The sequence below is a fragment of the Lactuca virosa genome, chromosome 4 (assembly GCF_052849685.1).
Source record: "Lactuca virosa cultivar CGN04683 chromosome 4, Lactuca_virosa_CGN04683_v6, whole genome shotgun sequence".
NCBI classification, from domain to species: Eukaryota; Viridiplantae; Streptophyta; class Magnoliopsida; order Asterales; family Asteraceae; genus Lactuca; species Lactuca virosa.
Window position 1 is genome coordinate 155,050,920 of NC_136429.1, and position 144,179 is coordinate 155,195,098.

A 144,179-nucleotide genomic window follows, 5' to 3' on the forward strand; every position below is an offset into this window, starting at 1 on the left:
GTCAAAAGCCCTGACATGGTGGAATAGCCATGTCATGTCACTATCTCTTATAGTGGCAAATGCTATGGGCTGGGAAGCTCTGAGAGAGCTAATGGTTGAGGAGTACTGCCCGATGGGCGAAATCCAAAAGCTAGAGGAAGAACTGTGGAGCCTAACCATGAAGGGCTCCAACATAGTCTCCTACACCGCCAGGTTCTGTGAACTGGTGGCCCTCTGTCCCAACATGGCTCATACAGAGGGGAAGAAGATTGAAAGATACATATGGGGGCTGGTGCCTCCATTTCAGGGAAATGTTTTGGCTTCAAACCCCACTACATTTGATAGTGCCAAGCGATTGGCACAGCGGCTCATAGACCATGGGGTTCGTACCCCGGCCGCAACAATGACCCTGGCCATCTCAGAACCCGCCAAAACCGCTGATTCCAAGCGGAAGTTTTGGGATGACAAGAGAAAGACGAAGGCTGCCAAAAAGCAGCAGGTCGTGGTAGTTCATGCTGCGATAGCACCTGCCGCTGCTGCTCCGGTAAAGCAGTACGCTGGAAGTTTGCCTAAGTGCAACAAATGCAACTTCCACCATGTCGGTGCCTGCTGTGAAATGTAGTGTTTGAACTGCAACAGGAAGGGGCACACTGCCCGTTTCTGCAAAGCTCCGGCTAGGCCAATCAACCAAGTCCCCGGCACAGGAGTGGGCCAAGCTTGCTACGGTTGTCGCGAGGTAGGCCATTACAAAAGGAACTGCCCGAAGGCAGGGAATTCCGGTGGAGTGGCAAGAGTTCTGGCCATAGGCCACGAGGAAGTGGTTGCCGACCCCACAGTGGTCACTGGTACGTTTCTCCTCGATAACTCTTATGTATGCATTCTGTTTGATAGTGGAGCGGAGAGGAGTTTCGTGAATCAAAAATTTGCTCATTTACTTAAGCAAAAATCACGAACACTTAAAGAACCGTTCACTGTAGAAATGGCTAATGGAAAGACAGAGAGCACGAACAGTATATTCATAGGGTGTACCCTAACACTAGATAGCCATTCTTTTTCAATCAATCTCATGTCGGTTCCTATTAAAAGTTTCGACGTCATTATCGGCATGGATTGGTTGAGTCTTCATCATGCTGACATCATGTGTTACGAAAAGGCTGTACGCCTTAATCTGTCGTCTGGCGAAACTCTAGTAGTATATGGCGACAAACCCGGCACGAACCTTCGTATCATCTCGAGCATTCAAGCTCAGAAATTCTTGCGAAAGGAATGTCGCGCATTCCTTGCTCATGTGGTCGATGTGAGTCAAGAAACGAAAGACATTCAGAACATTCTAGTAGTACGAGACTTTCCTGACATCTTTCCGGAAGAACTCCTAGGATTACCTCCGCAACGTCAAGTCGAGTTCAGAATCGACTTAGTTCCAGGGGCTACTCCCGTAGCCAAATCGCCCTATCGTCTAGCACCTGCAGAGATGCAAGAACTGTCCTGTCAACTTAACGAACTGCTCAGCAAGGGCTTTATAAGACCAAGCTTCTCACCCTGGGGAGCTCCAGTCTTGTTCGTCAAGAAGAAAGACGGATCGTTTCGTATGTGCATCGACTACAGGGAGCTCAACAAACTGACCATCAAAAATCGTTATCCTTTGCCTCGTATTGACGATTTATTCGATCAACTTCAAGGGGTGAACTTCTTTTCAAAAATCGACTTAAGGTCCGAAGACAGCCTTCCGAACTCGTTATGGGCACTACGAATTCGTAGTGATGCTGTTCGGATTAACAAACGCGCCCGCAGTATTCATGGACTTAATGAATAGGGTGTGTCGTCCTTACTTGGATCAGTTCGTCATCGTCTTCATCGATGACAAACTTATCTACTCTCGTAGTGAGGAAGAGCATAGTCAACATCTGTGACTAGTCTTAGAAACCCTTCGTGCGGAGAAGCTTTATGCGAAGTTCTCGAAATGCGAATTTTGGATCCGAAGAGTCGAATTCTTAGGGCACGTGGTTAGCAAAGAGGGAATACACGTGGACCCTTCCAAAATTAAAGCCATTGAGAGCTGGTCAGCACCGAAGACGCCTACAGAAATTCGTCAATTTCTAGGCCTAGGTGGCTACTATCACAGGTTCATACAGAACTTCTCCCGCATTGCGAAACCTCTTACAACACTGACCCAGAAGGGTGTGGCCTTTGATTGGGAAGAGAAGCAGGAGAGAGCATTCCAAACGCTCAAAAGAGCCTTGTGCACCGCACCAATACTATCCCTCCCCGAAGGGATAGAAGACTTCGTTGTCTATTGCGATGCGTCGAATCAAGGACTCGGATGTGTTCTGATGCAGCGAGGTAAGGTCATCGCCTACGCCTCAAGACAGCTGAAGACACATGAGGTCAACTACACCACGCACGATCTTGAGCTAGGAGCAGTTGTGTTTGCTCTGAAGATCTGGAGACACTACCTGTACGGTACAAAAAGCACTATCTTTACAGACCACAAAAGCCTACAACACATATTCGACCAGAAAGAGCTCAACATGAGACAACGACGGTGGGTCGAGCTACTCAATGATTACGAATGCGAAATTCGTTATCATCTGGGTAAAGCCAACGAAGTAGCTGACGCCCTAAGTCGGAAAGAATATTCTGGTCGTAGAGTCAAATCATTGACTATGACTATCCATTCACACTTGTCCACACAAATTAAGGAGGCTCAGCTCGAAGCTTTGAAACCTGAAAATGTGGCGGGTGAATCCTTGAGAGGGGTGGATAAGAACTTGGAGGTTAAGGGTGGCGGAGCTTATTATTTCATGGATCGGATCTGGACCCCGAAACTTGGTGGTTTCAGAGACTTGGTCATGAACGAGGCGCACAACACTCGTTATTCCGTCCACCCAGGTTCAGATAAGATGTATCTGGATCTTAAAAAGCTATACTGGTGGCCTAACATGAAAGCAAAGAGTGCTACCTTCGTGAGTAAATGACTTACTTGCGCCAAGGTCAAGGTCGAATACCAGAAACTCTCCGGTCTACTACAACAGCCAGAAATACCGGAATGGAAGTGGGAGCGGATCACTATGGATTTCATAACCAAGTTGCCCAAGACAACGGGTGGACTTGATACCATATGGGTCATCGTCGACAGATTGACCAAGTCCGCACACTTCCTGCCTATCAAGGAAACAGACAAGATGGAGAAGCTTACAAGAACTTACATTAGGGAGATTGTACGACTGCACGGTGTTCCCATATCCATTATCTCGGACAGAGATAGTAGATTCACTTCGAGGTTCTGGCAGTCGTTACAAAGTTCCCTAGGAACTAGGCTGGACATGAGTACAGCCTACCATCCACAGACAGACGGGCAAAGTGAGAGGACTATCCAAACCTTGGAAGATATGTTGTGAGCCTGTGTGATCGACTTTGGGAAAGCATGGGATACTCATTTACCCCTTGTCGAATTTTCCTACAACGACAGTTATCACACGAGCATAAACGCTGCTCCATTCGAGGCCCTCTATGGCCGAAAGTGCAGATCCCCTCTGTGCTGGGTTGAGGTGGGTGATACCCAGTTAGCTAAAGGACGAGTTCCTGAAAGCACTCTCACAGGTCCGGAGATCATTCGGGAAACGACAGAGAAGATCGTTCAGATTCGTGAACGATTGAAAGCCTCTAGAGACCGACAGAAAAGCTACGCTGATAAACGAAGGAAACCGTTGGAATTCCAGGTGGGCGACCGTGTTCTATTGAAGGTCTCACCCTGGAAGGGCTTGATACGCTTCGGAAAGCGTGGAAAGCTAAATCCAAGGTACATAGGGCCTTTCGAGATTCTCGCAAGAATCGGCCTTGTAGCTTACAAACTTAACTTACCGCGCGAACTCAGTAACGTACATTCTACTTTCCACGTGTCGAACTTGAAAAAGTGTCTGTCCGACGAGACTCTTGTAATCCCACTCGACGAGATCGAGATCAACGAGAGCCTCAAATTCGTGGAAGAACCAGTAGAGATCATGGACCGGGAGGTCAAGCAAATGAAACAAAGTCGTATCCCGATAGTGAAGGTTCGTTGGAACGCCAAGCGACGACCTGAATTCACTTGGGAACGAGACGATCAGATGAAACTGAAATATCCTCGTCTTTTTACTTAGTTATTTGTAACTACTTATTTGCTTAAACTCTAATTTTGGGACGAAATTCCTTCTAACGGGGGGATGATGTGACAACCCAAAATTTCTATTCTGTACAACCATTCAATTCAATAGAAGTCTGAACAGTTTCTGCTAACTTTCAAGCTTTTTGGAATAAGTTTGAGTGTTTTTAAGTTAGTACTTCAGGAGATATCAGGAGAGAGGATGCCCTAGGGTTTATTGTGCAATAATATTATTCCAAAACTCCAAGAGTTTGGAGTTTACAGCCTAAACAAAGGTGTTTACGGCCGTAAACCCTAAAAGGGGGATATAAATATGACACTTAGTCATATTTTACCATTTTTCACATTTTCAAGATCCAAATCTCAATTCTCTCTCAAGTATCATCGACTTTTCTTCTTGATCTTCAACATTGTAAGTGTTTCTAGCCCAAAAAGTTGATATCTTACTTAATCTAGTGATCTAACATGATTCCATCCGTGAAATCATTCCAAAAGTGTAGATCTTCAAGTTTCACCAAGAACACCAAGAACACACACTAGTGTTCTTGGACTTTTAGCACCTTTTCAAGCTTCTACCTAGTAAGTACTTCTATCCTAGAGTATTATAGAGCTTGTTACACTTCTAAACATCAAGAAAACACCCAAGAAACCAAGGATCAAAGGTGTTTACGGTCAAAGAACACCTTGGACCGTAAACCCTAAAAAGGGTGCCAAAGTGTGCCCTAGCCCTTGCAAAGCTTTGGAAACTAGCCTAGACCGCTTCCTTAATGTGTTTAGGACTTGAAAACATCAAAAGAACATAAACTATTTGGGTTTACGGCCGTAAACCCAAAGGGAAATGGTCCAAGGACCGTAAACTCCTAAAAGGAGTGAAATGGTGCCCTAATCTCTTCCTAAGGCTTAAACATGAAGTAGGAATGCTTCTTGTGATCTTTAAGGCTTCAAAACACAAGATGGTCAAAGAAACAAGAGTTTACGGCCGTAAACTCATGGGTTTACGACCGTAAACTCAATGAGTTATGGTTACAAAACCGTAAACTCCAATAAAGGGTCCCCTTGAACCCTAAACTCAATAGCAATGTCCTACAACACTTAGATGCAATCCTTAGGACTTATAGCACTTCTATAAGGTGTTTTACATGTCCTAGGATGTCTTAACTTTATTAATTAGTTGTTTAAAGACTAATTGGATACATATATGTGTTATTATATGTTAATTAGGATCATTGTGTGTGTACAAGTCTTCACTTGACACATAGCATCCTATACTTTCCGTTCATCCAAACCACTCACTACAGGTGAGTTCATACCCCTTAATTAACCTTTTAAATGTTTTTAAATGCTTTTATGGGGGGGGAGTACAAGTTGAACTATTATAGTTATTATATCAATCACATGTGATTAATAACTACCAAACAAGTGGATTTCTTACTTTTCAAACTGTGTTACCAAACTGTTTTACTTCAAACTGTCTTACAAACTCTTTTACATACCAAATACTTTTACTTAAACTCTTTTAACTTATATTATGTGTATCTATATAGATATAGTTATATAAGTAGGATTGAAAGGACTTAGGACTGATAGCTCACCTTACTTCCTGTTCCTTGTTTGGTTGTGGACTTAGGGTATTCAGGTTATTTGTCTGAAGGTCGTTTGAATCCTAGTTATATATCATGTATATGTGTGTAGATCTAAAAGGTTACTTCTTTCATTCAGTTCAATGCCTTTGGGTAGCAAAGGTATACAAACATGTTCATATACACAAACAACATTACTAGTAAACTATAATAGGTATAGTTTAGGAAGATACTATTACTAGAACAATGAAACATACAATGAGTCAGTTCATTCATGAGTAATACATAGTGATGACAAACAAACATAATACATAGTGATGAGAAACAAACATAATACATAGTGATGAGAAACAAACATAATACATAGTGATGAGAAACAAACATAATACAGAGTGATGAGAAACAAACATTATACATAGTGATGAGAAATACACATAATACACAGTGATGAGAAACAAAACATACAGGCTAGACAGAGAAAGAACACACAATACAGCTAGCACATACATATACATATACATATACATTACTTACAGTTATGTGAGCCACTTAACGGGGGCATGGCACTACCTGTCATGACCCGTTTTGTATCCAAAATCTCCTTAAGTGGAGAGCGTATGAGTTTGTGTATAGATCTATACTGGATTGACTATCCTACACCTTGCTGCTCGCTACAGTGGGACTTGCAAGTCTACGGGTGCCAAACGTCATTTCTTACGACATCTTACATCGTCGTTTTTCTATAGAGTCGGTAGCAGGATACAGGCCGATCACATGGTACTTTAAATAACAATTGGTTTAAAGTAATTAGTACAGCAGTAGTTACTTAATACAACACTACAGTACTATTTCATTTTCCCTTTACATTTACTTTGTGATATTCACACAATAAACAATAATGTAAAAACTATATTTTTGCTTAATGATAGTCAGATTTGGGAAAATACACACTCTTACAAGAGACACACACCAGACACTAGATGCCTTGGTAGAAGGCTACTTTTAGTAGGAAACATAAGGTTTTCTAGGAGAGTTCAAACAATTACAAACTTTTACAAAACTTATACATTACAGGACTTACAAACACTTTCATACAAACACAGACACTAATATACTTATGATCTCACCAGCTTTAAAGCTAATAAACTCTTTCAAAATAACTTGTATTCTCAGGTCGCCAGTAGACAGGTACCGGAGCCAGGTTTTTGAGAAGATGGAGCTCGTTCAAGACTCATCTTTTATTTTGATGTATATTTTTGGTGTCTATATAACTTGACAGAACACACTTGTATGAAACTATATTATTAATGCAATGGATGATGTTGTTGCTTGTTTACTACTTTGCATTGTTATGATACTGTACATGACGTCCTCCACCCCCGAACGTTTCCGCGGTTCCGGTCTTGGGGTGTGACAGGAGTCGACCTGGTGCTCAGTGTCGAGAGGGATTTTTGAAAAAAAGTTGGGGCTTATGGTTAGAGATATCAGGGAATATTTCCGAGTGGGCATGATCATTTTCCTGAGTCTGAGGTCAGAGTGTTGAGGAATTCATTTTCAGTCAAGGTTCCGATAGCAGTACAGGTGGTGGGTCCCTGGTGAGATGTGACCCTTTTCGTTCCTTTGGAGTACGATCTGGATCGATTAGTATATCTGGTATGAGGGATCGGTAGCCAATTATTGGTCGATGACTTGAATTTATCAGTCGCAACAAGAGAATCAGAGTGGCAAGGTGTTACTAGGTTCTGTTATTAGAGGAACGATTAACTTGATGATATCTTGTGAGGGCGGTCTGACAGGGAGGCAAACCACTAGAGTTTTCAAATTCTGGAGAGTCAGAATGGGTACCGTAGCGGCAGAAAGGTCTGTCCTTTTTCGGGATTGGGAGTTCCTGTTGGGTTCAGGTGTCTTGGGAGGAATATTGTTGTATGGTATGAGATCCTTTCGGTGGTGCTTCTCGGGTTATTGGGTTTTGATCTATGTGTTGCTAAGGAGCGAGTTCGAGGGCGAAATCAAATTAAGTGGGGGAGAATTGTAACATCCTGACTCTGAGGTATAACATTTTTATATGTTATTTTTGAGTTTGCCTGGGTGACTCGATGAGTTGGTGCCTCAACTCGCCGAGTAGAGTCGTGTTTGGCCACGTGGGACTAGTAGCCTACTCGACGAGTCAGAGAGTCGACTCGTCGAGTAGATGCTGAGTGATGAAACTCTAAATCCCTGGGTTTGGGGCATATTTAAGGAAACATATAGCCTCATTTGCGGCTCACCAGCTACCCAACTTCACTGAGAGAAATCCTAATCGGCCATTGAGCTAATAGAGAGTGTTGAGCTAAGATTGAGGGCTTTGGTGCATCTTTTGAAAAGAATGGAAGGATTTCAAGCCAAGGGACGAGAAGAGGCTGTTAGATCCGTTGCTATTTCATCCTGGAGCTTCTGAGGAAGGTAAAAAGTCTGCACCTTTCTCATTTCGTTGGGTAGATCTCATGGTTATGGAGTTTATGGCTTTTTCCATCTAATATTGGGTCTTTGAGTGTATTGAGTGCATATAGAGTTTGGGACTTCAGATATGGACCTTGTGAGGTCCCTAGAGTCCAAAGATCATTGATTTATTCAGCCATAATAGAGCTTTTGAGTGAAAAACCCTTAATAGAGCATGTTCTTGGCATTTCAAGCCCTAAGTGCCATGCCTGGACGTAAAGCTTGTGGCTTTACGTGATAATAGAGCCTTGGGATGTTGGATCTAGAGTTTGGAAAGGTTTTCTGCCTTGAAATCTTCAGAACGAGGAATGAGTTTGAATGGACTCGCCGAGTCGATGATCCGGCTCGACGAGTCGGTTAGGGTTTGTCCTGATTAGCTTGATCATGTAATAACTCGGCGAGCTGGGGGTCAACTCAACGAGCTGAGCTGGACCTTCACGAAACTTCTGAGGAAACGAGTGGACTCGACGAGTCACATGGGTGCACTCGACGAGTCGGGTCAAACTTAGACTGTTGACTTTAGGGTTTGGTCACTCATGAGTAATGGAGACCATGGGGGGGGGGGGGGTAAATGGTCTTTTATCCACTTCAAGAGTTAGAGAGAGAAAGAATAGCCTACGGTTTATTAGAGTCGTGAAAATAGTATTAATTAGAGATGTTCACCCTTTGTGTTAGGCGGAGGCTAGTTCGAGATTCGAGTACGAGGTTATTTGCTTACTTGCTTACGAGGTGAGCCTTCTCTCTATACTTACCATGAGTGGTATCTTTGTGTGACCGGAGGGTCTTGTATGCTTATCTTGAGTATTGTGATATCCTGCATTATGTCTTTGTGATTTATGTTGTGTATAATTATTATGAGCTTATTGAGATAGGACCAGAGGGTCCACCCGAGTTGTGGGACCGGAGGGTCTCCACTGAGACACATTGACCGGAGGGTCTTATTCGCGTTATAGCCTCGAGTGGCTAATGTGATATGTGTGGTATTTTGGGGAACTCACTAAGCTTCGTGCTTACCGTGTTATGTGTTATGTGTTTCAGGTTCTTATCAGGATCGCAGGAAGGCGCCGGTTTGATAGTACACACAAGATAAAAAGAGTTATGTTTTGAGGATCTTGGATTTGCGATAAACAACTTTTAAAATGTGTTGATAAATTGATACTTTTGATTTTTTTTTAGGAATGCGACATGTGTTTTATTGTGTTTTAAATGGAAAAATTGTTTGAAAATTTACAGTGTTACATTTAGGATACGGAGTAAACCTAAATTAATTAAGATGAATATTGGGTAGTATCTTATTATGAGTTCGGGTGAGATATACACGGAGGGTAGAACTTTAAAATATGTGATTAATCCGAGAGCATGGATTAGACATAGTCATTCGTCCCTAGTCCGAGAGTATGGATTGGGCATAGTCATTTGTCATTGATCCGAGAGCATTTGTCATTGATCCGAGAGCATGGAGTAGACGTAGTCGTTCTTTTCTGATCCGGGAGTATGGATTAGGTAAATTCGTTCATTTCTGATCCGGGAGTATGGATTAGGTAAAGCGGTTAATTTAGGATCTGAGAGTATGGATCGTGTCGTTGTGAGGATTGACGGGGTGGGGTAGGAATTGCTTATATAAGGTGAAATTGTATATTTTGTGAGTTCTAATATATATATATATATATATATATATATATATATATATATATATATATATATATATATATATATGTGATATAACATTGTGGGATTGAAATCCCAATGTACTCACCAGGTTTCCCAACCTGACCCACTTAGTTTATTTGTATCACATGTGTCGATATGAAGCTACATTACACTGAGAGATTAAAAGATATTTAGTGTAAATGAACGTAAGGTCTGTTTATGCTTATGTTTTTGTATTAACGATGACATCCCAATGATTTAAAATGAATAAAATAAATTTCTTCGGAAATGCTTTGATAATATATTTATCATGTTTTTTTGGGAACAAATTCCGCAACATATTTCTTTAAAATGGATACTCTGATTTTCAAATAAGCATAAATAAAAATTTTAAAATGACGGTGAATTTGGGATGTCATAGTTGGTATCAGAGCATTAGTTTAAGCGGACTATGAATAAGGATTTATTTCTAGACTTAAACTTAGAATGCTAAGCGATGATTGTGAGAGTGTGTCTATTATATTTTAGGTAGTACACCTGAATTGACACAAGCACTAGGTTATTTAGTGAATATGCCTAAAATGCTTTTATGTGCTAAATGATTTATGGAATGCATTATATGATCGGATCTATGGTCTGTTGCCGACCGGATCTGGAAATTTTATGTGTTCATATTTCTAAACGTTTAATTGCGGTATTAGAATTGGCGTGTAACTTTTCGGAGTGATAGGGAGATTTATGCATCTATCGTAAATAAAAGCTTTCCTATCTTAATTCTCGTCACCGAACACCGAACGTTTGATTTAGTGTATAGATCGACATGGTGAGAACTCAAAGCGGATTAGGAAATGCCAATGGAAACCAACAACCACGAGTGATTGAGCGTGCGCCAGAGGTAGCAGCTGCACCCGAGCCAATCACGATGGTAGGATTCCAAGCAATGATTCGGGCTATGATGGCCGAACAAAAGGAGGAGATGAGGAAAATGTTTCTTAATAGGGATGAACCTACTGTCCCTATTGTGCAGCCCGAACTAAATGAGGAGCTGTCAGAGGAAGGAAATTACAGCCATACTGTGAGTCAAGTTGGACCCCGAGTGGTCAGGAGGAACGACCCGGACAAAAGGATTGACAGAGATGGGCGCATGTATAAGAACTTCTTGGGCGCCAAGCCACTGAGTCTTTTTGGAAGCCCAAAGCCTGTAGAGATCGTGGACTGGATCTCCGAGATGGAGATGGTGTTTGACAGTTGCAATTGCAACAACAAGCAGAAAACCGTCTTTGCAGTCAGGCAACTAAAAACTGGAGTTTTAAGTTGGTGGAAGTTGTTGGCAGATACAATGCCATGGGGAGAAGCCCTAAGGATGTCTTGGGAAGCATTCATGGAGCATTTGAAAATGCAATACTACTCATAGATAGATCTGATAAACCTAAACAACGAGTTTCAGAACCTACAGAAAGGGAAGATGAGTGTTGATAAGTATGCCACCGAATTCATCGAGAAGATGAAGTTATTCCCCTACTTGGTGTGACATCCCCATTTTTACAGCCAGAAAAGACCGATTTGTTTATGCTTTGTTTGAAAACCAGAGTAACCTTTTAAAGAAAAGTGTTGCGGAATTTGTTCCCAGAAAAACATGATAAATACGTTATCAAAGCATTTCCGAAGAAATGTATTTTATTCATTTTAAAACGTTGGGATGTCATCGTCAATATAGAAACATAAGCATAAACAGAACTTACATTCATTAACACTAGTGATTTACATCTCCTTAATCTCTCAATGTAATGTAACTTCATATCGACACATGTGATACAAATAAACTTGAGTGGGTCAGGTTGGGAAACCTGGTGAGTACATAGGCATTTCAATCCCACAATGTTATATCATATATATAATTTAGAACTCACAAAATATACAATTTCACCATATATATATAAGCAAATCTTACCCCACCCCGTTGTTCCTCCCAACGACACTATCCATACTCTCAGACCTTAAACTTTACCTCTTTACTTAATCCATACTCTCGGATCAATAATTGTGCCTATTCCATACTCTCAGACTAGGGACAAATGTCTATGTCTAAATCCATACTCCCGGATTAATGACAAATAACTATGTCATATCCATACTCCCGGATTAAGGACAACTGACTATGTCTTAATCCATACTCCCAAATTAGTGACAACTGACTATGTCCAATCCATACTCTCGGACTAGGGACAATGACTATGTCTAATCCATGCTCCCGGATCAATGACATATTTTAAAGTTCTATTCTCAGTGTGTATCTCACTCGTACTCATAAGAAGATACTACCCAATATTCCTTATAATTAATTTAGGTTTACTCTTTATCCTAAATCATAATATATTATCAGGTATGTTTTTTAACACGTATCTCAGGCAACATCAAATAATTCGCACATAAACATATATTTAATACTTCAATCAATACTTGTATTAAAATCATGTTCATGAAAGGGACTATGCACCCACTTCTTAAGGTGGTGATTCCGAACTCAGACAGCGCTTCGCTTCTTAAAAATAATTTCCTTCGACGAAACCTAGTATTATTACCACAAGATTTTAGTCTAACATTTACCGTGATTAATTATTAGTCTTATTATTATTATTATTATTATTATTATTATATAAGCGTTTAAACAATATTTTCCAACCACTATGTATAGACAGGGGCCAGACATAAAACACCGGAGGGCGGGACCATTTTGGCATATAGCACTTCTGAAATCCAACAACTCTATGCGGCCCTTTAAACCAGATTCTCCGTACCGCGAGTAGTTAAAAAGATATTATAACGACACTTATATAAGTCATAAAAATAGCCCAAATATTTATTATAAGTTCATAATAACAATACTAATTTTAAATATAAGCTATATTAAAATAGGGTAAGCATAACTTAGTTACAAGGGGGTTTTAGCTAGGAGTCGGGCTTTGCAGGGGCAGACCTTCGTCGCTGAATCTTTCTAAGAAAGATTCGTGCAGCGCTTCAGCGCTCACCTTACTATACTAAAACTACAGAAAGAGAAGTCGAATCACGAGGGACCGAAATGCTCGAGGGATAAGAAGAGAAAGACTCTTGAATCAAGAGAATGGTGCAAGAAATATGAGAGCCCAATGCTCTTATTTATAGTAATTGAATTTTCAAAAACTACCATCATAGTTACTTAATGACCTTATAGTTATATAAACAACTAAACACCCCTTTATAATACTATTTTAAATAGATTTAACGATATTTGTACTAAACTAATGTCGAAAGTATTCAACATTAGTCTTATAATGACCGCATCGTCGATACCTTTCTAATGATATATATATATATATATATATATATATATATATATATATATATATATATATATATATATATATATATATATATATATATATATATATACACGTATATATGATTTATACTTAATTTAATACGTAAATATGCTATTATAATTTGTAACTCGTTCATACGAACTCCGTTTTTGACGCTCTTTATATCCACGCGTAGGTGGAGACGTACTCTACAACTTTCATTTAGACTCTGTCGGCTAATTTTGACTTTATTTTTAAAGTTATATTTTTAACAGGCCGGGACAGGAAAAGTCCGTTAAAAATTCATAACTTCTTCATCCGACGTCCGTTTTCATCTGTCTTTTTACCGGTGTGCTACTATTAATGAGATCTTCAATTCTCATTTAGGTTGCATTGGCCAAAAATCGATCGATCTAAAATTTGAATTTCGGGTTGTGCACTACTATGCCAAATCTTAGAAAAATCATAACTTCCTCATACGAAGTCAGATTTTGACGTTCTTTTTATGCACACTCTTGGTTTAACGTATATTACAAATTTCATTTAGATATCTAAGGCTAAAAATTAGTTTATCAAAAATTCACTTTTTACGTTACGCGGTGTCGTGCCGGTTTCGCCGTAAAAAACTTCGACGAGCCATAACTTCTTCGTTATAACTCATATTTCGGCGTTCTTTATATGTACGGAACCCTTGTAACATATACTATAACTTGGTTAAGATTAATCCTTCTAAATAATCTTCCATCAAAAACTAATTTTTGATGCTCACTGTCTCTCTATATTGACTAGCCCAGATCTGCGGGCGTTACACTTGGTGCCTACTAAACTCTCCAAGATAGATAGTTTTGCTAATGGGTTGCCAGCAGACTTTGGTGCAACAGTAAAAATGGAACTACCTTGAAGACAGCCGTTAGAGCAGCCAAGAATGTGGAGATCCAACTTAGGGAAAAGGGTCTGGAAAGAGTTGTGGTATGGTAGAAGAGGAAGTTTGAAGGATCTTCAAGGTCCAACAAGGAGAGCAAATTCACGAAGTCTGGAGGAGGAGGATGAGGTGAAGCAAGATGGTTGGAAAAATGCAGAAGGAAACACACCGGGAGATGTCCTAAAGAGGTGACATGCTTCAAATGCGGGAGGACTGGTCACTATGCCCACGAATTGACAACCCAGAGAGAAGTCTACTTTAAGTGTGGTGGAGAAGGACAATTCAAGAAAGACTGCCCAAATAGGGAAGGAGCAACAAAGCCAAATGTGTCGCCGAAGCCGAAGGCAAGAGCATTCCAAATGATCCTCGACGAAGCAGATGACAATGCGAGGAATCAAGGATAAGGACTTCATATCCGAAGATCAAGATATGAAGTAGCCATAGTGACATGTGTTGTAGCCTGTTAGAGGCATAGTATAGGTTAAACTTGAACGTCTATGTAATCGTTTCAATAAATAATATAAAGCTTCGTTATGTTATCCGATGTGTTAAATGATTATGTGAAATTCTTGTATGGTGACTTGGAAAACTGCGAGACAATACTTGGGACGACTATGAGTAGGTGTGAATGGTAGTAAAGGCCTATACTACCGGAAGCACAGGACTCGCACTTGGATCAGGGAAAGTTACAAGGTTGCCAAGGCGCTAGTAATTGATTCCGTTTTGTTCATGTCTGTCGTTACCATCGTTTCGGTAATAACCAAGAAGATGATTGATATTCCGACCCTAGTGGTCATATCAAATCAATTCCGGATAAGATAAGTATGTTACGTGGTTCAGAGAACCAAGTTCGATGTAGCATCCAACTTAAGCCAAAAGATTGAAGTGAAAGATAATAGAAGCGATCAATAGAAATATTGCAATCACCGTGAAAGTAAGAAACTTGTAGCTAGAAGTGTTACATGATAGAATGTGATCATACCACATTACGACATGAAGGAATGTATCTTCCATTCTGGAATCTGACCTAAAAAGACCCGAGTCTAAGCGTTGCATCATACGATGAGATGTCATTAGAACATGTCCCATCGGTCTATTACAATAATCGAAGTAAATACCTTATCTTAAGTTAAGTATGTTTAAGAAGAAGTAGGAGTCTCCAATAAGGACCGAGTTTGTAACTCGAAGTCTATGATTGAAATTCCAACATAGGATAAAGAGCGGCTGCAAGATTGCACACCGCCAGCAGTAAAGGAGTCCTAGAGTTAGATACTCATTTGAAAGGACATAATAGTTACGATTACCACCTAGGATGAAAAGGAAACATACACAGTCATTATACAAGCCCTGTTTTGTTGATGATTTCGGTACATAATCATCTTAAGGGGGAGATAATTGTAACACCCACAGAATCGGGCTAGTCAATTAAGATATAATAAGCGTTAAAAATGACTTTTTTTATAGAAAATTATCTAGAATAAATAATCTTAACCAAAGTAATAGTTAGGGTTAACAATTGTAACCTATTTGACGTAATAAAGAATAATTATATGAATATTATGTGTTTCATGATTATTATAATATAATAAAATAGGAAAAATCAGTCGAATCGTCCGTAAATCGTAAAAATAAGTGCGCCAAAACATATATATATATATATATATATATATATATATATATATATATATATATATATATATATATATATATATATATATTACGTTTAGAAAGTACACGTCTTCCCGATCCCGAAAATATAAATTGCGTAGAAATCTGACTCCGTATGAATTAGATATGATTTTTATAAGATATAAAAGTCAGCCGCGCACAACGAATGTATGGCGTAAAAAGCTACGAAGAGAGTGGTTGACTTTTAGCTAATGCCACCAAAACGAAAATCGTAGTAGTCCTTAAAATAGAAATTTTGAGAAAAAGAATGTCAAAAACGGAGTCTGTATGAGAGAGTTATGATTTTAGCAAAATCATTTAATTTTATAAAAATATGGACGATAAATAAAGTCAAAATTAGCCGACGGAGTCTAAACGAAAGTTGTAGATCTCGTCGATAACTATGCGTGGATATAAAGAACGTCAAAAACGGATTTCGTAAGAACGAGTTATAAATTATAATAGCATATTTACGTATTAAAATAAAATATAAATCATATATATATATATATATATATATATATATATATATATATATATATATATATATATATATATAATTAGAAAGGTGTCGACGAGACGGATGTTATAAGACTAGTGTTGAGTACTTTCAACATTAGTTTAGTACAAATATCGTTAAATCTATTTAAAATAGTACTATAAAGGGGTGTTTAATCGTTTAAATAACTATAATGTCATTAAGTAAATATAGAGGGTAGTTTTTGAAAATTCAATTACTATAAATAAGAGCCTCTAGGCTCTCATATTTCTTGCACCATTCTCTTTATTCAAGAGTGTTTATCTTCTTATCCCCCGAGCATTTCGGTCCCTCGTGATTCGACTTCTCTTTCTGTAGTTTTAGTATAGTAAGGTGAGCGCTGAAGCGCTGCAAGAATCTTTTTTAGAAAGATTCAGCAACGAAGTTCTGCCCCTACATAGCCTGATTCCTAGCTAAAACCCCATTGTAAGTAAGTTATGCTAACCCTACTTTAAGTACAACATATACTTAAATTTAGTATCGTTGTTATTATAATAAGTATTTGGGCTAGTATTATGACTTATGATGTGTGTGGAATGCACTAGTTTTAATCCTACTTTTCAATATAAATTACACACAAAAAGCAGTGTACCTGTCGCTTGGTGGTATAGTTTAGCAAGCAGGGTATCGAACACAGGGAACGGAAATTAAGCTAATTACTAATATTATCTAAAAAAAGCAATAAAAGAAAGGTTTTTCTCTAGTTTTTCAAGACTAGAAACTTAAGTACTTAAGTAATACTCAACTAAGCAACTAACAGCTAAGCAAACGAAAATCAACTAAATTCAATAATGGAAAAGACTTATGTTTAGGTTTTGAATCATTTATTCCTATGGTTGATTTTATGACAAGTGTAATGGATTAATTGGCATTGGCTACCGATTAGTGTGATTAGGTTCACGTTCGCTATTACTAATCCTTAGAAAACAGATTAATTTAAACAGTGGCCAAGTGATTAAACTAATAGATTTCCTAGTTTATTGATTCGGGTTAAGTAAGACTTGTAGTAGCTAATCAAATTGCTAATTCAATTAACCTTTTGTTGATGGTTCGTCACACAAGCTCACACATTAACTTACCTATTTTCTAGTTAACCCTAGTTTCACGTTCGCTATTCCTAGGCATATAACAATGTTTTCACACAAATCATATGAGATTAGCAATTAAGAGATGTTCATGCAACTTAATATGTTGGTTAATTAACATAAAATAGTTGTAATTAACACATAAGGTTCTTTAACAAGCTTAACAAAACAAAATTACCAAATTAAATTAATCCAATCATAAAATCAAACAATATTCATAAAGTCATCTATCCTAAACAGAAGTTATGAGTTTTTAGCTCGTAATTAAAGCAAAAAACAACTCAAAAACGAAATCAATTGATGCAAACATAGTTTAAAAAAGAGATTAAGTAAAGAGTACACTTGATTTGCCTTGATCTCCCCAAAATCAAATGCTTAGACTCGATCTTCAAGTTCCAGAGCTCCAGCAGCAACTTGAATTGCAAATTAACCTTCAAGGGTTCCAGAGAGAAGTCCCAAATTCGTGAATTAAATCCCTTTATATAGTTTCTGAAAACAGGGGCTACTCGTCGAGTCCATAGATCGACTCGACGAGTCCCTCACGTAAAATCTGTATGCGACTGGGAATCTTATTTGTTCGCCAATCTTCGAACCTACTCGGCGAGTAGGCACCCAACTCGCCGAGTTCTTCAGGGTTTTTTTCTTTCTTTCTTCTTTCTTCAATTCCCGAGCTTCCTATCGCTTTTTCTGCTTCCTTTTGCTTCCGAGCTCATCTTTTAGGCTACAAATACATTTTAAACATATTTAAGTACCTTTTGTTCATAATTTGCAATAAAATAGCCAAAAAGTATTTAGATTTAACACAAAATATATGACTAATTATGCACATATCAACTTATATAAGTGTCGTTATAATATCTTTTTAACTACTCCCAGTACAGGTAATACGGTTTGAAGGGTCGCCTGGGTTGTTGGATTTCAGAAGTGCTTTAATGCCAAAATGGTCCTGCCCTCCGGTGTTTCATGTCTGGCCCCTATCTGTACATAGTGGTTGAGAAGTATTGTTTAAACGCTTATATAATAATAATAATAATAATAATAATAATAATAATAATAATAATAATAATAATACTTAGACTAATAATTAGTCACAGTAACTGTTAGATTAAAATCTAGTGGTAATAATACTAGGTTTCGTCGAATGAAATTATATTGTTAATAAGCGGAGTATTGTCCAGTTTGGAGTCATCACTTTAACAAGTGAGTGCATAGTCCCTTTCATGAACATGATTTTAATACAAGTATTAAAGTATTAATTATATGTTTATGTGTGAAATATTTGATATTGTCTGAAATACATGTTAAGAGTATATCTGATAATATATGATGAGTTAGGATACGGAGTAAGCGTAAATTAATTAAGATAATACTGGGTAGTATCTTATTATGAGTTCGGGTGAGATATACACGGAGGATAGAACTTTAAAATATGTCATTAATCCGAGAGCATGGATTAGACATAGTCATTCGTCCCTAGTCCGAGAGTATGGATTGGGCATAGTCATTTGTCATTGATCCGAGAGCATGGATTAGACATAGTCAGTCGTCCCTAGTCTGAAAGTATGGATTGGAAATAGTCATTTGTCATTGATCCGAGAGCATGGAGTAGACATAGTCGTCATTTCTGATCCGGGAGTATGGATTAGGTAAAGTCATTCATTTCTGATCTGGGAGTATAGATTAGGTAAAGCGGTTAATTTAGGATCCGAGAGTATGGATCGTGTCGTTGTGAGGATTGACGGGGTGGGGTAGGAATTGCTTATATAAGGTGAAATTGTATATTTTGTGAGTTCTATATATATATATATATATATATATATATATATATATATATATATATATATATATATATATATATATATATATAACATTGTGGGATTGAAATCCCTATTTACTCACCAGGTTTCCCAACCTCACTCGCTTAGTTTATTTGTATCACAGGTGTCGATATGATGCTACATTACACTGAAAGATTAAAAGAGATGTAGTGTAAGGTAGTGTTTGTTTTTTGTCTGCAGATCTGCGTGTCCTCTTCTGTCTGCGCCGCGCAGACCACGCGCAGAGATTAGCCTTCGCAGACTGTTTGTTTTTTTGAAGACTGCAAACCTAAAAATGTATGTGCGCCCTCTTCTTGGCGCAGATGTGGATCAGAGTCTTCTAACATCTTCTAGCCTAAAAAAACATATATATCTTTATTTTTTTTAAGTTTTTTTTTAATTTATATTTTTTCCAAATTATTTAATGATAAACAATTTGAAAAAAAAAATTACAAACTTAAAAAAAAACGTTCGACGATACAAACATGATATTTTTGACAAATTTATAAATAAAGATTTATTACAATAATAGTCGTTGAAGTTGTTTATATAAATATGAAAAAAAAAATCATAATATATTCTTATATTTTTTTTGCCAAATTTTGTAAAACATTATTTAATATAGTATCGTCAATTTATCGAGAAAATATTTATGGTACGTTTTTAATGGATTTAATTGAAAAAATCGAAGTTTATTTCTATCCATTTTTGTATCAAATTCGTTGATCACTAATTATAATGTTTAGTTATAACTTTGCAACCAAAGTTGTTGGTTTTTATCAAATATATACGTTAATTCATACCATTTTTATTTTTATTTTTTATAAAATAATACATAAAAGTTGATCTAGATTCGTTAATTATTTATAACAAAGTCATAAAAATATTAAAAAATCACTTTGAAGTTTAAAAAATTCAGTTTATTTAGATTTCAGTTTATTTTAGTAGCCCGCCGATGCTAAAAAAACAAACAGTCTTCTTTTTTCAGACTGCAGACGTTTGATCCACCTCTTCTACTGCAGAGGTCTACAGATATGGTCCGCAGACTGCAGACATTTTGCCTCAGAAAAAACAAACAGCACCTAAATGAACGTAAGGTCTGTTTATGCTTATGTTTTTGTATTAACGATGACATCCCAATGATTTAAAATGAATAAAATACATTTCTTCGGAAATGTTTTGATAATATATTTATCATGTTTTTCTGGGAACAAATTCCGCAACATATTTCTTTAAAATTGATACTCTGATTTTCAAATAAGCATAAATAAAATTTTTAAAATGACCGTGAATTTTGGGATATCACAAATTGTTACCTTCGTGACCCATGTGATGCCCTAGAAACGTTGCCATCGTCGTCATTAGATTTTCCAGATCTAGAGGTCACCGCCCCTATGAAGATCTTCAAAGTAAGGGTTTGAGAACCCACTGTCTCTCTTTAGATGAAGAACGATGGTGGCAAGTGGTTTCTTGTGACAATCACAAGTCAAAGAAGATGAAAGACGACGTGGCGGGTGGTTTCTTGTGGTGGCGGTGGTGGATTGCAGTTGAGAGAGAGAGAGAGAGAGAGAGAGAGAGAAGTTGTGGATGGGTTAGTATTACGTAGGGAGTAGGGTGATTATTTTCTATTTTAATTTAGAAAACAGTTAAATTAAATAAAAGAAATAGAAAATACAAATACAAAGGGCAAATTCGTTATTTTTAAAAAGTTCAAACAAATTGGACCAAAGTTACCACAAATGAAACCTTTTGAACCAATGGTACTAAGTTACTAACTCCAAAACATTTTGGACAAAATTCCCAATTTTTGACAAATCATACTTTAAATTATATCAAAAAGTTTGCTAAATAATGAAAAAAAAAACGCTCCACGGGCATCTGTTAGCCCTTCTGTCATTTGTAGACCTGGCAATGGGGCGAGTTTGGAGCGAATCGACCTTGATCCAAACCCTTTTAACAAATTTCAAAATTCGATCCAAACCCGCTCTGTAACCCGCAGGGTTTTGAATAATCAAACTCATACCCTTATCCACCGAATCAGCAGATATCCAAACCCGCCCCGTAACCCATAGGTTTTTTGAATAATCAAACACATTTTACTTAAATCATAAAATCACATTTATTAAATAAAACTAGGTGTTGATTTAGAAAACACATTATGTACTCGAGGACTTTCTATTGGAATTAAAATCATTATTTTAATTACTTCGATTGGTTTTTGACCGTCGATTACTTGATAGAGAATAGCAATTACAAACTTTCTTCCGGTTGATAAATGACCTTATTGATTTATAAATGAAATTGGTGATTACATGATGAAATATAAATGAAATGAAATCATGACTCTTGGAAGAAGACTGGAAGTCTAGAAGTTGAGTCCTCGAATCCTATGTAAAAACAGTTTAGTCTTTCGTATTTTCTCTTTGGACTTCCAATTGGAATTTAATGTACACTTTAGGCAATATAAAATATAAATGTATAATTCTAAAATTTATATGGGGCGGGTTATAAACGAAGCGGATCGGTGATGATCCATACCCGACCCTTTTAATAAAAGGGTTAGCGGTATGGGTCGTTAACGGGTAAACGAATCAAAAACTATGCTCCAAACCCGTATAATTGTTAAGGGTTTGGATCGGATCAGGGTCAAAATCCGCTCCATTGCCGGGCCTAGTCATTTGGGTGCACTTGATCGATTAAACTTTTGGTTTAAAACTAGGGGAGATAAGGGTCGAGATAGTGGGAGATAAAGATTGACTATGCATCAATAGTCTATATCTCTTATCAAACTTTTTGAATTTTAAAACAACACCCTTTATAATGCCTAAGATAAGTTATGAAAAGCGAAAGCAAATTTAATTTATTTTGAAATCTGGCTGTAATGGGAAAATCAGGAGACGATGCACCGGCCATCGGCATTGACCTCGGAACAACGTACTCATGTGTCGCCGTTTGGAAGAATAATCGCATCGAAATCATTCCTAATGCTCAAGGATATAGAACGACACCGTCTTGTGTTGCTTTCGTTGATGCAGCACGTCTCATTGGTGATGGCGCCAAGAACCAAGCTGCCATCAACCCTGCTAACACCATATTTGGTAAGCTTTTTTTTTCTTTTCATAGACTTTATCTAATGTTGGTATTTTATTATGTTTAACCATAGGGAAATTCCATATTTTAAGAATCATTCCTCACTCAACAGCGGAATCTGATACATTTAAGTACACTGAAGTCTTAAATCATTGTGTTATAAACTAATCTTCTAATTTGAAGCACAAGGTAAAGTATATTGCCATATTGGTGTTCTTTCCATATCGTCTGCATGCATATTACTTTCTCTTTAAATAACAACCAAAAAATCTAGTCCTAGATAGCCAGTTTAGGGAATTAAAATCTGATATCTTTGACTTTTCTACTACTGTGGATCTTCAGATGCTAAGAGGTTGATTGGAAGGAGGTTCAGTGATTCCAAAGTGCAGGATGACAAGAAATTGTGGCCTTTTAAGGTGATAGAAGGTCCTTCCGACACACCAAAAATAGTTGTCTCCTACAAAGGTAAAGCCAAAGAATTTTTGGCGGAAGAAATTTCATCGATGGTTCTTGGAAAGATGAAAGAGATTGCTGAGTCATACGTTGGAAAACCAGTAAAAAATGCTGTGATAACAGTCCCAGCGTACTTTAACGATTCACAACGTCAAGCAACAAAGGGTGCTGGCACTATTGCTGGACTCAATGTCATTAGCATGATCAATGAGCCTACATCAGCTGCAATTGCTTATGGTCTAGAAGAGTCCCTCAAAATGAAAGAGAAAGAGAAAAAGAAGAAGAATGTGGTCGTGTTTGATCTGGGTGGTGGCACTTTTGATGTCTCTATATTGACTATGGTAGAAGGGGATGTCGGTACCTTTGAGGTGAAAGCCGTTGCTGGTGATACTCATTTGGGAGGCGAGGATTTTGATAACCGCATGGTGGATCATTGTGTTAGGGAATTCAAAAGAAAATGGAAGAAAGACTTAACACCCAACAAAAAAGCATTGGGGAGACTGAGATGTGCTTGTGAGAAAGCAAAAAGGATTCTCTCAAGCGATACTCTCACTTCAATCGAGCTAGATTGCTTGCATGAGGGGATTGATTTTTCTATGAAATTCAGTCGAGCTAAATTTGAAGACATCAACATGGATTATTTTGATCGGTGCATCAAGACTCTGGAGGCATGTTTAAGCGATGCAAAGATCAAGAAACCGGAGGTAAACGAGGTGATTCTTGTTGGTGGGTCAACTAGAATACCAAAGGTCCAATGTATGTTGCAAAAACTTTTCTATCAGAAGGAGCTATACAAAAGCCTAAACCCCGATGAGGCTGTAGCATACGGTGCAGCGGTTATGGCTGCAAAGTTAAGCGGTAACAGTGATAAAAGGTGTCAAGATTTGGTGTTATTAGATGTCACCCCTTTGTCCCTTGGTATAGAGGTAAGAGGCAAAAAATTTAACGTGGTGATCCCAAGGAACACTCCAATACCTACAAAGATATCCAAAATTTATTGTACAACCAAAGACAACCAATCTTGTTGGGAAATCATGGTGTATCAAGGTGAAAGAGCCAAATCTACGGATAACCACTTGTTGGGGATGTTCAGAATTTCTGGAATACCCCCGGCTCCAAAAGGAGTTGTAAACACAATTGCGTGTTTTGAAATAGATGCCAGCGGTATCCTCACAGTCACAGCGGGGATATTATCAACCGGTAAGATGAATAAACTCATGATTACCAATGAAAACAGAAGACTCTCAAAGCAAGAGATCGAGAAGATGGTAAAAGATGCTGAAGACTACAAACACGAGGACAAAGAATACAAAAAGAAAGTAGATGCATTCAATGCTCTAGAGGATTGCATATACGACATGAAAAATAAGATTAAGAATATGGCTTACAGTGAGAGGTTGAAGATGATGGAGCACAAGATTGCTGACGCGACCAAGTGGATCGAGCACCACGAAGATGCATCCATTGATGAGGTTCAGGCAATGAAGGAATATCTGGAGTCCATATGCATGCAAGAATTTTAGTTCTCAAATCATAGTTGTTAATTAAACTGGTATCTTCTAAGGTTGTGGTTTCTTTTCATTAGTTTATGCTAAACAGTGCAACTCATGAATTCTGGAATGCTATTTCGATCTTCTACTCATGCAACCATGCAAGGCATGTGATATTGGTACATTATGGATTTATAGAAATTTGCATACTATGTTTATAACGGTGGTTGTTGTTTGATTATTATGGATTTATAGAAATTTGCATACTATGTTTATAACGTTGGTTGTTGTTTGATAATGTTTATTCATGTATCAAGATGGAACGTCCAATATGGTTTAGGCCACACTTGGTAAAATTATGTTATCCGCTTTTTGTTTCAGTATTAGTACATATATGCTGAATTTACCCCAAGCATAAAGCACCCCAAAGGAAAATTGGAACTTGCAAAATCGGAGCTAGTGTGCTTACTTTGAAGAACCGTAAAAGATACATTATGTATTGAAGTAATTAAATTTTTGTTATGCATGCCAAGCATCTATGGACTCAACAAGACCACAAGAATCTTAATCATATGAAATGGGGCTTCACCAGCCATTTTTCACCGGCAAGAGAATAATAAGAGAAAGTAACAGTTCCTTGGAATAACAAACACTAGATGGTGGGTTGAAATTTGTAGTCTGTCATTCCTTAGGCATCTTTTTCTTTAAATCTAGTTATAGATTGTTCAAGCAATGTTGGTAGATATTTTGCGTACAAAAATACTAGTTTCTAGATTGTAATGGTTTCAAAGTTAAGCCCAAGAGTCTACTTCCACCACACAATACGGTGGGTTGAGCTGGTAGGAGCGGGACGTGGGGAACACCACAACGTGTGGTGTGTGGGATTACACCGCATGCATTCTTCTTCATTTTTTACCGTTGGACGCATTTAGGATTATAATTTTTTTTCCTCTATCCCCAGTACAGAATACTACTTTCATTATATACCACAACACAAAAAAACCTCTATATTCTTTATATCAAATTCAAAACGCCATAATCATTTTCCACGGTAAGTTTGCTTTGTGAGAATCTGCAAATAATGCTCGCTTACCTACAAGAAGACAAAGTTGAAACTTCCTCTTCAAAAACCAGAAAATGCCCTTTACAGAGAAATCGTGTGGATGGGCACAACCATCTTGTACAGTACTATTTTGTCGATGATGTTGTCTATGATGAAAAGTTTAGACGTCGGCTTCGGACGAGGAAAGAATTTTTCTACGCATATTTAGTGAGATGAAGAATCGATTTCCATATTTTCAACCGAAGTGGGAAGCTAGAGGTAAGCAAGGTTTCCCTCCAACTAAAAAATACAACTACAATTCGTCAACTAGCATTCAACATAGGATCGGACTCATAGGATGAGTATTTGAGGCTCTCAGAGAAAACGGCACAAGAATATCTTTAATTACAAGTTTGCTAAAATCCTAAACCGCGACTAATATTTGCACGAACCTACAATTAACATTCTCCACCAATTGTATATGGCACATGAAAAGAAGCATGATTTTCCTTGAATGATTGGTAGTATTGATTGTATGTATTAGGGGTGCGCAATGTGCCCTAATGTGTGGCGCAGTCAAATCATGTGAGGTGAACAGAAATATCCGACTTTTAATTTTAGAAGCAACAATGTCAAATGATCTTTAGATATGGCATGCATTTTTTGTTGTACCGTGTCTCACAACGACATCAATGTTGTAGACCAATCGTTGATATTCGACGACATCCACATTGGGAAATCGTATGATGTGTCGTTTCAAGTGAGTGAAACATCATATAAGTATGGATACTACCTTACTGATGAGATATATCCAGAGTTAGCTACATTTGTGAAATCATTTTCATATCCAAACGAAGAAAAATAATTAAACTTTAGGAGACCCAATAAACAACTAGGAAGAATGCCGAATGAGCCTTTATTGTTCTAAAGATACTTTGGCAGGTCCTCAAAGTCCCGACGCGGTCATACGAGCGTACAAGAATAGATAGCCTGATTTACACATGCATCATATTGCATAGCATGATTTTTAAAAATGAAAGAAAAGTGATTTCCCACTATAGTGAAAATAAAAATTTACCAATATCCGAAGGAGTAGATCAAGGGCGGAGCTTTATAGGGGCAAGGGGGGCTGTAGCCCCCTCTGATTTTGTTGTTAGAAATAGTCCCTCTACTTTAATTTTATACATATTAGGCCCAAAAATATAAAATTTTGGCTATGGCCCCCTGCTCACCGATTTTTATACATATTATATTTCCGGCCCCCAAATCAAATGTTGAAGCTCCGCCCCTGGAGTAGATAATAGGTATGACGAAATACACGACGAACAAAAGAGAAATACATGACAACGTTGGACATCACAACCTTCAAATTGATTTGGTGGAACACATTTTCAATACTCATTTAAATCCTGTCGGTGACAATTCAAGTGTTTTTGTATAAATGATGTACGTTGTATTCAAAAATATTTGTAAAAAATGTTCTGTTTCGAAATGTATTCTAAAAATAAGGCGGTGGCCTCACATTCCACCATCCGTTCTTAACAATATACAAATCAAACCTCTAGTATTTCATATTTATCCTTTTAAGTCTTTCAACTACAAATCAACCTATAATATTTCATTTTTGATCCTTTAAGTTTTATAAAATGTCGTATATATAGATTATATTAATTTTAAATTTTTTTTTAAATTGTTATTATCTTTAATATATAAGTCATTTATTTAGGAATCATTGAATACATACAAATTTCATTTATATTTAATATAAATATAAATATACGATCAACTTCATGATATTTCATTTATAGCCCTTTAATTTAAACTAGTGAGGTGGTATGAATCACAAAGGTAAAAATCTAAAATTGTAATTATCACAACTGCAAAACAAATCACAAAACAACCAGCTTACTTTATTGAATCCTTCAACTCAAAAAATCTTACGCTTTAATTGAATGATTTGAGAAGTGTAAGTCCAATGTCCAATATAAAGTTGTGCATCCAATTTTTCTTGAAAGCATTTATAGGGTCTTGGTTAATAGAAGCTCAATACCGTCAAATTTTGTTGATCCAGATAAAGATTGACGATTTTAAGCCTGAAATTTATCAACTGCTCCACATTGTCAACCGTCTGCAAAATGGAAAGACATCATGAAGAACTTGAATACTTATGTACATCAAGGAATTAAAAGTTTATTGGTAATTCTCCACACAACAAAAAAAAAATACGCAAATGATATTTGTAATAATTTCAGAAGCAAAAATGATGTCTCTGACCATACAAATTGGTACGATCGTAATTTGTAATATTTTCAGAAACCAGCGGCATTTATGGTATTTCATCCAAGTATTTTGGCAAAAAAGTGTTCAATTCAACAAAGACAAAACTCTTTACAAACTCGATAGTTGTTTTTCTAGATTGTATGTTTCGAGACTCAAGATACCAAACAACACTAAAAACAGCCCATGATGTCATCAACAGTAATAAATGAGCCGTAAACGATTTTCAGCAAAATGAGGGGATAAAATTATAAGACAATTTAATCCAATAAATAAATAAAAAAATGGAAGAAAAATACTTACTTTTTGCTATTCCAGAAGGCATCAACAAAGGTTTTGTTGTACTTAATTGCAATTACGCAATCAGTTTGAACTAAGTTGAAATGCACCCTATAATATACAAATCATCAATCACCAATAACTCAATATATAACACAATCCAACTTTTGGAAACTATTATAAAAGAGTAAAATACATTTGATTTTCAAATCCAAAAGACTACATTTCTATAAAATTTTATTAAAGCAAATTGCTATAAATGACAAAACACCAATTTAATGATAATTTTAATAAAAATTATCCAACGTTAATGAAATTACAATGTCGGATCATTGGCAGTTTTTCAAAAATGATTTTCATTTTTGGTCCATGTTATATTTACACACTTAAATAGCAATGTGCTTTAAAAGTAAAATGTTATAACCGAATCAAAAATCTTTCCAAAACTCAAATTTTAGACCAAGCATTACAAAATGACAAAATTCTTTCCAAACATTGAATTTTTATCCTTTGTTCATATTTTTTTTCTTTTCAAGATCTCATTATGTTCTAAATTTGCACTACTAGAAAACAGCTCTTTAATGACGCGCAAACAATGACACTCGCTGATAGAGGACGTGCATTTGTGCGCGCCCTAAAAAATAATGTCAGTTTCGCAAAATTTGAAGGATAGAGGACACGCATTTTTGCGTGCCCTAAAAATAATGTCCAAAAGAAAAAAAATACAAACACGGAAGGCGCTTATCTTTAAATATGTGTCATCTACAAGTGTCGCTTTATAATTTTTGTACTGGGGAAAATAAAATCCTCTCAAATTCTAAAATTTTGAACTACCCCGCTTCTGCTTCTATACTCTCTTCTCTGTATCTCCCTTCCTTCTCTCTATAAACCCTAAGCCATAGCCACCACCATTGAACCCTAAAAACTCAATCCACACTTCACGCCTTCTGTGATTCTCTCCTATTTGGCTCTCTAATCTACGATTTCAGTCTGAAAACATCTATCGACCTCCTGCTTCGATTAGAAACCCAAAAAATTAGAAAATGCCACATTGTCGAGCGTGTTGGTGCCGGTGCTCTGGTGCACCTTGTCACCGTTTTATAATTTTTCCGACCCTTTAATTTTAGCAAACCCACCGGAACCCTAAGTCTTGCCTTTTACGCTTTCACATCTTTCCTTCCCTAATCGGCTGTATTAAATTCACTATTTGGGCATTTTGGTAAGAGCGTAACGATTTCACTATGCCCATGGCAAGTCTCGCAAATTCCGCCATGGAAGCAGCCGCTCACTCGTTAGCTTCTAACGATTGCAGTACGAGATTCACTGTCGGTTGCCATTCCTTTCCGAGCATTGTTAGGGTTAAGCGATGGAATGGTGTGACTCGTGCTCTCGCAACTGAACCGAAGCCCAAGGCAGCCGATCCTAGAACGTCAAGAGCCGTCAAAATCACTTTTTCTTCATTTCAAAATCTAAATGATTCTAATTTTGCTGCCGACGATGTTGAACTTCGCCTTGTAGAGGTCTTATTCGCAATCCATCCCTTTTTCGTCATTTCCATCATTTCTTAATTTTTATAAATTAGCAGTTAGAACTGTCAATCGATACGTACATGTATAGATTGTGAGTTTTTTCTGCTTCCCTTATTCTTACTTCTGTGTTTTTTTTTTTTTTTTGTTATGTTGATCAGAATGAAGGTTCTCGGGCAATTGAGTTGAGGGAAATTGTAACCTCTTTGGGTCCTGCATACATCAAACGTAGGCAAGCATTGAGCATTAGGCCAGACATTGCCATGACACTTCTAGAAGAGGCTATGGTGCTAATGCCCTGACTAATGTTGCAACTCTTATCATGCTTTCTTTTCCTTCTCTTTCTTCATTATGATAACTTCACCTGATCATCATCCTTTCTGCTTTTATTTCTTATTGTTGAATGGACTTCAATTTCAATCTTTTCTCTTGCTATTGCAGACAGGTCACTCAGCTTACCCGGATTCACCTTTAGGACCAGATGCTTATCATGAATATCAAATCTTACTTGTCCAAGATTATGAGGAACTCAAGAAGAAAAACAATCAAAACTCTATACACAAAAATAGCAACAAACCTAAGGAGAATCCCATCTTTGAAGATGAAGGGTGGTTGCAGCTTACCCCCCGTGAAGCTGATACCCCTAAATCCCAACCTTTTTGCAGTTCTAAGGAGAATCCCTTTTTTTTGAAAATTTTATACCACTTCCTTAGTTTGAGTTCAGACACACCCAAAAGTGTGCCCGAATCCCTCAAACCAAGGCTCTGATACCAACTTGAAACATCCCAAAAATACGGTCCAAAATTTTCGTTTTTAAATCATTATTAAAATCATAAATATCATCATCATAGTATAAAATCATAAACCATGTATCTCAAAATATCATAATATCTGACAACATATCAGTCTCATATCAAATATCAGAGTAAATCTCCCAGGCTAGAAAACTGTGGTGTGTGCCATGCGATCACCCCGAACCCTTCTCTTTGCTAGCTGAAGTACCTGAAACCAAAACTGCAACTGTAATCACGAAGCTTAGTGAGCTCCCCCAAACTACCACATACCATACACATAACATATAACAATCACATAACTCTGGGACTACTCCCAACTGCATCGAGACGAATCCCGGCATCGGCTTACCCGACATCGGATTCCTGCCCGGCATCGGGCCCACCCCGGCATCCGACCGCATCGGACATCGGGCTCACCCCGGCATCGGGCTTGCCTCGGCATCAGGCGTGCCCCGGCACATACATAGCATAACATATATCATAAACACATAACATAATCACATGATCTGCATCGGGCTTGCCCCGACATCGGGCCGAAGCCCGAAACGTATGATATATAAACTAACATACATCGGGTTTGCCCCGGAACACATAACGCATGGCATAATAACTAACATACATCGGGCTTGCCCTGACATCGGACCGAAGCCCGAAACACATAGCACATATCATATAACATGCATGAATCACAAAGACATCACACATACTTAACTACTTCTCGGGACCGCCCCGGCATTGGACCGAAGTCCGGAAACATATAAACTGCATCGGGTTAACCCCGACATCAGGTTGAAATCCGGAACTACTATTATCTAAACAGGGTCGGCATTGTGGTCGTAGACCCGTTCCTACTAGAGGAAAACTCACCTCGTACGACTGACTGCTGGAAACACGAGTGAGAAATCCCTGTCTGCTGCTCCGGCGACTCTCCGGCTATCAATTCCAAAACAACACTTAATCAAAATCTGATAATCCTTCTTAGGGTACAATGACCATTTTACCCCCGGTCAAAGTCAACATCCTGGTCAAAGTCAACCTTCCTGGTTGACCTAACTCGCCGAGTCAGCCTATTGACTCGCCGAGTTATAAAACTCAGAAACCCTAAAACTCGCGACTCAACTCGTCGAGTCCCTCCTTAGACTCGTCGAGTTCTTCAACTTCCGAGTCCTAGTCCTGTCCAACCCACTGAGTCACCACCTCAACTCATTGGTCCTACTCAAAATCAGAAAAGGAGTTAGGGTTCACTGCCCGACTCGTCGAGTCCAAGAACAACTCGACGAGTCCTCCTTGTGACATATTCATTTAGTTGATTCTAATCCATTTCAATGTTTTAACTCATAGATCTGGACTCCCTAGGCTAGCCTTACACGTAAAGTTGCTAACTTTACATTCATGCATGATGATATGGAGTTTCAACACCAAAATTTAGCTAGTAATGAAGGTTAAATGCATAGAATGGGAACATGGCCGAATAAAGGTGGCAACTTTGAGCTTCTGGAGCTCATGAGTGCCTAGATCTGAAGTCCTTACATCCCCAAATTCTCACTACTAGAAAATGAGCTAGAAATGGCCCAAAAGTGACAACAAGCAAGCTTTCAAGAACGTCTAAGTGAAAAGAAGCCAAGGTATAAGCTACTAACTCCAAAACATTTTGGACAAATGGTACTAAGTTACTAACTCCAAAACATTTTGGACAAAATTCCCAATTTTTGACAAATCATACTTTAAATTATATCAAAAAGTTTGCTAAATAATGAAAAAAAAACGCTCCACGGGCATCTGTTAGCCCTTCTGTCATTTGTAGACCTGGCAATGGGGCGGGTTTGGAGCGAATCGACCTTGATCCAAACCCTTTTAACAAATTTCAAAATTCGATCCAAACCCGCTCTGTAACCCGCAGGGTTTTGAATAATCAAACTCATACCCTTATCCACCGAATCAGCGGATATCCAAACCCGCCCCGTAACCCATAGGTTTTTTGAATAATCAAACACATTTTACTTAAATCATAAAATCACATTTATTAAATAAAACTAGGTGTTGATTTAGAAAACACATTATGTACTCGAGGACTTTCTATTGGAATTAAAATCATTATTTTAATTACTTCGATTGGTTTTTGACCGTCGATTACTTGATAGAGAATAGCAATTACAAACTTTCTTCCGGTTGATAAATGACCTTATTGATTTATAAATGAAATTGGTGATTACATGATGAAATATAAATGAAATGAAATCATGACTCTTGGAAGAAGACTGGAAGTCTAGAAGTTGAGTCCTCGAATCCTATGTAAAAACAGTTTAGTCTTTCGTATTTTCTCTTTGGACTTCCAATTGGAATTTAATGTACACTTTAGGCAATATAAAATATAAATGTATAATTCTAAAATTTATATGGGGCGGGTTATAAACGAAGCGGATCGGTGATGATCCATACCCGACCCTTTTAATAAAAGGGTTAGCGGTATGGGTCGTTAACGGGTAAACAAATCAAAAACTATGCTCCAAACCCGTATAATTGTTAAGGGTTTGGATCGGATCAGGGTCAAAATCCGCTCCATTGCCGGGCCTAGTCATTTGGGTGCACTTGATCGATTAAACTTTTGGTTTAAAACTAGGGGAGATAAGGGTCGAGATAGTGGGAGATAAAGATTGACTATGCATCAATAGTCTATATCTCTTATCAAACTTTTTGAATTTTAAAACAACACCCTTTATAATGCCTAAGATAAGTTATGAAAAGCGAAAGCAAATTTAATTTATTTTGAAATCTGGCTGTAATGGGAAAATCAGGAGACGATGCACCGGCCATCGGCATTGACCTCGGAACAACGTACTCATGTGTCGCCGTTTGGAAGAATAATCGCATCGAAATCATTCCTAATGCTCAAGGATATAGAACGACACCGTCTTGTGTTGCTTTCGTTGATGCAGCACGTCTCATTGGTGATGGCGCCAAGAACCAAGCTGCCATCAACCCTGCTAACACCATATTTGGTAAGCTTTTTTTTCTTTTCATAGACTTTATCTAATGTTGGTATTTTATTATGTTTAACCATAGGGAAATTCCATATTTTAAGAATCATTCCTCACTCAACAGCGGAATCTGATACATTTAAGTACACTGAAGTCTTAAATCATTGTGTTATAAACTAATCTTCTAATTTGAAGCACAAGGTAAAGTATATTGCCATATTGGTGTTCTTTCCATATCGTCTGCATGCATATTACTTTCTCTTTAAATAACAACCAAAAAATCTAGTCCTAGATAGCCAGTTTAGGGAATTAAAATCTGATATCTTTGACTTTTCTACTACTGTGGATCTTCAGATGCTAAGAGGTTGATTGGAAGGAGGTTCAGTGATTCCAAAGTGCAGGATGACAAGAAATTGTGGCCTTTTAAGGTGATAGAAGGTCCTTCCGACACACCAAAAATAGTTGTCTCCTACAAAGGTAAAGCCAAAGAATTTTTGGCGGAAGAAATTTCATCGATGGTTCTTGGAAAGATGAAAGAGATTGCTGAGTCATACGTTGGAAAACCAGTAAAAAATGCTGTGATAACAGTCCCAGCGTACTTTAACGATTCACAACGTCAAGCAACAAAGGGTGCTGGCACTATTGCTGGACTCAATGTCATTAGCATGATCAATGAGCCTACATCAGCTGCAATTGCTTATGGTCTAGAAGAGTCCCTCAAAATGAAAGAGAAAGAGAAAAAGAAGAAGAATGTGGTCGTGTTTGATCTGGGTGGTGGCACTTTTGATGTCTCTATATTGACTATGGTAGAAGGGGATGTCGGTACCTTTGAGGTGAAAGCCGTTGCTGGTGATACTCATTTGGGAGGCGAGGATTTTGATAACCGCATGGTGGATCATTGTGTTAGGGAATTCAAAAGAAAATGGAAGAAAGACTTAACACCCAACAAAAAAGCATTGGGGAGACTGAGATGTGCTTGTGAGAAAGCAAAAAGGATTCTCTCAAGCGATACTCTCACTTCAATCGAGCTAGATTGCTTGCATGAGGGGATTGATTTTTCTATGAAATTCAGTCGAGCTAAATTTGAAGACATCAACATGGATTATTTTGATCGGTGCATCAAGACTCTGGAGGCATGTTTAAGCGATGCAAAGATCAAGAAACCGGAGGTAAACGAGGTGATTCTTGTTGGTGGGTCAACTAGAATACCAAAGGTCCAATGTATGTTGCAAAAACTTTTCTATCAGAAGGAGCTATACAAAAGCCTAAACCCCGATGAGGCTGTAGCATACGGTGCAGCGGTTATGGCTGCAAAGTTAAGCGGTAACAGTGATAAAAGGTGTCAAGATTTGGTGTTATTAGATGTCACCCCTTTGTCCCTTGGTATAGAGGTAAGAGGCAAAAAATTTAACGTGGTGATCCCAAGGAACACTCCAATACCTACAAAGATATCCAAAATTTATTGTACAACCAAAGACAACCAATCTTGTTGGGAAATCATGGTGTATCAAGGTGAAAGAGCCAAATCTACGGATAACCACTTGTTGGGGATGTTCAGAATTTCTGGAATACCCCCGGCTCCAAAAGGAGTTGTAAACACAATTGCGTGTTTTGAAATAGATGCCAGCGGTATCCTCACAGTCACAGCGGGGATATTATCAACCGGTAAGATGAATAAACTCATGATTACCAATGAAAACAGAAGACTCTCAAAGCAAGAGATCGAGAAGATGGTAAAAGATGCTGAAGACTACAAACACGAGGACAAAGAATACAAAAAGAAAGTAGATGCATTCAATGCTCTAGAGGATTGCATATACGACATGAAAAATAAGATTAAGAATATGGCTTACAGTGAGAGGTTGAAGATGATGGAGCACAAGATTGCTGACGCGACCAAGTGGATCGAGCACCACGAAGATGCATCCATTGATGAGGTTCAGGCAATGAAGGAATATCTGGAGTCCATATGCATGCAAGAATTTTAGTTCTCAAATCATAGTTGTTAATTAAACTGGTATCTTCTAAGGTTGTGGTTTCTTTTCATTAGTTTATGCTAAACAGTGCAACTCATGAATTCTGGAATGCTATTTCGATCTTCTACTCATGCAACCATGCAAGGCATGTGATATTGGTACATTATGGATTTATAGAAATTTGCATACTATGTTTATAACGGTGGTTGTTGTTTGATTATTATGGATTTATAGAAATTTGCATACTATGTTTATAACGTTGGTTGTTGTTTGATAATGTTTATTCATGTATCAAGATGGAACGTCCAATATGGTTTAGGCCACACTTGGTAAAATTATGTTATCCGCTTTTTGTTTCAGTATTAGTACATATATGCTGAATTTACCCCAAGCATAAAGCACCCCAAAGGAAAATTGGAACTTGCAAAATCGGAGCTAGTGTGCTTACTTTGAAGAACCGTAAAAGATACATTATGTATTGAAGTAATTAAATTTTTGTTATGCATGCCAAGCATCTATGGACTCAACAAGACCACAAGAATCTTAATCATATGAAATGGGGCTTCACCAGCCATTTTTCACCGGCAAGAGAATAATAAGAGAAAGTAACAGTTCCTTGGAATAACAAACACTAGATGGTGGGTTGAAATTTGTAGTCTGTCATTCCTTAGGCATCTTTTTCTTTAAATCTAGTTATAGATTGTTCAAGCAATGTTGGTAGATATTTTGCGTACAAAAATACTAGTTTCTAGATTGTAATGGTTTCAAAGTTAAGCCCAAGAGTCTACTTCCACCACACAATACGGTGGGTTGAGCTGGTAGGAGCGGGACGTGGGGAACACCACAACGTGTGGTGTGTGGGATTACACCGCATGCATTCTTCTTCATTTTTTACCGTTGGACGCATTTAGGATTATAATTTTTTTTCCTCTATCTCCAGTACAGAATACTACTTTCATTATATACCACAACACAAAAAAACCTCTATATTCTTTATATCAAATTCAAAACGCCATAATCATTTTCCACGGTAAGTTTGCTTTGTGAGAATCTGCAAATAATGCTCGCTTACCTACAAGAAGACAAAGTTGAAACTTCCTCTTCAAAAACCAGAAAATGCCCTTTACAGAGAAATCGTGTGGATGGGCACAACCATCTTGTACAGTACTATTTTGTCGATGATGTTGTCTATGATGAAAAGTTTAGACGTCGGCTTCGGACGAGGAAAGAATTTTTCTACGCATATTTAGTGGGATGAAGAATCGATTTCCATATTTTCAACCGAAGTGGGAAGCTAGAGGTAAGCAAGGTTTCCCTCCAACTAAAAAATACAACTACAATTCGTCAACTAGCATTCAACATAGGATCGGACTCATAGGATGAGTATTTGAGGCTCTCAGAGAAAACGGCACAAGAATATCTTTAATTACAAGTTTGCTAAAATCCTAAACCGCGACTAATATTTGCACGAACCTACAATTAACATTCTCCACCAATTGTATATGGCACATGAAAAGAAGCATGATTTTCCTTGAATGATTGGTAGTATTGATTGTATGTATTAGGGGTGCGCAATGTGCCCTAATGTGTGGCGCAGTCAAATCATGTGAGGTGAACAGAAATATCCGACTTTTAATTTTAGAAGCAACAATGTCAAATGATCTTTAGATATGGCATGCATTTTTTGTTGTACCGTGTCTCACAACGACATCAATGTTGTAGACCAATCGTTGATATTCGACGACATCCACATTGGGAAATCGTATGATGTGTCGTTTCAAGTGAGTGAAACATCATATAAGTATAGATACTACCTTACTGATGAGATATATCCAGAGTTAGCTACATTTGTGAAATCATTTTCATATCCAAACGAAGAAAAATAATTAAACTTTAGGAGACCCAATAATCAACTAGGAAGGATGCCGAATGAGCCTTTATTGTTCTATAGATACTTTGGCAGGTCCTCAAAGTCCCGACGCGGTCATACGAGCGTACAAGAATAGATAGCCTGATTTGCACATGCATCATATTGCATAGCATGATTTTTAAAAATGAAAGAAAAGTGATTTCCCACTATAGTGAAAATAAAAATTTACCAATATCCGAAGGAGTAGATCAAGGGCGGAGCTTTATAGGGGCAAGGGGGGCTGTAGCCCCCTCTGATTTTGTTGTTAGAAATAGTCCCTCTACTTTAATTTTATACATATTAGGCCCAAAAATATAAAATTGTGGCTATGGCCCCCTGCTCACCGATTTTTATACATATTATATTTCCGGCCCCCAAATCAAATGTTGAAGCTCCGCCCCTGGAGTAGATAATAGGTATGACGAAATACACGACGAACAAAAGAGAAATACATGACAACGTTGGACATCACAACCTTCAAATTGATTTGGTGGAACACATTTTCAATACTCATTTAAATCCTGTCGGTGACAATTCAAGTGTTTTTGTATAAATGATGTACGTTGTATTCAAAAATATTTGTAAAAAATGTTCTGTTTCGAAATGTATTCTAAAAATAAGGCGGTGGCCTCACATTCCACCATCCGTTCTTAACAATATACAAATCAAACCTCTAGTATTTCATATTTATCCTTTTAAGTCTTTCAACTACAAATCAACCTATAATATTTCATTTTTGATCCTTTAAGTTTTATAAAATGTCGTATATATAGATTATATTAATTTTAAATTTTTTTTTAAATTGTTATTATCTTTAATATATAAGTCATTTATTTAGGAATCATTGAATACATACAAATTTCATTTATATTTAATATAAATATAAATATACGATCAACTTCATGATATTTCATTTATAGCCCTTTAATTTAAACTAGTGAGGTGGTATGAATCACAAAGGTAAAAATCTAAAATTGTAATTATCACAACTGCAAAACAAATCACAAAACAACCAGCTTACTTTATTGAATCCTTCAACTCAAAAAATCTTACGCTTTAATTGAATGATTTGAGAAGTGTAAGTCCAATGTCCAATATAAAGTTGTGCATCCAATTTTTCTTGAAAGCATTTATAGGGTCTTGGTTAATAGAAGCTCAATACCGTCAAATTTTGTTGATCCAGATAAAGATTGACGATTTTAAGCCTGAAATTTATCAACTGCTCCACATTGTCAACCATCTGCAAAATGGAAAGACATCATGAAGAACTTGAATACTTATGTACATCAAGGAATTAAAAGTTTATTGGTAATTCTCCACACAACAAAAAAAAAATACGCAAATGATATTTGTAATAATTTCAGAAGCAAAAATGATGTCTCTGACCATACAAATTGGTACGATCGTAATTTGTAATATTTTCAGAAACCAGCGGCATTTATGGTATTTCATCCAAGTATTTTGGCAAAAAAGTGTTCAATTCAACAAAGACAAAACTCTTTACAAACTCGATAGTTGTTTTTCCAGATTGTATGTTTCGAGACTCAAGATACCAAACAACACTAAACACAGCCCATGATGTCATCAACAGTAATAAATGAGCCGTAAACGATTTTCAGCAAAATGAGGGGATAAAATTATAAGACAATTTAATCCAATAAATAAATAAAAAAATGGAAGAAAAATACTTACTTTTTGCTATTCCAGAAGGCATCAACAAAGGTTTTGTTGTACTTAATTGCAATTACGCAATCAGTTTGAACTAAGTTGAAATGCACCCTATAATATACAAATCACCAATCACCAATAACTCAATATATAACACAATCCAACTTTTGGAAACTATTATAAAAGAGTAAAATACATTTGATTTTCAAATCCAAAAGACTACATTTCTATAAAATTTTATTAAAGCAAATTGCTATAAATGACAAAACACCAATTTAATGATAATTTTAATAAAAATTATCCAACGTTAATGAAATTACAATGTTGGATCATTGGCAGTTTTTCAAAAATGATTTTCATTTTTGGTCCATGTTATATTTACACACTTAAATAGCAATGTGCTTTAAAAGTAAAATGTTATAACCGAATCAAAAATCTTTCCAAAACTCAAATTTTAGACCAAGCATTACAAAATGACAAAATTCTTTCCAAACATTGAATTTTTATCCTTTGTTCATATTTTTTTTCTTTTCAAGATCTCATTATGTTCTAAATTTGCACTACTAGAAAACAGCCCTTTAATGACGCGCAAACAATGACACTCGCTGATAGAGGACGCGCATTTGTGCGCGCCCTAAAAAATAATGTCAGTTTCGCAAAATTTGAAGGATAGAGGACACGCATTTTTGCGTGCCCTAAAATTAATCTCCAAAAGAAAAAAAATACAAACACGGAAGGCGCTTATCTTTAAATATGTGTCATCTACAAGTGTCGCTTTATAATTTTTGTACTGGGGAAAATAAAATCCTCTCAAATTCTAAAATTTTGAACTACCCCGCTTCTGCTTCTATACTCTCTTCTCTGTATCTCCCTTCCTTCTCTCTATAAACCCTAAGCCATAGCCACCACCATTGAACCCTAAAAACTCAATCCACACTTCACGCCTTCTGTGATTCTCTCCTATTTGGCTCTCTAATCTACGATTTCAGTCTGAAAACATCTATCGACCTCCTGCTTCGATTAGAAACCCAAAAAATTAGAAAATGCCACATTGTCGAGCGTGTTGGTGCCGGTGCTCTGGTGCACCTTGTCACCGTTTTATAATTTTTCCGACCCTTTAATTTTAGCAAACCCACCGGAACCCTAAGTCTTGCCTTTTACGCTTTCACATCTTTCCTTCCCTAATCGGCTGTATTAAATTCACTATTTGGGCATTTTGGTAAGAGCGTAACGATTTCACTATGCCCATGGCAAGTCTCGCAAATTCCGCCATGGAAGCAGCCGCTCACTCGTTAGCTTCTAACGATTGCAGTACGAGATTCACCGTCGGTTGCCATTCCTTTCCGAGCATTGTTAGGGTTAAGCGATGGAATGGTGTGACTCGTGCTCTCGCAACTGAACCGAAGCCCAAGGCAGCCGATCCTAGAACGTCAAGAGCCGTCAAAATCATTTTTTCTTCATTTCAAAATCTAAATGATTCTAATTTTGCTGCCGACGATGTTGAACTTCGCCTTGTAGAGGTCTTATTCGCAATCCATCCCTTTTTCGTCATTTCAATCATTTCTTAATTTTTATAAATTAGCAGTTAGAACTGTCAATCGATACGTACATGTATAGATTGTGAGTTTTTTCTGCTTCCCTTATTCTTACTTCTGTGTTTTTTTTTTTTTGTTATGTTGATCAGAATGAAGGTTCTCGGGCAATTGAGTTGAGGGAAATTGTAACCTCTTTGGGTCCTGCATACATCAAACGTAGGCAAGCATTGAGCATTAGGCCAGACATTGCCATGACACTTCTAGAAGAGGCTATGGTGCTAATGCCCTGACTAATGTTGGAACACTTATCATGCTTTCTTTTCCTTCTCTTTCTTCATTATGATAACTTCACCTGATCATCATCCTTTCTGCTTTTATTTCTTATTGTTGAATGGACTTCAATTTCAATCTTTTCTCTTGCTATTGCAGACAGGTCACTCAGCTTACCCGGATTCACCTTTAGGACCAGATGCTTATCATGAATATCAAATCTTACTTGTCCAAGATTATGAGGAACTCAAGAAGAAAAACAATCAAAACTCTATACACAAAAATAGCAACAAACCTAAGGAGAATCCCATCTTTGAAGATGAAGGGTGGTTGCAGCTTACCCCCCGTGAAGCTGATACCCCTAAATCCCAACCTTTTTGCAGTTCTAAGGAGAATCCCTTTTTTTTGAAAATTTTATACCACTTCCTTAGTTTGAGTTCAGACACACCCAAAAGTGTGCCCGAATCCCTCAAACCAAGGCTCTGATACCAACTTGAAACATCCCAAAAATACGGTCCAAAATTTTCGTTTTTAAATCATTATTAAAATCATAAATATCATCATCATAGTATAAAATCATAAACCATGTATCTCAAAATATCATAATATCTGACAACATATCAGTCTCATATCAAATATCAGAGTAAATCTCCCAGGCTAGAAAACTGTGGTGTGTGCCATGCGATCACCCCGAACCCTTCTCTTTGCTAGCTGAAGTACCTGAAACCAAAACTGCAACTGTAATCACGAAGCTTAGTGAGCTCCCCCAAACTACCACATACCATACACATAACATATAACAATCACATAACTCTGGGACTACTCCCAACTGCATCGAGACGAATCCCGGCATCGGCTTACCCGACATCGGATTCCTGCCCGGCATCGGGCCCACCCCGGCATCCGACCGCATCGGGCATCGGGCTCACCCCGGCATCGGGCTTGCCTCGGCATCAGGCGTGCCCCGGCACATACATAGCATAACATATATCATAAACACATAACATAATCACATGATCTGCATCGGGCTTGCCCCGACATCGGGCCGAAGCCCGAAACGTATGATATATAAACTAACATACATCGGGTTTGCCCCGGAACACATAACGCATGGCATAATAACTAACATACATCGGGCTTGCCCTGACATCGGACCGAAGCCCGAAACACATAGCACATATCATATAACATGCATGAATCACAAAGACATCACACATACTTAACTACTTCTCGGGACCGCCCCGGCATTGGACCGAAGTCCGGAAACATATAAACTGCATCGGGTTAACCCCGACATCAGGTTGAAATCCGGAACTACTATTATCTAAACAGGGTCGGCATTGTGGTCGTAGACCCGTTCCTACTAGAGGAAAACTCACCTCGTACGACTGACTGCTGGAAACACGAGTGAGAAATCCCTGTCTGCTGCTCCGGCGACTCTCCGGCTATCAATTCCAAAACAACACTTAATCAAAATCTGATAATCCTTCTTAGGGTACAATGACCATTTTACCCCCGGTCAAAGTCAACATCCTGGTCAAAGTCAACCTTCCTGGTTGACCTAACTCGCCGAGTCAGCCTATTGACTCGCCGAGTTATAAAACTCAGAAACCCTAAAACTCGCGACTCAACTCATCGAGTCCCTCCTTAGACTCGTCGAGTTCTTCAACTTCCGAGTCCTAGTCCTGTCCAACCCACTGAGTCACCACCTCAACTCATTGGTCCTACTCAAAATCAGAAAAGGAGTTAGGGTTCACTGCCCGACTCGTCGAGTCCAAGAACAACTCGCCGAGTCCTCCTTGTGACATATTCATTTAGTTGATTCTAATCCATTTCAATGTTTTAACTCATAGATCTGGACTCCCTAGGCTAGCCTTACACGTAAAGTTGCTAACTTTACATTCATGCATGATGATATGGAGTTTCAACACCAAAATTTAGCTAGTAATGAAGGTTAAATGCATAGAATGGGAACATGGCCGAATAAAGGTGGCAACTTTGAGCTTCTGGAGCTCATGAGTGCCTAGATCTGAAGTCCTTACATCCCCAAATTCTCACTACTAGAAAATGAGCTAGAAATGGCTCAAAAGTGACAACAAGCAAGCTTTCAAGAACGTCTAAGTGAAAAGAAGCCAAGGTATAAGCTTTATACCTTCAAAGGTTCTGAAATGCAACAAAAGCTCTAGATCTACTGCCCCTTCTTGAATCACCAAGGGTTTCCTTCCTTCTCCTAGCTTCAAATCACACAAAAATGGCAAGAAAAGCTAAAGAACACTCAATGGCTGCTAGGGTTTCGAGAATGGGCTGTGGAGGTGATGGGGGCTGGGGTGGAGACCTATAATGTTGCTTAAATAGGGCGTAAACCCTGAGGATTAGGGTTTCCTCCTGATGGACCTACTCGCCGAGTCCATACTTCGACTCGTCGAGTAGACCACTTAAACCCCCGCGATCTAGCTGGCATCTACTCGAAGAGTTAGGGCTACCAACTCGTCGAGTAGCTCTTATAAAATGAACATTTTAATGAATGAAATACGTACCAGGAACGGGGCGTTACATTACAGCAATTACGGGTGCCCTATCTGTGACCATTGTCAGACCTTCCACATCACCAATGCATTCATGTAGTTTTTCAAGAAACCATGTCCAAGAATCCGTAGTCTCTTTTGGGAAAATTTCATACCCAATAGGCAAGATCTGATTGTTGCCATCCATGGCTACTGCATGCAAGATGGTGCCTTTGTACTTTCCCTTCAAATGAGCACCATCCATAATAATAACTTTTCTACAACACTCTCTGAAAGCACGTATCTGCAACAACAATATAAAAACCATTAATATATCAACAATATAACTTGTTTATAAACATTTGAGAAAATAACAAATACATTTAAAAATATATTACCGCACATCCAATAGCGAAAAAGAAATACTCAAAACGATCCTCTGAATCAGTTTTTATGTACGCCACAGTACCAGGATTATGTTTCTTCAGATTGTGAAAATAAACTGGAAGTTGGGAGAAACTTTCTTCAGGGGGTCCCCATCATCAATCCCAAAGAAAATTCTCTAGCATGTCACACTTGTGAATAACTCATATTTATTTGTAGCAAAGCATTCATATCTCTAATTATAACATTAGGCTTCCAAACTCTCAAACTTCCTTGACCCATAATGTCATGTATTATGGTTCCCACAACTTCGCTATTTGCTTGCCTATGATTTGGGTGTATAAGCAATGAAGAACATGTATGCTCGTCATTAAACGTCTTAATTTCAAACATTTATGTTCCTTTAATGACAGATGTGTATAAACGCCAATGATAGTTTTCTTGCCTACAAACAACCTGGTACCGAGATTTTGAAGATTTTTCAACCTTTATCTGAAACTTTGCTCTAACGGATTTGAATTTAACAGCAAATGCTAGGTCTTTTTTGGTGTTATAGGTTTGATTGACAATTAATTTATCATTCGGACCTAAACTGTGAAATGGTCCAGGTTCAAGAATAGGTTATGGACAATCAGGAATAAAAGGAATACAATACCATGGATTAAAAGCAGTTTTTCGTTGCTTGTACTCATCATCCGACCACCTTTCATTTGATTTTTCCTCACATCTTCGATCATCAATTTCAGGAACTTCTCCAAACTCGAACAAATTTTGACGTTGTAATTCAGTCATGCCCACTTTTGCTTCTTTATCATTATCTAATACAAAAGTATCATTATCAGATACAAATTTATTAGTAACCGAAAAAAAAATCATAACCCACTGGCACTTCATTTCCTCTTCCCCTTGAATGGTTTCCATCACATTGGCTTTCTCTACGACCTCTATTAGTTTTTGCTGGATTAAACTGGTTGTTAACCACTGCTTGTTCTTCAGCTTCTTCACCTACCACCGTTAAATACAAATGCACCATCTTCTTTGATTCAGACATTACATGTCTCAATTGAAATACATCAGTTTCATCTCCAAGCTCCATGACATACCCTAACTCTAGGTGTTTAAAAGACAAACATATATGACTATTTAATACACCCGCCTTACTTCTAACCATTTGTAATAACATTTCATGGTCAATGTTAGGAGGAAGATTTAAACAATAGTTTTTCACATTATTTCTAACGTAAACATCATCTCCATTAACTAACTGCCACGACCCTCCCGTACACAAAATAATAAAACTCATTTTACAAATCACTGTCCACAAAAACAATGAAAAAACAACTTCTACCGGTAATTGAAACTCACAAACTCACAAAAAAACCACTTAAATACGTCTATAACTTCTATAACTGATCTGCAGAGATGTACACTGATCCGCATAGGTGTACACTAATCCGTAGAAAACAGTTCTACATATTCCCTAACAGTTATGCAGAGGTGTACACTGATCCGCAGAAAACAGTTCTATAACTGATCCACAGAGGTGTACACTGATCCGCGGAAAATAGTTCTGCGTATTCCCTAACAGTTATGCGGAGTAATTAATAGGGATTTAGTTTATATTGGACAACCACACACAAAATATATAGAATTTTAATATGAGTTCATCTTCAAACTTCTATATTTGCTCTTGCAATGAAGTTGATTGTTACTATTGTGATCCGATTGACCCTTTTGTTGCATCGTCACCAAACATCAGAGTGCAATATATGTCTGATGATACTTTGCAAGAATTACAATGGGCTGAAGAACAACAAAAAATAGATACAGAGTCATCTCGGGCTCTCACTAAACGTCGTGATGTCATTGCGGAAGAGTGCAAACAGGCCGAGGAAAGGATGAAGATTAATAAAAATAAAATCAAAAAGCATGAAGAATGGATAAAAAAGACTAAGAATAGTATCAAAATGACTGAAAGCTGGCTTGGGGAGAAGGATGTAGAAATGATAGAACTTGGGCGGAAAAAATAAGATCGCTTTGAAGATAAAGTAAGAATTAGGGACGACTATATATCAATGGAGAAAGATAAGTATCCATTGCAGTTCCCTTAAGTTGATTAGTGTTGTTGTACGTTTGTTTTGTTGTATGTATAATCTTGTACTTTAACTTAATTTATAAATGTAACTCTACTATACTAGTCTACTATTCCAAATAGCATAATCAAAACATAAGAAAATATTCTTAAAACAATAAACATAATACAATCAAAGTCTACTATTCCAAATAATTTATGTCATCCTATTACGGTAACTAAATCATGTATCTCTAGGTGACTGACATGTCTCCACTGGTACACCCGATGCAAGCATTTCCATGAACATGCACATAAAAACTCCACAATCTCCTCTTTCTCCTTCTTCTAATTTTTCCTGTTGCGGCACATGTTTAGCTTTAACGAATTCCACCTTAGTAGGTTTCTGTCTATTGGGAAAATGGGTCCAATATGATATGTGGTCTAATTCACTTAATATACTATCTCCCAACAATTTGAAACTACCGTCACCCGCATATTTTTTAAGGATATCACATCATTGGCTGAATCATATATGCTCACTTTCCATGTAAGGAGATCCAAATCAGCCAAATACCAATGCAGGTCTGGTATGTTGATGGGAATTAAAACCTTCAAAAAATGATAAGTTATTAGATATATACATATTTTAATTCATATATATATATATATATATATATATATATATATATATATATATATACTAACCCGATCAATATCCTTCCAATGTGGTTCATCAACCATCCCGGCTGCTACATGCCTCAAATAATGTTGTTTCCCAGGTTCCAAAGTCGTGCCTTCAGGATTAATAATCGTCCACCTACCAGTCAACAGATTTATTTCCTTGAGTAGGGACGTCCAGATAACCAAATGTTGCGTGTTAGAAAAAAAATTCATTTTGTACAATTAATTATCCAACACTTTTTGTAATATAAAATAAGGGATGTGTGTTACCTCAGAGAGCAACCATCCAGAACCAATACCATGTAAACTTGACCAAAATTCTCAATTCATCTCAATACCTCTTAAAAGTCTATGCTCCAAAAATACCGCTCCCATGTTCTTTCCCTACAATTTCCAAAATTCATCATCACTATCCGCATAACCGTCCAATAGTAACGGTCTTTTTTCTACATTATTGGACTTCTGCGGTTTTTTCCCTTTTCTGTTCTTTAATGGTTCCGTCGACTGAACCTACAAAATCAATATGTAAATTAATTTGGAACAATTATATACTATATAAATAGAAATTACATAATTTTATACATGTGTGTAAGGCTCCCTACAAAATTTCGATTTCATTTTTACCCGCCCTTTTAACGGTGTAACTGTGTTATCCTTAACTACAACAACAGGCGGTGGCGTCTGCACATACGTATGGCCTGACTCGGAATCCAAACCACGAAAAAATGCTTCCCCCGTATCCACATTTTCCATATCGTTCACACCAAATTGTTTATCTTTTTCCCAATTATCCATTATCTTCCCAAAGTGCTCAATTGTGGTTTTCAATTGAGTAACAACGCCCAATAACGTGTCTATTTTACTGTATTCTAGAGGTATGTGGTATGTTTCCTGAAAATGAGAGGCTGAGGTGTAATCTGCTCCCCGAAAATGAGAGCCTGAGGTGTAGTCTGCTCCCTGAAACTGAGATGGGTGAGGTGATGGAAACTGTTGCTTAGGAGGACTCTGTTGTTGCGGTGATGGAGACCGCTCCTTAGGAGGACTCTGTTGTTGCGGTGGCGACTGCACAGTATCTAGAGTCCAATTTATATAACGCACAAAGAATGGCAAATGTATCTCAACAGGCGTTGGTTCAAAAACACGTGGGATATTATTTTCCTGCAAAATTAAAAAATTAAATTTAAGTATATAAAATTGTTGTAATTTTTAAATATATATAATTAATATAATGAATGTATAACTATACCACTAAAACGTCTAATAAACGTAAACATTACTCGACAGATAATTGTGTTTTTATTCTCCATGCCCTCATTCTTGGAATTTCAATTTCTGTGTGATGCCCAAACCTCAAAGCTTCTAGAAATGTCTCCAAAATCCATACCTAGTATTACGACAAAAATTATGCTTTGTCCAAACTTATAAGCACTTAAAAATATAAGTAATTGCACCTAAAACTAACCTTAAACGGAAACCGAAAACCGGTCACCGTATACTTCATCATCTTCGTGTAACCCACACTCTCATTATCTCGTAAATATCTATAGATTTTACCAAACCATAATCGTAATTGTGTTTCACTATACCTCCACAAATACGTACCCCACGCAAACCTGTCGTACTCATTATAATTAATATAAATCATCAAGTATTTATAAATAAATAATAAATTTAATACATGTTCCAGTTATATTGACTATCGGCTAGCTCATACACTGCCGGCGGAATGCACATCTTGCCGTCTCGTCCTATGAGACCCCTCAACAAAAACATCATTTGCATAACCATTATCGCATCCTCATCGCTACACGTCGAGAATGCTGGCCCTTTTATGTAGTCTTAAAAATCTTTCAGCCGTAAATCTTCACCTCTCACATTAGGGAACAACCGATTCCTTAATGTTGAACTTGTGCTGACTTTTGTATTTATTATATCAACATACGGTCCAAATCTCAAACCGCTAATCAAACAAAATTTCGTTTCACCATATTCAACCACCCTGCCTTGTAACTCGAACCGAAACTTCCCAGCCCTGGCTACCTCTACATCACGAACCTCATGCAACATCATCAAATGACAGAGCATCGGGTCACCATTCGGGGTGGGCATACCAATGAAAATCCCAAAAGCTGTCTCTCGAAATGATTCAACTCGCCTACTATTTAGTTTTGTAATGTACTTTTTCAACACAGTCCCCAATGCCCTTTAAAAGTACATTTTGCAGGCCATCCACGCAAACTATGCTGCAAAAGATTAAACATATATGCAAAAATTAAAAAAATAATACCGAAAAGTAACTTTAAATAGCATTGTACTTTTATTTTTATAGCATTGTACTTATATATTGTTTTTTAACAATTTTACGCAATAAAAATAATGTTTTTATTCTATAACTTTTTATACAATGGTCTACGTGAATAATTATCTTTCAAAATAAATTGTCCCTTTTCTATAACAAATTTACAGAATTTTACAGAAATTGTCTCATATATATTATAAAATTTACATAAATGGTCCACTTTAATAATAATTATAGAAATTTTCAATGTTTTTTTTTTTAACTACATAAATAATTGGAAATCGATTTTAATATTAATTTACATATAATCAAACATAAAATGATCTCAATATTCAATGGTCCATTTTAAGAGATAATAATTATAGGAAATCGAAAAAAAACAAAAACAAAAAAATACATTTCCGCAGAGGCATATATCGTTCCGCAGAGGGCTCCTCTGCGGATTTGTTCTTGCAGAGGACCTCTGAGGATCTGTTCATGACGAAAAGAATAGGATAAATCGATTTCTCATTTCACAAACTCCAGTCCTTACATCCTAACAAACATACATGTTTATATATAACATTTAACCTATCAATTTCCAATTCATATAATCAATTTCTTCTTCTGAGTTTATACAAAGATTAGGAAAAAAAATGAAATATTACTTGAGTTCCATATTCATCGGATAACACATCGGAGTGCAGTTGCTCCACGAATCGAGCTCGCCGCGACATTTTTGTGTCCGTTCCGATCACAGTCCGACGTCCGCAGCTTTTTTCCGCGAATCGACTGCCCTAGCTTCCTTCCGCATTCGAGTAAGGAGGAAAGGGTAATTTTTGGGCGATTTTACCGTAATACCCCTGATCCTCAGAGCAATAAAGAATCCGCAGAGGCGTTTATGGTTCCGTAGAACCCCCTCTGCGGAACCTTTGGTCATATTCCGAATTCCTCAATCCGCAGAGGTGTAGTCTACATACGACGACCTGTTCGACAATACATATGAAGATTCAGACATGTTTGAAGATGCTTTAGGCGAAGATTTAAACTATGATATGACCAAGGAGACATGACATACAATTTTAATATGCTTTAGTTTCATTTGAATTTTAATTATGTAATTTATATTTGGATTATATATTTTTTTTTAATTGCTGAATTAGTGTTCTTTTTGTTAGTTTTATATTATTGTTAAATTATAGGTTGTTTAGTTGGTATGAAGATGACAATTTAAATCATTAAAAAACGCTCGAGGGCTCGAAAAATGTTACACTTGATAGATTGACTATTTGGTCTAAAAATAAGGGAGATAGGGGTCGAGATAGTAGGAGATAAAGATCGACTATGCATCAGATTGTGTATATCTCTTATTAAACTTTTTGAATTTTAAAACAAAATGTATAAGGTAAGTTATGATGAAAAGCGACAATTAATTTATATTGAAATTTGGCTGTAATGGGCAAAACAGGAGACGACGCACCGGCCATCGGCATTGACCTCGGAACAACGTACTCATGTGTCGCCGTTTGGAAGAATGATCGCATCGAAATCATTCCTAATGCTCAGGGATATAGAACGACACCGTCTTGTGTTGCTTTCGTTGATGCAGCACGTCTCATTGGCGATGGCGCCAAGAACCAAGCCACCATCAACCCTGCTAACACCATATTTGGTACGTAATAACCTTTTTTTCTTTTCATACATTTTATTGAATGTTGGTATTTTATTATGATTAAGCGTAAGGAAATTCCATATTTTAAGAATCATTCCTCACTCAACAGCGGAATCTGATACATTTAAGTCCACTGAAGTCTTAGATCATTGTTATAAACAAATATTTTTTGAAGTAATGTTCAGATGCTAAGAGGTTGATTGGAAGAAGGTTCAGTGATTCCAAAGTGCAGGAGGACAAGAAATTGTGGCCTTTTAAGGTGATAGAAGGTCCTTCCGACACACCAAAGATAGTCGTCTCCTACAAAGGTAAAGCCAAGGAATTTTTGGCGGAAGAAATTTCATCAATGGTTCTTGGAAGGATGAAAGAACTTGCAGAATCATACGTTGGAAAGCCCGTGAAAGATGCTGTGATAACAGTCCCCGCTTACTTTAACGATTCACAGCGTCAAGCAACAAAAGATGCTGGCACTATTGCTGGACTCAACGTCATTAGCATGATCAATGAACCTACAGCAGCTGCAATTGCTTATGGTCTAGAAGAGCCCTTCAAAATGATAGAGAAAAAGAAGAATGTGGTGGTGTTTGATCTGGGTGGTGGCACTTTTGATGTCTCTATATTGACTATGGTAGAAGGGGAATTCGGTACCTTTGAAGTGAAAGCCGTTGCTGGTGATACTCATTTGGGAGGCGAGGATTTTGATAACCGCATGGTGGATCACTGTGTTAAGGAATTCAAAAGAAAATGGAAGAAAGACTTGACACCCAACAAAAAAGCATTGGGGAGACTGAGATGTGCTTGTGAAAAAGCAAAAAGGATTCTCTCAAGCGATACTCTCACATCTATCGAGCTAGATTGCTTGCATGAGGGGATTGATTTCTCTATGAAATTCAGTCGAGCTAAATTTGAAGACCTCAACATGGAGTATTTTGATCGATGCATCAAGACTCTGGAGGCATGTTTAAGCGATGCAAAGATCAAGAAACCGGAGGTAAACGAGGTGATTCTTGTTGGTGGGTCAACTAGAATACCAAAGGTCCAATGTATGTTGCAAAAACTTTTCTATCAGAAGGAGCTATACAAGAGCCTAAACCCCGATGAGGCTGTAGCATATGGTGCAGCAGTTATGGCTGCAAAGTTAAGTGGTAACAGTGATAAAAGATGTCGAGATTTGGTGTTATTAGATGTCACTCCTTTGTCCCTTGGTATAGAGGTAAGAGGCAAAAGATTTAGCATCGTGATCCCACGGAACACTCCAATACCTATGAAAAAATCCAAAAATTATTGTACATCCCGTGACAACCAGACTTCTTTGGATATCATGGTGTATCAAGGTGAAAGAGCCAAATCTACGGATAACCATTTGTTGGGGAAGTTCACAATTTCTGGAATACCCCCAGCTTCAAAACGAGTTGCAACATGCATCGTCTATTTTGAAATAGATGCCAGCGGTATCCTCACAGTCACAGCAGAGATATTATCAACCGGTAAGATGAATAAACTCATGATTACCAATGAAACCAGAAGACTCTCAAAGCAAGAGATCGAGCAGATGGTAAAAGATGCTGAAGACTACAAACACGAGGACCAAGAATACAAAAAGAAAGTAGATGCATTCAATGCTCTAGAGGATTGCATATACGACATGAAAAATAAGATTAAGAATATGGCTTACAGTGAGAGGTTGAAGATAATGGAGCGCACTATTGCTGACACGACCAAGTGGATTGAGCACCATGAAGATGCATCCATTGATGAGGTTCAGGCAATGAAGGAAAATCTGGAGTCCATATGCATGCAAGAATTTTAGTTCTCAAATAATCATGGTTGTTAATTAAACTGGTATCTTCTAAGGTTGTCGTTTTTTTTCATTAGTTTATGCTAAACAGTGCAACTCATGAATTATGGAATGCTATTTTGATCATCCCCTCATGCGAGGCATGTATTGGTATATTATGGATTTAGAGAAATTTGCGTTCTATTTTCATATGTTGGTTATTGTTTGATTTATAATGTTCAATCATGTATCATGACAAAACGTCCAATATGGTTTATGCCACACAAGGTAAAGTTATGTTGTCCCCTTTTTTGTTTCGGTATGAGTATATGCTGAATTTACCCCAAGCATGAAGCAACCCAAAAGAGAAATGGGAACTTGTGAAAATTAGGAGCTAGTGTGCTTACTTTAAAGAACCGCAACAGATACATTATGTATTGAAGTAAATGAGTTTTTGTAATTGTAATGCCATGCTTCTGTGGACTCAACAAGACCACAAGAACCTTAATCATTTGAAATGGAGCTTCAAAAGCCATTTTTCATCGGCAAGAGAATATTAAAAGAAATTAACAGTTCCTCTTGAATAACAAACACCAGATGTTTGGTTAATATTTGTAATCTGTCATTCCTTAGGCATCTTTTTCTTTGAACCAATTTATATTTCCATGATTCGAGCAATGTTGGTAGATATTTAATTGGTATACTTACTAGTTTCTAGATTGTACTGGTTGTGAAGTTATGAACGCAAGTCTTCGTAAGAATCCTAATTGCTTTTATGACATCTATGGAGTTGATAATGGGATCATGACTTAATCCAGAAAGTAATATATGCATTTTCTTTTGACGTAATGCAAAAAGAACGACTTAATAGAGAAAGTTGCGGATAACATGTTACAAATTTGTCATGGTATATTTTTCAATTTTTCTCAAATTTTTTGTAAATGTCATGTATCTAGAAAACAACACTTAAAAGGGACTTATTTAAGCAACTATTAAAGAATGGTTACTAAGGAAAAGATTGTTGGGATTGGAAAATGAAAGGTTGATAGTAAGACGATTTGAGGGCCTTTCGGTGGTCAAAAAATATTAAAAATATATATTTTTTGAATCCTTGAAACGACACTTTTCTAATGGTGAGCCCAAAAATCGATTTTGAGACAACAAATTTCAACCAAAAACAGAGAAATTCGTGACGTGAAAATTTTTCTGGCCACCAAACGAGGCTCTGATACCAGTTGTTGGGATTGGAAAACTCTTCTATTAAGCATACGAACAAAATTTCAATAGGAGAAGCATCTCTCACACTCAGCTCCAAGACAAACTCTTTTTCTAACACTCACTCTAGTGTTATGCTATGCAACTCTCTCTGTTTAGGATGACTAACAACTAATGCTAGAATAAAGACTAACAACTAATGCTAGAACCTTTATTTATAGTAATATCAGCCACCATTTCATTTATTGTGTTCGCAATAGAGGAAAAACTTTCCATCCTAGGTTCTCTTTTGTCAAAAAAGAAAAAAAGCGGCTTCCAGAAAAAGAGGGTGAAATATAACAAAGATTACAAAAGCACAGGATATATACAAGTAAAATGTTTTTGTTAGAGTGTGACTTGGATTTTAATGCTTGAATAAGTAACTCGCTTACTCGCCCCATAAGAGCATTGGGTATGGGTCAGTGTTATAACGTCATCTTACATGCCACATCAGCCTTAACACCACCATAACACCATGCAGGAAATGGTGTTCCAATATTATAACTTGTTAAGAGGTAGAAAAAGGTAGAGAGAGAAAGAGAGAAAGAGGAAGGAAAATGATTTTGATTGGTCCTTAGTTCCCGTTTCAATAAGTGGTAACGAGCACGAGAAGTGCCATAACGAGTAGAAACGAGAAGGGGGGCGGTGTTCCCCCCGTTATAACGCCGTTTTTGGCATCCACCTCAGCCACAACGAGCACGAGATGTGCCCACACCGTATCCTCTAATGAAGTGAAGAAATCTCTACGATATGGACCCGTTTTACTATTCCAGAGTTACTTGTATATGGGCTTGGCCCAATAATGAAGGGTACAAATGTTGCTTCCATAAGAAACTTACAGCATGAAGTAGTCATGATCATACATATTAAGAACAAAAGGAGTATGCAATTTATATTAGTAAAATACTTAAATACACTGATGTGAGAACACATCAATACTATAATGTTAAGTAGTTAAACCTCCACAATTTGCCTATTCAAAACCTCATTTAGCTTCACAATTTGTGGGTGCAAGTTGTCATCAACACGAAATTCATGAACCACACCATCCACCTCAATCCAACTACATCCAACATTTGATTCTGATTCTGATTCCTTCTTTCTCTCACTCATTACTTTTCGTACTTCGCCAACTCTTTCCCATTTACTTAAAGAAGCATACAGGTTCGAAAGAAGCACTTCACTTCCAATGAAATTACCACAATACCCTTGCTCAACATACGCAATAATCTTGTCTGCAAGACTCGCATCCTTATATATCCTACAACCACTAAGCAACGCCCTCCATATAACAACATCGGCATCCAAAGGCATCTTGATTGCAATCAATAAAGCCATCTTCAAGTAGCCAGCACGACCTAATAAATCAACAAGGCAACCATAATGTTCAACTTTGGGTTTAATTTTCCATAATCTCTCCATGTTGTGGAAAATCAAAGAACCTTCATTTACCAAACCCGAATGGCTACATCCTTTTAAGACACCAAGAAGTGTGACCTCATTGGGTGCAATGTCTTCAGCTAGCATTTGATCGAACACTTGGAGGGCATCCCTACAAAGACCATGAGCTGAAAATCCAGAGATCATGCTTGTGTAGTTGCAAACATCTGGTTGAGCTATCTTGTGAAAGATTTGGTATCCAGAATCTATCATCCCACATTTTGCATACATATCAATTAGAGCAGTTAAGATGTTAGATGTGTTGTTAACAGCTGTCTTGACTATGTAGGCATGAATCCATTTTCCTTGATCTAAAGCCCCGAGATTAGCACAAGCAGATAAAGCACACACAAGAACAGCCTCGTTAGGGTTTTTTGTGTCATGAGATTGTCTTAGCATATCATGGAAATATGAAAGGGCATCGATATACCTGCCACAATCTAGGAATCCAGAAATTATAACTGCCCAAGATACTGTGTTGCGTATGGGCATCATTGTAAAGATTTCAGAGGCAATTGTGATTTCGCCTTGCTTGACATGCCCACCTAGAAGACTGGTCCATGAGAAGACGTCTCTTTCAGGCATTTCATCGAATACCTTGCGTGCGTCGTGTAGTTTATGAAATACAGCGTACAAATTTATTAGGGAGTTACCAATGTAGAGATTATTTACGTGCCCCTTTTTTATGATTATACCATGCACGATCATTCCATGTAATTCTGAGTTTTGGTGTGTGCATGACGTGATCAAGAAAGTGAATGTGAATTTGTCTGGGACAATTAAGGGATTCTCTTTAATTGCATTCAATTGGCGAAAAAGATAGATGGGTTCTGGAGAATTTTGGAGTTTGGAATAGGATCTGATCACTAGATTCCATAACAAAATCGGTGGGGGATAATCAGGGTAATGATCGAATAGCGTTCTTGCAAAAGTGAGGCTATTAGTTGATAGATAGCAATGGATTAGAGAGTCGATCAGAATGGAATATGATGTCAGTGATTGGGTGATGACTCGAGCGTGTACTTGCTTGAGTTGCAACAACGGTGGTCGCTGATTTAGCAGCTGGTTAAGTGTTTTTGGATTTGGGTTGGTGGGGATATTAGATTTTAATGAACAAAAGCTATGAGAAGCTATAAACCTGAAGAACTGCTTAAAGGTTTCGACTTTGAATCCCAAAGTTGAATGCATTTCATGGCAATAAAGATTTTAAGGGTGTACTAGCTTCTTCTGCTCATACCCGTTAAGAGTTGGTTAAAAGAAATTTATAGTACGAGCTACCATTGCCCTTAAACAAAATTCGTCCAGATGAGATGATTATATCTCGTTAAGGCATTTCAGCAAACATCTTCGGAGCACAAATTAGGGCTTCAATCCAAAGCATACATGCTCTCCGTAGAAATGGCCACACAAACATCCGAATCAAACCCAAAGTCAATGTTGTTGGTTTGACTCAAATCGTTGCATGTGTTTCAGTTGATACGGGGAAGAGCAGTCATTGGCTTGCTCGTAGTTAGTTAGGAAGGTGTTCGATGAAATGCGTGAGAGAGGTGCTTCCCGATCATCAAGAAAAAATAATGAAACAAGTCAACAACTCAAGTTGGAAATGCAACATAAACACCAAAAAAATCCTCAATAACTCGTAACTATTGGGGTCTTACTACAAAAATGTGGTAACACTTATAAAACTGTTAAAAGGCATCTTAAACCGGAACCCAACCCTAAGATTTGCAGAGAAAATTGCAAATATAGCCAAATTTCTTAATTACTTTGTGGAAAATAGTCAAAAAAAACCCAAATTACAAATATAGCCAATGATGGATTAAACTCATCTGCAATTTTAGCATTCCATCTGCGAACGTACAATTCGTTGAAGCACAGTCGTGCTTTAGCAACTTGTACGTTCGCAGGTGGTTTTTTTTGTTTTTTTTTTATTTTTTCCGTATAAATACCCTATCTTTGACTAAAATCGCAGATGAACTACGCGATTTCCTCTCATCCCACCTACGATTTTGCGTTTTTTTTAACTACAAATTTGATAGGGTTTAACTACAAAACAACATTATTATATATAAAGTTTTGCAAAAAATTATCAATTTAGTTCTTATTTCTTTGTAATATTTGTTTAAAACATCTCTAATACAATTAATTATCCAACAAAAACTTTGAAAAATAAAATCGTCCATAATGCCGAGAGAGAGAGAGAGAGAGAGAGAGAGAGAGAGATCTTAAAAAAAGTTTGAAAAATGAAAGAAGAAAAAAAAATTGCGTTTTTATACCCCTGAAAAAGAGAAATCACAGAAGTCCATCTGCGAACGTGCAAGTCGCTAAAACGTATATGTGCTTTAGTGACTAGTACGTTCGCAGATTGACAAGTAAAATCACAGATGGACTGAATCCATCTGCGATTTTGATGGTTATTTTTGTAATTTAGGTTTTATTTTGCTATTTTCCACAAAGTAATTAACATTTTTGGCTAAATTTGCAATTTTCTCAAATTTTTATAATTAACGATATAAAGTTGCTCTAGCCCAATACAATTTGTTAAATTTGATGTTGTTGAACAAATAACAATACAACATCAAACATGTATTATACTTTTTCGATTACTACAAACTCATACCAAATTTGGTCTTGCCTTCCATTACATCTCAATGTAAATGCTTTTTTTTCAAAATAAACAAAAATGTTGCATGATTTGTCAATTATTACAACTTGGTTTAGTGATTTTAAGCTTATTCATTTCTAGTTTATTAACTGATGTTTATTTATTATAAGTTTTAAATTTAATTTTTATGTTTCAAATTAAATGCTTTTTAATTTCATGCAACACTTACACAAAAAACACACATATATTGCAAATTTACAATACTTGATACAAACAGATAATTGAAATGTATCTAGTTTGTAAAAAGTTAATAGGTATAATGTTTGTTTTTAATAAACTATAAAAAGAGAAACAAAAAAAATATATACCTACAAGATTTTTTGAGCGTTAAAAATTGTTGGAGAGGATTTACTACTTGACAATTTTTAACAAATTTATGTAGAAAACAAACGTTATGTGGTGGATTCTAATGCTCCAAATATTAGGAACGTACAAGGTTATTTATGAAACCAAGAATCAAAAAGTAAATCGATAAGGTCGTTACACAAACTTTTATAATTGTATTTAGGGATTATAATATGTTATAATTTTTTAAAGATGATAAATTATAGAGATAATTCCTCAAAGCTAAATGTATATGATGAAATATTTCTTGTAATCCTTCATATTGTGGGATCATAGCAAATTAGCAAGTATATAAATTGTTTATTGTAAGGCAATTTATCCTTTCATAAGAACAAAAAAAAAAACAACAATCACATTCATGACACCATCTGAAAGAAAACTGAAACGGCTCATCTTATGCATAAAAGAAAGATCTTTTTTCTTCAAAAATCAACAACACTGCTTATTCATAAAATTATTAACAATCTTTTTCATGCTTCAAGGGAACAAGTAATGATCACCATCAACATCAACATCAAATCAAGCACTTCCAGAAGCTGATTTACGAGCTTCTTCTCGTGTCACAGCTCTCACATAAATCTCATAGCAACATCCTGCAAAAAATGAGGATGTGAGGGAAATTCATGTCTTTTGCAACAGATAAAAGACTGAGTTTGAGTCTTTGTCCAACATGTTGCTACAAAATCCTTATTATGATGTGTCATGTTGCTTGAAATTTATTTTCTTTAGAACAACTTTACATCTGTGAAACTTAGCTAAAAATGCCATGTAGGCTAAAAATAAACAAAACCAGTTTAAAAAAATATTATTTTTTTCAATTTGGGATTTGACATACCAGCTACAACTGCAATAGTGAGGTAATCTCCAATTCTTCTGATGCGTGAGGCACCTTTCCTATATGATTTAAAACGCTCTAATGCTGGGTCCTTTGCCAAAAGCTGCAAAAAGTACACATTTTCACAAGTTGAGTTTATATAATTGGCTGTAATGCTTGACATACAGACATTAATAAATTTTGACAAGGGAAAAAAACAATAGAATAACTTCCTTGAAAGTTTTGGCTATGAATAAACACAAAACATCATGTTTAATAAACAAACGAATGATTATTGCCTATGTTAAGATTACACAAACTAAACCTTGCTAGAAACAATGGAAGTCAGCTATCAGCCCCATATACACAAATGTTGTGGATAAATACTTTTGAATATTTGGAAATTAGAAAAAGTTGTTAATGCCAAAAGAAGTAGCAAGAAATTCTTGCAGTCATAGTCCCTAATATGGATTGTAGAAAGACCAGAGAAGAAAATGAATATCCATTATATCAGGACTTATGATGCCACTCATGGTACACATTACATAACTTACAGAGTTACAGTTACAGATAGGAAGGGAGATGCAGTGTTCATGAAGAGCCATGTCTTAAAGGATGATATGTTAAAGCATTATAGGTTATCATAGGCAAGCAAGTAGGCAAGAGTGGTAATACATGAGAAAGCATGAACTAAATTAGGGCTTGTTCTTACAGAGTAGCCTGAGAAATTGAAATTCAAACAAAAGAAAATCTCGACAAATAAGACATCAATGAAAATATCTAGCTTCGTTTTCGACCTATCCATATGCACATGCAATCCTATGCCAACAGCCATCGATACAAATCAATATCAAATGGGGATCAAACAAACACTTACGGCTTTCTCGCGAGCCCCAGGTTCTACATGAAGTTGACGTCTAGATTGCAACTGCGAAACCTCAGCCGCCTAAATCAAAATCAAAAATTAGTTTGAAAATACACGCATCAATCGACGAACAAACGCATAGAACAACTGAGAAACTTATAGACCGAATCAAGCGGAAAATATATAAATAGAGAGGGATTGATACCTGAGGATGATGAGAACGAAGGACAGCAAAGGTGTCACGTTTGAGAAAGGAAGCCATTGCTGCTAGCTGAGCTCGGGGGAAGGGAAAGTTGCAGATGTGGAGATGAAAACTGATCCGACGCTGGATCTTGAAAAATGAATTTGTAAGTAAAAATGTTTCCGTATCATCCCCATACTTTATCTAGTTTCCATTTACAACCCTCTACTATTCCGTCACTAACGTCAAATCCGAATAAAAACGTCACTCTCAAATAATTGAATAAATGGAAATCAAATTTGTGAATTATTAGGTTGCTATAGTTGTTTGAAGCTTTGACAGGGTTGGTAATCACAAAATAATAATAATAATAATGTAATATATATATATATATATATATATATATATATATATATAAAAGGAAAAGTTCAATAGAGAACCATAATTATTGGTTCTTCAAGGAACCAAATCTTTTTTTCAATTTCTAGAGTTTATTCTTTATCGAAAAAAAAAATCTAAAAATATCTAAATTCATATATTAACATTGTGAATGTGAAAAATATTTTTCGGATTCACCGTGTGAATCCGGATTCACATTGTGAATTTTCAAAAATTCACATTGTGAATTTGACGTAAAAAAAATCGAATTTGATTTCATTGGAAAAAGGATAAAAAGTTATGAATTTCTGTATTTTTAGTTTTTTTTTTTTTTTTGATAAAAAATAAGTTCTAAAAGTTGAAAAAAAGATTGGTTCATTGGTTCATTGTTTAATTATGGTTCTCTATTGAACCTCACCCTATATATATATATATATATATATATATATATATATATATATATATATATATATATATATATATATATATATGGTACTTATAATTTTTCAGATTTTTTATTTTTATTCTTAATTTTTTTTTATTATATGAATGATCTTTACGATTTCAAAAATCTTACATGATCTTTAAACCATATAAAGAGACTTTTATATATTTTTTTATTATATTATATATTTTTTTTCTTATTTTTGGTTAATTAGAATCAATATTAATCTTTATAAAATTATAAACCATAGAAGACTTACCACTGTAACACCACAGTCTATGAGTTTAATGATCAAAAACTCAGCATTTATAATACATAAAGAGCGTTTGAGTAAACATTGATGACCTTCTTAGACATTTCATCAAATACTTGTAAGGAAATAAAATCAACCCTTATTTTCAAGATTGGTTCTCTTTCTTTCTTGGTAAGAAAAAACCAGAAAAAAATCTGAATTTTCTTTTATTCTATAGTCTCATTAATCTGATTTCAAAACGGGATGGGTATCGGATCAAATCAAGCTTTGCATTTTGTTAGTTTGTAAATCCAAACAGATCGATCTTTATATAGGGAAAAGAGATGGAAATGGTGATCGATGGCATAATTCAAGAGATGGTGGCTAGCGATGGCGGTAAAAGAGGATGAGATGGTGGCCAACAGGATTCAAGATGTGGTGGTCAACGTTGTTCAAGAGATGGTGGCCGACAACGATAAGAGATAAGGAGATATGGTGACGGCGACAATGCTCAAAAGATGGTGGTCGGTGATAGGTTAGGGCCAGAAGAAAACAGAGAATCGAGATTAAGAATGTGGTGGGTAAATAGAAGTGGGGTGGGGTGTTATTTATTTCCGCTACAAAATATATGTTGGATATCTCAGTTTTGTTAATTAACTTTGATTGAAAAAATTACGTTTTAAGATTTGTAACACCAGTTTTTCACTTGTAAAAGATATAAAAAAATATAAACATTTGTAACTTTGTTTATAAAAATGAAAGTGACTATAAATTGCTTTTTAGCCAAAGTGATAAACATGATGTTTGTAGTACACATCAAGACGAACGTGTGGATATAAAAAGCGTCGAAATTGGAATTTGTATGAGAAAATTACAATTATTTGAAGATAACAAGAAAATAGTATATTCCAAACCAGCACCCTGCTCACCCGCCTACTGATATCTACGGATGTCGACGTGAATAGTGTCATGAATAGTGCTACAAGTAGTGTCATGAATAGTTCCATAAAAATCACTATAAATAGAGGGTCATCCCTCACTCCTTCTTTACAGCATTCTCTATCAAGAAACTCTCTCTCTCTCTCTCTCTATCTCTCTCTCTCTCCCCCCTCCCCTCTCGAGATCTCGGTCCCTCATGATTTGTTTTCTCGTTATGTAATCTAGTTAGCAAGACTCTACAAGTTTTGGAAGGATACTAATAAGAAAACGAATTGTCGAAGTTACGCTCACAATCGTCCGGATAACGCCAATTGAGTAAGTTATACTTACTTTTACATATAACTGATTATATTCATAGTCGTTATTATGAATATAATTGATTAGAGGTAAGAGTAAGTATAACTTACTCAATTGACGTAATCCGAACGACTACGAGCATAACTCTGATGCTTCCCTTTCTTATTAATATCCTTCCAAAACATCTAGAGTTTTGCTAACGAGATTATAGAACGAGAAAATAAATCACGAAGGACCGAGGTCTCGAGAGGGAGAAAATGATTATTGATAGAGAATGGTGCAAGGAAGGAGTGAGGGCGACCCTTTGTTTATAGTGGATTTCACAACACTATTCACGACACTATTTATGACACTATTCATGTCGACATCCGTAGACATCGGTAGGCAGGTGAGCAGGGTGTTGGTTTGGAATTTACTATTTTCTTGTTTTCTTTGGATAATTGTAACTTTCCCATACGAACTTCGAAGGTAACAAGAAAATAGCATATTCTAAACTAGCAACTTGCTCACCCGTCTACTAATGTCACACAAACAACTAGCATCCTACAAACATAATTTAGTGGGCCGATATTGGTGCCTTCGACCCAAGAGTACAGTGAAGAGACTCACCTCGATCTGTTGATAAACAAACAACACTCGAGCTGCTGAACCGAAAAATCTCTGCAATATTCACAAGTAATAAAACTGTAATTAGCAATTAGGACATAAAGCATGACCATGAGTTTAAATCCTTAATCCTGAATCCTAGGGTAAAAGACCATTTTAACCTCTTAAGGTTAACCCGAACCAAAAGCACCCCGGACCCTAAAATAGACCAAAAAGACCCTAAGCCCATTTCTGGGAGTACGTCGTACGTACCCCAGCCTTACGCCCCGTGTACTCACCAGCCAGCCATCGAGACTAAAACCCAGTACGCGCAGCATACTTAGGAGTACGCCCGATGTACTGGTCAGACACCTTTTCCTCATCAAAAAGGGCTTAATTCATTAAGACCTTACATCCACAACTCATATCTGCTTCTAATATAGGTCTTAATCCATAAAGTCGATAGCGTTAATCCTTTGCATGGCTCCAAGTGTCCAAACCCTAGATCTACCATTCTACTTCCATAAAATGACCATTAAGCCAAGCATGGTTGGTACACAACCATTAAGATGCAAACTTTATGACTAAGGGACCTCATAAAATATCAAAAGAACCACTCAAAACTTTTGTAGTAGCATGTACTTACAAGAACTCATCCATGGGACCTAAACATGCTTAAATCTCAACTAGTCTTAGATTAAAGCATAGAGTAACCAAGGTCAAGACTTTATACCTCATGGAAGTTGAGAAAGATGAATAGACCCCGGATCTAGAAAGCTCCAACTTGATCAATGCTCCTTAACCAAAGCTTATTCTTCTTCAAGATACACCAAAGTACACTAAAATCACTCAAAAACTCAAGATTCACACAAATGGGAGCTAGGGTTTTGTGGGATGTCTTCAAGGGAATGGGGGCTGATGAGGGAGCAACCTCATGGTCTATAATGATGTTTAAATAGGGTCCAAACCCTAAAAATTAGGGTTTCCCCATGTACCTTGATTATGCTCGGCATACAGATCTAATATAATATCCATAAAATTTCATAAAAAATTAAACTTTTTCAAACCAACCAAAATCATAATTGTGTACATTGTAGTTTCAAAACATGTTTAACATCAAAGTTTTTCCCAAAATCACAAACATAACATGAGGAGGTGAACGATCAAGCCTTTGACTTCCCACGATCATCTGAGGTACCTGAAACATAACCCAAAACTGTAAGCCCAATGCTTAGTGAGTTTCCCCAAAATACCACCAGGACACATAATTATAGATATTACAACAACAACATGCATACAGAACCTTCAGCATGTCTGGACCACCGCACCGGGCCTTCAACATGTCTGGACCGTTCTCTGGGCTTTCAGCCTGACTGGTCCGCCTCACAGGCCTTCAGTCTATTTGTGCCGCCTTGGGCCTGTTGGTCTTCTGCACACAGCAGGACCGCCTCAACCCAACCAACCATCACATATCCACATATAACATAATCAAACATAACTAGCATATACAGACAGTTATACAGGTCTAGCGGATCACTATAGCATAACAAGCATACAATAAACCAGGATAACAATCCAAATGGGCGACATTGGTGCCTTTGACCCGAGAGTATAGTGAGGACAACTCACCTTACAAGCAACACAAAATTGATAAGGTCCGACTCCGAATCTCAGCTCTCAACTCAAATGCCTACAACTATCAAATGACCAATTCCATCAAAATTCCAACAATACCCAAAATACCCTCAAGGTCAAACTTGTTCAAAGTCAACGGTCAAGGTCAACAGTCCATGCTGACCCAAAACGTCGTGTTTACTAGCAAACACGCCGTGTTTCGATAACATCCAGATGATCGGGAAAACTCCAGCCAACATGCCGTGTTGGCTTGAAAACATGTTGTGTTCTCCCGAGTTCCAGCAGCTTAATACATTCAGTTGTTTTCTTCGATTCCAGGGACTCCAAGGCTCAGATCTAGACCCAAATGCTATCAAGAAGGATAAAGTTTCCAACTTTATCCTTTGGAACTACTCTAAGGGTCCCAAAACCCAACCACAAGGCTTGAAGGTTCAAAGGCTTAACCAAGAAGCACTAAATCCTTGAAGTCTGAAACCCATACTTTCCAGAAGAGATTCTAGCACCAAAACTCTCTCAAAGGTCGGTGCTTTATAGACATGCATGTCCAATGCATGTCTTGAACCCAAAATAGGTCAAAAATGGGTATTTATGACCTACTCTCCATGCATGGCATCAAAACTCGACTATAGGCCATATCCAAGACTATACAATGTCGCTTAGACCTGGAGATTCATAAAGTTGCTAACTTTATGAGATCCAACCATTCCTTCACTCAAGAACAACAAGAAAAAGGGACAAAACTCAAGATCTAGCAACATAGATGTAACGTCCCAAAATTCAAGGCCAAAAATTTCATTTTTAAATAAGTTATTATAAAACCATAAGTATAAAAACATCCATAATAACATCTCATGTCAAACCAAAGTGTCGATAGTCAAACATGTTATCATAAAATAATATCATAGTGTAATCCCAAAGATCTCATGTGCGGAAAACATAGTGTGATGCGCTGCGATCGAGCTGACTCATTTCCTTTGAAAACGAAGTACCTGAAAACAAAACTGAAAACTGTAAGCACGAAGCTTAGTGACTTCCCCCATCATACCACATACCATACAATAACATACATAGCCAAGCATATCTGGGTGCCGGCCTCCCCTTCGGTCTATTTCAACCGGATAGTTGCCTAGCATATCTGGGTGCTGGCCTCCCCTTCGGTATCTTTCAACCGGATAGTTGCCTAGCATATCTGGGTGATGGCCTCCCCTTCGGTCTCTTTCAACTGGATAACTGCCTAGCATATCTGGGTGCTGGCCTCCCCTTCGGTCTCTTTCAATCGGATAAATGCCTAGCATATCTGGGTGCTGGCCTCCCCTTCGGTCTCTTTCAACCGGATAACGGGGACTATTTCACCCCTACCACTACCACATAATAACATAACATAAACATACTGCTAGGAATGCATGGGTTCTGACGACCCCTTCGATATCTTTCAACCGGTATCCGGGGACTATTTCACCCCTACTACTACTGACATGTATCACATAGCATCCTAGCACACAAACATAACAGATAAGAGCATACCAGATAATTATCACAAAGACAATCATCTAACAAACAACTCCTACTAGTGGGCCGACATTGTGGCCTTAGACCCACTTCTACTGGAAGGTAACTCACCTCACACTGCTGAAGTCCCGCAGATGAAAATACGGACTGCTGGATGACAGATTCCCGAACTGTCAACATCAAAACAATACCCGATTAATAATTGGGTTCCAACATATACCTATAAGTCCATGCTTGGGGTAAAAGACCGCTTTACCCCTATCTTAGCTTGATTCAAGCCAAATGCCCAATCTAAAGGTCCAAAAGTCAACTATGAGTCAGAGCCCAACATATGGCCAATTTTCCAAATTGGGCCTGATATTGCCATATTTATACGCATTTTTAGGCAATATTTATTTATGTTTTTATTAATATTTTGGTTATTTGCATAGAATAATGGTACTTATAAGGATAAATTGTTATTTGCAGCCAAAATAAAAGCATTCTCGAAGATAGGGACTGAAACTGACAATATTTGGAACTTTGGAGGCTTGAAGGGAAGAAGGATGAAAATTCCACCAAAAAGACGTTCTCACGACGTGAATTGTTCATGATTCACGACGTGAGCAGAGTATTCCAGAAGATATGCATCCGGGTGGAAGAGTCCTTGTCGAATACGAAAAGATCGCATTCACGACGTGAATCCTTATTGTTCACGACGTGAACTCGGGAAATCATAAAACTATAAATTCCCTTGCCCATTACGACTTGGAGAGTTTTTGGCTGATTGGAAGGTTACCTGAAGACGATTTTGAGCAGAAGAAGAGTTCTGGAAAAGGCCTTCAACGTCAAAAGGAGTAAAGGTTCATAATTAGTTAATTAGTTTGATAGTTATGAACATGTTTGATAATTTGATTTGTTTTTGCTTACTTGTTACTATGAGTAGCTGAATCTAGCAGCTCTTGTCTAGCTAGATGAAGCTTCTGAATTATGTTTTAGCTTAATGACTATTGAATTTGATTAGTTGGTAAATTGCTTGTGTTTGATTATCATTACCTAGCATGTTATTTTAGTTTCTTAGTTGCTTAAATTCATGTTCTGTGTAGCTTAGTGATCATTAAATTACATGAACTTGAACCCTAGTGATTTAGTGAACATTGAATTGATAGAGCTAGGATCGACCAAAATCTTAGATAAGTGATAAAAGTAACTAATTTAGCTGTGCTAGAGGACATAATTTATGACCATAATTGTGTTTGCTTAGATAAATCTTACATAGCTCACCTATAATTAATAACTAATTATGTGTTTTACTTATGTGTGATCATACAAGGTAGTCCATGAATTGGTAAAAAAATTAGTAAATTTGGACTTGAATTGCTAATTACATAATAATTGGTGACCAACTTTGATAATTCATAATTATTAGCTAAACATAAATAAAGAAGTGGATTCAAACTAGACAGGAGTGTTTTTAATTAATTGATTGAATTTTGTGATTTAAGTTCGCCTGGTCTTGCAAAATCAGATAAAACCCCCTCTTTGCTCTAAAATTAGGTCAATTTAATAGTAGATAAATTAATTAGTCAAAACCGTTCCCTGAGATCGACACCCGACTTACCCAACTATTCTATAATTTTGACTAGGTACACTGCCTAGGTGCAATTAGTTAGTTAAGGTAGTTAGGTTATAAATAATAAAATTAGGTGTAGCTATTTGTACGCATCAAGTTTTTGGCGCCGTTGCCGGGGAACGGCTTATTTGATTTGTTTGATTTATTTGCTTTAGGTTGATTGATCCTTTCTGTGGGGTAAAACCTGCAAAAAGTTATTTTTTTTTTCAGCTTAGTTTTTTTCCAGTACTAGGCTCACGACGTGAACCTTAAGTTCACGACGTGAGTTCAGTAATTTTTAGATTTTCTGCGATTTTCTTTTCTGTTAGTTTTTCTGCGACAACACGAGGTGGTAGTATTTACCACGACATGGTGGCCAGTCTGTAGGAATTTTTTATTTAGTTTTTGTTCAGTTTTACGTTTTTCATTTTTTTTGTTTTGCAGGAGTTGATGACCAGAGGATCCAACACACCTTTGGTGCCACCGCTTGAAGATCCGGAGTCTACGCTGCACAAAAAGAATAATAAGAAGTCGCCTTTACAAGAATTGAAATCAGCCTTTTCAAGGAAGTCAGGAAAGAAAACGGTAGAATCGAGTTCAGCCTCAAAGAGCAAGTTTGAAGTCTTTGATCAATTTCCTAATCCACACGAGCCCGAGTACGAATCAGAAACAAAATTTGGACTTTATACGAGTGAACCCGAGAACGAGCCGGAGAACAAAATGGCGAACACTGATGAGATGGCCATGGGGGACTACAAAAAGCACATTCGAGATGATGTGGGGCCGGGTTTAGTACACCCTACAATTCCTGCCAATGCCACATTCGAGTTAAAGGGACACATCCTTACTGCACTTAAGAATATTCCATTCTATGGAAAAGATCACGAAGATGCTTTCAAACATTTAGATGAAGTGAATGACATTGCTGATTACTTTAATGTTCCAAATGTAGAGAGAAATATTGTCTTGCTAAGGATGCTACCAGTTACTTTCAAAGGAGCTGTAAAAGACTGGTTGAAGGCACTTCCACCTGGCACAATAACTACTTGGGCTCAAATGCGTGAGCAATTTTTAGATCAGTTTTGCCCACCATCCAAGATAGCTAAACTCAAGAAGGCGATAGCCAACTTTGAGCAACAACCAGGGGAGTCATTATACGAGGCATGGGAGCGTTACAAGGGCTTGTTAAGGAATTGTCCTCATCACGACCTCAACATCCAACAAGAAATATCTATATTTTACGATGGAGTAAATGTCATGACGCGTCAACTTCTTGATTCGCAAGGACCGCTTACAAAGAAAAACCCAAATCAAATCAAGGTGTTGGTTGAAGAATTTGCAAAAGCACTCTCGTGAATATCATAACCCAATGCGTGATGGAATAAAAGGCAGTGGAGGTGCACAAATTGAAGAAATGGCTGCTGTAATGGCAATGCTTAACACTATGGATAGGAGATTGACCCAAATGGACCAATCAATTCATGCAATTCGAGTTGGTTGCGAGAGATGTAGTGGCCCACATTTGACAAAAGATTGCAATATGGATGAATATGGAAACAAGAAAGCTCAAGTTTGCTATTCAAATGGGGACAAATACGATGAAGATTGGAGAAAACCAAAGAAGGAGTGGCTGCCTTACGATGAATACAAGAAGCAAAAAGAAGAGAAATTTAGGCAAACTGGACGGGGCTTCTACCAAAGAGAGCAACCACCAGCTGAGAAGAAAGTTGAACTAGAGACCATGTTAATGAAGTTTATGGAAGCTTTAGAAAAAAGGCATGATGCTACTGATACTGCAATGGAGGATCAAAGAACTATGATTAAGAATCATCATGCTATGATGATTGACCAACAATCATTATTAAAAAGTCAGCAAGCTTCCATCAATAACCTTGAAGTTCAACTTGGTCAACTTACTACTTTGGTAAATACAAGATTGTCTCCACAAATTCCTGAAAAGAAGATCCAATATCACGTCATGGCCATTGATACTGAAGAAGAGGCGATTTCTGAATTCCTAGAAGCTTTAGAAGTGGAGCCAAAGCCATCTGAACCAAAGCCTAAGAACACAAAACTCGAACACGAAGAATCTGCTAGAATACCAAGTTCAGGTCGTGAGCCCGCTATGCTCACGTCGTAGGCTCGGTCTGAACAGAAGAATTTCGTATCTGTTCCAGTTTATCACCCGCCTTTACCATTTCCGTCTCGAGCACATCTTAGTCCACTGGAAAGGGAACACCTAGAGTTTATTCAACAAATAAAGGGTATTTCTATTAATACTCCTTTTATTGATTCACTTGCAAAAGTTCCAGAATACGCGAAGTTCCTCCAAGATCTAATAGACACTCGCCAAGAATTGAAGAAGAATTCTAAGGTGATCCTTAGTGAGCAAAGCTCAAGGGCTGTATTGGGAGAGATACCTAAGAAGATGGGAGATCCTGGACGCCTCACTCTTCCGTGTGAGTTTGGTAATAATTTGAAGACATATGCTTTAGCCGATTTTGGGGCTAGCATTAATTTGATGCCTTTTTCATTTTACCAAAAGTTAAATATTCAGAAGATGAAGGCTACAAAAATGACAATCCACATGGCAAATCGTTCAGTGACTCACCCAAGAGGGATAGTAGAAGACATCCTAGTTAAAATTGGGAAATTCGTTTTCCCAGTTGACTTTGTAGTGATGGATATGAAAGAGGATGTGAATGTCCCCATCATTCTTGGTCGCCCTTTACTAAATACTACTAGGGCTCTTGTCGATATTCGGGAATCCAAGCTCATGTTGAGGGTTGGTGATGAAAAAGAAACTTTTGGACTACAAGATGGTTTCCAAGGATATGATGTTCAAGGTGAAGTGTTCAATATTGAAGATGATAATGAGCTTAAAGAATTGGAGAAACTTATGGAAGAAGAAATTAAAACAATTCATCAAGTCAAGCGCACCAAGCCAAGAGCTTCTGTTCCACTTGTATTCGAGGTGTTTGCTTATAAAACACCAACATCTTTGATAAGTGAGGAAAGTGATGATATGTCTCGTAATGAAGAGGAGGTTACATCAAAGGTGACTAGCCCAGTGGTGAAGGAGGAGGAGGATATTATGAAGCTTAAAAATGATGAAAAATTGAAGACTCAAGGGATCAAACGCAAGCTCGATGGAGACGAAGTCAAGGCTAAAAAGGAGAATTCTAAGAAGGCGTATATTCGTCGAGTTCAAGCTTACAAGAGACGTTTCAAGGAGCAAAAGATTCAGGTGGTGGACTCTTCTGATGATTCAACATAGGAGGCACGGAGTCCGGCTCAAGACTCCTCAAAAAGAAGCGCTTCTCGGGAGGCAACCCGCATTTGGTTTGCGTTTTTTTTTTCTTTTTGCATTTTTAGTTTTTTAAGGAAATCGATCATATCATCCGAATCACTATATTCATAATTACACACTGAGTGTGAGGTCCTTAAAAATTAAGTGGTAATTATTAATAATCAAGTTAATAGACAAATTTGAAATTAATAAAAATTTTACAGTATTCACGACGTGAATTATCACTATTCACGACGTGACTTCAGGATGTAACGGACAATATATCATTAATCCATAATTAACCCATTTTCTATTAAAATTAAATGGCCCATTATTTTTAGTCCAGTCCAATTTTGGTATAGATTGAATAGCCCAGTTTTTAAGCCCATACTGAATTCCCGACGTGAACCTTTTAGTTTTCACGACGTGAATCCTGAAATACTCGGGACCACAGATTAAAGAACACAGAAGCCTCTTTGACCAAACATTTCTTTATTCTCACGAAGTGAAAGAGGCGACTGGTCCCCCCTTGTTCGATTTCGGCCGACACACGTTCTTTAATCCTCTTTTGCTTACGTAATCCTCCAAAATTGGTACATTAATCTTCTTCCCATTGTTTATTATTGCTTTAATTGCTAGATTTAGGGGTTAGGGTTTACTTTTCTTTAGTTATCAAAGATTGATACCCTAAATGTTGAAATTGTTACTGCATGTGCCTACAATGTACTTAGATATGATCTAGCATAAAACCCCAAGTATTGTATTGGCCCGATTTGTACAGAAATTGGATAGTTTCATGGTGCGACGACGAACTCACGACGTGAATTCCTCGGGATTCACGACGTGAATTCTGGACTGGACATTATGCTGTTTCTTTTAATTCTAATCTCTTGGTTTGCTTTTGTTGGTTTTGTTTGCGGCTTATTATTGCAGAAATGGCTCCCAGAAGAGAAGTTCCAACCGGGGTTGCTAATCTCCACCCGTTTTATGTCTTTCCAACGAATATGTCCCGAGAAGTCTTGACCCGATGGAACAATCGGTTGGGGTGGCTTTACAACCGGGAGATTGCAGTCGCACGCACCATCAATTGGACACGGTTGAGGGAAGTTGGACTCATGGATAGGCTGTCCCCATTTCTGACTAAAATATTTATTGGAAATGGTTATTCGTTTACTTGCTCGGGATGGCTCAACCTTTTTCGCATCCAAGAGCGGGTATATAAGGAGTTTTGTGTTGAGTTTTTCTCCACAGTTACATTCCACGAGAATATCCAAGACCCCCATTATCCACAAGCTTTGGTATTCTGTCTCGGGGGTGAGTATCGGGAATGCAGCCTCACAGAATTTTCTTGGAGGCTGGGGATATATTATCCCCAAGAGGCTATGACTCCCGAGTTTGGCATGTTTTTGAGGGATGCAGCTAGAGGGTATGCAGATAATGTCACTGGGTTTGATTTCTGGCATAATATTGCCTCCGGAATATTCAATTCTGGAGTGTCCCCCGAGAGCAGCATTCGATCTCCTATCCACCGAGTACTACACCGATTTATCACTTTCTCTATCAATCACAGAAGGCATGGGGACAAGGTGACAAAGAAGAATTTATTCTTTTTATGGTGCATTTTGCAGCCGGGAGTGTGTTGCAGCATTCCCTATTTTTTGGCACGCTTTCTGGCTGACTCTGCTGCCAGTTCTCGCCCCGGGAGCCCTATTTGTGGTGAGCATTTCATTACCCGTTTGGCCCGATCGTATGGGTTGCTTGTTCCCGGTATCACTCGTTCCATGACTTGCATGGATGAACATGAGTTTAGTATGGGTTATTTGGAGACCATGCGGGTGGTCCAAAATTATGGAACTCTCTAGGGTATTTTGGGGTCGGATGATGAGGATGGTGGTGAGCAACAGGGTGATCAACCCACACCACAACCAAGGCCGAGGAGAAGAAATGTGAGAGGACAAGGGGAAAGAGGACAACCCGTTCGCCAATCAGCACCCATGGTAGCATCACACTTTCGGGATGATATGACAGGGTATTTTGACCAGCTTTCCTTGAGCATGAACTGGATTGGTGGGACAATGGAAAATTTGGTGCAACATTTCCATGTGGAGCAGCCTCCTCGTTTAGGGTATCATTACCCAATTTTCCCTAGGATGAGCGAGTATTGAGGCCAAGGAGGAGACGGAGCCGGGACTAGCGGAGCGAACGCGGATGATGAGGATGATTGATCGTTTATTTTTAGTTTTATTTCTTTTATTTTAGTTTTGTTTGGTTTGGTTTTATGTTGTTTTTAAATTTGTTTGGAGTGTAAGACTATTAAGATATTATGTTACTTTTATTTTCTTTTGGTTGTTTGATTACAACTTGCTAAGGACTCTTGGGAAGGGAGTAAAGTCGAGTCAAGAGTCGTAATCGTCCAGTCAAGGGTCATTTCAAGTCTAGAAGTTAAGAGTCGAGACCCACAATTAAAAATAAGTGTGGGGTGAGTCGAGAGTGAGGATGAGATTAGCAAGGAATCATAGAAATTCTGCATTCAGTAGTGTCTTTCACAATTTAGAAATTGGAATTGGATGCCAAAAGTAATAAGAAGAATGGGCAGTCTCATTTTTCAGTCGCCCAATTTTCACGACGTGAGAATACATTATTCACGTCGTGAGTTGAGTTATTATAGATTTCCGATTCCGTATTCCTGCGACCTCACGTCGTGAGCCTATATAACCCACGGCGCGAGTTTTCCATTTTCACTATATTTGGGGTTTTTATGACGCACATGTTGGCTGTTTCCTCTACTATACAAAGTGGCGTATGCTTTCCCACATTATTCTTTACATTTTGAAGACTTGCACCATTCTTATGGGAGTTTGAAGTTTCGATTCATTGTTGTTTTGCTTGGTGGCTCACTTATATCTTTCGCGAGTTCAAGTCCAAGTTCATATTTTGAAGAAGTTCCACATTCGAGATGCGCATTTTGTCCACACTTATGGAGTTCCATCATGCCACTATCTCAGGGGAGTCTGTTCATTTTTCTCCCTTTTATTGCTTTTCATTTATTTTATGCATACAATGAGGGCATTGTATGTAATAAGTGTGGGGTAGGAGGTCGAAAAAGTAAAAAATAAATTGCTAGAAATTTTAGGAAATTTAAAAATTTTTAGAGATAGATTTGAAATAATAATCTAATGTTAGTTCTAGTAATAATAATTTGAACTTAAGTTACTAGTGTTGCGTTGGGATGATCTGATAAAGGCTCAAATGTTTAGTTGAGCCAATATACGTTATAGTGCATTTGTGGCCTCCCTTATTCTAGTGAAATCATGGGACAAAAACACAACCTCGCTTAGTTTGAGGGATGCAATATGTTTAGCAGCCTAAACCTGAAATGTATCCAGGAAAATTAATATCCTTAACCAATAAGGGTTGAAGTAAAGCGCCCCTGCTTAAGCATGTAGGTTTTTGAGAGATATAAAAAAGTGAGTACATGTAAAAAAAAAGAGAGAGAAATTACCAAAAGTAAAGAAATTGAAGAATTTTGGAGCATAAAAGTATCAAAGTATGAAGATCAAAGATCAAAAATTCTGAAGTCTCAAAAGTTGAAGATACGAAAGTTACACAAAAAGGTGGTGAATTCAAAGAAATCAAAGTTCAAATATCAAAGAAAAGAAGAATTCAAGAGCTCCAAGTTGTGGTATCTTCTAAAAGTTGTAATTCTCTAGTTTATGTATGCTTGGGTAGCTTTGCAAAAATACCTTGAGGTTAGTGAGCTTTCTGAGGATGGATTCGGAGGGTTGCATAAAATGAGCATTGTTTAGGAGAATTGAGGATGGATTGTGAGTATTTAGAATTGAGGGGGGTTATTTAGTATTTAGACACAAATGCATGCGTTGAGGTCTTAGCATAATGGCTGAGCTTGAGTTGGATCATTCTATGTGATATTGGTGATGAAGGTTTGATTTAATAATTAGATTTGCTTGAGGGCAAGCAAAGAACAAGTGTGGGGTATTTTGATATTGCCATATTTATACGCATATTTAGGCAATATTTATTTATGTTTTTATTAATATTTTTGGTTATTTGCATAGAATAATGGTACTTATAAGGATAAATTGTTATTTGCAGCCAAAATAGAAGCATTCTCGAAGATAGGGACTGAAACTGACAATATTTGGAACTTTGGAGGCTTGAAGGGAAGAAGTATGAAAATTCCACCAAAAAGACGTTCTCACGACGTGAATTGTTCATGATTCACGACGTGAGCAGAGTATTCCAGAAGATATGCATCCGGGTGGAAGAGTCCTTGTCGAATACGAAAAGATCGCATTCACGACGTGAATCCTTATTGTTCACGACGTGAAATCGGGAAATCATAAAACTATAAATTCCCTTGCCCATTACGACTTGGAGAGTTTTTGGCTGATTGGAAGGTTACCTGAAGACGATTTTGAGCAGAAGAAGAGTTCTGGAAAAGGCCTTCAACGCCAAAAGGAGTAAAGGTTCATAATTAGTTAATTAGTTTGATAGTTATGAACATGTTTGATAATTTGATTTGTTTTTGCTTACTTGTTACTATGAGTAGCTGAATCTAGCAGCTCTTGTCTAGCTAGATGAAGCTTCTGAATTATGTTTTAGCTTAATGACTATTGAATTTGATTAGTTGGTAAATTGCTTGTGTTTGATTATCATTACCTAGCATGTTATTTTAGTTTCTTAGTTGCTTAAATTCATGTTCTGTGTAGCTTAGTGATCATTAAATTACATGAACTTGAACCCTAGTGATTTAGTGAACATTGAATTGATAGAGCTAGGATCGACCAAAATCTTAGATAAGTGATAAAAGTAACTAATTTAGCTTGACATAATTTATGACCATAATTGTGTTTGCTTAGATAAATCTTACATAGCTCACCTATAATTAATAACTAATTATGTGTTTTACTTATGTGTGATCATACAAGGTAGTCCATGAATTGGTAAAAAGATTAGTAAATTTGGACTTGAATTGCTAATTACATAATAATTGGTGACCAACTTTGATAATCCATAATTATTAGCTAAACATAAATAAAGAAGTGCATTCAAACTAGACAGGAGTGTTTTTAATTAATTGATTGAATTTTGTGATTTAAGTTCGCCTGGTCTTGCAAAATCAGATAAAACCCCCTCTTTGCTCTAAAATTAGATCAATTTAATAGTAGATAAATTAATTAGTCAAAACCGTTCCCTGAGATCGACACCCGACTTACCCAACTATTCTATAATTTTGACTAGGTACACTGCCTAGGTGCAATTAGTTAGTTAAGGTAGTTAGGTTATAAATAATAAAATTAGGTGTAGCTATTTGTACGCATCAGGGCCCAAACCTATACATGGTCTTATTCTAAGGCCCAACCATTTAGTCCAGTCCAAACATCTGGCATTTCTAATGGCCCAATATCTCATAATCATAAGGCCCAATTATGGCTCATCTATGGCCCAATTTTCCAAATTGGGCCCAAACCCCTCACATGGGCCTTACCCTAAAGCCCATTAAATTATTCTAGTCCATATGAGTGTTCTTGGATGGCCCATCAATATCCCAATCACCAAAGCCCAATAGAAGGTCCCAACTCAAAGCCCAAGTGAAATTAGGGTTTCACATAAAATGACAATTAGGGTTAAGTGTTTCTCACTTAACCCATTAAGGACTTAATCCATTAAGTCGATCACTCTACTAGAGAAATCATATGGTGTGATTGGGTGTAATTCACAATTCCATTCCAATGGCCCAAATGTGGGTCCCAATAAGTCCAAGGCCCATATATCCAAAATTAGGGTTTTGCTAGTCGGGCACCACCCACTACCACCTCGGGTAGTGGTGGTCACGGCGGCTCACGGCGGCGGCCACCACGTTACGGTGGTGGTTTTGAGTTTCTTTTCATTATTCTTTTGCTAATTACAATTACAATGCTTTAATCCAAAAATAAACACACACACTAACTAACATAAACACACACACAACCACCTAGTGGTGGCCGGCGGTGGTGCATGGCGGCAGCCACCACCTCACGGTGATGGTGGTGGCTTTCTTGCGGATTCCGGCCAAACAACCCAACACCAATTTACCAAAATAGACACACACACACACACACACTCTCTATCTGTTCACAAACGACCCCAGCCACCCACCTGGTGGCGCACAGCGGCAACAACAACACAAAACGGTGACAACGGCGGCGCTTACGGCAGCAGCAACGACGGTTTCCGATGACAGCGACAACGTTTAGCTCTTCCGGCTTTTCCCATCGGTCCCATCGCTCCATCTCATCGAACCTCGTTCTTGTCGGAAGCAGATGCAACGGCGGCGTCAATGTAACAGTACTAGCGGCAACAACAACGGTTAGCGGCGGCGTTCGACGACCCTAGCGACATCGGCGACATTGGCTGAAGGCGGAGCAGAAGAAGAAAAAGGAAAAGGAGCATCCGAGAACGCTATCACACCGTCCTAACGTCGCTCCAGGTGGTTTCTTCGTTCGTGCATGGCGTCACCGGCAACAAGGTTGTGACGGCATCTCGATGGTGAGGCAGCAGGCGGCGGTCGTCGGAACTCCATCTGATCGGAACACAAGAGGGAAAACCAGTTGATGGCGGCTGGTGAACTTGAGTGGCGGCCGGTGGTTAGGGGTTATAAGGCGGCGGCTAGATCAAATTTAGGGTTAGGGTTTCTTGATGCTATATATATTCAAACGGGGAAAAGCAGGCACGGATTGAAGTCCCGTGTTTCCTCTCAAACTTAATTCATTTTTATACACTTTGGTCCCTCCTCCATAAAGAGTTTCCATTATAAGTCCAGAAATTACCCTTTATCCCCTTTCTTCCATAATTCCTTTCATAATAAGTCCTAGTAATTACCAAGCAGCCCTTATCTTCAAAATCCTTTCAAATTAAACCCATAATTTACTAAACAGTCCTCAACCTTCAAAATTCTTTACAATTTAATTCGGAAATTACATTTTAACCCCCAACTTCTATAATTGTGCCGGTTAACTCCTCGAAACCAACACCCTGCTATATAATTATTGATTTTAGGGCTACTATACATTCATTAATTTATTTATTCATTTATTTAATAAACGGGGTGTTACAATAGAGGAATAAAAATCGGATCTTGGACACATAAAAAGGTCCAGAAGAGTGTGAAACTGAAAGATGAGGGCTTGCTTGTTGGATCCCCCCTTCCTTCTTCCAATTTTTTTTATTTGGCTCCAAAAACACCACACTAGCTCACAAATAAGAGGGAAAGATGATTAGGGTTCTCAAGGGTCGATATGGGGAGTTGGAGGCTGATAAAAGACCACCCCTTGGGACTTAAGGAGATTATATAGGGTGTAAAACCCTGAAAATTAGGGTTTTCTCAACCAGCCGCCAACACGCCGTGTTTGCTCACCAACACGCCGTGTTGGTCCATAAAAATGTGCGGCCCAAAAGTTCCTCAACACGCTGTGGTGGGGCTTCACCACGCCGTGTTTTAGAGGAAAAACATGCAAAAATGGAATAAATCTCATACCTAGAAATCGGGGTGTTACATCTAAATTGCAAACTTTATATATTTTAAGCCCAAAAGAGTCGTGTACCTGAAACGAATGTTACACATAATCTCATATCTTTCTCAAAATTGACCATTTTGCTCTTTTGGTCAATAGTCGACTAAAAGTTAATTTTCTCTAAATTTCAGGTTCTTCCAAGAAATTTCTTGGTTGAAATTATGAATAAGAATAAACATCATTAAGCTCCATACTCTAAGGATTAAAGACCTGTATAACCAATTACTTGCCACAAAACAATGACGTTAGTATCATTTCGAACTCATCATTATTCATATAATCCATTTTCCATACAAATTTATGTTACAAGTATTATAAGATATTCAAATTATCTGTTGAGCACCTTAGTACAATCTACCTAAAAGTAGGTTAAAGGAAAACCAATTGTATGTTCATATAAGAAACCGTTGACTGATGACAAACCAATCAATACAATAGTAGGTTAGGTGAGGCTATACAGATCATATAGAAGAATATGAGTTTTATCCTTAAATATTAAGCATGTATGAAGAATTCCTTCATGAATCAATTACTATATGAACATGATAAGATGTCCCTGGATCAGTTACTTTGTGATTACTCCATACATCAATTACTTTATGTTCATAAAGTAATTGATTCATGGAAGAATTGTTCTTATTTGCTTAAGATTTAAGATAAAACTTATATTCTTCTATGTAATTCGTACATCCTCGCCTAACATACTATTGTAATTATTGGTCTATCATCGGTCAATGGTTTCTTATATGAACATAACATTTGATTTTCCTTTAACCTACTTTTAGATAGATTGTACTAAGGTGTTTAACACATAGTTTGAATATCTTATAATATTTGTAACAAATTTTTGTATGAAAAATAAATTATATGGATGATGATGAGTTCAAAATGATGCTAACATCATTGTTTTGTGTCAAATAATTGGTTATAGAGTTCTTTAATCATTGGTTTTATGGAGCTTAGTGACGCTTATTTTTATTCATAACTAGTGAAGGAACCATGCTTTCGCATGGGTGGAAAGGTATTTATTTTTCAAATTTGTTTTTTTTAATGTAGTTGTTTTAGTTAACACAACTTTTTATTCAACCAATCTCTCCAACCTTAAGGCTTAACAAATTGACTCTAATTTTTTTTAACATCAATTATGTAACATAGAGTAGGATTATGACTTCAATTCTTAACCAAAATCTCTTATTTCTCTCCAAACATGATAAACACGGGAAGCAAGACCAAGTCTACATGTAATATTTCTACACTCTTCCCTTTTAAACTGCTTTGTAGATTCTCAATTTGGCATATGTCATTGCTTGCGTTAACATGGTTTTGATCTTCCAGCTGAAATCAAACCAACCCAAAATCTGAAACAGTTATTAGCCATAAGGCAAATATTTTGATGACTCCAACAATTTGGTTTGAGGAAGATTACTCCACCCATTTGATCGATATGTATGTTTTCTGGAAACTGTTCAAAGATTTTGTTGTACAGATGGCTTCAACTCCTCTAGCTCAGTTATGACATTCTATATTTTCTGAGATTCAAATATTAGTACTGATGAAATTGTTGATAATGTAGCAAAGGCTTCCAAATGGTCGGGGAAAAAAAATAAACCGATTATACCTTCTTCGGATAAATCGTGTCTTTCTGAACAGAATAATCTCTATGGAAATGTATTGTTTCTGCAGCTAAACTACAAAATAAATAAATAAAAGCATTTTTCATTTGAGATTCATTGGAAGACCTTGTAATGACCGACAATGACGACAACAATCTCCCTATACGGAGATTTAATGACCAGATTCATATTATTAGAATTATAACAAATTTTCTTACCTTGAAAACCTTAGGAGCATAATATTTAGATCGGTAATATTCTTCTCTTCTCGGAAGGTGGCAGCCTCCAACAATAGAAATAAGTTAAAGTTTGAACATGTCAAATATAAGCTGACCATACCATTATAAATTAATGCCACAACTATTAGATATCGAAATGATGTATATTAAGGCATTAAGGGCCAGAAAAAGTTGGAAAATATTACCTCATTGCTTTCCGCAATTATATCCTTCACGTTCTTCCTGGTTCCAACCACCCATTCACTAAAAAAACATATTTCTCAATAATGTTATAATTTTATTGAATATAATTGATTGGAAACAGGTAAAATAAAATGTGAACTTTTTACAATTTTGAGGAACCATACTGAAAAATCAACAATCTTTTTGGATAAAAATATTAACTTTTTACAATTTTAATGTATAGAATGAAAAATGAACCATTTTTTGCTTTAAAATGTTAACTTTTTATAACTTTGACGTATTAAAATGTAACTCCAACCATCTTTTGCAGTAGAATCGTAAATTTTCGCGGTAAGTTTTTTATTACATCTGAAGAAAAAACCAAGGATTTGATGTATGAGTGGGACGTGTCATCTAATGATTGGCATCTTGTGGATGTTGTGCTGTCGAATGAAAAAAAAATTGTATTAATCACTCGTTGTGGGAACACGGAAATTATAATGATTTCCCTTAAGATCATAGAAGACGCACGCTATCAAGGCCACTCATTTTTATTACATTTTTTTTATTGTATTTTGGTATTCCACCCACTCTTCTTCATTCTGCTTCATTATCAATAGATCATCGCTTTTACTATCCGGTAAGAATTACATGATTATGATTTTATGATACTTAAAATCAACATAAGAAGGTTTGAAAATTAAAAACAGGTGTTCTAGGACAACTAATTATTGAGAAATATGTAATATAACTATCCCTAACTTTATTCAATTTATTATTGTATTCTGATTCTTCAAATTCCATCAAACTCCTACAATGGTAATTATTATCGAATTATACTCTCATCCATTCAATCCCTAACTCTTGTCAAACTACATCACAGTAATTGGTTTCCAATTCCTAAGCATTTCAAAAGCAAATAAGGAAACATCATCAAATAAGCAACTTCAACAAATTCTAACATATAACCCATGAACAACTCAAGGGTTAGCTAATTTCATCAAAAGAAATAAAAATTCAAAGAGAATACCAGTGATGAAAACCAAACCAACGAAGGATTGATCATGGAAAGAGTCGAACTCACAAATTTCTGGAACTCGGAAGCTCTCTTAGGATTACATTGCTTCGATTTTAGTTCAGAAATACAAATAAACACAAACTAATCACCGAATTCAAGTTTTAGTTGAAGAATAGTAATTATTATCGAATTATACTCTCATCCATTCAATCCCTAACTCTTGTCAAACTACATCACAGTAATTGGTTTCCAATTCCTAAGCATTTCAAAAGCAAATAAGGAAACATCATCAAATAAGCAACTTCAACAAATTCTAACATATAACCCATGAACAACTCAAGGGTTAGCTAATTTCATCAAAAGAAATAAAAATTCAAAGAGAATACCAGTGATGAAAACCAAACCAACGAAGGATTGATCATGGAAAGAGTCGAACTCACAAATTTCTGGAACTCGGAAGCTCTCTTAGGATTACATTGCTTCGATTTTAGTTCAGAAATACAAATAAACACAAACTAATCACTGAATTCAAGTTTTAGTTGAAGAATAGTAATTATTATCGAATTATACTCTCATCCATTCAATCCCTAACTCTTGTCAAACTACATCACAGTAATTGGTTTCCAATTCCTAAGCATTTCAAAAGCAAATAAGGAAACATCATCAAATAAGCAACTTCAACAAATTCTAACATATAACCCATGAACAACTCAAGGGTTAGCTAATTTCATCAAAAGAAATAAAAATTCAAAGAGAATACCAGTGATGAAAACCAAACCAACGAAGGATTGATCATGGAAAGAGTCGAACTCACAAATTTCTGGAACTCGGAAGCTCTCTTAGGATTACATTGCTTCGATTTTAGTTCAGAAATACAAATAAACACAAACTAATCACTGAATTCAAGTTTTAGTTGAAGAATAGTAAAATTCAGAAACCCCCAAATAACTCATACCATATACAGACCCCAAATCTGTGTTTTTTTAGTGCATATCATTTATTATAAGGTATATAAGAAAGGACATATTGTATGCCATCTCTGAACTGTGTGCAACCAAAGACCACTAATTTGCGTGTCACATACAAATATATATATATATATATATATATATATATATATATATATATATATATATATATAGGAGTAGGATCAAATGAGAACACTTAAAAGGTTGAGAACGCGAGAACAGATCTAGACCATCTAAACATTCAAATCTATGGTTATAATCAGACAGACCATTTATATAAATTATGAAATTTAGTGGTATTAAAGTGTAACTTTAAAACACTGAAAAGGGCATAATAGTAATTGAGCGTTTATTTAATTCCTATAACTTCTCACACTCTTTCCTTTCCTTTCAATTTGATGTCTCTCTCTCTCTCTCTCTCTATATATATATATATATATATATATATATATATATATATATATATATATATATATATATATATATATATATATATATATATATATATATATATATATATATATATATCTATACCTAGGGCACGCCTCCGCAACCACATTATCACCGCCATCACCAAATGACATGGAATTGAAGATCTTCCCAGGCCTCTTTCTACCATCCGAAAATGCTCTGACTTTCTCTTGCTTTTCGTTCTTATCTCCACCTTGCAAGTTCCTTAACTGATTGCTTGAATCAACCGTAACATCTTTCACCATTTTCAGCCTCTCAAACTCCCTGATGATCGAACTTTCCGCTTCATCTTCGATCGCCACGACTTTGAAGTCGATAGGGAATTTAGAAGCAGGTTTATTTCTGTTAATCCATTCCCAAGACGAAATTATTTTTGAATCATTTAAGGTTTATTGCTATTAATATTCTTCTTATTTAAGGTTTATTTTTGTCAATACACATGATTCATAGTCACTGTTTTTTCTACAACCGCCTCTGTTCATCTTCTTCTTATTTTGTTTTATGAAATTATTGTTTCGGTAACTATTGAAGGTGGGCTACTAAGGATTTTCTGTCTGGATTTTATGTTAATGAGGTTAATGAAGAATTTAGGATTTTGCTAACCTACAGGTACCACCGCCTCTGTTCATCTTCTTCTTATTTTTGTTTTATGAAATTATGGTTTCGGTAACGATTGAATATGACTATGTGAATCTATCAACAAATATTCAAGAAAATGGTAGGGACACTCTGGTCTTCAATTTTTATTTAAGGTTTTTGAATCATTGTTTTAATATATGTGAATCTAGTTTTATTCATTATGAATGTGACTATGTGAATCTATCAATAAATATTCAGTCATAATCTTATATGAATACAATGTCAGATGTCTCATTTGCAGTTAATCATCAATGAGTACTCCATGAGGCTGGTCCGAGAGTAGCAAGGCAAGCAGCCACAACAATGCAGGTGAGGGGAAAAAGCCAAGAGGCTGTTGCCTCTTTTGATTTCACTGGAAACACAACCCCATCATGGTGGTTATTCTTGGCAGGGAACGAAGAAGAAGAAAGGGAAAGGAGCAGAAATCAGTTCATCATTTTCAACATCAAAAAGTGGGTTCAATGGAGGTTTCTTGGGTCTTGATTTACTCAAAATTCAACAACTAACTATGACTAGAAAGGTAATTTTTTGTAGTTGTTCTTTGTCTTTGATTTCACTAGCAAATTAAGCATTAAAAGGGTACTTTTGGTATGGTAATACTTGACAAAAAGGAATGAGAAAAGAGATGAATTGAGGGCTGAAACGAAAGGGTAACAACTATTTTCTTATATTCATTTGTGAATGTCAGTATATTTATGTGTGAATTTATGTTTGCATTACTGTATTTATTTATGAATATTAAGGTATTCATGTGTGATAAATAAGTGTATTTATTTATAATTAGGGGTATTCATTTTATGAAGAAATGGTAATTTTTACACTATTTTTATATTGTATTTATTTATGAATAGCAGTGTATTCATTTGTGAATATCAGTGTATTTATGTGTGAATGACTATATAATTATACATAATTGTTTGTTTAACATTTTTACAGATACAGTGAATAAACATACATATAGTGGAAGGTGGGAGATTTACCAAATGAAACACTGACACCAATACCTCTGTCGGAAGGAGCACAAATATGTTTTATTCATTTATGATTGTAATTGTAGTACTAGTTTCCGTGTCAAAAAAATATATATTGTAACTTATTCATTTACTATTATAATTATATTCTTATATGAATAGAAATATGTTTTATTTATTTATATATGAGTATCATTTTAGTTGATTTTATAATCTTTTTTTTTGGGTTTTATTCATTTATGATTTTACAAGTGTATTCATAAATACAACTGAGTTAATTCATTTATAATTTACAGTTTTATTCATTTTAAAGTGAAATGTATAAATCATTATTTATGAAGATATTTTTTTTTTAAAATAAATGAGGTAAACCGATAAATTATTTATTCTCTTAATATTTAATTTCTAAAAATGAAACATAAAAATGAAAAACGAAAAAAAACGTTTTCATAGATAGACATTAAATCATGATTTTATTAATTATTGGTTCATTAAAAGGAAAAGATCTAAAAAATGAGATATTTTGGGTAATTGTCATCATAATCACTAAAATTTAGGAAATCATAATTTAATTATATGGTAAAATTCCATTTATGCCCTCATAAAATGATTGGTCTACAACTGTTCTCGCGTTCTCAACCTTTTAGGTGTTCTCATTTGATCCTCTCCCTATATATATATATATATATATATATATATATATATATATATATATATATATATATATATATATATATATATATATATATATATAAAAGGAAAACAAAAATCAAGAAATGAGAACACACAACAACAAAACAACTTCAATGAGAATTTGTGTGGGTATTTTCAGTAAGAAAGAACTGTGTGCAACCAAAGGCCACTAATTTTGCATTTCCTCGAGCACTTGATGTGCATCATGAAAGTCACCTTCAAATTTGACAAGATGTCATTTTTTTTATTAATCTCTCAAATTATTTTCATTTGCAACAATTTGCCCCAAATAAAACCAAATCGTTTATTAGGAATAAACATACAAATAATAGCAAATCTTTCACAAAAAACAGCTGGAAACAGAGTGTGTCTGCAAACCTTTACCTTCGATATTGGAAGATAGAGATAGGGCTAGAAAGACGAAGGAGGAAGGAAAACGTTGTTTCTCCAAATCTAACCAACCACCACCATCAACCAAAGCATTCATCCATGGTAAGTTAGTTTATGCTTTTTGGAGAAAGCGTTTATCTAGAGAGACGTGCGACAATGAAGATAAGCAACATTTAGGGTAAAAAACATACAGGAAATCGCCGGTGGCGAAAAGTTTGAAATGTTTTGAAACACCCATAAAAATTCTAGCCAATTTAAAACTTTTCAAAGACATTTAAAACCAGTAGTTATTACAAATTTGTTTTCAAAATAGTCTAATATCAGAGTTCATCCCAGAAACATAAATAAAACATAAGGAGCTGTATGATCACGCCTTCGCCTTGCCGCGATCCCCTGATGTACCTGAAACAATAAACTGAAACTGTAAGCACGAGGCTTAGTGAGTTCCCCAAAATACCAATACACTGCACATAACACATATACAAATAACAGCATATACTTGGTCCACAACTTTACAGACTGGATTACCCCTGGGCCCACAGTGTGAGTCTGGATTGCCTTCCGAGCCCACAACTCACATCTGGATTGCCATCGAGCCCACAGTACGAGACTCCCTCAGCTCGTATCTGGAATGCTCCTGAGCCCACAGTACGAGTTTGGCATGCCCCACCTGGCCCTCAGCTCGTATCTGGAATGCTCCCGGGTTTGTTGGTTACCGCACGGAGCAGTATCACCTTAACCCATCCCACATAATATGTTGACATATAACACAACTAATGCACATACAAATAATCACATAATAACTCAGGTAGTCCTACAGATCTACCTAACTGGTATAGCAACTAGCATGCAATACTAATTCATACTCAATAAGTCAACATACTACCAAATGCTAGGATATCATATACAATGGGCCGGCCTTAGTGCCTTAGACCCCTTAGTGTAGTGACGGTAACTCACCTGGCACTGCTGAAGTCCCGCAAATAATACTCCAGCTGCTGGCTGCCAGAGTCCCGAACTGTCAACATCAAATAATACCCAATTAGCAATTAGGTCCCATACCATAATCCTTAATCCATGCATGGGGTAAAATGACCATTCTACCCCTAGCCTAGTATTATCCAAAACTAAGGCCCAAACCCAAAACAAAAGCCCAACACTATGATGTCCATAAATCCATCAATGGCCTAATTTTCCAAATTGGGCCCAAACCTCTACATAGGTCTTATCCAAAAGCCCAATAATTTCCTTAGTCCTTAATCATGTTTCCAATTGGCCCACGAAGGCGCACAACAACCTAGTCCAAGAATTGACCCAAACTGAGGCCCACAATTGCGAAGTCCATTTCTATATTGGGCCACAAGGCCCCATAGACCCAACTATTCCAATATTGGCCCAAAGATATATTTAGGCCCAACAACCAGTAAATCCAGGCCCAAAACCATTAGGGCCTAAAGGTCCGAAGTCTACAAAGGCCCAAGCCCTCCTGAGAGCGTACACCCAGCGTACCTCTTCTGTACGCTTAACGTACTGGGAAAAAGGGTTGTACGCGCAGCGTACTACATTGTACGCCCAGCGTACAAATGGCTTATGAACAAAATCCATTAAGTGCTTAATGCTTCAAACCAAGGGACCAAATTACAGATCTGAGCTCTACTTAACGTCTTAATCCATAAAGTCACTGACTTGGTGACTTATATGACCTACATGAACCCAAACTCAAAGTATAGCAATCTACTTCCATGAAAATGACCATAACTCTTGCATGAACCCATTAAGACCTCCAAGATGGCAACTTTCCTGCCTAAGGGACTCAAATAGCTTCATAGGTGGCAACCCTAAGTCCAGAAATGGATTTGCACCATAAAAATCCATTCTTGAAACCAAAAAGGGACAATATCCATGAGAACCTAGATCTATGATGTAGAAGCACCAAGATGAGAACTTTATACGTTCAATAGGCTGGAAATGATGTAAAACCTCTGGATCCACAAGCTCTCTTCAATCTCTTGCTTCTTCTCTAAACACCTTCTTCTTCAATTCACCCAAAATACTCCTCTAATGGCCCTCCAAGCTCCAAAAGCACTCAAATGAGGGCTAAGGGTCGATTTCTAGGGTTTAGAGGGTGGAGGCTGAGGATATTAGGGTTAGGTTATGAGATAAGGAGTTTAAATAGGGTCCAAGACCATAAAATAGGGTTCTGATCTGATTGGCGTACGCCCATCGTACATACGGTACGCCCAGCGTACTCCGAAAAAAATTCGCGACCATCCTGGTCAGTACGCCCAGCGTACTGCCTCTTTCACTAGTACGCCCAGCGTACGCTTTGCGTACGCCCCGCGTACTCGGCTAAGCCTGAAAACCACGAAACTTCCGAAGGCCATAAATTCTTCGTTATCAACCTGATTCCGACGATCCTTATATCCACGGAAAGGTAACGAGAAGCCCCACACTTCTATAAACTTTATTTAACCTGAAAACCAACCGAACTAAAATCCAAAATTCATAAAAGAAGTCTTGAAACACTACATTCCCGATTTACCCTTGACTCCAAAGTGCAAACCGAACTATTGGGTCACATACCTACATTACCCACATCCAAATGGGCCTAAATCGTACCTTTATAAAGGCCCTAATCCTTATGATGACCGCTCTTTGGGCCACAGCCTCGAATTAGGACTTTATTCGAAACAGGGCGTTACAACTCTCCCCCACTTAAATCCGATTTCGTCCTCGAAATCATTCCTTACCAACCCTGGCATCCCGAAATCCTGAGGGGCACATTCACAACCATGACCTATGACGATCTTCTAGGGAGGCTAACTCCATAGAAAATTCCAACCCGAAGAGAATAAATCCATAATCCCACGCAACCAATCAGCCCTACTTCACCTAAAAACCTGCAATCCGGAAACTTGAATTTGGCCTGACTCCCCGACAGTCCGCCCATACTAACCATCGCTAATTTCATTCCCTTTATTCCCTAAACGGACTACTCAACCCTGGGAACCTGAGGTCCCTACCATAGTACAGAACCACCGATCATACTCTACTACCGAGAACTCTTTACTGGACAAAAGAGATTCGGTAATCCTTCCAGAGAAAGCTAATTCTTATGGCAGGATTTCCCAAGGATAAGATGAACAATGGGAGACAAACTAGGAGATGAATCATTTTGTGCCAACCGGAAATTCTTCCACTAACCCCTGAATCAATATATACATCACTGCTAGCTCATAACCACAAACACCTATGACTGGCCCGATCAGCCTCGGGCTGAAATACCAACATGTCGAATCAATCCAACCATCGAGTTGAAATTCTCAGGGTTTGTTGGCCTACCGCCTCAACCCTACCGCTCCTCCGAGCCTCCGTGCCTGCGACTTTCAGTCGGCCCGCACCGGGTATCTTGGCCTACTTCATAGAGCAGGACCGCCTCAACCATAACCAAATACAATGTGTCATCATAGACGATCAGGAGAAAGATCTAACCCGGTTCCCAGAACCTGAAAGACAGGGACATCCTAACCCATCCACCTTCGATCTCACCATTGATGACATCACACCTTTCGCCTGAAACTTGCGACTCGCACCTCAAACCCCAAAGATTCCCCACTTACCTTACTGACTTCTAGAATGCACGCCTCGCGCAAATACCCTCGGGATTCCCAACGCGAGTTTCCACTATAAGCCTTCTCTAAAATGGAAACTCATATTCTTCTCGAAGGCCCTTCCTTATCACTGATGAACATTACATTATGAATCTACCACCGATCTATCAATTCAAATACACTCATAGTCGAGCACACACTTAACCGAACACCTGAACTGAGCTCAATGCATGACTGGAATCCCAACCTGATTTCCCAAATTCTGCTATCAAACACTCAAAAGATGCGATCCACATGCTGAGGAGTTTTACCAAACTCCCATCCTACACAACCCTCAAACCAAACAGCCATTTGGGCCGCCTTCCTTCCTGACGGGGATGCGAAACTTATCCCAACTTCAAATCGCTCCTGCTTCTGATTCCTGGGACGATTCTCCCCCACTTTGAATCAACTAAATTCTCAAAGTTCACGAGAACTAAAGGATTTACAATCCTTATTATCTTGCAACGATCGACCCGTTGACTAATAAAGCTTAACCTTGCCATTGATCCATTTCTAGCCAACTCAAAAGACCGCATACTCACTGAAGACCGGAGGAGCACTTGTAGAATCCCAAGACACTGATAATCCCAGAAGCTTGAAATGATACTACACCCAAAGCTTGAAATCCAAATGACAAATGCTTAAACCAAAACCACAACAATAGACCACGTCCCTTGGGGACCCCACAAGCCGATCAGAGCATAATGAATGAAACCACCATAACCGGACGATGGTGGATAACCACCCTGTTGAACATGCCTGCTTCTATAAAGGTTTATCGATCAACATCAACCTAACAAATCCGAATGCAACAATTCGAGCAACAACTAACAAAACCTTCATTGACTGACGCTCAACCTGAGAATTCCCAATTCTCCCCTACTTAGGGCATTAACTACTACTTGCTGGCGGCGAAACCAACACAAATTAACCATCCCTACTAGGTATCCTCATCCTTAGCTATGGATCGATCAACCCTGGAGTAAACAACCTTCGCAGAACCATCCTCCCGACATGGTGCAACCGAACTTCAAAAGAAAACCTGAATCCCAGTTGAACACTTTTGTATCTCCAATTCACAACTACTGGCCCTGGAATGGTGATCCTATATCCTAACTTACTAACTGTCCACTACCCCTTGATACTAAATTCCTCTGACCCTCCTATGTCCTAATGTCTCATGAAGTTCCACAATACATAGATTAGACGAAACAGGCCACTAAACCGAAATTACTGCCTATCCACACTTAGCAATTTCCAAGACAAAATAAATACCGATCAAAGATGACTTGACCATGATATTATTACAGAATAGGGGTTCCCAATTACATACCAGAGACTTATTGCGGCTCGGCTTTGACCTCATGTGGAACGATAACTGCTGGACTCCGAACTCCTTCTGCCCTCAACGCTGGACAGCTAGACCTAAAATGACCTGGCTGGTGGCAGTGAAAGCATATCTGATCCTTCTTACAATCCCGTTGCACATGTCCTCTTTCCCCGCACTTCTAGCACCTGAATTTGTGACAAGCAAATCCGTAGGTTCCCCCACACTTGCCACACACCTCCTGACCCTCTTGATTTCCAGTACCCAGGTCAGCAGTCTCCAACTCTTCATCCTCTGGTGAGAAGTCCCTCCTCCTCTTTCCTAGTTATGACCCCACCACTGGCATTCCCCCAGTAGTCATCCCAATAGCAACGTCTCTCACAGATTGCAAGGCTGCAACCTGCTCCTCAAACTTGGCGATCACCCTGGTGGTGACCCGGTCCACGACACCAGACAATTCCTCTCGCAAAATCTGAGAAACCTCTACAGAAATCATCTCCCGTATCTGATCAACAGACAATACCGTCCTATCCTGGCCACTCGCTCCCGATCTTGATCCGGATCCTGCTTCAAGTCGTTTCGCCATCACCAAACTAAACATATACCAGGAAAACATCAGATAATCCGCACAAACGACAGGGAACCTAACCCCTACCAACCCTAGGGATTGTGGCTTCCTTGCTACGTGTATGGGTCCTGTGCTTTCAGTAGTACGGGCCCATACTACCTTCCACACCTACCCATATTTGTCTCAAGTATCACCACAACACCCTAGCCATATACAAAACATAGAGAGCGCTCAATCCTCACTCCTAGAGGAATACTGAATATATCATAGCTGTCCTCCCGGCCTCTCACGACCCACCCTACCACCAACTGCCACACGACCCTCCATTGGTGTCAGTTAACTATTGAATGAATACAATCACATACCGCACGACTTAAACAATCTTAGGCTAAAAGATTTAATCCCACAACGGTTGGAATCAGACAAGAGCTGCGCAGCAGGACCAAATCCCTTACCCTAAGACAAATTAACCCCTGTAGCATGTGACTTGGAGTATTCGTCCAATAGTTAGTTCACACACGAAAGTGTAACACCGGATTCCTGGTATGTATTTTATTTAAGAAGTTTATGTATTTTCTCTGGGACTCGACGAGTTGATGGCCCAACTCGTCGAGTAGCGACGGGATCCGCGGGAAGTTTAAGTGACCTACTTGACGAGTCAGGGAATGACTCGGCGAGTAGGCGCTGTTTGGACAAAACCCTAAATCTGAGGGATTGCACCTAATTTAAACGTCATTATAGCCCCAAACCAGCCCCCATCACCCCCAGAACGTTCTTTCCAAAACCCTAGTTTCCCCATAAGTGTTCTTGAGTGTTTCTCACCTTTGTGAAGGATTTTTGGTGCATCTAGAAGCTAGAAGGAGAAGAGAGAAGTTGAAGATTAGAAGGGGGCAAAGTAGATCCAAAAGCTATCTTCCTTTTTGCACCTTTTCTGGTAAGCAATTTCTCAACTTGATCTTTTTATGTGTTAGATCTTAATAGTCCCCAAATTGGTGGTTTTGAGCTCAAAAATCATGAATCCTTAGGGATGAAGCAGTTTTATCGATTCATATCTCAGATCTAGGTCTTAGAATCGAATGCATGGCATAAAGATGCAAGCTTTATGGCCATGATAGGCCATGCACCCCTTTAGACTCCATTTTTGGGTCCATTAAGCTTATACTCCCATGCATGCACGTAAAGTTCGTAACTTTACATGCTAGATCGATTTTAGAATCTCAGATCTATGTTTTGGATGAGTGTTGTACATCAGAAATCGAGAAAATAAGACTTGGACAACATCGACTCGACGAGTGTTCTTGGAACTCGGCGAGTCCGAGTCTTGAGTCCCCATTCTATTATGGTTCCAAAGGAACTCAGTTGAGTGATAGCAGAAGATTAGAAAAGTCCCAAGGAGTGTTGTGACTTTTGAGAAAGAGCCATGATCTGGAAATCATAGGACTCAGCGAGTGTATGAACAGACTCGGCGAGTCCAAGGCAATCTCCCAACTTTTGAAGATGAACTCGACGAGTTGTTCATACAACTCGGCGAGTCACAGACTGGACATGTTCATAGGATGAAGGTGAACTCGACGAGTTGTTCATACAACGCGGCGAGTCGGATGAAGGTTCATTCGATGATATTATAGAAGGATAACTCGTCGAGTCGTTGCTAAACTCGACGAGTAGAGTCGAGAAGGGGTCAAAAGAAAGGAAAGGGACTTGACGATTTGGCGACCCAACTCGGCGAGTCAGGTCAACTGGAAGTTGACTTTGACCAAGGCTTTGACTTTAACCAGGGGTAAATTAGTCATTTTACCCAAGGATTAATTAGTAGTGTTTGACTAAGTGTCTTTATGGGAATTGTAGCCGGGGAGTTGCCGGAGCAGCAGTCAGACATTTCCCGATCAACATTTCAGCAGTCAGCCTTACGAGGTGAGTTACCTTCTAGTAGGGGTGGGTCTACGGCCACAATGCCGACCCACCAGTCGGAGTTGTTAGATGATTGTCTTTGTGATAATTATCTATGTTTGCTACTACCTGTTATGTTTATGTGCTAGCATGATATGTTATATGTGATAGTGGTAGTAGGAGGGGAATAGTCCCCATAACCGGTTGAGATAAACCGGAAGGGGTAGGTCGGACACCCCGGTATGTCAGAAAGGGGTAGGTTAGGCACCCCGGTATGCCTAGTAGGGGTAGGTTGAGCACCCCGGTATGCTCAGCAGGGTAGGTGGGCACCCACATATGACTGGCATGGGGTAGGTCGGGCACCCCGATATGCCTGACAGTATGTGTTACGTATGGTATGTGTAACACCCAAAAATTCAAACCAATTTAAACTTTTTAAAAACATTTCAAGCCATTAAAAATCATTACAACTTTGTTTTCAAAATGTATAATATAAGAGTTTTCCCAGAAACATAGACAAAACATGAGGAGCTGTACGATCACGCCTTCGCCTTGCCGCGATCCCTTGATGTACCTGAAACAATAAACTGAAACTGTAAGCTCGAGAGCTTAGTGAGTTCCCCCAAAATACCCATACCTGCAACAATACACATAGAATCATAACAACACACTATGGGTCCAATCAACCATCGGGTTGGAATACCCCATGCCCACAACCAACAGGTTGGATTGCCAACACACTATGGGTCCAATCAACCATCAGGTTGGAATACCCGAGGCCCACAACCAACAGGTTGGATTACCCACATACTCTGAGTCCAATCATCCTCGGGATGGAATACTCACGACCCACAACCTACAAGTTGGAATGCCCAGGTTTATTGGCCTTTGCACTGAGCAGTTAAGCCTCAACCGCCAAACAAACACGTGCACATATAATAGATAATCACATAACAATCTATAGACAATACTTGATCTAACGGATCTTACCACATAGCACATAACACCATCCTATCTACCTGGATGCCAATCTAACAGATCATACCACATATCATATAATATTATCCTACCCTCTAGGATACCGATCTAACAGATTATACTAGCATAACATGACCATATAATAATCCAAAGGGCCGACCTTGGTGCCTTAGACCCTTGAGTATAGTGAGGAAAACTCACCTCACAACTGTCGTCTGAAACTAGAAGCTCAACTCCCGGATCACCAACACGAACTCCACCACCTATTGTTACCATAAAACCCTTTTTCGTAAATCTCCAAATTACCAGAATAATCTTAGAAGTCAATCTGGTCAACTCTTGGTCAAAGTCAAAGTCCACAATCAAAGACAACAGTCCATCTTGACTCGACTCGTCGAATGCAGTTCACCGACTCGTCGAGTCCTTCCTGAACTCGAGAAGTCGTGAAATCCTTGATTGGCTCGTCGAGTTCCCCTTTAACTCGTTGAGTTCATACGTGTCCAAGAATTAGGAGAAACCCTAGCCGACTCGCCGAGTCTTCGAACGACTCGCCGAGTTCAAGGCAATCTTCAACGGACTCACCGAGTTTGTTCATCAACTCGACGAGTTCACGACCATCTTCATATGACTTGCCGAGTTGACTATGCAACTCGCCGAGTTCTTGTAGACCTTCATCCATGCAGACACTTTTTAAGTCATGCCAAGGTTCCGGATTACAGATCCAAGCTTCTAAGGCATGTTTAACACGTAAAGTTGCAAACTTTACACACATGCAAGGCCCTAAAGGCTCTAATTGACCAATCTAAGCTTCTAATGGAGCTTTACACCTTGGGAAAGTCTCATCCTTGCAAGAGCTGGAAACTTTATGGACTTAGGACTCAAAAGAGGTTCAGATCTGAAGTTTCAACTTCAGATCTAGCTCCCATACCAAAATCCGTTCATGAATAACTAAAGAAAGCCCTAGTTTTCACATATGAATGATTCTTAGAAGAAAAGAGGTTAAGGTAACAGCTGGTTACCTCCAAAACATGCCCAAACTGAAGTAGACTCTGGATCCACACAGAAATCTTGATGCTATCCTCTTGATCTACAAGTTTCCTTCACAAAAGTCACTCCCCAAAGCTCCAAAACACTCTCTAAGCTCTCACTCACAGCAATTAGGGTTTCTGGGTCTCAAGAGGGTGATAGAAGACAATGGGAGGCGCTAATGATCCAATATATAGGGTGCAAAAACCCTGAAAATTAGAGTTTCCACTGCCAGCTCCTACTCGTCGAGTCCCACGCCGACTCGACGAGTCACTCATTAATTGACGTGTCCTGGCCCGCTGCTACTCGACGAGTCATAGCGCCAACTCGTCGAGTAGACCTTAAACGTGAAGTCAAAAAGGAAAAAAAAAATTAATAATACCTGATGGTTGGGATGTTACAATTCTCCCCCACTTGACTTAGACTTCGTCCTCGAAGTCAGCTGTAGCGAATAACTCTGGGTAATGCTCTCGCATCTCAGCCTCCGAATCCCATGTCCACTCGGATCCCCTCCGATGCTCCCATTGTATATTTACCAACGGAACCTCCTTGGTGCGCAGGAATTTCACTTTCCTTTCCAAAACGGCAATCGGCCTCTCAATATAATTCAGGCGCTCATCAACCTGAATGTCATCCAGTGGCACCACTGCCTCCGGGTCCACAATGCACTTTCGCAACTGCGAAACGTGGAAAGTACTGTGGATCCGACTAAGCTCCTCCGGCAGCTCAAGTCTGTAAGCCACCTTGCCAACCCTGACAATGATTCTGAACGGCCCAATATATCGGGGACCCAATTTTCCCCTCTTCCTGAAGCGGATCACACCCTTCCAGGGCGAGACCTTCAGGAGTACCATGTCACCGACCTGAAACTCTAACTCGGATTGGCGTCGGTCAGCGTAACTCTTCTGCCGACTCTAAGCGGTCTGCAGCCGCTGTCTAACCTGTTGAATCTTCTCGGTAGTCTGCAAGACCACCTCCGTCCGACCCATCACCCTGTGACCAACCTCACCCCAACAAACCGGGGTGCGACATCTCCGCTCATACAACAGCTCGAATGGCGGGGCGCCAACGCTGGAATGATAGTTGTTGTTGTAGGCGAACTCTGCAAGCGGTAGGTGGGAATCCCAGCTCCCACCGAAATCGATGATACACGCCCTCAACATATCCTCGAGGGTCTGAATGGTCCGCTCGCTCTGACCATCAGTCTGCGGATGGAAGGCTGTGCTGAAGTGCAACCGTGTGCCCAGCTCCTCGTGAAACTTCTGCCAGAAGCGGGAGGTAAACCTGACATCCCGATCAGAGACAATGGAAACGGGAACCCCATGGCGAGACACAATCTCGCGAACGTACATGTCGGCCAATTTCTCGGCCGATGAGCTCTCCCGTATGGCCAAGAAATGGGAACTCTTGGTCAATCGATCCACGATGACCCATATAGCATCAAACCCATTTGCCGTCGTCGGCAACTTGGTAATAAAATCCATCGTGATCTGTTCCCATTTCCATATGGGGATCTCCAGGGGCTGCAGCTTGCCATGCGTCCTCTGATGCTCGGCCTTGACCATCCTACAGGTCAAGCACCTCTCAACGTACCAAGCGATTTCTCGCTTCATGCACGGCCACCAATAACTCAAACTCAAATTCCGGAACATCTTGGTGGCCCCCGGGTGAATAGAGAAATGAGACTTATGAGCCTCCTCCATAACCGTCTGCCTAACCCCGCCAGACATCGGAACCCAAACCCGACCGCATCGGGTCAATAATCCCCGACTATCCTGCTCAAACTGTGTATTCTCACCCTTGATCCTCTCCAGCTTCCAATTCTCCGGTCGCATGCCCTCAACCTGGGCATCTCTGATCAGACTCACAAGCGGGGAGTCCACTGCTATCCTCATACATACCGCTGGGGTGGAAGACCCAGCTGACTTGCGGCTCAAAGCATCCGCAACCACGTTCGCTTTACCAGGGTGGTAAAGGATCTCGCAATCGTAGTCCTTGACTACATCCAGCCACCTGCGCTGCCTCATGTTCAGGTTCGGCTGATCCATGATATGTCTCAAGCTCTTGTGATCCGTGTAAATGGTACAACAGACCCCATAAAGGTAATGTCTCCATATCTTGAGGGCGAATACCACCGCCCCCAACTCCAAGTCATGCGTAGGGTATCTTGTTTCATGCGGCTTCAATTGTCGCGACGCATAAGCTATCACTCGTCCTTTCTGCATGAGGACCGCCCCTAACCCTGTGATGGATGCATCATAGAACACCACAAAATCCTCAACTCCCTCCGGGAGTGTCAAGACTAGGGCCTCGCACAACCGCTGTCGGAGGGTCTCAAACGCCCTCTGCTGCTCAGGGCCCCACCGGAAATCCACCCCCTTCCACGTCAGACGAGTGAGGGGTACCGCAATCTTGGAGAAGTTCTGTATGAATCTCCGGTAGTACCCTGCCAATCCCAAAAAGCTCCTGATGTCTGAGGGAGATTTCGGAACCTCCCACTGCATAACCGCCTCGATTTTGGCCGGATCGACCAAAATCCCCTCTTGGTTAACGAGATGTCCGAGGAATTGGACCTCTCGTAGCCAAAACTCACACTTCGAGAACTTGGCGTACAACCGTTCTCGTCTCAGAACTCCCAACAACTCCCGCAGATGCTCTTCATGCTGCTCTCGGGTCTTGGAATACACCAAGATATCATCTATAAACACTATGACCGAGCGATCGAGCATCGGTCTACATACCCGATTCATCAGGTCCATGAACACCGCTGGCGCGTTGGTGAGCCCAAACGACATCACCACGAACTCGTAATGTCCATAACGAGTTCGAAACGCGGTATTCTCCACGTCCTCCTCTCTGACCCTGACCTGATGATACCCAGACCTCAAGTCTATCTTGGAAAACCAAGATGCACCCTGCAACTGATCGAAGAGATCGTCTATCCTTGGGAGTGGGTAACGGTTCTTCACCGTTAATTTATTCAACTCCCGGTAGTCAATGCACATCCGGTGCGAACCGTCCTTCTTCCGGACAAAAAGAATCGGTGCTCCCCATGGAGAACTGCTCGGACGAATGAACTGCTTGCCTAGCAATTCCCGTAGCTGTGACGACAGCTCCTGCATCTCTAGCGGTGCCAATCGGTACGACGCCTTAGCGATAGGGGCCGCACCTGGCACCAGGTCGATCCTGAACTCGACCTGCCTCTCCGGAGGAATCCCCGACAACTCCTCTGGAAACACATCTGCAAAATCCCTGACCACCGGTACATCAGAAACCGAAATTTGATCCCTGACCCGCGTATCTACCACATACGCTAGATAACCCGCACACCCGTGCTGAATGTACTGCCGAGCCCTGGCAGCTGAACAAAACCCTGATCTCACTCTGGTGCCTTCACCATATACAGTCAGTTCTCCCCCACTTGGGGTTCGAACTACCACTCGCTGGCCCTCACAATCAATCATAGCACCGAACCAGCTGAGCTAATCCATGCCTACAATCACGTACACCTCCCCCATGGGAATCGGAATCAAATCTATCGGGAAGGACACCCTAAAAATCTCTAGATCACACCCTCGATAAACCGAAGAAGCAGAAACCCCGTGTTCGTTGGCGATAGACACTCGCAACGGACACTCTAACTCGCCCACTGGCACACTGAACTCCCTACAAAATGACTGAGATACGAAAGACCGAATCGCCCCCGAGTCAAATAAAACTAAAGCAGGCAAAGATTTCACTAAAAACGTACCTAATCACAGGTACAACAGATAAGCATAACACAAATATAATAAATGAGATAAAGGGGAGAAACATACCGGCAACCACATCTGGCGCTGCCTTGGCCTCCTCTGCGATCAACTGGAAAGCACGACCCTGAGCCTTCGGAGGCTCTGCCCTGACTGGTCTCCCATCTGTGATCCTCAAGGTAGTCGGTGCTGGAGCCTGCGCCGGCTTGGTGGCTAGTAGAGTTCATTGGGCCTTCATATGGCCCACCTGCTCACAATGATAGAAAAGCCTGACTCCGGAAATCGGAGTCGGCTGCCTGCAATCCATGGCCAAATGGCCCTGCTTGCCACATCGGTGGCACCCACTCCCTGACCGGCACATCCCTGAATGAGCCTTCCCGCACTTCCCACAAGTGCGGCCTGGCTGTCCCCCAGTCCTCGTATCAGCGGTCTTGGACCGCTTTGGCGCCGGCTGTGACTGTGTCGGGGCCTGCCGCTGCTCCCTCAATTGCAGCTCAATCTCCAACTCACGTCGTCTAGCGGCCTCCTGCAACTCCAGAAGTGTATCACATCGCTGGGTAGACACAAACTGACGGATGTCAGTCTTGAGCATGCTCAGATAATGGGTCATCTGAGCCTGCTCGGAAGCAAACTCTGGGCAAAACATCGCCTTCTCAGTGAACATACGGGTGATCTCCGTCACCGACTCCCCATCCTGTCTCAAACTCAGAAACTCTTGTGCTAAACGCTCCCGCTCGACCCGCGGAATGTAACGGGCGCGAAACATGTTTTTGAACTGCTCCCAAGTAACAGCAGCTCTCTGGTCATCAGTGTACGACCCAGTCGCAAGTCTCCACCAGTCCTTGGCCCTGGACCTTAGCAGGTTCAGAGCACACCTGACCTTCTGGTCAGTAGGACACGAGCAGGTAAAGAAACACCCCTCCACATCCGAGATCCACCTCATAGCTTTGATGGGATCCTGCGTTCCATCAAAGGTAGGGGTCTTCATGTTATCGAAGTCCCTGTACTGAAAAACTCGCCCCGCTCCCCCTCCCATCGCTGTTACAGCCACGACGGCTGCAGCAGCAGCTGTCTCAGCGAGGGCTGCATATCTGTCGTCGAAATACTCCATCATAGCGGACTTAATAGTCCTGAACAACTACTGAATCTGACCCCGGACAATCTCGACCACCTCCTCGCGGATGATCTCCCTGACCCGATCCTCTGTCAACATTGGCCCCTCCTGGCCGATAGCCTCAGGTGCCACTGGGGCCTCCTGATCACCCTGTCCTGATCCTGATCCGAAACCAACTCCCGACTAATCCCTAGGGGTTGTGACTTCCTTGTTACGCGTATGGGTCTTGCGCTTTCAGTAGTACGGGCCCATACTACCTTCCACACCTACCCATATTTGTCTCAAGTATCACCACAACACCCTAACAGCATACATATCATAGAGAACACTCAATCCTCACTCCTAGAGGAAGGCTAACCGTCTCACAACTGACCTATCAGTCCCCTACAACTCACCCATTCATGAAACCTCCACCAACCCCTGCAGCCCTAGTGTATGCCAGTCATACATAACGCTAGACCCTATAGACTTTCGAATATCCAATCCTACCCTAAGCTCCCAATCAAACAAGAACAGAACATAAGGCTAAATCAAACATTCTTAGGCTATAAAATCTTAATTATGTACGGCCGTGATGCATACACTAAGCAACTACAGTAATGATGTCAATTTCATATAAGGGAAACCCTAGGCTATCAGGCATCATACAATCAGGCAATTCTATCATGCAATTCCTGAAGACCCCTAGCCTAGCTCTAGCATGCTGTTTTAACATATCAAATAACTGTATGGTATTTTGGGGCTACTTACTGGCTCCGGCTTATCGTACATCTTGCATCCTCCTTTACTTATTTTGAAAACCTTTTTAAAGAAATCATTTTGAAAATCCTTTCCATGATTTGAGACTGGAGTTACACGCATGTGTAGGGTTTTGAGCATTCTAACACTTCCTAAGTGTACATGCAACCCTATTAAACCTTGGATCTATGTTTGTCTAAGATACATGCAAAATATTATTTTCCAAGGTTTATAACCTATCTAGCATGGCATGGGGTACTTTTAACCATAAAGGAACTAGATGAATTACATACCTTTTGTTGATTGTTGATTCCTTGGAGTTTGAGAGCCAAGCACCAATAATGTGAATGCCTCAAATGGAAATCACAAATCACCACAAACTTGGAAAATATATGAGAGAGTATTCTAACTCTTGATTTTGGCCACCACACTTACACACACATTAGTGTCTTTTTCATGCAACATAAGCTTGTTTATATAGTGTACATGGTTAGGGTGAAACCCTAATAACCCATGTCTTTTCCTCTTCCAAGGATCCATGGGTAAAAGCTCCATGGATCATCCATGGACTTCCATATAGGCTTAGCCCATTCCCAAATGAGTGTTAGCCCACACCATATAAATATAATAGCCCATGATTTAATTAGTCTTCCTTTTAATCACTAAATTAATTCATAATTAATTCAAGATTAAAACTAATTAAGTAACATGACTTTATATTAATATATTATAACTTATAATATATTAATAAATCGTAAGTATACAACTCTCATAAAATTATCCATAACTAGTTTGGGTGAAGTGCAACCCAAATGGACCATGCCGGGTCGGGTCAAGTATATACCAAATAAGTTATGGACTTAGACATCTTATCCAACAGACTCCCACTTGGATAAGTCTAATAACTGTATTTGCCTATATTACTTCAGGAACCAACCGGCAATCGTAGCTCTCGAAAACTCTTGTGAACTATGAAGCGCCATTTTAGATAAGTGATCATATAATCCTCTGCTCTCATGATATCAGCCGGACAAATACATGGAACAATGTCTTACTTATTGTCTAGCAGTTGTTTCTCGATTTCCGATTTGTTTGACAAAGAACTTAACTGAACACATCAATTTAGTTCTGACCGGGCCCGGTACATGGGTCAACACAAAATCATCGAGGGGCCCAGATATCGCTTCTATTTCTAGAAGGAACAGATAAACTTCGACTCATATGCTTGTTCTACTACTTATTGAATTGCACACAAAGGCACGTTTTATAACATCAAGTTACTGATGCGTTTACGTGCAATCAATGCACAACCAACTCATAGGTAACAACTCATATCTCTAGGTTTGAAGACTTATATGATATTACCGTCTCACGATCACTCGAGATAAATTCCATGAAGTGATACAAGTGAGCGTGGGTTTATTCCAATACTCATAACTTATGAGCACTCATGAACGTTGTAGCAACCATTGCTATGTCTAAACACCTTTAGCCATCTACAAACCCAATTCATGACAATCTTGATTCATACCTACTTCCGACGTATGACTGATTGTGGAAGTTTGAATAAATTAATTATTCTGGAAGTCAAAACATGCAAAACTGAAACAATAGTAAATAATTGACAATGATAGTAACACTTTACTCATAAATAAATCACACATTTTATTCATCATCAAACGTCGATTACATTTTACAAGTTTCAGAAAAATTATCTAATCTGTAAAACTAATATCGTCCCTCAGCCCGATGCGCCTCGCATGCTGCAAATGCTTAACCCTCGTCAGTCCCTTCGTAAGGGGATCCGCAGGGTTCTCATCTGACGATACCCTCTTTGCCACGAGGAGTCCCTCTTCTATCTTGTGTCTTATGAAGTGATATTTTCTGTCAATGTGTCGGGATCTGCCATGATCTCTTGGTTCCTTGGCTAAGGCAACCGCACTATTGCTGTCACAGAAAATCTCCATAGGCTCCTTAATAGCTGGTACAACTCCAAGGTCTCCGATGAAGTTCCTCAGCCATATTGCCTCCTTTGCCGCTTCACTCGCTGCTATGTACTCTGATTCACAAGTCGAATCAGCTACAGTCTCCTGTTTGGAACTCTTCCAAGTGATTGCCCCTCCATTTAAGGTAAAGACCCAGCCCAACTGAGAGCAGAAGTTATCCCTATCAGTCTGAAAGCTAGCATCACTATACCCTACTATTCTCAAGTCATCACTCCCACCAAGGATAAGGATCCAATCCTTAGTCCTCCGCAGGTACTTGAGAATATTCTTTACCGCAGTCCAATGAGCCTTGCCAGGGTTCCCCTGATATCTGCTGACCATGCTCAAAGTGAAGGCCACATCAGGACGGGTACAAGTCATAGCATACATGATCGAACCAACAGCGGAAGCATAAGGTAATCGACTCATCTCAGCTATCTCATCTTCTGTACTCGGGCTCTGAGCCTTGCTCAGTTTGGCATTGCTTTGGATCGGTAATTCTCCTTTCTTGGAATTCTGCATGTTGAACCTTTTCAACACCTTATCCAAGTAGATACTCTGACTAAGTCCAATTAGTCTTTTACTCCTTTCTCTTAATATCCTTATCCCTAGGATATAGGCAGCTTCTCCAAGGTCCTTCATAGCAAAGCACTTCCCAAGCCAGGACTTAACCTCCTGCAAGGTTGGGATGTCATTTCCTATGAGTAGTATGTCATCCACATACAGTACCAAAAAGCTAACTATACTCCCACTAGCTCTGACATACACGCAGGACTCATCTTCACTTCTTGAGAAACCAAACTCTTTGACCTTCTCATCGAAACAAAGATTCCAACTTCGAGATGCTTGTTTCAATCCATAAATGGATTTCTCAAGCTTGCACACTCTATTGGGGTACTCTGCACTGACAAAACCTTCTGGCTGATTCATGTAAACATCCTCAGCCAACTTTCCATTAAGGAAAGCGGTTTTGACATCCATTTGCCATATTTCATAATCATGAAATGCAGCAATGGCTAGCATAACCCTAATAGACTTAATCTTTGCTACTGGTGAAAAGGTTTCATCATAATCAATTCCCTGAGTCTGAGTAAACCCCTTCGCAACCAGTCGAGCCTTATAAGTGTGCACCTTCCCATCCATGTCGGTCTTCTTCTTAAAGATCTATTTGCACCCGACTGTCTTACGGCCTGGTACATTGTCAACCAAGTTCCAAACTTGATTGTCATACATGGACTGTATCTCGCTGTCCATAGCCTCCTTCCATTTAGCAGACTCTGGGCCTGCCATGGCTTCCTTAACACTGTTAGGTTCATCCAGATTTACCAGTGTACTATCACTGATAAATGTATCACCTTCCGTAGTAATATGAAATCCATAATAAAACTCAGGTGTGTTCCTAACCCTTATGGAACGCCTCGGAAGTACAGACTCGTCAGCTGGATCAACAGGAATTTCCTCCTCAAGTTGATTGCTAGTGTTTGAGGTTCCTTCACCAATTGAGTCTTGAATTTCTTCAAGGTCAATTTGCCTCCCACTGTTTCCTTGGCTTATAAATTCTCTCTCTCGAAAGACTCCTCTCCTAGCCACAAAGACCACATTCTCACTGGGTCTGTAGAAGAGGTAACCAAAGGATTTTTGTGGGTAGCCGATGAAAATACACCTTTCACTTCGAGGTTCAAGCTTGTCATGAGTTTCGCGCCTCACGAAAGCCTCGCAACCCCAAATCTTGATATGGTCTAGATTGGGAACTTTCCCAGTCCACATTTCATGAGGTGTTTTGGCAACCTTCTTTGTAGGGACTAGATTAAGGATGTGGGCGGCAGTCTCTAAGGCATACCCCCAAAAAGAGATTGGTAGCGAAGCTCGACTCATCATAGAGCGAACCATGTCCAACAAGGTTCGATTACGCCTCTCAGCTACACCATTCAGCTGTGGTGTCCTGGGAGGTGTCAATTGTGAGACAATCCCACACTCCTTAAGATAGTCGAGGAACTCAGTACTAAGATACTCACCACCTCGATCGGATCGAAGCATCTTAATGTTCCTGCCCAATTGATTTTCTACTTCCTGTTTAAACTCTTTAAACCTTTCAAAAGTTTCTGACTTATGTTTGATTAAGTAGACATAACCATATCTACTAAAATCATCAATAAAAGTCACATAATAGCGATTAGCATCCCTTGTGGCGGTTTTGAATGGTCCACATACATCAGTATGTATAAGGTCAAACAAACCCTCACCCCTTGCACAAGTACCAGTGAAGGGTGATTTTGTCATTTTCCCAAGTAGACAAGACTCACAACTATCATCCGACTTGAGGTCGAACGACTCCAAGACTCCATCCTTTTGGAGCTGGCCTATGCGTTTCTTGCTTACATGTCCAAGACGACAATGCCACAAAGATGCTTTATCCAAGCTAGTAGAAGAATCAATACACAATACATTATTCCCTAAATTATCTACAACCGATACAGCTTCATACACACCATTACAAGGTAATGCTTTAAAATAAAGAATATTATTAAAGAAAGCATTAATACTACCAACTTCATTATCAAAAGAAAAGGTAAAACCTTGTTTGTACAAAGCATGAAAGGAAATAATATTCCTCGCCATTTCAGACGAGTACACACATTTATTCAAATCTAACTTTAACCCACTATCTAGCAACAAAGTATAAACTCCAATCTTGGTAACAGGTGCAACCTTCTTGTTCCTCATGATTAAGTTTATCTTTCCGTGCTCCACATCCTCACTTCTTCTTAGGCCCTGCAAGTCACAACAGATGTGAATACCACAACCTGTATCAAGAACCCAAGAATTAGAATATGGTGAGTTATTAGACAATATAGTGTAAATACCTGCATGGGATGGTTTCACTTTCCCATCCTTGACATCCTGCAAGTACTTTGGGCAGTTTCGCTTCCAGTGCCCCTTATTTTGACAGTAGAAGCATTCAGCATCCTTAGGGATGGCAGAAGGAGTGATAGAACCACCTTTGGTTCCAGATGAGGAGCCTTCAAGGGACTTTCCCTTGGTACCCTTCGAAGGGTGCTTCCTCTTCTTCCCTTTGCCTTGCCCGATAGCCAAAACAGGGGTAGTAGTAGGAGTAGGAGTAGCAACCGACTTACTCTTAAGACCACTTTCGGCAGTCTTCAGAAGTCCTTGAAGCTTACTGAGTGTGACTTCCTCCTTGTTCATGTGGTATGTCATACGAAATTGATCATAACACGAGGGCAAGGAGTGCAAAATGATATCAATTGCCAACTCCTCAGGGAAGTTCACATTCAGTTTCATTAGACGGTCCACATACCTTTGCATTTTCTGCATGTGGCTCGTGATTGGTTCGCTATCCTTCATACGGGTAGTGATCATGGATGAGATTATTTCATACCGCTCTTGACGAGCACTCTGATGGTACCTTTCCATCAGATCCTGATGCATCTCAAAAGGGTAATAGTCCTCATAGGACTTTTGGAGTTCAGCTGTCATAGTGGCCATCATGATGCATGCCACCTTGGTGGCATCTCTTTCATGTGCCTGATACTCAGCGACCTCCTCAGGAGTAGCAGTGGACTCATCAAGCTCCTTTAGCTCCTTATCGAGGACATATTCCTTGTCCTCGTAACGAGTGACCATCCTGATGTTCCGGATCCAATCCATGAAGTTGGAACCATCAAAGATGACCCTCCCACAAAGGTTCATGAGGGAAAAGGAGCCAGTAGGGTTAGAGCCCGAAGCTTTGTTGTTGGAAGACATCTGAAAAGAAGAAAACAAGTTTAGATTAGATATATCGAATCCTTAATAATACACCCAAATGTAATATTAAGGCTAGGATCCAAAACAATATATTATAACTTAGAAGAGGGATGCCGTAATCTAAGCTATAATATATTTGAAGGTAGGTGAATGACGATTCACCAATTTCCACCATGAAAACGAAATGAATTATTAGGTTTAATTGGTTTTGAAATTCCTAGATTCCTTTGAGATTCATTAAACTTTTCAATGGCATGTTTCAATCTCGATTGTGCCCTTCAAGTTTTGTGACTGGGATGCCGAGGATCACAAAACAAGGTGTGAATAACCATGCAAATTCACTTGGTACCCTTAATATTATCACCTAATCAATGTGCCGGTTAACCACACACGCTCCACCGATCTATGATAAACATTAAGTCACCCTTCGTGATCCTTACTAGTCCAAGTTAGTGTGCCGGTTAACCACACACGCTCCACCAACGACTTGGTAAGGTACAAAGTGTGAATTTCATGGGTTAGCACCATATTCACATTTTCCTAAAGTAACTAAGATTGGGAATTTATAAAAGGTTTAGTTACTTTATAATATTCATCATACTTTTAATGAGAATTTATAAGTCCTTGTCCTACCCGTTCGGCTAACGACCCTCCACCAGTCAAGCAAGCGGTGGGTGAGAGTGGACACCCATTAAGTTGCCATTTTATAGGCAACAACCTTATACCCACCTTATAGACTGGCTTCGTGAATGAGGCGTACTAGCGGTAAGACGACTTTAATCTTATACATATATATAATAATTAACCATTAATGTTATAAATAGTATAAGGGTTGAATTTTAACTTTTAAAACTCTAAGGGTTTGGAATTAAAGTATATTAAAGTGTGTGTAACTTTACAAATTCCAAAACTTGAGGACAAGTTTTGAAACTATTCAAAACTTTTCATTTCATAACTTATGAATTAAAGGTTCATAAAAATGAAGACTCTTCATTTCCATGTAACTTATGTGTTTTAAGTGTGTGTTTAAAAGAAGTGACCTTCGGATATCCATAACTTGAGGACAAATTATGGACTCCATTAAAACACATAAATGATCAAGAATTAATCCTAAACAATTCAGCAAATAATTCCTATCATCTTCTTAATTCATAAGAACATGAACATGATCATCAAAGTTTCAAGAATTATATGAACACATACAAAGCATGAAATTTTGATATAAGCTATTGTAAATGGATTAGAACAACCATTACACCAACTAAAACAAGTTTTAAAACACCAAAACAGTTTAGGGTAATGTTTCTAGTCCATTTCCAGCAGCAAAAGTCGAAAATCTGCATTCTGAGGTTCCTACTCGCCGAGTGCACGAACCTACTCGCCGAGTAGGATGAGTTTACACATGAACTCGGCGAGTCCCCCCATGAATTCGGCGAGTTCATCGGTCAGATAGCAAAAAAATCGACTTTTTATCACTATTTTGCATCAAGTATCAAACAAACAAGCCTAGTCTCTGATACCACTGTAGGGTTTTGAGCATTCTAACACTTCCTAAGTGTACATGCAACCCTATTAAACCTTGGATCTATGTTTGTCTAAGATACATGCAAAATATTATTTTCCAAGGTTTATAACCTATCTAGCATGGCATGGGGTACTTTTAACCATAAAGGAACTAGATGAATTACATACCTTTTGTTGATTGTTGATTCCTTGGAGTTTGAGAGCCAAGCACCAATAATGTGAATGCCTCAAATGGAAATCACAAATCACCACAAACTTGGAAAATATATGAGAGAGTATTCTAACTCTTGATTTTGGCCACCACACTTACACACACATTAGTGTCTTTTTCATGCAACATAAGCTTGTTTATATAGTGTACATGGTTAGGGTGAAACCCTAATAACCCATGTCTTTTCCTCTTCCAAGGATCCATGGGTAAAAGCTCCATGGATCATCCATGGACTTCCATATAGGCTTAGCCCATTCCCAAATGAGTGTTAGCCCACACCATATAAATATAATAGCCCATGATTTAATTAGTCTTCCTTTTAATCACTAAATTAATTCATAATTAATTCAAGATTAAAACTAATTAAGTAACATGACTTTATATTAATATATTATAGCTTATAATCTATTAATAAATCGTAAGTATACAACTCTCATAAAATTATCCATAACTAGTTTGGGTGAAGTGCAACCCAAATGGACCATGCCGGGCCGGGTCAAGTATATACCAAATAAGTTATGGACTTAGACATCTTATCCAACAGCATGTTCCTCCAATTCACTCAAACCAAGGCTCTGATACCAACTTGTAACATCCAAAAATTCAAACCAATTTAAACTTTTTAAAAACATTTCAAACCATTAAAAATCATTACAACTTTGTTTTCAAAATGTATAATATCAGAGTTTTCCCATAAACATAGACAAAACATGAGGAGCTGTACGATCACGCCCCCACCTTGCCGCGATCCCCTAATGTACCTGAAACAATAAACTGAAACTGTAAGCCCAAGAGCTTAGTGAGTTCCCCCAAAATACCCATACCTGCAACAATACACATAGAATCATAACAGCACACTATGGGTCCAATCAACCATCGGGTTGGAATACCCCAGGCCCACAACCAACAGGTTGGATTGCCAACACACTATGGGTCCAATCAACCATCAGGTTGGAATACCCCAGGCCCGCAACCAACAGGTTGGATTGCCCACATACTCTGAGTCCAATCATCCTCGGGATGGAATACTCACGGCCCAAAACCTACAGGTTGGAATGCCCAGGTCTATTGGCCTTCGCACCGAGCAGATAAGCCTCAACCGCCAAACAAAAACGTACACATATAATAGATAATCACATAACAGTCTATAGACAATACTTGATCTAACAGATCTTACCACATAGCACATAACACCATCCTATCTACCTGGATGCCAATCTAACATATCATACCACATATCATATAATATTATCCTACCCTCTAGGATACCGATCTAACAAATTATACTAGCATAACATGACCATATAAAAATCCAAAGGGCCGGCCTTGGTGCCTTAGACCCTTGAGTGTAGTGAGGAAAACTCACCTCGCAACTGTCGTCTGAAACTAAAAGCTCAACTCCCGGATCACCAACACGAACTCCACCACCTATTGTTACCATAAAACCCTTTTTCGTAAATCTCCAAATTACCAGAATACTCTCAGAAGTCAATCTGGTCAATTTTTGGTCAAAGTCAATGTCCACAGTCAAAGTCAACAGTCCATGTTGACTCGACTCATCGAATACAATTCACCGACTCGTCGAGTCCTTCCGGAACTCGAGAAGTCGTGAAATCCTTGATTGGCTCGTCGAGTTCCCCTTTAACTCGCCGAGTTCATACGTGTCCAAGAATTGGAAGAAACCCTAGCCGACTCGCCGAGTCTTCAAACGACTCGCCGAGTTCAAGGCAATCTTCAACGGACTCGCCGAGTTTGTTCATCAACTCGACGAGTTCACGACCATCTTCATATGACTCGCCGAGTTGACTATGCAACTCGTCGAGTCCTTGCAGACCTTCATCCATGCAGACACTTTTTAAGCCATGCCAAGGTTCCAGATTACAGATCCAAGCTTCTAAGGCATGTTTAACACGTAAAGTTGCAAACTTTACACGCATGCAAGGCCCTAAAGGCTCTAAATGACCAATCTAAGCTTCTAATGGAGCTTTACACCTTGGGAAAGTCTCATCCTTGCAAGAGCTGGAAACTTTATGGACTTAGGACTCAAAAGAGGTTCAGATCTGAAGTTTCAACTTCAGATCTAGCTCCCATACCAAAATCCGTTCATGAATAACTAAAGAAAGCCCTAGTTTTCACATATGAATGATTCTTAGAAGAAAAGAGGTTAAGGTAACAATTGGTTACCTCCAAAACGTGCCCACACTGAAGTAGACTCTGGATCCACACATAAATCTTGATGTTAGCCTCTTGATCTACAAGTTTCCTTCACAAAAGTCACTCCTCAAAGCTCCAAAACACTCTCCAAGCTCTCACTCACAACAATTAGGGTTTCTGGGTCTCAAGAGGGTGATAGATGACAGTGGGAGGCGCTAATGGTCCAATATATAGGGTGCAAAAACCCTGAAAATTAGGGTTTCCACTGCCAGCTCCTACTCGTCGAGTCCCATGCCGACTCGACGAGTCACTCATTAATTGACGTGTCCTGGCCCGCTGCTACTCGACGAGTCATAGCGCCAACTCGTCGAGTAGACCTTAAACGTGAAGTCAAAAAGGAAAAAAAATTAATAATACCTGACGGTTGGGATGTTACAGTATGTGGTATGATGGGGGAACTCACTAAGCTTTGTGCTTACGGTTTACAGTTTTGGTTTCAGGTACCTCTTCAGCGAAGAGGAAGGAGCCGGCGCGGTAGCGGCACATCACACACACACTAGATTTCGCACTATGAGACTCCTGGAGATTGTACTCTGATTTTCATTACTTTTGGTGAATTGGTTTTGAGATACGATATTATGGTTTTGTGGATTGATGTAACAATGGCGATGTTTTGGTTAACTATTCTATAAATTACTTAATTAAAATGAAATTTTTGGACTCGAAAAATGGGATGTTACAAGTTGGTATCAGAGCCTTGGTTTGAGGGATTCGGGTACGCTCTCGAGTGTGTCTGGACTCAAACTAAGGACTTGGTATAGAAATTTTCAAAAGTAAAACCAATATATATATATATATATATATATATATATATATATATATATATATATATATATATATATATATATATATATATATATATATATATATAAAGGAATTTGAAAAGAAGTTTTGAAAATAGAAAAAGGAACTTTGAAAAAGAACAAGATGTGTGATGTGCGCGACCGGCTGAGCTCAAGTAAGTTTTCCCAAGATACCCATACATGTTATGTTATGATATGATATGATTATGAGAATTGCATGTTATATTAGGGCTAGAGGATCTAGGAAGGATGACTTATATGCCTACTGTATATGTATGAGAAATGCATGTTAGATTAGGGCTAAGGATCTAGGAAGATGTTACTGATTAGTTAGTTATATATTAGCTTGGATAGAGTACGATTGGATTGGGTTACTCAATGCCCGAATGTTGTTGCTTTGTGCTTCGGGAGTCCTAGTTATCTTTAGTTAACTAGTGAACGAATATGTTAGGTTACATATTGCGAGGACGAAATAATTCCAGAAGGTTAGGCCTAGCCCTACTGCGCAGCTCTTGTTTGAGTCCAACCGTTGTGGGGTAGGACCTTTCATTCGAAGAATTATCTGGTCTTAGTAATATGTAGTGGTATTCGCGAGCTAGTTAGGTAAAGGTAGCAGGGGTTCCTTATGCAGCTGATGGCGAAGAGTAGGTCGGAGAGTTACCCTAGGGTAAGCCTAGGACGAAATTGGAAAAGAGTGCAACAGTAGTAGAAGGGACTTGGTGAAGTCGAAGCAATCCTTGAGGAAAGTATGGATAGATGTGGAAGGTAGTATGGGCCCGTACTACTGAAAGCAGAGGATCCGTACTCGAATCGAGGAGGGCCGAGATGGAACCAGGAAACTTGTAGAAGTGTATGAAACCTCTCAAGGTTTATGTATGATTCTGACAGTTATGTGTTATGTTTCAGAATGGTGATGATCACACGACACGGAGGAGGAGCTTCAGGGTCAGGATCCAGTTCAGGATCAGGTTCGGGAGCAGGTACCGAGCCAGTTGATGAGGGACTACGTAAGTTCATTGCTTCTGAGATTACGAGAGGTATCCTTGAGTCGACCCCGGTGATTTTCGGGTCGATCAAGGAAGGGATCATTGAGTTGATGGAGGATCGCCTCATGGCGTTCAGGAGTGAGATGACACACAGCCAGTCAGGGTCACGCACACTGTCCTTCAAGGACTTTAGGGGCAGTGGTGCGCCGGATTTCCATGGGGATAAGGACCCCATCGCAGCCAGGAGATGGATTGCAGACATTGAGTCTGCACAGTTGACGAGCTTCTGCCCTGAGGGGTCGAAGGTGCGATATGCGGTAGGTTGTTTGAGAGATAGGGCCAGAGATTGGTGGGAGTCGGTTGGTGACTCGTTGGGAGCCTCGGCTATTGAGGCTATGACTTGGTCGGATTTTGTGACCAGGTTCAGAGCTGAGTTTGCGCCGGCTGTGGAGCTTCAGCAGCTGGCCAGGGAGTTTCTCGATATGAGCCAGACGACAGAGACGGTGGCGGAGATTACCGCCAAGTTCTGGGAGAGGGCATTGTTGGTGCCCCAGTATGCGGAAGATGAGGATATGCGGAGGACCCGCTATCTTGATATGTTACGAGCTGATATCCGGGAGCATGTCAGCTACTCAGCTTGTCTGACACTGGATTTTATGATCGCTAGGGCGAGGGAGAGGGAGATTGATTTGGAGCTCATCCGGAAGAGGAAGGCGGTAGAAGGACAGGCGACTGTGGTTTCGGGGAAGAAACCCAAGGGATCCGATGTTAGGTCGAAGGGCCATCAGGGCCGGAGCAGCTGCGGAAAATGCGGCAAGCCGCACGAGGGGGTGTGTAGACTAGGATCATCAGGTTGCTACAAGTGCGACAAGACGGGGCACTTCAGCAGGGATTGTACCGCCCCTGCGCCCACTTTCCAGACATCAAAGTTGCTATGTTTCCACTGCAACCAGCGAGGCCATAAAAAGGCCAATTGCCCTCAGTTGACAGCAGCAACGCCAGTGAAGGTGCCAGCTCCAGCGACCCTGCGGATTACTGATGGCCGGCAGGGCAAGTTAGAGGCTCCAATGGTGAGGAGCCGAGCCTTCCAGTTGACTACCGAGGAGGCACGCGCCGCACCCGATGTGGTGACGGGTAAAATTTCTCCTCCCTGTCTTTTATTTTATGTTGCTTATGATATTGATATGCCATATGCTATGTCTTGTTTAGGATCGTTCCATGTGAACGGTATCCCAGTTCAGGTGTTGTTTGATTCGGGTGCTACCCGATCATTTGTCTCTCTTGCACTTAGCAAGAGGTTCCCTGAGTCTTCGGGCATGTTGGATTGCCCTCTAGAGGTCGAGATTGCGGATGATCGACCAGTGCGAGCGTCAAAGGTTTTCAGGGACTGCGTTTTGAGGTTGTTCGAGGAGCGTTATTTGGTAGACTTGGTTCCCATTCCGTTGCGTGGGAACAAGATGATTATAGGCATGGATTGGTTGAGCCCCAACGGAGCAGTGATCGACTACGCGCAACAGTTGGTTCGAATCAGGACCCCAAGTGGGGGAGAGATGGTGGTTCAGGGCGAGTGGCCACAGCGCAGACCAACACTATGTTCAACAGCGAGGGATAGGCGCTATCTTCAGCAGGGCTGCGCTGGGTATGTCGCCTATGTTATGGATACCCGGGAGGCGGGTAAGATGATGGTGAGAGATGTTCCAGTGGTGCGAGATTACACGGATGTATTCCCAGAGGAGCTGCCTGGGATACCTCTTGAGCGACAGGTGGAGTTCAGGATCGACCTAGTCCCTGGTGCGGCTCCGATGGCCAAGGCACCATATCGGTTGGCTCCTCCTGAGATGCAGGAGTTGTCTACACAGCTGCAGGAGCTGTTAGACAAGGGATTTATCAGGCCGAGTAGTTCGCCTTGGGGAGCCTCGATCCTGTTTGTCAAGAAGAAGGACGGGTCGCATCGCATGTGCATAGATTACCGGGAGCTGAACAAGGTAACGGTGAAAAATAGTTACCCACTTCCGAGGATAGATGATTTGTTCGACCAGCTTCAGGGAGCGTCTTGGTTTTCCAAGATAGACTTGTGGTCAGGATACCACCAGATGAGGGTCAGAGAGGAGGATGTTCAGAAGACTGCTTTCGGACTCGGTATGGCCACTACGAGTTCGTGGTGATGCCCTTCGGGCTCACCAATGCTCCTGCCGCGTTCATGGACCTCATGAACCACATGTGCAGACCGATGCTAGATCGGACTGTGATAGTTTTCATTGATGATATCTTGGTTTACTCCAAGACGCAGGAGCAGCATGAGGAGCACTCGCGAGAGGTGTTAGATACCATGAGGAGGGAGAGCTTATATGCCAAGTTCTCCAAGTGCGAGTTCTGGTTGCGCGAGGTGCAGTTTCTTGGACACCTTGTCAACCAGAACGGGATATTGGTTGACCCGGCCAAAGTGGAGGCCGTGATGAGATGGGAGGTTTCGAAGTCTCCATCTGAGATTCGGAGTTTCCTGGGATTAGCCGGCTATTATCGGAGATTCATCCAGGATTTCTCCAAGATAGCCATACCTTTGACTCGGCTAACGAAGAAGGTCGTAGTCTTTCGTTGGGGACCTGAGCATCAGGCAGCATTCGAGACACTGAGACAGAGATTGTGTGAGGCGCCGATCTTAGCCCTGCCAGAGGGCGTGGAGGATTTTGTAGTATACTGCGACGCGTCTATTTCGGGCTTGGGCGCAGTACTGATGTAGAGAGGGCATGTCATCGCCTACGCCTCGAGGCAGTTGAAGCCCCAAGAGGCGAACTACCCGACGCACGATTTGGAGTTAAGGACAGTCGTCTTCGCCCTCAAGATTTCGCGACACTATCTTTATGGGGTTCGGTGTACCATTTACACGGACCACAAGAGTCTGAGATACCTTATGGATCAGCTGAATCTGAACATGAGGCAGCGTCGGTGGTTAGATGTGGTGAAGGATTATGATTGTGAGATCCTTTACCACCCGGGGAAGGCCAATGTGGTGGCCGACGCGCTTAGCCATAAGGCAGCGCCGATCAGAGACATTTGCATGCGGATGACAGTAGTGACTCCACTGTTGGAGCAGATCCGGGAGGCCCAGCAGGAGGCTATGAAGGAGGAACATCGGAAGAGCGAGCACATAGTGGGTCAGGTTTCCTCCTTCGACTATGATAGCCGAGGATTATTGACCATTCACCGTAGGGTGTGGGTCCCTTATCATGGAGGCGTGCGCCAGATGTTGATGGAGGAGGCGCACAAATCCAGGTTTTCTATCCATCTCGGAGCGACGAAGATGTATAGAGATCTTCATCTTGACTATTGGTGGCCCTGCATGAAGCGGGATGTAGCATCATATGTGGAGAGGTGCTTGACCTGCAGGAAGGTCAAGGCCGAGCACCAGAGGCTGATGGGTTTTGAGCATTCTAACACTTCCTAAGTGTACATGCAACCCTAATAACCTTGGATCTATGTTTGTCTAATTATCATGCAAAGTTGAATTCCAAGATTATATTCCTATCTAGCATACATGGGGAATATTTTTAACTTGAATGAAAGATAGAATAACTTACCTTGTTGTTGATTATGATCCTTGAAACCTTGTGAGCCTAGCACCCCAAGTGTGATGCCTCAAATGCTTCACACAACACCAAATGCAAAGGAGTAAATTTTGAGAGAATCTTACACTTGCAAAATCGGCTCTAGCCCTCTTGTTTCTTAGTGTCGCCGATTTTGGTGGAGAATGGGTTTCTTATATAGTGTTGACACATCTAGGGTTACACCATGTAAACCCTAATGTGTCATGACTCTTCATTTCCATGACCCATGGGTTTGTAACTCCCATGGAGCATCCATGGAGCATCCTATGGGTGGAACCCAACTTGATAATCCATGGAGCCTCTTAGCCCACTATATAAGATATGGAAGATTTACATAATCTACCCATATATTTAATTAGTTATCTTTTGATCACTTAATTAATTCTAAATTAATTCTTGATCAAACTAATTAAATAATATTATTAATATATTAGAACTTATAATATATTAATAAACCATAAGTGTTATTTCTCTCATTTTAGTTTATCCAATTGCATGGTGCCATGCAACCCAAATGAACCATGCCGGGTCGGGTCAAGTACATACCAGAAATAATTATGGACTTAGACACCTTATCCAACAGTCTCCCACTTGGATAAGTCTAATAACTATAACTGCAATACTTCAGGAACCGATCGGCAATCGTAGCTCTTTCAAGGTCTCTCGGAACTGAGAAGATGATGATACGCCATTTAAGATAAGTGATCATATAATCCTATGTTCTATATATCAGCCGGACAAATACATGGAACAATGTCTTACTTGTTGTCCAACAGTTTGTTTTCCGATTTCCGATTTGTTTGACAAAGAACTTAATTGAACACATAAACTTAGTTCTGACCGGGCCTGGTACATAGGTCAAAACAAAATAATCGAGGGGCCCAGATATCAGCTTCTAATCCAAGAAGGAACAGATAAACTTCGACTCATATGTTTGTTCTACCACTCATTGAATTAAACACAAAAGCACGTTTTATAACATCGAGTTACCAATGCGTTAACGTACAATCAATGCATAACCAACTCATAAGTAACAAATCATATCTCTAGGTTTGAAGACTTATATGATATTACCGTCTCACGATCACTCGAGATAAATTCCATGAAGTGATTCCAGTGAGCGTGGGTTGAGTCCAATGCTCAGAACTTATGAGCACTCATGAGTGTTGTAGCCATGTCCAACAACTTAGACCTCTGCAACCAATCATGACAGTCTTGATTCATACCTACTTCCGACATATGACCGACTGTGGAGGTTCGAATAATATGATATACCAAACATAATTATTCTGGAAGTCAAAACATGCAAAAGAAATATAGTAAACGATCGACAAGAGATAGCAACACTTTACTCATAAATAAAACACCTTTTATTCATCATCTAATGTCAATTACACTTTACAAATTTCAAGGTTATCTAACTACTAAATCTAATATCATCCTTCAGCCCTATGCTCCGAGCATGCTGGAGATGCTTAACCCGAGTCAGTTCCTTCGTGAGGGGATCTGCTGGATTCTCATCCGATGATACCCTCTTTGCCACGAGGAGTCCTTCTTCTATTCGATGTCTGATGAAATGGTACTTTCTGTCGATGTGTCTGGATCTCCCGTGATCCCTTGGTTCCTTGGCTAAGGCAACTGCACTTTCACTATCACATAAAATTTCCATTGGCTCTTTAATAGTTGGTACAACTCCAAGGTCTCCAATGAAGTTCTTCAGCCATATCGCCTCCTTTGCTGCCTCGCTAGCTGCTATATACTCTGATTCGCAAGTTGAATCAGCCACTGTCTCTTGCTTGGAACTCTTCCAAGAAATTGCTCCTCCATTTAAGGTAAAGACCCAGCCTGACTGAGAGCGGAAATTATCCCTATCAGTATGAAAGCTAGCATCACTATACCCTACAAATCTCAAGTCTTCACTCCCACCGAGGGTAAGGACCCAGTCCTTAGTCCTCCGTAGGTACTTGAGGATATTCTTTACCGCAGTCCAGTGTGCCTTGCCATGGTTCCCCTGATACCTTCTAACCATGCTCAAAGCAAAGGCTACATCAGGTCGAGTACACGTCATAGCATACATGATCGATCCTACAGCCGAAGCATAAGGTATTCGACTCATTTCTGCTATCTCAGCCTCAGTACTAGGGCTTTGTGTCTTACTCAATCTGGCATTACTCTGGATAGGTAACTCTCCTTTTCTTGGAGTCCTGCATGCCGAATCTCTTCAACACCTTATCCAAGTAAGTACTCTGACTAAGTCAAATTAGTCTTTTACTCCGGTCTCTCAAGATCCTTATCCCTAGAATATAGGCAGCTTCTCCTAGGTCCTTCATAGAGAAACACTTCCCAAGCCAGGACTTAACTTCCTGCAGAGTTGGGATGTCATTTCCTATAAGTAGTATGTCATCCACATACAATACCAAAAAGCTAACTATACTCCCACTACCCTTGACATATACACAAGATTCATCTTCACTCATAGAAAAGCAAAATTCCTTGACTTTCTCATCAAAGCAAAGATTCCATCTGCGAGGTGCTTGCTTTAACCCATAAATGGATTTCTCAAGCTTACACACTCTATTAGGGTACTCTGTGTTGACAAAACCCTCTGGCTGACTCATGTAAACATCCTCAGCCAACTTTCCATTAAGGAAAGCGGTTTTGACATCCATTTGCCATATTTCATAGTCATAAAATGCGGCTATGGCTAACAGAACCCTAATGGACTTAATCTTGGCCACTGGAGAAAAGGTCTAATCATAATCAACTCCCGGAGTTTGTGAGAAACCCTTTGCAACCAGTCGTGCCTTATAAGTGTGTACATTACCATCCATGTCGGTCTTCTTCTTGAAGATCCATTTGCACCCTACAGTCTTACGACCTGGTACATTCTCAACCAAGTTCCAAACTTGATTGTCATACATGGACTGTATCTCGCTGTCCATTGCCTCTTTCCACTTGGCTGACTCAGGGCCTGCCATGGCTTCCGCGTAACTGTTAGGTTCATCCAGACCTATCAGTGTCTGATCACTGATAAGTGTATCACCTTCCGCAGTAATATGGAATCCATAGTAATGCTCAGGTGCATTCCTAACCCTTGTGGAACGCCTCAGAGGTACAGACTTGTCAATTGGGTCAACAGCAGTTTCCTCCTCAAGTTGAGTGCTAGGGTTTGAAGTTCCTTCACCACTTGACTCTTGAATTTCTTCAAGGTCAACTTGCCTCCCACTGTCTCCTTGGCTTATGAACTCTCTCTTTCGAAAGAAAGCCCTCCTAGCTACAAACACCACATTCTCACTAGGTCTGTAGAAGAGGTAACCAAAGGATTTCTGTGGGTAGCCGATGAAAATACACCTCTCACTTCGAGGTTCTAGTTTATCATGAGTCTCGCGTCTCACGAAAACCTCGCAACCCCAAATCTTAATGTGGTCTAGTTTGGGTACTTTACCATTCCACATCTCATGAGGAGTTTTGGCAACTTTCTTTGTGGGAACTAGATTAAGGATATGGGCGGCAGTCTCTAAGGCATACCCCCAAAATGAGATTGGTAGCGAAGCTCGACTCATCATGGAACGAACAATATCCAACAAGGTTCGATTACGCCTCTCAGCTACACCATTCAACTGCGGTGTCCTGGGAGGTGTCAATTGTGAGACAATCCCACATTCCCTAAGATAGTCGAGGAACTCTGAACTAAGATACTCACCACCTCGATCGGATCGAAGCATCTTAATGTTCCTGCCCAATTGATTCTCCACTTCCTGTTTAAACTCTTTAAACCTCTCAAAAGTCTCTGACTTATGCTTGATTAAGTAGACATATCCATATCTACTGTAATCATCAGTAAAAGTCAAATAATAACGATTAGCATCCCTTGTGGCATGTTTGAAGGGCCCACACACATCCGTGTGTATAAGATCCAACAAACCTTCACCCCTCTCACAAGAGCCTGTGAAGGGTGACTTTGTCATTTTTCCAAGTAAGCATGATTCGCAACTATCATCTGACTTTAGGTCAAATGACTCCAATACTCCATCCTTTTGGAGTTGGCCTATGTGTTTCTTGCTTATATGTCCAAGACGACAATGCCATAATGATGCTTTATCCAAGTTATTATCATTAACAGAATCAATACACAATACATTATTTCCTAAGTTATCAACCACAGATACAGTTTCATACACACCATCACAAGGTAATGCTTTAAAATAAAGAACATTATTAAAGAAAGCATTAATCGAACCAACTTCATTATCAAATGAAAAGGTGAAACCTTGTTTATACAATGCATGAAAGGAAATAATATTTCTTGCCATTTCTGGCGAATAACAACATTTATTCAAATCTAAACTAAACCCACTACTTAGCGATAAAGTATAAACTCCAATCTTGGTGACAGGTAAAGCTTTCTTATTCCCCATGATTAAGTTTATTCTTCCATGCTCCACATTCTCACTTCTTCTTAGTCCCTACAAATCAGAATAGATATGAATACCACAATCGGTATCAAGGACCCAAGAGTTAGAATGGGGGTGAGTTATTAGATAAGATAGTGTAAATACCTGCATGGTTGGGTTTAACTTTCCCATCCTTCACATCTTGCTGGTACTTTGGGCAGTTCCGCTGCCAATGTGACTTTTCATGGCAATAGAAGCATTCAGCCTCTTTAGGGTCAGAAGAAGGAGTGACGAAACCTTTCTTGGTTCCACTTGAAGAAGAGCCATCAAGGGTACTAGCCTTGGTACCCTTCGAAGAGCTCTTCCTCTTCTTCCCTCGACCTTTCCCGATTGCCAAAACCGGGGCAAAGTTTGGAGTAGGAGTGTTAACAACCGACTACCCTTAGGACCTGTTTCTGCGGTCTTGAGGAGTCCCTGAAGTTTGCTGAGTGTGACCTCTTCCTTATTCATGTGATATGTCATGCGAAATTGATCATAGCATGATGGTAAGGAGTGCAAAATGATATCTATTACAAGCTCCTCAGGGAAGTTCACATTAAGCTTCAGCAACCGATCCACATACCTTTGCATTTTCTGCATGTGGCTCATGACGGATTCCCCGTCCTTCATCATGGTTGTTATGATAGAGCATATGAATTTATACCTCTCTTGTCGTGCACTTTGATGGTATCTTTCCATCAGATCTTGGTGCATTTCAAAAGGGTAGAAGTCCTCATAGGACTTTTGGAGTTCCGTTGTCATGGTGGCCAACATGATGCATGCCACTTTTGTACCATCCCTTTCATGTGCCCGGAAGTCAGCGATCTCCTGGGGAGTTGCAGTGGTCTCATCAATCTCCTTAAGCTCCTTGTCAAGGACATATTCTTTGTCCTCGTAGCGGGTAATCATCCTGATGTTTCTGATCCATTCATTGAAGCTGGATCCATCAAAAGTGACTTTCCCACACAAGTTCATAAGGGTAAAGGAGCCATTAGGATTAGAGCCAGAAGCAGCATTGTTTGAAGACATTTGAAAGAAGAGAACAAGATTAGTTTAGATATTAAGAGAGTCCTTAATAAAACACCCAAATGTAATATTAAGGCTAGGATCCAATCACAATATATTATAACTTAGAAGAGGTATGTCGTAATCCAAGCTATAACATATTTGAAAGGTAGGTGAATGACGATTCACCAATTTCCACCATGAAAAACGAAATATAGATATTAGGTTTTTAATTGGTTCTTAGAAATTCCTAGATTCTTTTGAGATTCAATGAATTTTTTTCAAAGGCATGTTTCAATCTCGAGTGTGCCCTCCAAGTTTTGTGACTGGGATACCGAGGATCACAAAACGAGGTGTGAAGTAACCATGCAAATCACTTGGTACCCTTAAAGTTTATCACTCAATCGATGTGCCGGTAAACCACACACGCTCCACCGATACTATGATAAACCTTAAGTCACCCTTTACCTACCTTGTTAAGTCCAAGTTAGTGTGCCGGTTAACCACACACGCTCCCACCAACGACTTAAACAAAGTGTAAAGTGTAATTTCATGGATTAGCACCTTATTCACATTTTTCCTAAAGTAACTAAAATTGGGAATTTAATAAAAGCATTTAGTTACTTTATAATATTCATCATACTTTTAATGAGAATTTATAAGTCCTTGTCCTAGCTGTTCGGCTAACGACCCTCCACCGATCAAGGAAGCGGTGGGTGAGAGTGGACACCCATTAAGTTGCCATTTTATAGGCAACAACCTTATACCCCCTTATAGACCGGCTTCGTGAATGAGGCGTACTAGCGGTAAGGCGACTTGATCTTATACATACATATATATATATATATATATATATATATATATATATATATATATATATATATATATATATATATATATATATATTAGTAACTTATAATATTATAAAGTATAAGGGTTGAATTTTAACTTTTAAAATTCTAAGGGTTGGAACTAAAGTTTTAACCAAGACTTTACTTGTTCCAAAACTTGAGGGCAAGTTTTGTAAACTTCAAAAACTTTTCATTTCTTATAACTTATGAATTAATTGAGTAATAAAAATGAAGACTCTTCATTTTTATAACTCTTGTGTTCTTTTAATGGCTTTAATAAAAGTGAGACTTTTGGTTTTCCATAACTTGAGAACAAGTTATGGACTCCATTAAAACACATTATGATCATGAATTATACTACCATGAAGGTTACAAACAATTCCTATGATCATCTAATCTTCAGAAGTTCAAGAACATGAATATGAACACTTTCAAGAATCAAAAATTACACTTAAAAAACTTGTAATTTTGATAATTGCCATTGTAAATGGATTAGCATAAACATTACACCATCTAAAACAAGTTTTAAAACACCAAAACAGTTTAGGGTAATGTTTCTAGTCCATTTCCAGCAACAAATGTCGAAATTCTGAAAACTGCAGCCTCTACTCGTCGAGTGCAAGAACAGACTCGACGAGTAACTTGCACAAAAAAAAACAATAAACAAACCTAGGCTCTGATACCACTGATGGGTTTTGAGCATTCTAACACTTCTTAAGTGTACATGCAACCCTAATAACCTTGGATCTATGTTTGTCTAATTATCATGCAAAGTTGAATTCCAAGATTACATTCCTATCTAGCATACATGGGGAACATTTTTAACTTGAATGAAAGATAGAATAACTTACCTTGTTGTTGATTATGATCCTTGAAACCTTGTGAGCCTAGCACCCCAAGTGTGATGCCTCAAATGCTTCACACAACACCAAATGCAAAGGAGTAAACTTTGAGAGAATCTTACACTTGCAAAATCGGCTCTAGCCCTCTTGTTTCTTAGTGTCGCCGATTTTGGTGGAGAATGGGTTTCTTATATAGTGTTGACACATCTAGGGTTACACCATGTAAACCCTAATGTTTCATGACTCTTCATTTCCATGACCCATGGGTTTGTAACTCCCATGGAGCATCCATGGAGCATCCTATGGGTGGAACCCAACTTGATAATCCATGGAGCCTCTTAGCCCACTATATAAGATATGGAAGATTTACATAATCTACCCATATATTTAATTAGTTATCTTTTGATCACTTAATTAATTCTAAATTAATTCTTGATCAAACTAATTAAATAATATTATTAATATATTAGAACTTATAATATATTAATAAACCATAAGTGTTATTTCTCTCATTTTAGTTTATCCAATTGCATGGTGCCATGCAACCCAAATGGACCATGCCGGGTCGGGTCAAGTACATACCAGAAATAGTTATGGACTTAGACACCTTATCCAACAGAGGCCACATGGAAAGATGCAGCCGTTAGATATTCCCATGTGGAAATGGGAAGATATTACCATGGATTTCATCACCAAACTTCCCAGGACCGCGCGGGGAGTGGATTCCATATGGGTCATCGTGTATCGATTGACCAAGAGTGCCCATTTCATACCGATCCAGGAGAGTATATCGGCCGAGAAGCTGGCCGACATCTACATTCGAAAGGTGGTGGCTCGGCATGGAGTGCCAGTCTCCGTGATTTCCGACAGAGATGTGCGGTTTACTTCCAGACTTTGGAACAAATTCCACGACGAGTTGGGTACTCGTCTACACTTTAGCACCGCCTTTCACCCGCAGACGGATGGACAGAGCGAGCGGACCATCCAGACTCTGGAGGATATGCTGCGGGCATGTGTGCTAGACTTTGGTGGTAGTTGGGATACCTATCTCCCATTAGTTGAGTTCTCCTACAACAAAAACTATCACGCGAGTATCGATCGTCCTCCCTTTGAGATGTTATACGGGAGGAAGTGCAGGACCCGATATGTTGGGGTGAGGTGGGCCAGAGGGTCATGGGGAGCACCGAAGTGGTGCTCAAGACGACGGAGAGGATTCAGCAGGTCAGGAACAGGCTCCAGACTGCTCAGAGTCGACAGAAAAGTTATGCCGACAAGCGCCGCTGGGACCTGGATTTCCAGGTCGGGGATATGGTCCTCCTGAAGGTGTCACCATGGAAGGGCGTCATCCGATTCAGGAAGCGGGGCAAGTTGGGCCCCATGTATATTGGACCCTTCAGGGTTATAGCCCAGATGGGCAAGGTAGCGTATAGGCTGGATTTGCCAGCGGAACTCAATCAGATCCACAACACGTTTCACGTCTCCCAGTTACGAAAGTGCCTGGTGGACGACTCGGCGGTGGTACCCTTGGAGGACATTCAGGTGGATGACAGCCTGAATTACATTGAGCGGCCTGTGGCGATCCTCGACCGGAAGTCGAAGGATCTAAGGAACAACAAGGTGGAGCTGGTGAAGGTGCAATGGCAGCACCGCAAGGGATCGGAATGGACTTGGGAGCTGGAGGAAGAGATGAGGGAGCACTACCCCGAGCTTTTTCCAGATTCAGCAGCAGACTTCGAGGACGAAGTTTAAAATAAGTGGGGGAGATTTGTAACACCGGATTCCTGGTATGTATTTTATTTAAGAAGTTTATGTATTTTCTCTGGTACTCGACGAGTTGATGGCCTAACTCTTCGAGTAGAGACGGGATCCGCGGGAAGTTTAAGTGACCTACTCGACGAGTCAGGGACTGACTCGGCGAGTAGGCGCTGTTTGGACAAAACCCTAAATCTGAGGGATTGCACCCTATTTAAACGTCATTATAGCCCCAAACCAGCCCCCATCACCCCCAGAACGTTCTTTCCAAAACCCTAGTTTCCCCATAAGTGTTCTTGAGTGTTTCTCACCTTTGTGAAGGATTTTTGGTGCATCTAGAAGATAGAAGGAAAAGAGAGAAGTTGAAGATTAGAAGGGGGCCAAGTAGATCCATAAGCTATCTTCCTTTTTGCACCTTTTCTGGTAAGCAATTTCTCAACTTGACCATTTTATGTGTTAGATCTTAATAGTCCCCAAATTTATGGTTTTGAGCTCAAAAATCATGAATCTTTAGGGATGAAGCAGTTTTATCGATTCATATCTCAGATCTAGGTCTTAGAATCGAATGCATGGAATAAAGATGCATGCTTTATGGCCATGATAGGCCATGCACCCTTTTAGACTCCATTTTTGGGTCCATTAAGCTTATACTCCCATGCATGCACGTAAAGTTCGTAACTTTACGTGCTAGATCGATTTTAGAAGCTCAGATCTACCTTTTGGATGAGTGTTGTATATCAGAAATCGAGAAAATAAGACTTGGACAACATCGACTCGACGAGTGTTCTTGGAACTCGGCGAGTTTGAGGCTTGAGCCCCCATTCTGTTATGGTTCCAAAGGAACCCAGTTGAGTGTTAGCAGAAGATTAGAAAAGTCCCAAGGAGTATTGTGACGTTTTGAGAAAGAGCCATGATCTGAAAATCATAGGACTCGGCGAGTGTATGAACAGACTCGGCGAGTCCAAGGCAATCTCCCAACTTTTGAAGATGAACTCGACGAGTTGTTCATACAACTCGGCGAGTCACAGACTGGACATGTTCATAGGATGAAGGTGAACTCGACGAGTTGTTCATACAACGCGGCGAGTCGGATGAAGGTTCATTCGATGATATTATAGAAGGATAACTCGTCGAGTCGTTGCTAAACTCGACGAGTAGAGTCGGGAAGGGGTCAAAAGAAATGAAAGGGACTCGACGAGTTGGCGACCCAACTCGGCGAGTCAGGTCAACTGGAAGTTGACTTTGACCAAGGCTTTGAATTTGACCAGGGGTAAATTAGTCACTTTACCCAAGGATTAATTAGTAGTGTTTGACTAAGTGTCTTTATGGGAATTGTAGCAGGGGAGTTGTCGGAGCAGCAGTTAGACATTTCCCGATCAGCATTTTAGCAGTCAGCCTTACGAGGTGAGTTACCTTCTAGTAGGGGTGGGTCTACGGCCATAATGCCAGCCCACCTGTCGGAGTTGTTAGATGATTGTCTTTGTGATAATTATCTATGTTTGCTACTACCTGTTATGTTTATGTGCTAGCATGATACGTTATATGTGATAGTGGTAGTAGGAGGGGAATAGTCCTCCTAACCAGTTGAGATAAACCGGAAGGGGTAGGTCGGACACCCCGGTATGTCTGACAGGGGTAGGTTAGCCACCCCGGTATGCCTTGGAGGGGTAGGTTGAGCACCCCGGTATGCTCAGCAGGGGTAGTTCGGGCTCCCAGATATGTCTGGCATGGGGTAGGTCGGGCACCCCGGTATGCCTGACAGTATGTGTTACGTATGGTATGTGGTATGATGGGGGAACTCACTAAGCTTTGTGCTTACGGTTTACAGTTTTGGTTTCAAGTACCTCTTCAGCGAAGGGGAAGGAGCCGGCGCGGTAGCGACATGTTACACACACACACACTAGATTCCGCACTATGAGACTCCTGGAGATTGTACTCTGATTTTCATTACTTTTGGTGAATTGGTTTTGAGATACGATATTATGGTTTTGTGGATTGATGTAACAATGGCGATGTTTTGGTTAACTATTCTATAAACTACTTAATTAAAATGAAATTTTTGGACACGAAAAATGGGATGTTGCAGAAAGAGTCATAAAACAATCAACGAGGTACTCTACATAAGATAAGGCATCACAAATCAGGCAATTCTTATCATACGGTTCCTGAGGATCCCTATCTTAGTACTAGCATGCTGTCCTAACATATCACAATATCAAATATCTGTATGGTATTTTGGGGTCTACTTACTGGCTCCGGTTGATCGTACACTCTGCATCCTCCTTTACTTACTTTGAAAACGATTTAAAATCTTTTCCTTGATTTGAGACTGGATTCACACGAGTGTTCCTCCACTTCACTCAAACCAAGGCTCTGATACCAACTTGAAACACCCATAAAAATTCAAACCAATTTAAAACTTTTCAAAGACATTTAAAACCAGTAGTTATTACAAATTTGTTTTGAAAATAGTCTAATATCAGAGTTCATCCCAGAAACATAAATAAAACATGAGGAGCTGTACGATCACGCCTTCGCCTTGCCGCGATCCCCTGATGTACCTGAAACAATAAACTGAAACTGTAAGCATGAGGCTTAGTGAGTTCCCCAAAATACCGATAGACTGCACATAACACATATACAAATAACAACATATAGTGGGTCCACAGTTTTACAGACTGGATTACCCCTGGGCCCACAGTGTGAGTCTGGATTGCCTTCTGAGCCCACAGCTCACATCTGGATTGCCATCGAGCGCATAGTACGAGACTCCCTCAGCTAGTATCTGGAGAGCTCCTGAGCCCACAGTACGAGTCTGGCATGCCCCACCTGGCCCTCAGCTCGTATCTGGGATGCTCCCGGGTTTGTTGGTTACCGCACGGACCAGTATCACCTCAACCCATACCACATAATATGTCGACATATAACACAACAAACGCACATACAGATAATCACATAATAACACACGTAGTCCTATAGATCTACCTAACTGGTATAGCAACTAGCATGCAATACTAATTCATACTCAACATACTACCAATTGCTAGGATATCATATCCAATGGGTCAGCCTTGGTGCCTTAGACCCCTTAGTATAGTGAGGATAACTCACCTGGCACTGCTGAAGTCCCGCGAATAATACTCCAGTTGCTGGCTGACAGAGTCCCGAACTGTCAACATCAAACAATACCCAATTAGCAATTAGGTCCCATACCATAATCCTTAATCCATGCATGGGGTAAAATGACCATTCTACCCCTGGCCTAGTATGATCCAAAACTAAGGCCCAAACCCAAAACAAAAGCCCAACACTAGGATGTCCATAAATCCATCAATGGCCCAATTTTCCAAATTGGGCCCAAACCTCTACATAGGTCTTATCCAAAAGCCCAATAATTTCCTTAGTCCTTACTCCTGTTTCCAATTGGCCCACGAAGGCCCACAACAACCTAGTCCAAGAATTGACCCAAACCGAGGCCCACAATTGCGAAGTCCATTTCTATATTGGGCCACAAGGCCCAATAGACCCAACTATTCCAATATTGGCCCAAATATATATTTAGGCCCAACAACCAGTAAATCCAGGCCCAAAACCATTAGGGCCTAAAGGTCCGAAGTCTACAAAGGCCCAAGCCCTCCTGAGAGCGTACGCCCAGCGTACCTCTTCTGTACGCTTAGCGTACTGGGAAAAAGGGTTGTACGCGCAACGTACTACATTGTACGCCCAACATATAAACGACTTATGCACAAAATCCATTAAGTGCTTAATGCTTCAAACCAAGGGACCAAATTACAGATCTGAGCTCTACTTAACGTCTTAATCCATAAAGTCACTGACTTGGTGACTTATATGACCTACATGAACCCAAACTCAAAGTATAGCAATCTACTTCCATGAAAATGACCATAACTCTTGCATGAACCCCTTAAGACCTCCAAGATGGCAACTTTCCTGCCTAAGGGACTCAAATAGCTTCATGGGTGGCAACCCTAAGTCTAGAAACGGATTTGCACCATAAAAATCCATTCTTGAAACCAAAAAGGGACAATATCCATGAGAACCTAGATTTATGATGTAGAAGCACCAAGATGAGAACTTTATACCTTCAATAGGCTGGAAATGATGTAATACCTCTGGATCCACAAGCTCTCTTCAATCTCTTGCTTCTTCTTTAAACACCTTCTTCTTCAATTCACCTAAAATACTCCTCTAATGGCCCTCCAAGCTCCAAAATCACTCAAATGAGGGCTAAGGGTCGATTTCTAGGGTTTAGAGGGTGGAGGTTGAAGATATTAGGGTTAGGTTATGATATAAGGAGTTTAAATAGGGTCCAAGACCCTAAAATAGGGTTCTGATCTGATTGGCGTACGCCCAACGTACATACGGTACGCCCAACATACTCCGAAGAACATTCGCGACCATCCTGGTCAGTACGCCCAACGTACTCCAAGGTACGCCCATCATACTGCCTTTTTCACTAGTACACCCCGCGTACGCTTTGCGTACGCCCCGCGTACTCGGCTAAGCCTGAAAACCATGAAACTTCCGAAGGCCATAACTTCTTCGATATTAACCCGATTTCGACGATCCTTATATCCACGGAAAGGTAACGAGAAGCCCCACACTTCTATAAACTTTATTTAACCTGAAAACCAACCGAACTAAAATCCAAAATTCATAAAAGAAGTCTTGAAACACTATATTCCCGATTTACCCTTGACTCCAAAGTGCAAACCGAACTATTGGGTCACATACCTACATTACCCACATCCAAATGGGCCTAAATCGTACCTTTATAAAGGCCCTAATCCTTATAATGACTGCTCTTTGGGCCACAACCTCGAATTAGGACTTTATTCGAAACAGGGCGTTACACGTTTGAAGAGACTGTAATGGTTGCTAACCTCTTTGAGAAATCGATTTTAGGGATTTCTTGGACAACACCCACAGTAGCATAACACCACCACAAAAGCACCGGTTTGTCTGGTGCGAGGTCCGACATAGGAGAGAGAGGCAGGTACGACGTCGGAGGTGGAAAGGATTTTGGAAGAATGGTGGAAGAAGTCGAAGGAGAGAGACGGTGAAGGATTTAATGAAGGCAGAGGCGGTGGTGGGTTTTTCGAAAGCATGCAGATGGAGAAGACATAGAAACACGACAGATGGAGAAGTTGTATTAGACAATAATGGCGGTGACTTACAACACATCGGCTGAAAAGCACACTGTATTGGAGTCAAGCCAAACTGTGACATCCCCTAATTTCTCGGCCAGAAAAGACCGATTTCGTTTATGTTTTTTAAAATAAAATCACAGCAATCCATTTAAAAGGTGTTGCGGAATTTGTTCCCATAAAAACATGATAATTATATTATCAAATCATTTCTGAAGAAATGTATTTTATTCACTTAAACCATTGGGATGTCATCGTCAATACAGAAACATAAGCATAAACAGAACTTACACTCACTTACACTAGTGATCTACATCTCTTTTAATCTCTCAGTGTAAAGTAACTTCGTATCGATACCTGTGATACAAACAAACTGAGTGGGTCAGGCTTGGGAGCCTGGTGAGCATATAGGGTTTTCAACCCGCAATAAATAATTTATTATGCTTAAACATCAAACAATCAACCCAATTACCCAATTACCCAATCCCCATTATCTTATTTATTTCTTAAGGATTTACCCTAAGAATCAAATCTCACTCATTCCTAAGGATTCATCCTAAGGAATAGGCACGAAGTTCATCGCTGCCCAAGGTTTATACTACAAGCACTAACAAAAGTCGATCAAGAATCGACTATCCTTCATCCAATCATTCCTCTGGATTGACCTAAGGAATTTATCCAAAGTCCATTGCTACCAAGGTTCATACAATAGGCACTACGTCACATAGTCGCAAGGGTTTATACAATAGGCACTACGTCTCATAGTCGCCAGGGTTTATACAATAGGCACTACGTCTCATAGTCGCCAGGGTTTATACAATAGGCACTACGTCTCATAGTCGCCAGGGTTTATATAATAGGCACTACGTCTCATAGTCGCCATGGTTTATACAATATGCACTACGTCTCATAGTCGCCAGGGTTTATACAATAGGCACTACGTCTCATAGTCGCCAGGGTTTATACAATAGGCACTACGTCTCATAGTCGCCAGGGTTTATCGAATAGGCACTACGTCTCATAGTCGCCAGGGTTTATACAATAGGCACTACGTCTCATAGTCGCCAGGGTTTATACAATAGGCACTACGTCTTATAGTCGCCAGGGTTTATACAATAGGCACTACGTCTCATAGTCGCCAGGGTTTATACAATAGGCACTACGTCTCATAGTCGCCAGGGTTTATACAATAGGCACTACGTCTCATAGTCGCCAGGGTTTATCTAATAGGCACTACGTCTCATAGTCGCCGGGGTTTATACAATAGGCACTACGTCTCATAGTCGCCAACGTACTAAATACATAGCTACCAACGTACATCTATACTGTACTAAATTCATAGCTACCAACGTACATCTATACTGTACTTTTATCCCTCATACTTTATCTACCCATGTTTTACCCAACATATTTGAAGATAAAATATATTTATACATTTTAAATCATTTTAAACATGTATAAAACATTCATTCAACATCCATCTCATAATTCGTTTCCTAAACGATCGTTTCGAATAAAACCGGGAGTTTTATTGAGAAACTGGGCTCTGCGAAGGGTCGGGCTTCAAAACCGAAAAGATAAATTTTCCGGGTCTTCGGGCACTTCGGGGCGTATTCCGGGGGTTATAATCGATACCGGAGCTTCGGGGGACGTCAAAATGGTGAAAATATTGAAAAAAAGGTGAAAAATGCGAAATCTTAAATTCTAGCCGGGAGGGTTCGCACCCTCTTATTTATAGCAGCGAGGGTTGGATCCGAAGCGAGGAGGGAGGGGCACGTGTCTGCGAGGCTCGGACCAGCTGGCTGCTTCGGCGAGGCTCAGATGCGAGGAGGCTACATGCCGGCTTCGGATTGGGCCAGCACCTCGGACACGGGGCAACAGCAGCGATGCGCGTCGGAAGTTCATTGGACCGCACCCTCGGTCGAATCAGGAGCTAACACGCGGGTCGGGTCATAAGGGAAGCATGCGAGATCACGTGACCAGCTTCGGACACCTGTGCGACACGCGTCGCTTCTCGGACGTGCCATGCAGCAGCTTCGGACACGTGGCCAGTGGCTGGCACTATTCATGCGATTTTTCTCGAAAATTGTGCCCAATCTTGTAAAATCCATAACTTTCTCATACGGGCTCCGTTTTTGATGTTCTTTATATGCACGCGTAGAGAAAATTATGCTCTACAACTTTCGTTTAGACTTCGTTGGAAAATTTTGAATTTATTTTTATATTATTATTTTTAACAGACCGGGACTGGAAAATCCGTTAAAAACTCATAACTTCTTCATCCGTCGTCCGTTTTCGTCAGACTTTTTACCGTTGTACTACTATTGACGAGACCTTCGATTCTCATTTAGGTTGTGTCGGCTAAAAATCACTCGATCTAAAATTCGAGTTTTTAGGTGTCTACTGCTAAGCTGAAATTTAGAAAAATCATAACTTCCTCATATGAAGTCAGATTTTGGCGTTCTTTTTATCGAACTTCTCGGTTTAACGAATACTACGACTTTCATTTAGATCACTAAGGTTAAAAAGTAGTTTATCAAAAACCCACTTTTTACGACATTCGGCACCGTGCCTGTTTGTCGTGAAACTTCGACAGGTCATAACTTCTTCGTTATAACTCGGATTTCGACGTTCTTTATATGTACGGAATCCTTGTAACATATACTACAACTTAGTTAAGATTAATCCTTTTAAATAATCTTCCATCAAAAAGTCTTTTTTGATGTTTATCGTCTCTTAATTGACTAGCCCTGATCTACGGGCGTTACAACTATCTCCCCCTTAGGATGATTACGTCCCGGAATCATCAAAGAAAATATGGCTTGTATAATGATTCCATACGTTATCTTTCTATCCTAAGTAATAACCGTGGTGCTAAATCTTGCACCTGTTCTTCATATCATGTTGGACTTTCATTTGTAACCTTCAAGTTACAAAATAAATCCTTATTGAGGACTCCTTCTTCTTCTTAGGATAACTACTTCCCCTTATCTATTGTAACAGATCAATGGGTCTGTTGAGTTTAATTGTGTTGCGTCATGGGATTTTTGTTTTGTATCCGGATTGGGCCTGTCCATCCGTGATTATCTAGTAGGGTTATACTATAAATATGCATGCATGTATGCATTAGTTAAGGTTGATAATTACGTTCATTGTTTTGTAACCCTAAACACCTCTACAGTTGAAGTTCTTAATTGAGCTCTTCTGAGGTGTTGAAGTATTAATCATTCGACATATTCAAAGCCATTCTTGTGTTCTTGATTACGTTCTTAATTGTTTGCTTGCATAGAATCTAACGATCCTAAAAGAACTTTGTTCTAACAATTGGTATCAGAGCAGGAGACTGTGTGATCAATACACATTCCTTCTGTATTGAGAATTCTTTAGGGTTTCCGCTTTTATCGTATAAATAAAAGTCGTCTTCTTCGTATCGACGGTAACTCTGTTTCAGATAAAACCCTAATCCCAAGTTTACAGGTTTGATTCTAGCAGCTCACCATGTCTTACGAAGATTCACAAACAAATCCCATCAACATCTCAAATAGCATTGGATCAACAACCAGGATACCCATACTCTACACTCAAGACTATGAAGTATGGACGCATCACTTTGAAGACTACGTGGTTGGATATGAAGATAATGGCTATCTCATCTGGGAAGCTATCACACTTGGGCCGTTTGTTCATTCAGGAACGAACACGACAGTTAAGTCCCAAAAGGAATATAACAAGCTTGTGGCGGATGTAGAGAAGATGCCACAGGATGAGAAAGACAAGTTGCTATGTAACGTGAAGGCCATGAGAATGATCAGATTCGCCTTGCAATCTGACACTTTTCGATTGGTTGGATCATGCACGACGGCCAAAGAAATCTGGGATAGGTTGAAGGAACTTTATTCAACTGATGAAGATCTGGAACACTCCATTCAAACCTTGCTGCTGTCAGAATTTGGAGTTTTCGAACAGAAACCAGAAGAAAAAATCATACAAACTTTCGATCGGTTCAATCATCTCCTAAGTAAGATGATCAAGCATGGAATAGAAAGAAAGTTGATCGAGCAGAAGGTGACCTTCATGAACGGTCTGAGACCTGAATGGATGGTTGTGGTTTCAACCGTGAAAGCGCATGAACAGTTTAAATCTTACTCACTAGCGAAACTTGTGGGAATACTTAAGTCCCATGAGAGTGTAGTCACCAAAGAAGAGAAGGTAGTTTCGGGTGTGAGATCGTTAGCGCTTGTCTCCAAAGGAAAAAGCATTGCAGAAGAAGAAGAAGAGTCTGATATGTCTGAGTGTGATCTTACAAGCGAAGAGTATGCTATGATGGTCACCAATCCAAAGAAGTTTGCACGAAGAAAATTTCCTGTCAACAAGAACCGAAATTGGCAGGGAAGTTACAGTTCTGAGAAGGTAAAGGACGAAGCGAAGGTCTCTTCTCAAAAGGATGAAAACAAGAAGGAGAGCAAACTTGCAGGAGACTCTGGGTTCGACTGCAACTACTGTCACGGCAAGAACCACTTTGCCAAAGACTGCATGCTAAGGAAAATGGCTGAGAAAAGACATGGTGAAGATGATGAGGCGTACTATATGCGCAAGTTGGAAGAGATCAAGAAAAAGAAGGCTACTAATAGTTCTATGAATGCCTTAATTGTGCAGGAAAATGCAGATAAAGATGAGTTCGGTGGCGTTGAAGTTTGGTCAACCGACTCTGAAGATGAAGAGGTGAGAAAGCCCACTCATGGAAAGGCTTATGTGGCAAAGGAAGTAGGTTCGGATGGAAGGTGTTTAATTGTCACAGCTGGTTCATCAACCGAAAGTGTTGGTGAGGAACCGAACCTGACTGAGGACAAGTGTTTTGCGGCCAAGCCTGTGAGTGAGAAGATCAATGACTGCGATCGGTTGATCAAAAAGGTACAATCCATCCTTAAATCACTTAAAGTTCCAATAACAAATTACGAAGAAGAATTAAATGAATTAAAATTTAAATTTTCTAACTTAAGTGGTAGTCTCATGCAAACTCGCTTAGCGAATTCTAACCTAACTGACCAACTCAGCAGGGTGTCTTCAAAAAGTGAGGAGAGAAGGATATGGATTGAGCTGAAGAAGGCGGAGTTAATTAGGGCTAGGGATGAAAGTATTTATTTGCAAAGAGACAATTTAAAGTTTTTAAAACAAAGAAATGTTTTTTGTTTAATTGCTAAGCGTTTATACTTTAATATTGCTCAATTGCATTTAAGTTGTGAGATAGGAAAGAAGATTCATAAGATGATGTTACCCTTCCTTGAATTTAAGGAGGATGAGGTCATAGCAGAATGTGAATCAGTAGTATCATCAGAAGAGACATCCATGTCTTACAAAATAGGACTGGACAAGATAGAAACCTTCATCGATTCTAAGGAACACAAATGTATGCTCAAGAATATTTTAGATGAAAATGATAGGTTAAAAATTAAGTCTGAAACTATTCAATCCTTTGACTCGTCAAATGCCAAATTAACTTCAGAAAATAAAATGAACTTAGATAATACGTCTGAATTTGATGAGGAAAGTGAGATGAGTGAAATCTCAGTAGAAGACGAAGTTGATTGCTCTAAGTTCATGAAGAGTGAAACCGAGAATGAAAAACCCCTCATTTCTGAAAATTCGGTTGAATTCACTCGATTGTCGAAAGAAACGCCACAGAAACTCAAGGAAAAAGCTATGGTCTATCAAAAGGTTCAAACTGTGCCGAATCAGGTATATGCAGTTACAGGGGTCACTGCTAAACAAACAGCAGAATTAAAGATCTTGGTCGACAAAGACAATGCTGAAGGATGTGACGATTATTTCTGGTCTGCCCCTATTGACAACGCAGACGAAACCGTGGGCTTATCTGAGCAAACTTCATGGAGGGTTAAAGGAAGATATGTTGCTGAACCCATCAACAAACCCTCAAGTTTCGACATACCAAGCACAAGTGGAACTAAAGAAATCCTTGAAGAACCGATGACAGAACCAACTGTTCCAACAAATACAACCGAAAGTAAAAAGGAGAAGCCAAAGGCTAGCTTCAATATCCACAAATCACAGAAGGAGTTAGCTGAACAGAAACACTTAAGAAATCAAAGATACGCAAGGAATCTGAATGAGCGAAAACATCATTGGAAATCCAAAAATCCCAATTACGTTCCTCCTAAGAAAGAATCAACGGATAAAGGAAAGGAAAAACTGAAGGGAAAAGAAAATTTCAGCCCAAATTCCTACTATTCCAAATGTCAGAACCGAACATCTGCTTTCGGTTCCCAAACTAGCGTACCAAACCGAAAGTTAAGTTTCGGTCCCAAGTCCAGTTTCGGTCCTTCTAACTACCATAGCAAAACAAATTTAATGAAGGACATCAAAGGAAAGGGAAAGCTCGAATCAAAATCTGAGTACCATAATAAGAAAAAGTCAGCTAACCCTAGGATTCAAAAGAAAAGTCCTAAACCAGCTAACAACACACCAACTAATGCACCAAAAATTAAACAAGATAAAACAAAAATCAAGGTGTATACCATTAAAAGAAAAGATCAAACGACTCTAGTAAAAAGAACATATTTAGTTGATATTTCTTTTGTACTTCCTTTTTTTGTGAAAAACTCACCAGGACCCAAGAAACTTTGGGTTCCTAAATCTGCTTAAATTTGCAGGTAATCAGTGACGAACAGTTTGATGATGAATGGTATATAGACAGTGGCTGCTCGCGTCACAGGACAAGAAGGAAGGAAGAACTGAGGGAGTTTCGGTCCCTAAAAGATGGTGGGTGTGTAAAGTATGGAAATAACTCATATGGAACAATCAAGGGATATGGTATGATTACCAATGGAGATTTCTCGATTCGAAAAGTGGCGTATGTGGAAGGATTGCAACATAACCTCATCAGCGTGTCACAATTAGTTGTGGGAACAGGTCTGAAAGTATCATTTGATGATGAGTGCTCTGAAATAATAGAAAAGCAATCGAAAAAGGTTTTGCTAAAGTCTGAACGCAAAGTAGAAATGTATCCTTTAAATCTCAGCCCAATACGAGGAAAACCAGCAATATGTCTGTTGTCAAAGGCGAACACTGATGAAAGCTGGTTGTGGCATCGACGTCTATCGCACCTGAACTTCAAAGACATTAATAAGTTGGTGCTTGGTGATCACGTTCGAGGCCTCCCTCTTCTCAAGTTTGACAAGGAACATCTGTGTGCTGCATGTGAGATGGGCAAACAAAGCAGAAAGAGCCACCCTACACGAATTAATACAAATATTGTTGAAGCTCTTGAACTATTACACATTGACTTATGTGGACCTTCGGCTATCGAGAGCATCAGTGGTAGTAAGTACATTCTTGTTACTGTAGATGATTTTTCTCGCTTCACCTGGGTTTTCTTTCTTAAGTAGAAATCAGATGCTACTCCCAAGTTAAAGACATTTATCAAGCAAGTGGAAGTGCAGCTGAGAAAGATGGTGAGGAATATCAGAAGTGACAACGGTCTGGAATTCAAGAATAACGATTTTGAGGACTTTCTGGCTGACAAGGGGATAACTCACAATTTTTCGGCCCCTTATACACCACAACAGAATGGGATTGTTGAAAGACGAAATCGTTCTTTGTGTGAGGCAGCCAGAACCATGCTCAGTTTCGCTTCTCTTCCGTTATACTTCTGGACTGATGCAGTTGCAGCCGCGTGCTACACTCAGAACCGATCTTTGCTCAACAAGAGATTCTCAATCACTCCATATGAGATCATAAACAATCGAAAGACCAACGTCAAATTTTTCCATGTGTTCGGTTCAAGGTGCTTCATCTTTAATTCAAAGGAGAACCGAAACAAGTTTGTCGTCAAAGCAGATGAAGGGATTTTTCTTGGTTATTCACTCACTTCAAAAGCCTACAGAGTGTTGAACAAACGCTCCAAACGAATTGAGGAAACACATTATGTCACCTTTGACGATAACTACATGAAGAAAGTGCAAAGGAGTGAAAGTGACTTAGATGAAATATTTCCGGAATCTGGACAGGTCTCGGTTCCTATATCCAACTTGTTTGAAGAGTACATTCGGTTATTCGATGAACCAGAGAAAGCGGCACACTCAGAGGCGAAAGCAGCAGATAATAAAATTGATAATCTCAAGAAGATCATAGATGAAGCTGCCAAAGAAATGGAAAGTGAACCTCCTAAAACTATAGGTGTTCAATCCTCAACTGACTCTCCCATCAACGGCTCAATCTTCAAGGGGGAGAGTTCTTCAGCACCAAAGACAACCGAAATGTCTTTCGAGGGGGAGAGTCCTATTCAATCCCCAACTCCTAAAGGTCCAAGCGAGGGTGAACATACTGCTCCAAACCCACCCAATATTAGTCCAATCGAGGGAGAGAATCCAACTCCAACAAAGGATGCATATTCTGATGCTGCCACAGGTTACACTTCGCCAGTCGAGGGGGAGAAAGAGAATGCAACTGACGAAGGCGAAGGTGATCAATCAGAACTTGAAGAGGAAGTGAATGCTGAATTGGATCCAGCATATGACCCAAATTATCCTCCGTTAGCCAAATGGACCAAGGACCATCCCAAAGCTCAAATTATTGGAGAATCATCTGAAAAAGTACTCACTCGCTCACAGTTGAAAGCGAAACAAACTGCATTATTCTCTAAAGTTGAATTATGTATGTTTAATTCGTTCATATCCAAGATCGAGCCGAAAACCGTTAATGCTGCACTTGATCATTCTGATTGGGTTCAAGCAATGCAAGATGAGCTCCATGAGTTTGAACGCAACCGAGTTTGGAGGCTGATTCCTACACCAAAGGATGCTTCAGTAGTCGGCTTAAAATAGTTCTTCAGAAATAAATTAGATAAAGAAGGGAATGTCATTCGCAACAAGGCTCGGTTGGTGGTGAAAGGTTATTGCCAAGAGGAAGGGATAGATTATGAGGAAACCTTCGCTCCAGTAGCTAGGTTGGAATCAGTTAGAATCTTCCTGGCATATGCTGCTCATAAAAACTTCGAAGTTTTCCAAATGGATGTCAAATGCGCTTTCCTGAATGGGGAACTAGAAGAAACAGTGTATGTTGAGCAACCTCCCGGGTTCGTGAATGAGAAATTCCCTGATCATTGCTATGTGCTGGATAAAGCGGTATATGGTTTGAAGCAAGCACCGAGAGCCTGGTATGAAACTTTAACTCGCTTTCTGAAAATGTCGAAATTTAAGCAAGGTTCGGTTGACCCAACCTTCTTCCGAAAGAAAGAAGGCGAACATCTAATGATAGTTCAAATTTATGTCGATGACATCATCTTCGGCTCCACGAATCCTAGCTTAACAGCTGAATTCAGGAAGTTGATGGAGACTAAATTTGAAATGAGCGCAATGGGTCCGATTAATTTTTTTCCTTGGTTTGAATATTAGATAGGGACCAGAAGGTATATTTATCAACCAGGAGGCGTACACAAAGACCCTGCTAACAAAATTTGGCATAAAATCAAAAGTGAAGGTTCCTATAGCGTTTGGTACTAAGTTAACACCTTCTTTGGAAAAACCTGTTGTTGACATAACACTATATCGACAAATGATAGGGTCCCTTATGTATCTAACAGCTAGTAGACTGGACATTATGTTTTCTGTTTGTTATTGTGCCAGGTTTCAAGCTAATCCAAGAGAACCTCATATGGTGGCAGTGAAAAATATTTTCCGTTACCTGAAGCGAACCTCATCTCTCGGTCTCTGGTATCCTGCTAGATCTGGATTCTTTATTCAAGCATATTCTGATGCTGATCTTGGAGGATGTGGTCTGGATCGAAAGAGCACTACAGGTGGATGCCAATTTCTTGACGGAAAAATGGTTAGCTGGCAGTCCAAGAAGCAAACCTGCGTGTCACTTTCAACAGCTGAAGCTGAGTATATAGCTGCAACATCTTGTACTTCTCAAGTCATTTGGATTCAAAGTCAACTAAGAGATTACAGGCTAAGTATGAAGAAGATTCCTCTCTATTGTGACTCATAAAGTGCAATAAGGATATGTCACAATCTAGTACAACACTCAAAGACTAAGCACATTGCACTTAGATATCATTTCATCAAGGATCACGTAGAAGATGGGAACGTGGAAGTGCATTTTGTTCGATCCTCTGATCAATTGGCTGACATATTCACTAAAGCCTTACCTGAAGCGAGTTTCAATAAAATTCTGCAAGGCTTGCGAATGATGGAAGCAGAGTCGGTACCGAATCCTTAATTCAACACCTAAAAATTAGACAAGCGAAATGGAGCGAACGCTCGGTCTATTTCGGCTCCATAATTTTCGGGAACCGAAATGAACCGACCGCTCGGTCTATTTCTGCTCTAGAATTTTAAGGAACCGAAATGAACCGACCGCTCGGTCTATTTCGCTTCATTCCTTTAAGATAAGGTTTCGGTTGTACATTTTGTTCAAAGAGTGTTTTATGCAACTTTATTTTCTTTTTCTGTTTTTATTATTTTTCAGAAAACTTCAAAAATCCAAAAATATTTTCTTTTTCTGTTTTTATTATTTTTCAGAAAACTTCAAAAATCCAAAAAAAAAAATTTGTGTGGTGTGTTTGTTTGTTTGTTCCCTTCATTAGGTCACACGTGTATCAGTGCAACAGAATTTGGAGCTAAGACAGGTATAATCATTTCCATAAGAACTAGTTAAGGGTCCATAGAAGCATGTTGCTGCATGTTGACCAAAGCCTCTACGACTTAGAGCAAGGCCTTAATGATTCGATCTCTACCTATCGTTTCTTCCCAATCAGGCTGTTCAGATCAACTCCGTCTAGAGCTACCTTACTCTTCTCATATGAGTTAAGAGTTTTTCTAGCTTAGTCACGTCTTTATAGAAGAAGGTACTTTCGGTTCCTTAACCACCCTCCTTACTTTCTCCATCAACTTTCGGTTCATCACTGTAACCCTTGAGACTCTCAGTTTTTACCACTGAGGTTTATGGTTGCACAAAATCTGTGTTTATGATCTTAGATATGTATACCACGTACTGAGTGAAACCCACAATCCAACACCAACAACGAATTGACGGTGAATTGTCATATTCAAGATGTTACTGGTTACCAAATGAAATCTCATTTTTATTTTTGAGTGATCTTTTATGAATTTGTCTAACACCAAGGCTTTTTCTTCCCATAAAGATCCAGTTTCTTGTTGTTTTTGAGATTTCTATATCTTCTTTAGTCACTATAAAATATATCCTACCTACTTGTTCAACAGACCACATTGGTCTTACAAGTACTTCTTCCCATGTTCGGTCTTATGTTAAGCGTCGACGTTCGGTTGAAGATAAGCCACCTTAAGCCAATGATTTAAAAAGAAGCCTTTCAATGTTTCTCTACAAACATTTGATCGTTATTTCACGGGAACCCACACAAGCACTTCAAGTCTCTCTTGACTTTGAAGGAAGCGATTCTTGCCCGGAATCACCTGCTTTCTGTCTTATAATGAGACATCACTCACATCCAATACACATTTGCTTTATTTCTTTATCTTTTGTCACTCTATTGCACAAAAATTTTAATTTTCCAACATTCTGGTTGCTGTTAGTTCGATTTGTGTTTATCTTTTGGAGAAACAGGGGTAATTCTATATCTTGGAGCGCAACTGAATTTCAAACGACGATTGAGGATAAGAATTTGGGCGCGTGAATTTGAACGGTCTCACTACCCACGCGTGCTGACGTATACCTAGGAGTAACCAACCTGTCACATCGCGCTTTTTCAGGCGACGTTTTAGTGACCGCGTCATTATCATGATGATTTTTCTCTCTCCTAGCAACGGTATATAAGGGGTTTCTACTTTTATTTGTCTTTTACCAGCAACAAATTCTCTCAAAATTACAAGGCGAGTTTCAAACTGTTCATCTTCTTTCTTCTATCAACAATGGCGACTTCTTCATCCGTTCACGATCAGACTGCTTCGTCCACATTGCTTTCGATCAAGCCCAATCAGAACATGATTATTGAACTCAATCCGTTTCTGTACGATTCGTATATGCTGCAGGTGGTTGAGTGTTTGAAGTATTCTCCACTGGTTCTAGCCCTAACACAGGTGGAAGCCGTCCCAATGTCTCTTTTATCACAGGTTTACTCTACTGCATCTTATGACAAGAACAAGGAACGAATCTACTTCCAAATCCACTCTCATAAAACTTCAATTTCGAAAGGGAGATTTTGTTCCCTGTTGCACCTAGTTGTGGATTCATCTGTTATTTCACCAGACTTCATCACCACTACTCAACTTTTCTCGATGCTGTACGAAATGGGATACACTGACGTGCTTACCACAATAACGAAGGTTAAGAAGTCATGCCTACCCTCCCCATGGAATGGAATGCTTACTCTTCTCATCAAGAGTTTGGCGGAGAGAAGTGCTGGATCTGATGGCACCAGCAAGGCTTTCCTAACCCTTCTCTACGGACTTTACAATGGTCTCAATCTTGATTATGGGACGATCATCTGGTCTCAAGTCGTGCAAAGCCTCAACACTACAACGAGGCATTCTGAAATTTCATGTGCACGATTCTGGACTCTCATTACCAGAAGGGCGATAAATTCTTTGGAAATTCCGGTGATGAAGGATGCCCTAGTTGCATCTATTGCTACGTTTCACACCAAGAAAATCATAATTTCTGATCCTCTGAAGTTCCCTCACATTGGCTCTATCCCTGAGACAATGTATAGATGTGTTACAGCCGAAAGTAAACTCATAGCTGATTATCGAAAACTTCCTCCCAAGGAACCGAGAGTTCTATCTCCTGAACAGCAGGCTGCCCTAGATGCTGTGGACAAGCCTAGTAACCGAGGGAAACGGGCCTCTACCAAGAAGGAGACAACAGAGGAGGATAAGTCTAAGCCTACCAAGACCAAGAAGCGAAAGTCTGATAAAGGGGATTCTTCTAAACCGAAGAAGATTAAAAAGATGGCAAAAAGGTCCAAGAGTCCTACTCCTCCTAGCTCAGAAAATGGCGAGGAAGGTGAAGAAGAGGAAATTCGTCATGCATCACCGAGAGGTAACACTCCTCCCCGATCTCCTACTCCAACCGAATCTCCTCATAACAAACTTCCTACCCCACCTCCATCACCGAAACAGACAGTTCCAGTTTCGGTTCCTCCTATTCCCCCATCTACCACATCTCCAACAACAACTTCCTTATCATCACCACTAGTTTCGTCTATTCCTATTTCTACAACTCCCATCTCAACTCCTATTTTTTCCCAATCCACTACACCCACTATTCCTGAACCAACAGTAGGAGTCAACGTATCTGATACGGGGGCGACTACTGAAACAGAACCCCCCGTTACTTCTACACCCCTTTCACCCTCACCTTCAACCGACCCGGTGCCACTCTCGGTGGTGCTAATGATGAGTATGATGATGCTCCTGTCACACGTCAACACTTGCAAAGCATTCATGAGAAATTGGATAAATTGATTGAAGACAGCAAGTCCTATAGTGGTGTTGTGCTTAAAGCCTTTTTGGACACTGCTCTTGAACAATATACAGAGTCAATTGAAAAATCCACTAAAGCTGTTAATGAGTCTACCTCCTCTTGCCAAAAGGCCACCACTGATATTAATGAAATTGTTCATAGTACTCAGATCTTTCTTGAGTCACTTAAAGGGCATGTTGATACGAATGCAGCAAAGGTGAATGCTTCTGTGGACTCTTTCTCCAAGTCTCTTCAAGAAGAACAAACAAAGTTTGAGGCTGTGCGTTCCTCTATCCAAGCCGAGAACTCTTCACTTATCAGTTCGGTGAATTCTCGCCTTGAATCTCTTCACGCTGATTTGGCGAAAGAAAGTGCTATGAAGGAAGAACTTGCTCGACAAGCATCCACGATCGAAGTTCAGAAGGTTCAACTAGCTCACGCTGATAAAGAAATTGGTTTGTTGAAGACAGAGAGAGCTGTTTTTCGCAGTTGTGCAGGGGATGTGAAGGATATGCTCACCAACATTCTTGGTGCTCATGATCCTATCCTCACTTTGAACATTCGGAATCACCTCACTACCAAACTTCTTCCCGCCCTTGCATTGTTACATGAGATGAAGGGTGTTTCGGAGAGATTTATTGCTCCAAAACAAGGGGAGAGGGTGCTCCTCAACCGAAGGTTACTGAAACCGAAACTGCTCAACCGACGGTCAAAGTTACAACCGAACTGAAGGATAATGTAGCTTCAGGTTCTGGTCGACAAGAAAAGCAACGAATCTGGTGAAACTATTGCTGAGGCTCTTAAGCGAAAGAAGAGAGATAAAGAGCTTGATGAAACCTTGAAGGTTGCAAGGGACGCAGAGGAGAGGGAAAGGAGAAACAAGGAAGAAGAAGATGCCTTGAACTGCAAGAAGGCCTTGTTTCCCTTATGGACTAAAGAGGCACTTATCAATCAAGCTATAGAGTTTCCAAGTGTTTATTGGTTGGAACCTGTTGCTTCGTTTGACTGTGATAATTCTAAGGACTCGCAGTTCGATATGCCGATAACAAGAAAGGCGTTCACATTTCACTGTTTCGATTTGACTACTGAGGTTCCTTTTCCTCATCCAAAGGTTGACCGAGAGCTTATTGATTTCTATCTGAAGTATGGAAAACCGCAGTACTTGACATGGAGCGCACATAAGATAATCACTGTCAAGGTACTGAAACCTACGTCTGCTGGGATGTTTATAAATGTCAATTTTAAAATCACACAAGGCTCTGCAAACTCGGTGTCGATTATTTCCCTAGCAGACCTTCCAAATCTAAATCCTCATGATTGGATTTTATTATTCAATATTCTGCTTACAAATCCGAGGGAATATGAACCGATTTTGGAGCACTTGAAGAGGATGTTGGCTCCTTACATCCATGAGGTTGCAGCTATATATCAAGAGATAAAGAAAGTAATGAACAAGAAACCGACCATCAAGCCAACACCGAA

At 39.4% G+C, this 144,179-nt stretch overlaps 5 protein-coding genes, 1 long non-coding RNA gene and 1 other non-coding gene across 7 annotated transcripts; 3 read left to right on the forward strand and 4 right to left on the reverse strand.

Moving 5' to 3' along the window:
* The first annotated feature begins 22,077 nt into the window (after nucleotides 1-22,077).
* On the forward strand, nucleotides 22,078-24,281 carry LOC145105252 (heat shock cognate 70 kDa protein-like). The gene is made up of 2 exons (XM_079042383.1): nucleotides 22,078-22,294; nucleotides 22,629-24,281. The coding sequence occupies exons 1-2, from the start codon at nucleotides 22,078-22,080 to the stop codon at nucleotides 24,260-24,262; spliced, it is 1,851 nt and encodes a 616-aa protein (XP_078898509.1). The 3' UTR covers nucleotides 24,263-24,281.
* A 4,793-nt stretch (nucleotides 24,282-29,074) lies between these two features.
* Nucleotides 29,075-35,132, forward strand: LOC145105253 (heat shock cognate 70 kDa protein-like). The gene is made up of 5 exons (XM_079042384.1): nucleotides 29,075-29,347; nucleotides 29,515-29,640; nucleotides 29,795-30,017; nucleotides 32,943-33,146; nucleotides 33,480-35,132. Exons 1-5 carry the CDS (start codon nucleotides 29,075-29,077, stop codon nucleotides 35,111-35,113), a joined length of 2,460 nt encoding a protein of 819 aa, XP_078898510.1. The 3' UTR covers nucleotides 35,114-35,132.
* Nucleotides 35,133-49,859: 14,727 nt separating this feature from the next.
* Nucleotides 49,860-52,114, forward strand: LOC145105254 (heat shock cognate 70 kDa protein-like). The gene is made up of 2 exons (XM_079042385.1): nucleotides 49,860-50,076; nucleotides 50,262-52,114. The coding sequence occupies exons 1-2, from the start codon at nucleotides 49,860-49,862 to the stop codon at nucleotides 51,884-51,886; spliced, it is 1,842 nt and encodes a 613-aa protein (XP_078898511.1). The 3' UTR covers nucleotides 51,887-52,114.
* Nucleotides 52,115-53,886: 1,772 nt separating this feature from the next.
* Nucleotides 53,887-56,171, reverse strand: LOC145107580 (pentatricopeptide repeat-containing protein At5g66520-like). Its single transcript, XM_079044482.1, has one exon. It carries the CDS (start codon nucleotides 55,733-55,735, stop codon nucleotides 54,062-54,064), a length of 1,674 nt encoding a protein of 557 aa, XP_078900608.1. The 5' UTR covers nucleotides 55,736-56,171; the 3' UTR covers nucleotides 53,887-54,061.
* Nucleotides 56,172-57,926: 1,755 nt separating this feature from the next.
* On the reverse strand, nucleotides 57,927-59,570 carry LOC145107581 (succinate dehydrogenase subunit 7A, mitochondrial-like). The gene is made up of 4 exons (XM_079044483.1): nucleotides 59,442-59,570; nucleotides 59,249-59,317; nucleotides 58,393-58,495; nucleotides 57,927-58,150 (listed from the first exon to the last, which is right to left on the reverse strand). Exons 1-4 carry the CDS (start codon nucleotides 59,496-59,498, stop codon nucleotides 58,077-58,079), a joined length of 303 nt encoding a protein of 100 aa, XP_078900609.1. The 5' UTR covers nucleotides 59,499-59,570; the 3' UTR covers nucleotides 57,927-58,076.
* Nucleotides 59,571-68,132: 8,562 nt separating this feature from the next.
* LOC145110105 (small nucleolar RNA R71) lies at nucleotides 68,133-68,239 on the reverse strand. The gene has a single exon (XR_013709486.1). It is a non-coding gene; the product is annotated as a small nucleolar RNA R71 (small nucleolar RNA).
* An 11,145-nt stretch (nucleotides 68,240-79,384) lies between these two features.
* Nucleotides 79,385-79,960, reverse strand: LOC145106780 (uncharacterized). The gene is made up of 3 exons (XR_013707649.1): nucleotides 79,723-79,960; nucleotides 79,510-79,579; nucleotides 79,385-79,411 (listed from the first exon to the last, which is right to left on the reverse strand). It is a non-coding gene; the product is annotated as an uncharacterized LOC145106780 (long non-coding RNA).
* Nucleotides 79,961-144,179: the final 64,219 nt, after the last annotated feature.

Coding starts and splice junctions, on each gene's coding strand:
- LOC145105252 (XM_079042383.1), top strand. CDS start 22,078: ATGGGAAAATCAGGAGACGATGCACCGGCCATCGGCATTGACCTCGGA. Junction 22,295..22,628: donor CCCTGCTAACACCATATTTG/GTAAGCTTTTTT, acceptor GTGGATCTTCAG/ATGCTAAGAGGTTGATTGGA.
- LOC145105253 (XM_079042384.1), top strand. CDS start 29,075: ATGGCAAGTCTCGCAAATTCCGCCATGGAAGCAGCCGCTCACTCGTTA. Junction 29,641..29,794: donor CACTTCTAGAAGAGGCTATG/GTGCTAATGCCC, acceptor TTGCTATTGCAG/ACAGGTCACTCAGCTTACCC. Junction 33,147..33,479: donor CCCTGCTAACACCATATTTG/GTAAGCTTTTTT, acceptor GTGGATCTTCAG/ATGCTAAGAGGTTGATTGGA.
- LOC145105254 (XM_079042385.1), top strand. CDS start 49,860: ATGGGCAAAACAGGAGACGACGCACCGGCCATCGGCATTGACCTCGGA. Junction 50,077..50,261: donor CCCTGCTAACACCATATTTG/GTACGTAATAAC, acceptor AGTAATGTTCAG/ATGCTAAGAGGTTGATTGGA.
- LOC145107580 (XM_079044482.1), bottom strand. CDS start 55,735: ATGCATTCAACTTTGGGATTCAAAGTCGAAACCTTTAAGCAGTTCTTC.
- LOC145107581 (XM_079044483.1), bottom strand. CDS start 59,498: ATGGCTTCCTTTCTCAAACGTGACACCTTTGCTGTCCTTCGTTCTCAT. Junction 58,496..59,248: donor CTGGGGCTCGCGAGAAAGCC/GTAAGTGTTTGT, acceptor TACTTTTTGCAG/CTTTTGGCAAAGGACCCAGC. Junction 58,151..58,392: donor CACTATTGCAGTTGTAGCTG/GTATGTCAAATC, acceptor CATTTTTTGCAG/GATGTTGCTATGAGATTTAT.